We start from the raw sequence: 107339 nt of genomic DNA, 5'->3' as shown, positions 1-107339 counted from the left end.
CAGGTATACCGTACCCCGGATATTGCTCGATATTATGAGGACTTTCATCCCATTTCGCGACTTTGAACGAGGACAGAAGGTAAGTTCAGTGACGATATTTAGTCATTTTGAATTGGTTTGATATAAATTTGATAGAAAACAAATACTACGATAATTTCTCTAGTTACTGAAACCCTAAAAATGTTGGGAAATAGCTTTGAAATGTAATTAGAAGGTAAAATTCGTCTCTTTGCCCACGTGATAAATGAGCTCGGATCAGTCAAATTTGATGCTTTTGTGCATATACTTCCTTAAAAGAAAAACTTGAATCGAGTGAAATGTGATAATGATGATAATGTTTTTGTTGTAAATGTTCAATCAACGATAGAACCTCAGATGACAGTGCATTTTGAGAATAAATACACATGTCAGTGTACCGAGTATTGCGTTGGAGTTGCCCGCCGGTGTCACGAGTATTGCGTTTTAGTGTAACGAGTATTGGTTATCAATATAGAGTAACTGCAAGTAGTAAACACAGAGTATCTTAAATATTTCTTATTGTGTATACTTATTTACACTATATGTGCAGAATAGGCAGAGTTCGGGGGTACTTTACTGGATACATCTGCGAATAATCCAGATTTTCATTCCTGCTCATGAAAAATCTCAGTCGAACGAACTCAGCAATTTTCTGTTTTTACAAAGTTCTCGTTGCTATCAAAGGATCAATCTTTCCAGAATTTGTTAATAATTATTGCATATCTCACTTTAAATAGTAAAAAAAATGAATCCAAAGTGCATAAATGCTGCTTCAAGTTTGTCAATAGTAGACGGTATTGAGCAAGTGTGTGTCACGGTTCAGTATTGTTCACTAATTCCCGGGACCCTCGGAATACCGTACCGCGGCTCTACCGACTGAGCTATCCGGCCGCTTACACATCATCACCACGAAATAGTGAACAGTTCTGAACCGTAACATGTGCCAATTTCTAAAATCAACCGACTTCCTATGCCAAAAATCCATATAAAGGTAACTTTCGGTCATTTTGCACCTGAACTCTAGCAACGGGAGACCGTCTGCACGTGAAATTTGTTACGCCATTAGCAATGAGTTACCGTATGACTGCTCAAAAAACCGAATAATGGATTGTAATAAGATTATGGTAAAAAGCAGCAGATGCAATAAAAAGGTTTTGTTCCTTATAACCTTTCACCTCACAAAGGCGTGTTTTGAAGGCTTTACATCCCATCCCTTTTGAGACCTCAAATAGTGTAAAACATGCGCTATTTAGGCTCCAAACACTGGTGTTTTCGTTTGAGAAATGTTGTTCAAAACAGTGATCACTTTTTCGGCGCCACCCCCCATTAAAGAGGTACATCAAGGGGGTGCCACAGGGGGAATGTGCCCCTTCTGTTTGGGGGTTTGAAGTGGGGCAGTAGCCCCTCTAATCGCCAAGAAGATTTGGGACTTGCGGGGATGGGGCTAAAATGGCCTCAGGTCGATTTAAAGGTACCGTGAGACAATTTTGAGACGTCCCCCGTTGCCATGGTAACTGGAAATTTAAAATTGAGCATGCTATTCCATAGGCTATGGTCCAGCCAACATTTGTGCCCAGTTTGATCAGTATTGAAGCATTTTTTTATAGTTTCATAGCAGTTTGAACTTGTAACAGGAGGCTTCATTCAATGAAAACAGCCATTTTTCGCAATATGCTCATGCAGTAAAAGGTTAAGACGATACCGGCAGGCTTGGACGGCATAAGTGTGTCGATATGTTTTTCAAGGCAATCTTGCCCTGTAAAAACCTATTATTAATGTCATCTAAATATGTTTTTTATTCTCCTTCTTTTCAGAGATGGGTCTCCTTGATCACAGTTTCTTAAGACATGTATTTAAAGATTTTATTCGTCAATTTTGATGGTTCTACCCTGCTCCCGACCCTGATTCCTACCCTGCACACATTTTATTTAATCCATAGTGTGATTTTCAATCAAATGGGAAATTAAATCTCTGTATTTGCGCGTAGAAAAAGAACAGTTATAACACTGAAATGCATCGTTGTATCTGAAATATTTGAATAAATATCGTATCAACAGTACATTATCAGCAAAATAAAAAGGAATCGATAAACAGACGTAAAAATAGACAAAAATATCGATTTTCCCTACTAATGTGCTCGTTCTGTTTTGCAATACACTGTACACTTAAGTTGGGTTATTTTACAATACTCTGTACACTTAAAATCAATACTCGGTACACTTTCTTGTATCTTTTTTGGCCTGTATCTTTTTGTACTTTCACACTTTTTGCCTGAAATTTGGACAAAGCATACTTGGATTGTGAATAAAAAAATTGCTCGATTCAATTTTTTATATCGGTAAGATAATAATTTCTAACGATTTTACAGTATCGCGGTCAGTATTTTCTAGTGAGCAGCGGATCGTTTAGGGGTAGTTTAATCAATTTTACAAATACCTGTAACACTTTTATGTCTTTTAGAGCTACAAAAATACCTCTAGATATATAAAACCCGTTTAGATAAATGAAATAGCCATAAGTTTGGAAAATATCGTCGCTGAACTTACCTTCGTTCCCCGTTCAAGTCGCAAAATGGCATGAAAGTCCTCATAATATCGAGCAATATCCGGGGTAAGGCATACCGCAGTGATATTGTATAATTATATTTACTAAAAAGGGCTTTGACAGTTATTGGTTGTGCCATTATTTATAACAGGTCAATTTGAAAGTGAACATAACTGTACTAATACATGTACAATATCTTATTTTTTGTACAGATAAAAAACTAACATTTTTTCTATGATAAGAAATTTTATGAAGGCTATTTTGTATTTTGCATTGGGGGCACCGGGCGAAAACATGAAAATACAACAAACGAACCACTTTGTGGTAGATTTCATGTTTTCATCTGGCGCCTGGTTACTTTTTGTACTTTGTTGGTTTTCATTTGGCACAAATCACCCACTATAAAATTTAGTGCACAAATTTATTCAAGTGCAAGTAACAATCTACTCTATGAAAAGTCTGTTGTCGGGTTGACTCTGGAGACCTGGAGGTTGAGACAGGTGTCCCTCCATTCAGAAGCTATCCTTTTCAAACTATACACATGTTAGAAAAAATTAGAATAACTATTCAGAAAATGATTTTTTGAGACTATTAATTAAATTGCTTGATCCAAGTTTAAGGACATTTTTAATCAATACATGTATTATCATTTATAACTTTAAATGAAAGTCTCATCCCTTTAATAATAATGTCATAACTGTAACCCTTTCCCTCATGAGCATTTTGTGCATTGAAAAGCCTCCTGTTACAAGTTCAAACTGCTATGAAACTATGAAAAATGCTTCAATACTAATCAAACTTGGCACACATGTTGACTGGACCTTTATTACGACATGCTCAGTCTTAAATTTCCTGTTACCATGGCAACGCGAGGACGTCTCAAAATTGCCAAAAATCACTATTTTGCCTCGATTTTTTCTATCAAAATTTATTACAAAGTGCTGCAACGTCTCAAGGGATTGAGATAGAGTCAAAGGCTTTTCAGCGTTGGTTACACGTTACCTTATGATCGATCTGGGGTCATTTTCAGCCTCTAACAAGTCCAAAATTTTCTTGGCGATGAGGGGGACTATCGCCCCCTTCAACCCCCCCCCCAAACAGAAGGGGGGCACATCCCCCTTCTGGCAACCCCCTGATGTATCTTTTGGATGGGGGCGGTGCCGAAAAAGTGCTCACTTATTTTAGCAACATTTCTCAAACGAAAACATGTATTTGGGGCCCCAAAAAAAGGACATTTTGTCACTATTTCAGGCCTAAAAGAAGAGGGGGTCTAAAGTACGTTGTCGTATATATGAGGTAAAGGGTTAAATACAGAACTATTATAAGTCTCATCATATCAATATACTAAGATATACATGTATGCACATAACATTAATAATTCCCAGTTTCTATTACTAGTAGTACTAATGGAAGGAATTCAAAATCTAGTAGAAAGAAAACTATAATGTATAAACTCTAATATAGATACTATCATTAACCAGCTAACGTGCACTGGGTATAAACATCTATAACCTGTAGACTAATTGATACATGTATTATCATTTATAAATTTAAATGCAAGTCTCATACATCATAACTGTAAGTGTTTAATTACAGAAATATTGTAAGTTACATTATATCCATATACTAAGGTTATACATGTATGCACATTACATTAATAATTCCCAGTTTCCATTAAAAATAAATATAACATCCTATTAACATTGGTAATTGGATGGAATTCATAATCTTGTAGAAAGAAAACTATAATGTATAGTTTAAAAGTAAAAATAATCTAAAATAGTCTATATAATATAACAAAGATTGAGTTGTGTGAGTGTCTAAACATTTAATGCATATCTCTTACAGTAACAAATACTGTCCCTCTTTTAACCCTCCATTAGACTTTACTATATAACTAACTGCATATATATCAAGTGTTTAAAATTGATAACTTCATTATGTTATCCTTTCTCTGTTTTAATATACATGTATCACAGGAACTTGAAATTCTATCAGATAACCGATATTAATGATAATATCCAAATATACCCCCTATATACTATAAATAAACTATAATATGGGGTATATTTTGCATCTTATCTTTAATATTGATAGAATTTCAAGTTCCTGTGAATATATGGACATGAGCACCTATATGCATATCTTTAATTTTCTACCTTTCATTTTTACCAAAGGTTATTTTATTAACAATTTATATGCAAACACATAGAAAATAATAATTAGTTTCACATAGTGATTAGAGATTCCTGTAGCAGAATACCTGTAGGTTTGTACTAACTGAACAAACAAGAAAAATCCAGTCTAAGGTATATAAAGCCAGTAAAAAATCTATCAATATTCACTCCTCAGGGCCTCAATACTTTTGATGACCTTACAACTGGTAAATTTTATACAACAAAAAAGTAAGTTATACCTAAGATAGACAGAAAAGAACAAATAATTTAGTAAACATGAATTACTTCCTCTTAAAGTAGAGAAAACATGAAACCCAAAAGAACACCCTAAACAGCAAAATTATGAAATGTTGCAGACTCAGTTTCATTAAGCCATGCAAAGTTATGGAAAGAATTTATAAAAAAGTAGATGGCCATGTGACAGCAGTAATTGCAGAAAATCGGATAGCTTTCAACATCCGGATACTGGTACACTTTGTAAAAAAAATCATTCTGTGCAATAGATAAACGTAATATGGATAAAATCAATAGGATAATCGTTTACAACAGTTCCATTACATATCCTAATACTCATTTGCAGGTGAACGTTCTTCTTGTAGGAAAATTTTGAAAATATATAAATGAATGAAAAAGAATACGGCATCAATGTAGACCACAACGATATTCGAAATCCGGGTTTTAGTATTGCCAATAAAGCGTTAAGAGCCTGCAATTTCGTGAAAATAATATCACAATGCACATGGTTTTTACATAAAGTTATTAAATACAAATATAACAACATATATGTTTACTTGAATTTTACGAATCAAAATAAAAGTAATTAAAACAACTTGACATTAACTAGCTGTTAATAATAACAGCTCCTTCCACCGGCGTCGTCAATAAAATTTACAGAAATAAAATAAGTATGTATTGTGACTTGGACAATGAAAAAAAACAAAACGATTTTTGGTTTACCGTACATTATACAATTATTGACCATTGAATATGATGTGATATTCATATATAATATTATATTATAATTGTTATTTTTTTAAGGTCATAAATGTAATATCGTGATTATTAATAGCAACGGATATATAAGTCATTTATAATCCATTTGTGTAAGCAGGATCTTTCAAATATTTGAAAGACCCTGGTGTAAGGCATGATCAACACCACACTGGTGTATTGTCCCTTATTATGTTATCGCTATTAGCGAAGACCCCCTCTTAAGGTATCTGTTCATATTAGTAACAATATTACACTGGTTATATTACCACATTGATCATGTTGAGCATAATTGTTTTATTATACAATAATTGTAATATCTATTTTGATATTTTTTTACATATTTTATGAATCTTGTTTTCTTTTTCTTTCTTTTTTTTGTGTTTTATGTGCTATTTTAATACTGAGTTTTTACGTTTACTACTTTTTTTTATTAAAATTGTAAAATAAATTTTAAGAATTTAATTGTCATATTGAACGACGATTATAAGTCAAAAATTAACTGGAAAAAGTCAGTAAATTATGGTTAATCTTTCAATATATTATATTGTTTATTCTTAAGCCATGTACATGTACATTTGTATTTTTCTTTATCATTTTTTTTTTTAAAATTATCAATCAATTGAATAATTCATAAAATCTAATTTGTAACTTATAATTCCTCTGCATCTTTACTAAACACGAATAACAAATTAAATAAAATGTTTCAAAGTTGATGATGCCATATTAATACCATAAAAATGTATCTTTTTACTCAATTATTTTTTTTTTCGAATTGCATCATAAAGTATTGACCACCATCTTGAACTACACCTCAAATATTTCAATGTCGCAGATCGAAAATAAGTCAGTACTCAGTTTTTAAGCAGAACTTTAGACCTCTGGAACCCAAAGTGCGTTGATATGTAGCATATTATATCACTTTGGGGTCAATTTCTCGATTTTGACCCAAAAATTGCGTTGGACCCCAAAGTGCGGTGCAAAGTTTAACGCACTTTGGGGTTGGACGACAATGCTATGGCGACAGTGCGATAATGCGATGACGACAGTACGATAATGCGATAGTGCGATGGTGACAATGCAATAATAAGATGGCGACAATGCGATTACTTGATGACGACAGTGCGATAATGCGATGGCGACGTTACGATAGTGCGATAATACTATCGCATTGTCGCCATCGCACTATCGTACTGTCGCCATCGCACTATCGCATTGTCGTCATCGCACTACCGCATTGCCGCATTATCGCATTGTCGACTATCGCCTTCCGGTGGTCAGTTATAAACTCTAACGAATAAGCTGACGGTATAAAATATTTGGAAATAATTTTACTTTTCTTTCTTCTTGTATTTTTTCTTTTCTATTTTTTTGTTTCTTTTTCTTTTTTTGTATACTGAAAACGCCAAAATAAAATTATAACTTAATTAAAATTAATATTTTACATCAAAAGCTAGGGGGAAACACTTATATAAAAATACACAGAAAATGTAATAAACTGTGTGAAACTATAACAAAAAGTCGAAAGATTTCAAATAAAAATGATGGTATGTTGACATTTAATAGATGTTAAAATATTTAATTGGTCAGTAGTACTGTACATAGAGGTTATTTAAGTTTTTTTTTATTATAAAGTTTTTTTTTTATTATAAAGCAAGTAAGACATTAAGACCCTTGACTTCTCGAACCCTTACGATATTAAGATGACTTCTAGACCCCTTGACACTTAGACCCCTTTTTACATGACTTTTTGACCCCTAGTGGGTAAGACATTTCGACCAATAAACATCAGCCACGTGTCATTGGTAATTTAATTATCGGTACTTAACACCCGTGATAAACATTCTGCCAATCACCAAATTGTTGTTGTTGTGCCAAATAAACAGCAGCTGCATTTTATGTTAACGGGGTTTTCTGATTGGGAAAGGAATTGTTATACGTCACATATAATTTAATTATTTTTATTAAAATATATAAACATATTCATAGGCATACATTCAAAGGCGGCGGACAGATTTATATTTATCTATTATAGTCCTGATCTATACATTAAAATTAAAAGTATAATAAGAAAATTGAAATAGCCATTTTTAAGAATTATAACAAACTGGTATAGTTTTATAAGAGGGGCAACTCCACAGTCCCATATTAACAGAGATCTATAATATCTACTGTAGATTAACCTCCCTTATTTACATAATTACACATTTACATGTCAATATGAAACACATCATAATATCTCTAAGACATTTACAAGTAAACAACAGAATATTCCCAAGCATTGAATGTTACACTTAAAATAATTAAAAAATGTACTAATATTTATACTACAACAGAACTGTATGAGTAATAACATTAGGGAATTGTTAATTATTAAAATGGAAGAATGAAATCTCATTACTGTACTGAACCTTAAATGGTTGTCTCCTTATAAATGTACTAAAATCATCTATACATACTTATTATATTTTGTCTTTATAAATTCCTTCTAAAAGTTTGATAACAACCACTGACCTCAACTTAAATCTGCCATACGAAATTTGTTAATAAAATACTGAATTTTGTAAATGTGGCACTATTGCGCATAATAAAAAAATGTCTTACAAAATCATATATCACTCATGGTCAGACCATGTATGTACTGGTCACTGATGATTATCAAAACAGGAAGATAAAATTTTTCTAGTTGTTTTAAAAATACATTTATAACATTTATACAATAAAAGTTCTTTTGCTATTAAAATGTTCATTTTAGGCAGTAGGTGAGACACACACATCATCAACTTCAAAATTTTGAAATTAATAATGTGTATCCTCACCCTCCACCTAAAATGAAGCAATTAACAAATATATTTATAGGTACAAAAAATCTCTTCTAACATTAAGTATTTCGTAGCAGGATTTAGCAGTATATTTGACAATATCATCATTTGACAAGAGGAAGCATAGCTTGGCAATATCATTAATTTATAAGAATTAAACAAAGTACAATTTTCAGCAGCATTTTCAAATAATTTATTGCGAATATCTGTGTACTGGGGGCAATGTAATAATATGTGCATCTCATCTTCGATGCCATTATTACAAATAGGACATACTTATCGTTAACATTTAATCTTTCGTATCTGCAAATTCTCCAATCTGATTGGTGCAACACCACAGCTAAATTTAGCCAATGCTGATCTATGGCGATAAGACATAATTTTATTGACATAGTGCTCCTGTTCAAAATCAAACTTAAATTTCTGATATAACCTTAATTTGTTTCTTCCATCACCATATTTACTAAATATACAATGACCGGACCTTGTCCATTCATCTATCAATACATCCATTGCATTCTTCACAATTGTATCAACAACTAGATTTTTAATCAGTGGTAATGTACAGTCACTACAATCTACACAACCAAATTTTATAAAGAGGTTTTTAATCCTAAAATGCCAGTTGCTACAATTTCTACTTGCAAGGTTATAAAAAGTATTTTGATAATCTTGAAAATTTACTCTGTTTTGATTCATATTTGACAATTTACACGCAAAAGTTTAACCAAAACACATTTCAATTGTTTAACATAAACTGGATCCCAACCCATATCACCGGCTACAGCAGAGCTTGGAGTGAGTATTTTCCTGTACTAAAAAATTCACAGCGCGTTTTCCACAGCTTCTATAACACAGAGAATTTCCAATAGTCCCCCAAATGGAAAGCACCAAATATGCTATAACTGGCCACAACCATTGAAGTCAATAAAGCTTTTTTTAATTTATACATGATGACGCAATGCCTCTAAAAGCTTAAATTTTGGGGCTATTTTAAACACCCAACGGCTCTACTAGCAGCCTGTGATACAAATTTGGCAGTAATATTATAATTTAAATGTTTAGTAAGAACCAAGCCAAGATAGACATATTATCTACAATATCCAATCTAGCATTATTACATGAAAAGCTGAAAAATCTGTCTTACTAGTAGATAACGTTTCTAAAATAAACAATATTACTTTTCTTATCATTTATAGTCATCTTATTTTCATTACAACCAATTTGATAGGCAATTTAAAATTTCTTGGAGGTTCAGTTCATTAGAGGATAATAATACTATATATCATCAGCAAAAAGTAAAAATTGACAATTTTTCACCATCTTCTTATGTCAATACCCATTCGCAAAGCCTTTGATTTTGATAGCTAAATCATTGATGAAAAAAACAATATTTGAGATAAAATACACCTCTGTCTAACACAAGATTCACATTGAACTAATCAGAAAGTTTTCAATTTACTTTTACACAACAAGAAACATTACTATAAATTGACTGTATAGCATTGTACATCTTTCCTTTAACACGAATATTGTTAAGTTTTTCAAATTGACAAAATCGTAAGCCTTCCTAAAATCTATAAAGGCTGCAAATGTGGATTGTTTTTTCTTTATACGTGATTCAATGATAGAAGAAAGAGATGATATATGATCAACCGTACTACGCTTCTTTCGAAAGCCATTTTGTTCATCTACAATTTTCTCATTTTCATCAAGCCACATTGACAGCCTTTCATTAAGTATAGAACAATACAATTTACACATGGTTGATGATAGATTTATCCCTCTATAATTCAATGGTTGTCGTAGACATGCCACACCAGGCTTAGGTATTGGGTTTAACAATCCTTTACCCCAATCTGACGGTGTCTTTCTAGATTGATAACAGACATTAAAAAGTATATGCAAAAAAAGAGATGGCAATATCATTCTTGAACACTTCTTCTTGCATATCAGACTGGCGTTTCCGTTGTTTTTAAACCCCCCCGGGAAAATTTTCTGGCATGGGGGGGTTCCCGATTAGTCGCGTGCTGTACAAGGGGAAAGATAAAGATGACCCTATTTTTTCCGGGTTTTAATAATTTTTTTAATTCCCTAAAGCTGTTGAATGAAAAATAGTTTTCGGTTGTTTAAGAAAATTTAAATTTTTATTGGGAAAAAAAAAGATGAAAAAATTAAAAATTAATGGAATATGGTAAATATGCAAGAAAAAAATTCTACAAAATGTTTGCGGTTTTGGATGGAAAATCCCTCCTTCCGGCCGCCCCTGGGGGGTAATGGCAAAACTCGTTTCGCCAATGGGGGGGTCACCTGGGGCGGATATTCCCATTCCCAACCCCAAAAAAAATGACAGATATTTTATTTTGCATATTTAACCCGGGGTTTCCCTTAGTTTTTCCCCTGCCCCGGAAAATTTCATTTGTGGGGGGGTTCCAAAATCGGTGTATACAAAAGGCACAATTTAAAAATTTCCTCATTTTACCCTTATGAATGATTTTTTAATTATACGCTGTGAAAGAAATAGTTTTCGGTTTTTAAATTTTAAAATTTTATTTAAAAAAAAGAAAAGAATTTTAAAAAATAATGGGAAAATGGTAGAAAAATGCAAGAAAAATATTAATTTTGTTTTCGGTTGGAGGAAAAAATCCTCCTCGGCACCCCCCCATGGGGGTAACTCGGGGAAATTTGTTTTCCCCCCAATGGGGGGGTCCCTCGGGAAGGAAAATTTTCCCATCCGAACCGAAAAAAAATGACAGAAAAATTTTAATATGGAATTTGTCAAAACTGGAGCTTTTTTTCTTTTACTTTTTTTAAAAGCTTTTAATTAAATTTTAAAACCCGAAATAATTTTTTTACAAAAATCTCTTTAAGTATTATTAATTGGAGTTAACAAAAAATTTTAAAATGAATATCAAATTTAAAAAGGGTTTCTAAAGGTACATTTTTTCCCAAAGATTTAAAAATTTTTAAAATATCTTTTCTATAGACCCAAAAGACCCTGTCAACCCTATGCTTTTCCCCTTGTTTTCATAATAAAAACATATTACAAAAATTTTTAAAACCCATCATTCCCCCAAGGTTTTTTGTACCCCTTTTAGTTTTATTCGAGAAATACAGACAAATGGTTTTTTGTGGGACTGGTTTTTGTGAGGTATTCTATTAACATTTATTTTTTAATAAAGAAATAATGATGTGTTGAAACATCAAAATTTTCTTGTGTTCGGAAAACCCTTTTTCCCCGTTACATATTTACCCGAAAAAAGGGGCTGATGGAAAGTTTAATTGAAACCCGACATTATTTACTCGAACCGGGGGGCCAAAAAACGGGATCAAACTTTTTTTTTCAAGGGTGTATTTGAATACAAGTGTTTTGTTTTTTTCTCTTTATTTTTCCCCCTTCCCTTTAAAAATTTTTTTTTATTTTTTTTTGTGTTTTTGATACATTTTTTTTTTATGGTTTACTAATGAAATGTGTATTAATGGTAAAACCTTTGTGTTGTGCCGGCCCTTTTAAAGTATGCCCAAAAAATTGTAATTTTATATATATTTTTTTAAAAAATTTAAATTTTAAAGATGTATAAAATTCCTTTAAAAAACGAATGCGCTAAATGTTTTTTTTTGGCAACAAAAAAAATTTTGGGGATTTGCAGAAAAGTTTTCCGGGTGTTAATTTCCCGATAATTAATTACCCGTGAAAATGGTGATGTTTATTGGGCAGGGGTTTTCCCCACCCTTTAATAATAAAGGGTTAAAAGAAAAGTATGAATTAAAAAATATTTAAATAAAATTTCTTAACTTGTTGTTGTCGAAATTATTGCTTTGGAAGCTTATTATGGCAATATTTCACTCAATTTATGAGAACAAATGCGTATATGAAATTTGAGATGTAATAAAACATTTTGGAGATTAACTTATTATTTAATGATACAAATTATATAAGAACTAGATGATACTATATTATTTTTGTTAATATAACTGCAATTTCTAAATATTATAATTTACATTATAGTTGTAAAATATAGTACATGTAATTTTCGAAATACGTTTAGATTAAAATTAATCGAAAACATGAAGATCGCTTTAAAATAACAACCATTTATTGATTGACTGGTATGTTGTTTTTTTAATTAATTCATAATGTAAATACCATAAAATGAGATCATTGCTACTTTGACAAGTCAATTGAATATATACACTAAATTAAGTAGACATGTAAAATAATTCATCGCCAATATAACATGTAAGTGTTTGTCACATAAATATAAACTAAATCTTTACAAACTTGTAGATATGAATAAATACGCAATGCACAAATCGCGCATTTTCATTATAATCATTATCATAATTCCTTCACTTTTAGTTAGGGGTCTAATTTGATATCTCACGCCCAATCATTTTATATTAACATAAATTATATATTATATGATTATGGTTTTGCATATGTGTGGGATTCGCCTGAAACTGTTTGTGAAAAGACTTTTATATTATGTTTTAAACAACGGATTATCGATAATTTTGTTCAAGGGTGGCATGTAAATAAAGAAAACAGTCCTGTTTTAGAAGTATATAATCATGTCAAAAGTAATTTTGAGTACGAAAAATACTTGGATATTTTGCCTTGCAATTTAAGATGTTATTTAACAAAATTAAGGTTATCCTCACATTCTTTGAAAATTCAAACGGGTCGATACAGTACACAAAGAATCGATAGAAATCAACGTTATTGTATATACTGTAATAAGCACGACATTGAAGACGAATATCATTTTATTTTGATTTGCCCATGTTATATTGATTTAAGGAAAAAATATATAAAAAAGTATTATTATGTAAAACCAAGCATGTTTAAATTTGTAGAACTATTAAAAAATGATAAAAGAACAATTCTTAAAAATTTAGCTATTTATATTAAACGTGCTATGACTTTAAGAGCATCTGCTACACATATTTAAGTCCATCCTCTTAGAATAAAAAACGATGAAATTGTATGCTTAAAGTATCATGATTATATTATGTATTTGTAATTTTATTAAATGTAAATGTGTAAATGTAATGTATGTGTTATTGCGATTTGTGATTAAAAACACTGGTTTTTCATGTGACTGTATTATATTACATGTAAATGTATTAATTTTGTAAATATGTTACGATGATGTACTTATGGTACAAATCTAATAAAATAAATGTTCTGTTCTGTTCTGTTCTGTTCTATTATAACTGCTATGTAGCCATCTTACAATTCTATGTAACATTATAACATTAAACGAATAAAAAACAATGCTAAATTATTGTTTTACCTTATGTTTTCAATATTTAATCGGATACTTTTATGAAAATAATTTAAATATTTGCTGTTAACATTAAATTATTTCTCGAAGTATCTGTTACTGTATTCTAAAGTACAAAAATAGAGATAGGGGTCGAAATGTCTTACCCACTAGGGGTCGAAGAGTCATGTTAAAAGGGGTCTAAGTGTCAAGAAGTCATCTTAATATCGTAAGGGGTCGAGAAGTCAAGGGGTCTAGATGTTTTACTTGCACTTATTGTTTGGCAATATTGACCTGAGTTTGTATTAATTTTCGAAAGTTTTTGGTTAATTTTCCTATTTTGATACGATTGACTTTTTATTTGTAACGATAGAAAAGTTCTCGATACTTAATTAATTTCATACTAACGTCCTCGAAAATATATTTTTATTTCATGAATAACAACACACGTACATGTTTTTTTTTTATTAAAAAAGAACCAATAGGCCTAAAATTTCCGGATATTTGTAGTTCGATAAATAGGAATTAACAAGTGCACATTGACATAATGACAATATGGTGAATTACAAATGACTGATAGATATTTATATCATAAAAAATCGTAACGGTTTACAATTTATATTGCAATAACTGTTATATCTGATATGTATACATTTATACATAATATATTATACTTTCTGTTTAAATGTAGTGCGTGTCTTTCTATTCCTTATATAAAATACTTAACTTGTAAACAAATTAACATTTCATCTATATTTACGTCTTTATGCACATTATGTTTTCGAAGTGAACGTCTTCAAGTACATTAAAGAATAAGGGGTCGAAAAGTCCAGTCAATTTAAGGGGTCTAAGTGTCTTAGGGGTCTAAGTTTCATGGATCGAGATGTCTAAGGGGTCGAAGTGTCAAGGGGTCAAGATGTCATAGACTCATTATAAATAAATGATTTATTTTTATCGAGTGGTAAGAAAATAAATATTTCATGAGATGCGGTGTTATCATTTACTTTTTTATTTTTGACAATATATCTACAATTTGAAAGACTTGCCCTTAAATTTTGTATATCGGCTGAATCTGAAAGAAAGTAGTCTGGCAAGACACAAGTGAAAATACGGAAAATAAGTCACCTGCAGTAGTGAAGAAAATACGCTTTTCATTTCTAATACATAAATTTTTCTCTATAATTCTAAATATAGTTCATTATTAAATCTAACTGGTCAGCTTTGCTCAATTTAAAATACTGCTATTTCTATTGTAGATGTAGAATTTAATATATATACTAACGGTGCGAAAAAGTAAGAAATATACGTCTAAACTTAATTTTCTCTGTATATCTAATATAAGTGGTCAGCAATTTTCGCTATAAGTTCAACTGGTCATGAAATTCTTCTACATGTTTAACTAGTCAGCAGATCGATCATCCTACTATACGTTTAACTGGTCAGCAGTTTTTCACATGATGTACAGTATGTTAAAGAAATCTTCTGAACAAATAGAATATGAAGAAAATACAACAAAAATCACATAAGCAATTTCTTTTATATTTTAGTTTCTCAGCAGTGGTTTAAATTGGTTTGCGAGATGTAGAATATTTTATATTTACTTACATGTCAATATAAATAAGAAATTCACGGCAAAATAACATATTTCTCTATATATCTAATTGGTCAACAATTTTCACTGTTAGTGTAACTGATCAACAGATTTTACTATGTGTTTAACCCTTTACCTTATATAGACGTGTTTTCACCTCTTTTCTCCCCCATACCCTTTTGAGGCCTCAAATACATCGGGGTGCCAAAGGGTGTGTGTGTGTGTGTGTGTGTGTGTGTGTGTGTGTGTGTGTTCTCTTCCGCAATGGGGGTTTGAAGGGGGACTGTCGCCCTCACTCAACTCTAAACAAAATTTGGACTTGTGAGAGGCTCAAAATGGCAACAGGTCGATCTTCAGGTAACGTGTAACCAACGCTGAAAAGCGCTTCACTCTCGAAGTTGCAGCTTTGACGGAAAAAATCAACACAACTTAGTGATTTTGAAATGTCCGCTCGTTTCCATGGTAACAGGAAATTAAGATACAAATGCTATGGTCCAGTAAGTATGTGTGCCAAGTTTAATCAGTATAAGAACATATTTTGTAGTAGCAATTTAAACTTGTGTAATAGGAGGTTTTTCAATGAAAGCAGCCATTTTTCACAAAATGCTTAATAAGTTAACTGGTCAGCAGATTCTACTATACATGTGTAACTAAAGCGCCGTACGTTGTCTGCTGACCATATAGTATAAGAAGAAAATATGGCATAAATTAAAAAGCAATTATACTTACATTGAAAATAACACAAAATATCACAGCAAATTTTCCTCTGTACATTTTCCTCTGTACATCAGCAGTTTCTCAGGGTTAAGCTAGCATCACTTTGGCTATATATAAAACAAGTGGGCACAGGCAGAATCTAGTATATCTTAAATGTTTTTTTTATCTAATCATATTTAGTTTCTATCTTTCAGAAATATAAAAGCGCTATGTTCACCAAGTACCAAAAATGGCTCCATCTTAGATATTGATAAAAATCTAAAGGAGCGCCAATTTGGTAGTTAGTTAGTTATTCTTAATCCCCCACTACTTTCCAGCAGATAGTTGGTAAATCGAACTTTGCATGTTTTCCTTAAAAAAAAACAAAAAACAAAAAACAACAAAAAACAGTAAGTATTTTCCCGGAATAAATATAATGCATAGATGTGTTTTTCAACATTGGAACACATTGTCTCGTTATGTCCACCAGCGGAATCAGTTGGCTATAGTACAATATGCTGACCAGTTAAACTTATAGTAGGATCTCCTGTTCAATTAATCTTATAGTGAAAATTGCTGACCACTTATGTTAGAAATATAGAAAAAAATATGTGTTGACGTAAATTTCTTTTTAACTTTTTTACAATGTTTGTAAATTAAATGTTATAAATTATTTTCACATATTCTACACCGTCAGCATATTCGTCGGCAGTTTAGAACTGCCCAACGGAAGGAGATAGTCGACAATGCGATAACGACAGTGCGACAATGCGATGGCGATAGTGCGATAATGCGATTGTTGTTGTTGTTTTTGAAGGTGAAAAATAGAAAAGATTTCAAACACTTAATTGGTTTGTAGTCAAATTAACATTTGTTGCAAAATCAAAAATGGTAGAAAAAATGTTTTTAAAACTTAGATTTATGTTCGGGATAGAATACATTCTATCTGATAATGGTTGACGTCAGTGTTAACAATGATATACTATAAATCTTGAATAATCTTAATTATGATTTCTATTTTTTATGTTGCTAATTTTATTTCATCGTCTAAAACCACAAAGAACTATATAGCGATAAAATATGGTAAGCAATGTACTTCATTTAAAACAGAGCGCAAATTATAATTTAATATTGGAGTCTCTGCTCAGCTTTGAGTTTCTGAATTATGACAAATTGGTTACTGCCTTCAAGCGATTATAACGCATTATCTAACAGTTCTCCAACATATTAAACTGTGTTTGAACTCATTTAATTGCACATGTTACTTTATTTTCTTTACAAGTTATTTATTGTCGTTATGTAGCGAAAGTCAGCAAGCTATTTGGCAAATTGGTTTCAAAAAGGATCAAATTCTTTTCAATGAAATGTAGGCCTAACTGTTTCTTGCGGATATTATTTTTGCCACTCTAATCGCTTGCAACGTAACAAGACGATAATCAGGGTGTTAATCAATGATACGTTATCGTCTCCATGAAGTAAAATGGTGATCAGCCAGATAAAACCTATCATTTCTTTCTCTAAAAAATATAAATTTCTCATAAAAGCTCACCACTTTAAACGAATATTAAGAACCAAGAAGGTAACTCGTATGGATACATTTTAATACTCTAAATTATGCAAAGCGATAACAAATAGCAACATAAAAAGATGCATCGTTGTATTTGTACAAACACACACAAAATATTACGTACAATGAAGTGCCGTAAAAAATGTTTTCACTAACTATATTATATAGTTCTCAAATGCATACTATCAAGTAAAGAACACGTTTCTAAAATTTTGCTAGTTTTTAGCGGAGTTTTATGTATATTTACTACTCGTAATGATTAATGAAAATATTGTTGAAGTAAAATAATGTCACCTATGTTTCCCTTGCAAAAGCATCATTAATATTAAGAAATTACTGCAGACCTATTTTCACATTCCTTTTGACATAAACAACATGCATGTAGTATCATAACAAGGAAAAAATCAGCAACATATTTCAGTAAACGAACACTAACAAACTCAATCAATCACATATCATTGGAAAAACAGCGTAGAGCATTTCTAACAAAGATAAATGAAACCAAACAATAAAGCATATCAACATATAAATGTAAAGCAAATCATGTCCTAAAACGTCATATCTATATCTTTTTGATATCAATAGCAGATAATCTAATTACTTCGGTATTCCGTGATTCAGATGTCCGTTGGGAGGAATCATCAAACTCATATGGATCTCCATGGGTCTTGAACGCCAATTTACTTGTACTCAATGACGTGTTCTTCGCTTCTATGACTTCCCTTGGATAAGACAGCAGCAACTGACCCGGTCTAAACGAGGGTTTTGAAGATTTTAACCCCTTGTGCTTGATTGTATGGTGTGGAGGAAGCATTACACCTGGCGCTGTTGTAAATGATGTAATTGCAGAAACATTGATGGAATCGTCCAGTAATGTTAAAGCTGCAGCTGTTCCTGATCGAGCAGATTCTAGAAATATTGAAGCACTTGTTGTAGGCCGCTCTTCGTCCATCTCAAATGTCTCGTTAATCTCTAAGCTCTTTAGATCAACTCTTCGAAAGAACAAAGCAAGTTCAATTAAGATCTACTCACAAATAACATCATATTTTAAAACATATAAAGTTACTATGAATTTGTGCATTATCAAAGAAACAACATATCTTGTATTAACGAAATCCCCGCTCATAATAGCACTTGGCAAAAGATGAAAGTAGTTTACATATCATCTAACAACGTTTGTGGAATTAGTATTGAACAAAATAACTTTGCTTAAGGACCAATATTCGCTTGCGTGCTTAACATTGTATTCTTGATTACAGTTAAGAAACCTAAATAATTTTTGCCTACAAATTTTTTATCTAGACGTATTTTGTTTTTCAGATATTACTTACGTGTTAGGAGCTACTTTGTTGACGTTATAAGTTTTGAACCTATATATGAACTTCCAAATCAGAATAGACGCCCCTCCAACAGCAAGTATTGAACATATCAAAATGGCCATTAATTTTGGTATGTTGATGTTACATTTATAGTCGTTTATTAAATCTTCACAGTCAAACATCAGAGCGCATGGTTCCCACTGACACTCATTTGTTTCAGTCTGGCACCATTGACCCCCATATCCAGGGAAACACACACACTGGAAATCTGTAAATGATATGGATCGTAGTATGTCGTCACATCCTACACTCGTAAGCGAACTGCACTGACCATAAACACACGGATTATTCAAAATGAATAACTGCACTGTTACAGATGGGGTAAAACTGCTATCTGCTAGTTTTGCGATGAATTGCAGACTCATGTTGCCACTGACCTCTGGAGAAAATTCAAAACTAACGTCATATGCCCGTAAGCTTTTGTATAACTTTGATGTAATATTCTCTAAATCAATATAAGAACTATTCGCATTAACAAGTTCGTATGTTGAGTTTCCAAGAGGACTAAAGTTCACTTTGACTTCAAACTCTTCATTTATGTCAACATCTGCCAACAAAATTTTTCCAGCGTAAAATGAAGTTGATTGATTTGCATTGAGGATGAAAGTCATTGTCATGGAGGGTCGAATATCTGAATAAATTATACTATTCGAATCAATAAAGTACCTATCCGTTCTATCTGGAACTTCTAATATATTCAGAGTTATTATCTTTTCATTGACAAGAACTTCCTCGTAATCTGGAAGACCTGTCTCCGTAACCTTAACCGTAATAGAGTCTTCGCCATTAAATTCTTCATAAGGTGTACAATTGAGCAAACCACTTGTCTCTTGAATTTCACAAACCACGTTTGATTGGTCTTTTGTTATTTCGAATACAAGAGTATCATTTTCTAAATCAACAGTTTTTATGTGCAGTTCACTAGAAGTATCTTCTGTAAGGTACAGAACATCAGTCAATATAATTGGTGGGTTATCTGGAAATTTGCGAGAAATGTGAGAAAGAGCAAAGAGTCTTGGATACTTGTATATAAATGTCGAAGCTCTCTTTGTTAAGGATGTTGTCTCCGTACTTGCCTTGCATATCTGAAATATAAATTAATTAAGATTCAAAGTACCTTTAAGCTAACTAAGCTAACTGTGTATACACTTGAACGGACATGTTCTTTTGTTTTGCGGTGACTTATTTTTGTGTATTCTGCAGTCATTTTAGCATCACAGAATAAAAATCCGCAGAATATTTCTCCCTATTTTGGTATTTAACCTGGGAAAATATATGTTCTACATTATTCCCGTTTTTTTCATGTTTTTTACGTCAGTTTATGATTTAAGATATACTTTACACGTCATTTTACGTTGATCAAGCGATGGATGAATAATTTTCTATTGTTCCGCGATAAATTTGTTTGCATGCGAGCTTTAACGGTCTGTACCATTTTACGGTGATAACGATAAACAAATGCGAATTTGTTCCAGCAAATGTCACATGTACCCGCAAACTGCATTGACCACTCACAGTCCAAGGATTTAAGTGTCCAGAAAATTTGAAGAATTTGGAGCCCTAGAAAAACACTAATAAATATCGTTCCGTGTATAGTATTTCATATTTTTACTGAAGTCCATAAAGAATTTTGTTTATAAAACGGTTCTTAAAACGAGGAGGTCATTTGTTCTTGTTCATGTACATGTACCTATTAACATCAAGATATACAGCACAGACCAAACATACCTCAGTGAGATAAACATTAGAAGACACTACAGCTGTCAAATGGTCCCTGCATCCTTCGTCTACATGAACCCACTGCTCCTTGTCTGAAAAATATACAATATATATAACATCCGTATAGAGAAGCAAATAATAATTCTGTTTGTCTTAATCAACAATTCTAAAACCAAGACAAATTTCTTATCCAGAAAGGTAAATTATTATAAAGTTTAAAATGAGATCAAAACAAAATTTGGTTTGACTGAAAAACAGTTAACTTTGCAATATATTTATAATATACGAAAACCTAATCGCGTTTAAATAACAGTTACCGAAATTCCAGAACATTAAAGCAGGTTGGTTATCTGGATCTTTCTCACATCCATCAGGTACGGTTATATTTATCCTTATATGTTCGTATTCAGCCAATGGAGACGGTGATACAAAGAATGTCGTATTACACAACTTTTTAATCCTGGAAAGCCAAGAATATAACAACTGTTGTATAAGATTTTTCTAATTAAAAATAATTAAAGGTTAATCCAGAAATTATAGCAATAAACAACAACAACAGAAAGCAACAAAAAACAAAACAACATTTCAAGATAGATAATGTTGCAATTTTGTAATGAACAGATATTTGTTGTAGTTAATTTTGAAAAAAAAAGTAAATACAATTTACGTGAAAATATGATCAGGATTTATCGATTTCTGCTCCTATATTATGATGCAATTTTATAGTTTCTTAAGGTGACAACGGAGTCAATTATCACTGAAAATACCTAAAATGAGATTTTTTGCTTAGTAGATTTATCAACCATTTCTGAACACATTCGTGATTTAAGTTTGGAAGCAGTTAGTCCAAAAAATGTGTTTTTAAACGTTTTAAACGGTACCTGTACCATTTTTATCTGCTATTCGCGTAACCTGTCAATTATCGAGAACGCTCCGCCCCCTGTTGAGGCATCAATGAGGGAAATCGGTAGTTCCATATATCCGTGAATTACCGGTCCATACTGGTCCATACTACTCGTAATTCATGTATCGTTCAAATACCGTACATCTTTTATGAATATCGTCTACCTTTTATTTAGCATTTTTTTATAAAATAAGAAATTGTCGGCCAATGTACGTAACATAATGTATAAAACATAAACAATTAAGCATAGCGGCAAATCGCACGACCACGGGGTTGTTTAAAATATGGTTGCTAAAATATCCATAATGTGTGAAAATAATTTGTCTGTCCCGTTAATCTGATAGATATTACATTGAGTTTATGGACTTTTGAACGGATTCAATGGCTTGCTTTACATTCAACCTCGTTTTCTAACAATGTCAAGTAAAACAACAACAAAAACAGACAACTTTTTTATGTGAACGCCTATATGACTTGCGGTACGGTGTCCCTGACAAATTTCTAAACCATTTTAGATTGTTTAAGGATGATTATTTCTCTATGAATCAATAAAAAAAAATATTAATATATATTATCTGTGTATGCTTTGAATAAATTGTTCGCCAGTAAATCGAACACAGTACAATAAACCTGGGACAAAGTATGGAATTATTGTATACCCCAGTAGAAACTGGATCTCTATGCCGTGCGTAAATGATTTTCATGATAATAGATGTCAAGAGGTCAGATCATAATTATCGAGTGATACCTTTTATTTCCATTAAAATATGTCAAGCATTTATATCAATTTGGAGGAAAAAATATATAATATCCCGTTCTAATTTGTACATCTACCATGGACTTTAAAAAGACCGTCAGAAGCTAAGTTTTTTGTTATTTTAATTTTATATTTTAACGGAAATTCATACACGAATACACAGACAGAGTGACAACTGGTATAATATAATAATAATGCTGATGATAATAATAATAATCTTCAAACGTGAAACAATTAAATACCCCGCGCTAAGGGTGCGAAATACGTTCGCATTCCCCCCCCCACCGAGTGCCTCAAATTTTACCGAAAGTCACGTGACATGTGAGACCGATACCAAGACGAAAAGTAAATCACGTTAAGATTTGAAGAAATTTCTGTAATAAACTGATATTAATCAGCAAATTTTTAATTGGTCAGATGACACTGGGTCATAAAATGTTGTTAGAGTATGTTACCGCAACTTGTGACCCTCTCTGGTGCGATATTTGTGTATTATGCAATTATTTAGCGTGAAACGTAGGGGTCCGAGAGAGAACAGCCGATTTATGACACTTCGTTTGATGCGGGTCGGACTAACTTTGAATCGGCAATAACTTTTTTATAATCAAGCAATTAACATGCGGTTTAAAGCACATGAAAGGGAATTTATTTACGGAGGGAACCGTGTCAGGGATTTTTTTTTTGCTCAATCAGCGACTTAATTATCTTTAATTACGTAATATGTATGGTGAAAAAAGTCGTATAAAATGTTTGACGTTACGTAACAATTTTTTGAGAAAAGATAGAAAAAAATTTGAGACACGGTTCCCAAGATATTATAAGTATGTTTATTTTCCAAAAGTTTGATGACAAAAAAATAAAAAATGACTTTGATAGGACGATTAAAAATTTTAGGATTTTTATTAAAAATCAATCATTTACAAAGGCATTTTTTTCAAATATGTTATTTTTTATGATGATCAACGACATTTAATGCACAAAGATTAAATAAATAATAATTATTACTAAAATAAGTTGGTTTAAATGACATTTATGTGAGTACCACGGAAAGTGTCTGTTGTCACCTTAAAGATTCATTTGAAACAGATCAATTCTGATCAATGTACATATACAATACGGCTAATACATTTTAAACTATTTAAATACAATACTTCAACTTGTATAGCTCGCACAATTCTTTCCATTTATTTTTATTCACCAGGATACTGCAAATTCGTTACATACAAATTTATGGGTAAATGGCTCAGTCCTCAGACGAGGGACAACTAATCTCGGTCGTAAGAGTCATAAAGCTCCCATTGTAAATTATGAAACCATGTGGATTGCTTTTATTTTTATCGTTGGCGATTGCTAATTCGCGTTACCGGTGCACATTTCGGCAAAGCCGGTAAGGCATACGACATTTGAAATATCACCATAATGTGTTAAAAAAGTCGAACATAAAATAAACAAACAAATATAGTGTTATTTCCTATTGTTTTCAATGTTTTTAAACATGGCAAATGATAGTTCTTTCATTTCTCATAAAATATATCAGTACATATACCTGTTTCTTAGAAGTCTTGTCGTTTGATCAAGTGAAGTTTCAGGGTCCTTGATGAAAGGTTTATAATCCACAGTAGCAGCACTTCCGTAGTTACTAGACAGATCATCTTTTGTTAAAGTTCCTAAGCTTAAACCACCAGTAATAACTATCAAGAAAGACACGTCATATACTTTCATATTTACATTTCTTTTTCATATTTTTTGAAAGAATTTCTAATTTTAACTATAAATATGATACAGCCGATAATTCAGAATGGAACATTCGGTTTCGAGCTTTTCACCATCGTCGGATACCCACGATTGATAAACATGTCACATAACATGCAATCAATGTTAATGGTTCGGCCGTGGGTATCCGACGATGGCTTTTCACATAAAACTATTATTTATCTAAATCCAGTATATAGGTAACGGACAAAAAACTCGGTTTTTTGTCGTCATTTTTTATCATGTGGTATTAAATTCCCCATTCTGATTAACTTAAAGCAGACTACGGGTAGAAATGGTCAAATCTTGTTAAATTTTATGTGGTTGTCTATAAATTTGACTGCCCGGCCAGTAATATTCGATTTTTTTATTTGTAGATATAATATCAAAACAAAAAGTAGTATAATACATACGACTGGCATCAATAGCAATTTGTGGCAAAGGTACTACACTGGCACTCCATTTATCTGATGATTTTGGTTTTGAAGCCAGGACCTGCTTTTGCGTCCCGTTTAAGAATAAATCATTTACACCTAATTCCAAATTTAAAAAAAAGTACTTGTATAACTTACATTGATTTGCATTGATAATAATTAAACTTAAATGAGCATATGTCATTTGTTTTGTACTTTGATGTTCCGAGTGATTATTCATTTGAGTGTATTAATAGTAGGAATTCATGAATGATAGAGTCTTACAAAAATTAATTATATAAAATAAAAGAATGAATGCTGATTAATCTAAATATGTATCGTCTTAACTTACTTGGAAATTTTGACTAAGCCTTATTTGATGTTGAATGATTTTTGTTCTAAAGTCAATATAAATGCATTTTATATATTGCCATACATGCATATTGTGAATCTTCTTTCCCTAACGAAAATATCACATCTGGAACAATATATCGAATGACGAAAAGCAATAAAACAAGATCAAGAGAAGAAACATAGTCCTTAAAATCAATCATACTTACGTTTGACACAAACAGTTTTTCCTTGTATTTTACTTTTTAAGTGAGAAAATCCAATAGCATAAAGGGACTGGTGTACACAGCGACCCGGTTCCATGTTAAAGAAAGCCTTCTCCTTCTCATCTGTTTCGGTTATGTTACGTATTTCATCTGGCGTCATACTTGTCATATTTCTAAACTCCGCTACTGATCTATTTATTGCTCTCCTGTCAAACTCAAGCTTTCCGTAGACAATAGCAGATGATCCAACTTTTTTCTGCCCAACTTTCACTGGTGGAAAAAGGTCCTGTCCGTCCCTTGTTGTTCCAATTTGCCATTCTGTCAATATATCGTTTTATGAAATTTTTGCCTCAGTAGAAATTAAGTTATTAAAAACAAGTCAACTTTTCTGCTTGAGGCGGTAGAGTGTGAAAGGAATTGCCCTTGCTCATGAACAAATTCGTTCAATTTCATTCTGCATTTTCACTTTTTTACTAAAATCTTACTTTTGTTGCTCTTGGCGGATCTAGATTTGAGTTATTTTTAGAAAAAGAATATTGAAGTAGAAGTAATACTTAAATGTATCAAGTTAACCTTATTGTTTGTAAGATTGGAAATAAATAGTTGTTGAAAAGAGGTTTTTAGGAATATATAGTGTTTTGCCAAGTATTGTAGTTAAAATGATCATAAACACACACTAGTCTTATAAGTTTTGGATTTGTAAGAGGTATGACATTGGAATTTAAACATTTGCCAGGTTATTAAATTAAAAATAAATTAAAGTAAAATGTAACAGAACTGCGCTTAACATTTTTATGTACTTACCATAATATTCTATTTTCGAATTGCCACCTTGCCACGCTATTCCTATTTCTGTTTGTGATGTAGTCCAATATGGTGCATCCGCATCTGCCGACACAGACAATGCATTTGTGAAAAGTGGTGTAGTTACCGCACCAGATGTATCCGGTGGAAATAAACTGACTTGAACGCTACAGCTTTTCGTAACAGATAAACCGGCGGTATTTACCGTTGTCACTTCTACTACATAGTTTTCACCATCTCTAAAAGTACCATTTTCTAATCTGAACGCTGTTTTTGTTTTCAAATGAACTGACGTACTGTTCATTACAATTTCATTATTGATAGAATTGAAAATGCGTACAATATATGATTCAATTTGACTTACATCCTCGGAACAGTCCCAATATGCACCGATTGTAGAACTTGATCCTAAATGTTGTGTCGGTTCATCTTTACTATAATCAGGATCTAGACACTTTACATAGTCACATTCCGGTGGCGTAAGGTCTATCTGTATGGCATTTGAATACACTAAGGATTCTAAGCCTGCATAATTAACGGCCTTTACGTTCATATAGTACGCTGTACTGTTACATTTTAAATCACTTGAAACATTGTAGCATGAATCACCAACACTACTAGATTTCATATCTAAACCTTTTAAGTCAAGAGAAATTAATTCAAACCCGTCATAAAGTGTTTTGTGTGCACATGGCTGTTTACAGAGGGTTTCGCATAGCCCTTGGCAAGGGAAGCAATATTGTTGATACAGTGACAAAGGAAGCACATTGCCGAATTCAAATTTATTGTCAGAAACTCCGAGCCATATCTCTTTTACACTACTTTCCCCGTCATAAAATCCTCGACCATGACGACACAGTTTATCCATTTCATCTGGTATATCAATCTGGCGAATCACGGCGTCGCTGTAAAACGGCTTGTAAATATCTGTTATCGGTGGTTTGTATCCATTTTCATTCCAAGTCAATACAGTTATTTTCATGTCACCAAAAAATTTGAAACCAGCTATATTTATAATTTCTTCACCATCAATAATCAGCGTAAGATCTAAAGCTGTTTCCAAATATTCTGATTTCTTGTCTACTCGGATTGTAACTTTATGATATTTAGCCGAAAAATCAAATGGAAAGCTGAACCATCTTTGTATGTTTGTGAACTTATTTCTAGCCCAGAACACATGATGCCAGTGTTTATTGTTTGCAATTTTATATCCTAGAAAATGTACTCCGAAGCCATATTCTTCAGTGTCAAAGTTAGTGTCCGTACTACTTATACTATCATTAAATGGCACGAAAGACACAGGATTTCTTCTAGTTGTAATTGGTGTTGATGTTGTGTTTGTGTCCGTGATATTTAATTCAGGAACTTCAAGGCCCGTCATATTTTCAAATATACTTTCATCAAATTCAACTTCAACAGGTTTTTCTTTAATGACCAACGGTACAGCAACATTATCAGTAATTAGAGCAACAGTTGTAACAATATTCTCTCCATTTGCAGTCAGGGCCATGAGAGTATAATTACCTCTTTCCAAAGTAAGTGGTTCAGACACGATACTTGATTTGGTCATTTCACTTAAGTCGGCGTTATAACCTATCCCAAGAAAAGCTCCAGTACGGTTAACATTGACGAAGTCTGTACTAAAGTCGCCAGAAAATACATGAAATTCAATATCCTGAGCATTTGGGAAGTAATGTTTTTGTGTTGGGCAAGCATAATCATCAGACGTCGATGCAATAGCTAATAAACCATGTAACTCTGATGTTGAATGCTGGAATGTATCCAAAGAGAACCAGTTCTTTGCAATCTTCACATTACCTGGAAACGGGACACTTGTATCTACTAAAATAGATTTACTTAAAACATTTGTCACCAATTTTGCCCCATTTGTAAAGGTAAAATTTATATGGTATACATTTTGTGAACTCAATTCAAGTTCATAGAAAGCAGTTTTGTTATCATTTTCTACTATATCCTCGGCTATGGGGATACAATTTGAATTAGATACATTCTCATAACCACATTTCTTGCATTCAAGAAGAGACACTTTTGTTGCTATAACTCCAGATTCGATATCGTTGAAATCAATCCACTTTACTCTCATTTCTGAACCTGAATCAGCAAAAAGCACAGTCTCGCTGCGAATATTATTGACAAACAGAGATCCGATGCGTGGTGGTGATGTGTCGACGAGGATTTTATCGCTTGTAATACCTATACACATTCCAGCTTCATCTTTGGCGATAATTGTAACAAAGTACTTATCTCCATGTTTTAGTTTTAGGCCCGATACCTTCTTGTATTCATCTAAGCCAACGCTTGATAAACCAAAAATGGCATACTCATTTGAATTACGATAAAATGTCGAACACGTATGGGTATCGTTTGTTATGACATTGTCATGGATACTTATACCGATTACGTAGTCAATAATATCAATGTCTGATCTAAATTCTGTCCAAGATACCTCTACAAATGTCGTAGACGATTGGTATCTATCAATTGACATTGTACCTGCAGTGATATCGTTCATTAAAACCAAATTTGGGATGCCGTTGGAAAAAACCTTTTGCATAAAACCCCCTGCTATAAATATAAAGACCGGGAAATGTGGAGTAAATATTTCACTAATTTTGAAGTAAGATTTAAAGCTTTAATTGTGAATGAAGTATTAAGTCCAACATTGACAAAGAAATGAATATTTGATCTTGTTTTCTCGTAACGTCTGTCATTACAATAGAAACTTCGTAATGGTGAATATCTTGTGTAGGGTCTTTTGAGCCATACCAAAATCATCCCAATTTGCAGATAATTCAGTTGTACTAAATTGATAATTCAAATCCTCAAAAAGTCCATCTCTTACTAGCCCAGGAACAGGCGGCTGAATACGAACTGAGACGCCGTCTGAACGTGCAATCTTTGTACGACCTAAAAAGTCAATAGTTTTTACAGTTACAAAATATTTCATTCCATTTTCCCAATGCTACCTCATCGTTATAGAATTATATAGCCGCAGATGGAATAGATTGAAAAGCGAAAAGTACTTTTCCAGTCCGATCATTTGCAGACACCACGCTTCTTTGACAGGACAGAGATCTGAATACTTCCATTTTCCTTGGAGAAGATTAGGTAGTGGACTGGTAATATAATGTCGTCATCCTGTGCGCCATCGCTCACTGAAAGTACTGGTGACTGGCTTATGACAAACACTGTCTGATGTAACTTCCGTTTTCAATCCAGCGTGATTGTTATAATCTCAAAGTTGCAATAGAATATTGATCCTCGTGTAAAGTGAAAACTTCGTCTACAAATATTACACCGTTTCTCCTAACTGGACTGGCGTATAGTCTTTGATGTCGCGCAGCATAGCGGAGCATGTCCGATAGAAACTTCATACCCTGTTGCATAAACAATATAATGCATACAAATTGCAAATTGACTAATTCAAAAAAATGTAATAAGACTCAAAGTGGACTGATACTTTTTTGTTTGTACTTATCAATTTAAAATGCCCAAAATCAGATTAAATGTATTAAACCATCTTAAATTAGAATTTATTTTTTTTACCCCTGGCCCATTTTGAAAAGGGATCAATATTTTAAATTTTAAAGCTGGAAAAATTGCAAAAAAATTTTAAACTTTTTTTACTTAAAACCCTTTTAAAATAATTTTTACTTTAGAGAAAAATTTTAAAGAATTTCCTACTTGAATTTGATTTTTCCTGATTCCAAACAAACGGCCCAAAAATAAAATGGAGAAGCTTTGCCAAATTTCCCATTTTTAGCTTTGGGACTTTTTGAATTTTGTTACGGTTCCAGGCCCAATGTTTGTGAAACTGCAAGGGCGAAACCCCGGAACCCCCAGGTTTGATAAAACTTTCTTGCCAAAGAAATGTGCCCTACAAAATTTTGGACCCTTCAGTTTAAACAAATTTATGTACATTTTGTTTCAATTTAAAGAAATTTTCCAACCGAGGTAAAAGAGTTGAACTCTTTTGCTACAACATAATTATCCGGGAAAAAATCTTTTTGAGGTTTTGTGACAATGAAAAAATAATTTTATCTTATGGGGCTTTCAATTTTTAAATTTCTTCCCATGTGAAGTTAAAATACCTTTTTGCGCCCAAAAATACTTTTGTAAAAATCTAAGGTTTTCTTAAAAGGTTTTAGTTTTAAAACAGCAATTTTTAGCCAATTTATGACGTTTCGTTAAAATTACCGGATTGTCAAAAACTATTTGTTTTGTTATTTAAAGTTTCTCCCGCTAAAAGCGACCCCGCCTAGTTACCCCCAAAAAAACCCGTAAATGGATGGGCCCCTCCCTCTGAAGGGGCCCAAAGATCCCAAAACCCCCTCAAAAGAAGATACCGGGTTTTTGTCTGTTACATTGGGTGAAAATTTGGAAATGTATCAGTCCCCACCCTGGTAAATAAAATTTTTTAAAATTAAAAATTTGGGATATCATTGAGCCCCAAAAAAACCGGGGGGTTTTTCCGGGGTGTGGCCCGACGAGGGGGGCAAAATGTTTTTCATCCTGAATCCTGTTAAGCTCTTTTGTTATGAAATATTTTTTATCATTAAACCAATTTCAATTTGGAATTTGACATTGACCGTGAGGGCTTTGGGGTTTTTCATGACAAGTCCATGGGTTTGTTTTTATTGTCTGGTAAAGTCCCCTTCCATACTGATGTACCCATTTTCCCATTCATAGTTTAGAATATTACAACTCTCACTCTCAAAACCATAGAATGATGCTGCAATTGATGTATAATCAGTCGTATACATCTCATCCTGATAAAGGTTTCTACCATCAAATACTATTCCTGCGACGTTAGATTTTTGTACGAAAATCGGCTTCGACTGTCCGGCAGTTGAATAAATTCCCGCTCCGTTTTCTGCTTTAACATATACGACGTATTTAATGCCGGATTCTTTAGAAGTTTGAAAATGTATATTTTGAATGTAAGCAGTAATTTCAACTCCGTAGTCAGTGAAATTCAGAATACTTTTCTGGTCAGATTCAGTTGTTCCTATGGCAACTTGGTACCATTTGATACCGCTTTCAGGGTCTCTACAGGACCAGCTGACACGTATACCATTCTGATCATAGTGTAAAACATTTCCGTCATCATCTAGTTCCTCTTCGTCTTTGAAGAGTCCAATGTAAACCTGGGAAAAATAATTTTAGAATAAAGCATATGCTATCGCAGTTAAGTAATCGGCATGTGTTCGAATCTAGGGGCTTTGATTACTTCATGTAATTGAATCCATATTGTTTTATTACTGAACTTGGTTCTATTCAGGTACCCATTCCTTCTGATTAAATGCTCTTGAGAGAAACTGGCATCTGTCTCCACTTAAACAAATCTATGCCAATAAATGTGGGCTTTAAATTCATTTTCTTTTATTTCTAATTAGGTGTTTTTGTAAATGCCAATTTGTAAATTGGAGTTATAAAATGGAAAGGACAAATCTCTGGGATAAATGAAAGGAAAAAGCAAACAGCTGAAAGTCGGTGAGTGTTTATAAATTACGTAAACTTTCTTCGTGCCTTTACACTGATATAAAAAAATGGTAGACAAAAATTATTTTGGTGTAATTCCCCATAAATTTCCCAATTCAATACAGAGTTATTTTTAGTTCTGATGACCCAATAGAAAACATTAAAAAATGTTGCAGGTTTTTGGTTGAAAGACATTCGGATAGAACATGAAACCGGGCACGTCAAAATGACATCAACATCGTGTTTATCTCTTTGATATGATAAACGTGTTTTTATAGAATTCTGTACTTAATTATTATAAAAAAAATCAACATGGCTTGCGGTTTAAAAAAATGATATAATATCGTTTAATTATACAGTATCTTTATATAAAATGCACAAACTTCATTTTTCTAAAAATAAAATCTTGTAACCTAGTAATAAGTTATTTTTTAGATATAGAAGTAAAATCATGTAGTACCATTTACTTCATAAACTTTATCTTTATCTTTTGCAGTTTTGTCAGAGTGCAAAAACTGCAATTCATTTTGAGCAGGGTGCACACCTTTAGTCTTTCCATGTAGTCTATTCATATCTATCTCTATCCAGAGCGGCAAGAGTCATTTAACGCCAACCCATTTGTTGTAAATCTTGGACTGCACAGTCTTGAATCTTAACTTGAATCTAAACTACACATTTCCCAAGCCTTTTATACCTCTTAAATACAAATGTGCGGCTAAAAGAAGTAGTCTTTCTTACTCTTATATATTTGTTAGAAATTTCTAAGGATATCGACATCACTATTTTCGATACGACCATTTGCATTCCCGTCTTGTTAGTTGTCGATTTTGCGTGATTTCAAACAAATTTATAGGTTTATTTGTAACTGCTTTATGAATACAAAGATAGCAAATATATAGATTATCCTAGGTGTCTGTTATCTTAGATCAATTAATAATTAATATGCTAACTATTTTAAGGTTATTTGTACAAACATAACATTCTCTGATTAGACGCCAGTTCGAAATTGTTATTTTTTATAATTTACAAATTCACTAGTTAACTATTAATAATAAAAGTCTTCTTTACTTTTGAACATCTAAATCAGTCTGTAAACGTTGAAGAAGACAATCCCACAAGATAGAGGTTAAATCAATGAACCAGAAGAAATCTGCAAATATCTACATCCCCTTTTATTAGTTACATCACCTATTGAATGTTGGCAAGTCAGTGGTTCCTGATAAATAGTCCTGACAAATAGAACATGGCAAAATCATCTAAGGGGTCAACTTGATGCCAGCACTATTAAGTGTTGAGAATTGAGTACCGCTCAAGCCGGTGCTAGTTGGCGCGAGGGATGTTGCACATACTCATTATCCCTCATGAAGAGACTCAATCAAACCGAGTCTGCAATTCTCTTGTTAATGTGTTATGATTAATGCTTCCGAAAAATCACTTTGTTTCGAGATTTTTGACAGACAAAAGGCATTGTAGAAGAAATGGCTTTTGGTAGTGAAGTATTGATGACTTCCGTTTTGCGATTTATATGTACAAGTTTTGTTTGCTTATAAGTATTTATACTTCAATTCAAACACTGTTTTGGTCATATCTCATTGTTCGAGAAGTTGACGTCGCACAAACACAATGAAAGAAACATAGCGACTTGCAGGTGGTGAAATACCTAATATGTCTTCTGTGCATTATTTCAGGCACGAACAGGTACCTGTGGACAACCACCGACGTTCCGTTAGCTAGTTTGATAACTTACCTACATGAAATAATCTAAAGTCTATGTCGGGATACGAACTCAACCCGGTCACCTGGGCCACAGACACTCCTTGATGTCCGAGACACATTATCACCAACAAATGTCTTGAAATGACTTTCACTCTAACGATCATTTGTCTTTCACTACAGAATCAAGTGACATTAGGAGTCAGACACTTATAGAGAAATCTGTAATAACTAGTTAGTTGTTCAGAAAAGCCGGTAGGGTGGATGATCTACCAGTTAGTTCTATACAAACATATAAACAAAGAAAGAATGTTAACAGCCGCTCACTGGAAGTCACCGAAGAGAATCCTGACAAACTTTGAAAAACATATTGTAAACAAAGCACTTACTGCTGATATGCATATTTGTTTCATTTTAAATATCCTGTAGTAGTCAGTGGTAGCTGAGAAATAGTGTATTGCACGAAACTTACAGCTGAAAATCATATAAGCGACATTACCTTGTGACGGAACTCATTATGCATTCAATTCATTGGAATAAATTTGAAACCGATCAAGACGGTGCTAGGAGGCATAAGGGATGTTGCACAGTTTTCATTTTCCCGTATGTACAGACTCAATTGACCCGAATCTATAATTTTCATGTCAGTCGGTTTGTTTTCTAATGATCACCTTTTTTCCCGCATTTTTGTAACGAATCGCCTATGTCTCAGATGCTTTGGGGTTACAAGAAGAAAATGTTACCATTAATATTAACAACATAAAAAAGCGCAAAACCTGAAGCAAGAGCGGTTGAACCGGTGATGTTATCTGAAAAGGTTTTGGACACAGAACAGTATACCTTTTGTAGTTTCTGAGTAATGTCCCGGACAAAGTTTAAAGTGCTACTTTTTTAAACCAAGGAAGGGCAGAGCTACTGTTCTTTGCACTGCACTTCTACCCAACGAGATCTATCTACCGGCTTAGTTTATTGCTGATACCTTTTGTAGTTTTACAGTAATGTCCTGGACAATGTTCAAAGTGAAAAATAAACAAAGGGCAATTACTTTAAAATTAGGCGAGGCAAGGTCACGTAGTTTTTTTACACTGCTCATCTACCCAATGAGATCTATCTACCTACAAAGTTTCTTGTTCATATCATTTATAGTGTCCGAGTTTTGTCCCGGACAAAGTTCAAAGTGTAAGAAGAGCACCGCTAGGCGGAGCATTATATGCCCGAAAGTGTTTTTTTAGTTAGGATGAAGCATTTGTAACACATGAGAATTAAATAAAGTAGTATCTCCTTCAAACAGCAATCCTCCTTTAAAGAATCTTCATATATATATATACAGTTGTTGTTTCCAAAGCACCAACATTAAATTGTTATCTTGTTAGTAAAAATGCTACGATGGATGGACGGAAAGCCGCCAGGGGTATAACAAAATATAAGCAATTTTTTAGGGCATATAATTAATGTACTCAAAATAAGTGATCATCCTTTGAAGTTTGACAGTTGTAAAACTGTTATCTATATTAAGGTCTTTTAATATTGCCCTTTGACCTTGTGACCCAAATATAGATATGGGTCTTTTATTCAATATAGGCAATCATCCTATGAAGTTTGAATACTGTGAGCCAATTGGAACTCGATTTATGCTCAAAAAACAACAATTTTCAGTGTAATGATTATTGTGACCCTGAACTTTGACCTTATGACCCTTTTCGGGTAATAGTGACCTTAACCTATGACCCAAAAATCAATATGGGTCTTTTACCCAATATGGACAAACATGAAGTTTGAATATTGTGGGTCGAATGGAATTAAAGTTATGCTACGGAAACTTTTTTTCAGTTTTGAGGTAATAGTAACGTTGAACTTGTGACTCCAAAATCAATAAGGGTCTTTTACTCAATATGGACAATCATCCTTTAAAGTTTGAATATTGTGGGCCAAACGAAACTTAAGTTATGCTCCGGAAACTGTTTTTAGGTTTTAGATAATAGTGACTTTGACCTTGTGATCCCAAAATCAATAAGTTTCTTCTACTCAATATGGACAATCATCCTATGAAGTTTGAATATTGTGGGCCAAATGGAACTTAAGTTATGCTGCGGAAACCAAATTGCTGACGGACTTACGCCAGGGAATATAAAATTAAAAAAAATAACAAAGGGCAATAACTCTAAAATAAGACAAGGCAGAATCACGATTCCTTTGCACTGCACTTTTATTACATGAGATCTATCTTCCTACAAAGTTCCTTGTTGATACATTCAGACCAATTTCCAGGATATTTGGATCAAAACAGTTGACACAAAAGTCTTAACAAGTTTTTATATTTTTAGTTCGTGACCTAGTTTTCTATACGAGATGACCCATGTTTGAACTCATCAGAGCAATTTCCTAGACAGGTTAACTGACACAGTTAAATGACAATTGAGTCAAAAATGTGACCACTAGAGTGTTATTTTGTTTTTGATTTTTACGGCACGTCAACACATAACTGGCCATATCGTGCCGAATGCTATAATAGGTTTAAAATGTTATGTTAGCATTGTCATTCGTGAGGAGATAAGAGTTGGTAAGTTTAGTGTGTCCGATTCGGCATCGAAGAAGAACTGTTTGATCATGGCGGCTAGTCAGTGATAGAGATGGTGACACATCAAGAGATGGGTTTATTAAAAACGGCATTTTCCCAATTGCTTTCCATTCAGATGATACGAGTCGACAATAGCAAACAAATAATGCGTTTCTCTGTAAAATGACAACAGACAATCAAAAACTTCAATTATTAAAAAATGAGATTAAGTTATTTTGGGAAGTATTTAACTCGTCAAAACCCGCCAAAATCTTTCGCAGTTCTTTCTTTTTGTTAAAATGCTCAATATACACCACTCAAGAAAAAGTAAAATGTTACAAATGGAATCAACTTTCTAAATTAAGTGTTAAGTGTATTATTATGGCAATAAAAAGATCACAGTTCCATCAAAAGAAGTCGAATTCAAAATGAACAACAAGGAATGACGTCATCCCCTAAAAAAACAGCAGAAGAGGAAGCACAAACAGGAAATGGCAAAAGGGCTGAGCTCTGCAAATAAGCATAAATTGTCTCGTTACACTTGAACATTCTTGATCGTGTGGCATACTGAGTATTTTCCTTAAAACTACATGTGTGAAAAAAGTATGCTGCATATGTAAACACGGGCAACAAAGTGTGTGTCTTGCCAAATTTGCACGCAAAAATAAAAACAACAACCTTTATATATATGCTGCATGCATGAAATCTTTTCTAAACTGTGTACCAACCAACATAAGCAGTAAAATATTTGTTTTTCGGAACATTTTTTTTCTGTTTGCGATCAGTTTCTATGTGTTTTTACTAATACAAAACATTTAATGTTACGGCAGAATAATAACCGTATTCGTCTAACAACTTAATTTAACCATTTGAAGCTAGCTTTATAACTTTTAATATGAGTAAAATATCAAAGAAGGGAAAAGAGAAAACTATAATCATTGAAAACAAAACAGTTTACTTTTGGTTCCTGTGGTGGAGTTGTATCAACTGTTACACCTTTTGTCTCATGCGATGATGCCAACAGTGCCCAATTAAGTGCTGTCACATGCACTGAATATAAAGCACCATCTCTCAATGATAACCCATCAACTGTAGAAGACACTTTTGTGAAGAAAGGTGTAGAGGGGGTATATATATTGTAATGGCTATCGGTAGGCCAGAATTTCTGCTTAACACCATATCTTGTTTCATAAATGACAACTCTGTATTCTTTAATGCCTGACTCTGTATCTTCAAATTCAAACATCACATCCATTCTTTCATTGTTACTTTGGTACGTCAAGGCTTTATCATTATCGGTAATTCCTACAATATAACATTGTGAAAAAAGTGTTAGCTTAGATGCTATTGTTATCAAATATCATTTCATCTAAATCCGATTCATTTTTATGATTTGCCATAATCGTTTTTATTGAATTAACGTATCGATTGGAAGGAGTACGTATACATGTTTTACTACTGTATAAGTATGGCTTTTATATTACTTTTTAAATATTAACTACAGTTGCGGCATGGCCGAGTGGTAAATGTTTCAGTGAGTACTACCCGCAAGCGTTCGGCAAGTCGATGTTTCATTGAGCACGACACTTTATACTTCTTGTTCAGGACTGGTTGGTTTATAGAACTGATTCCTACACAATCGGGCTGAAATAAATTATATATAATCCAAACATTAAAATAATGAACCTTTAAGAGTAGGCGATGTCAAATCTACCACAAATCCATTGCTTTCTGACTCATTTTCAAGATCAGCGCCGTTGACACCATGGACAGTAAATTTAACTGTGTCTTTGTGTTCCATCGATAATGTATGATCTTCAAATTCTGTTGCCTTTCCAGCGTCAAATATTCCTCTTTTCTCGTTGTTTATGACCACATCTACCCTGTAGTGATCAATACCACTTTCTGGATCATAATAACCGTTCCAATTTGTAAACTTGGAAACAGTTTCTGAACTAAAATTAAGTTCAGCTTCATTAGTTTTACCATCTCTTACGTGGCCGGCTATCGGATATGTCACATCAACAAGAACTGTAAATAAAAATTTAAAAAATGTTATGCATTTTGAAAAAAATCCTTTGAGAGACGAAAGTTGATGAAATTTCTTTACGACATAAAAGAGTGAAAAAAAGAATCCCCCAAAGAACGCACAAAACGACAAAAATGCAAATGTTGCAGGCTCTGTTATATGATTGATCCTTAAAGATCGTTCAGCACGACATTATTGTTGTTTGTGGTATTTTTTGTTTAGCTATTTGGCATTTTCTAGTTTGGTGGTTCCAGTATTCCTACAAGAATAATTTTGAATCACCCTCAGGATATGTTGCATGCTTTTTAAATTTGTTATTTGTTTTTTTTTATCTGTAATATGCAGGCTTCATAACATCTGCTCCAATTTAAAATTGAATTTCGTTTCGTTCCACCCTTTGTTTCGTCGTTAAGGGCATACACTTTTTATTACTTGGGGACCACACGCCGCTTTTCTTGGATTGGCGCGGAAATGTCACATTCCATGATAACCGCCGTATGAACACATCTACGGATGTTTCTAAGTTCAAAATTACCATTTCATGTTTAAATGTTGAATTCTGCTTAAGCCAATGCTAAAGGGCGTGGAACCAAAATTAAGGAAGTTATATGCCCTAAACGAGAAAACAATGGGCAGAACTGAATATAGTAGAAATCTGAAAGGGATCTTATATTTTGAAGCCTGTATATTACAGACAATACTTCAAAAGACAAATTTAGAAAGCAGGCAACAGATCCTAAGGGCGAACATACCGTATTCAAGTAGGATATACTGGAACCACCCAAGTTGAACAAAAGGGCCAAGATGGCCCTAGATCGCTCACTTGGCCCATCGAACTCATCCGAACAATAACCTAGACAAGCATCCTGACCAAGTTTCATGACAGTTGAGACAAAAATGTGACAACTAAAGTGTCAATAAGGTTTTTCTATATTTAAGCAGTGTAACATAATTGTTGACCCCAGGTGTCCCATATTCAAAATTGATATAGAAATAATCAACACAATTTTCAGACCGATTTCCAGGATAGTTGGATCGAAACAGTTGCCACAAAAGTCTTAACAAGATGTTTATATTTATAGTTATGTGACCTAGTTTTCCATCCGAGATGACCCATGTTTAAACTCATCCGAGCAATTACCTAGACAGATATACTGACACAGTAACTTGACAATTGAGTAAAAAATGAGACCACTAGAGTGTTAACAAGGTTTTACCACGTTTGGGCAGTGTGACCTAGTTTTTTACCCCTGGTGACCCATAATTGACAAAGATATTAACCAAACAAACAATCAGACCAATTTCCGGATATTTGGATCAAAACAGTAGCCTTTAGAGTGTTTATAAGATTTTTCAATTTAAAAGCTCTTGCGACCTAGTTTTCTATCCGAGATGACCCATGTTCAAATTCATTTGAGCAACTAACTTGACAAGCATCCTGACAAGATTTTCTGATGATTGAGTCGAAAATGTGACCACTAGAGTGTTAACAATGCTTTTCCATATTTGGGCAGTGTGACTTAGTTCTTGACCCCTGTTGGCTCATATTCCAACTTGATCTAGAAATCTTAAAAACAATCTTTCAAACCGATTTCCAGGATATTTGAATCAAAACATTAGCCCCGAGAGTGTAAACAAGATTTTTCTATTTTTAGCTCCTGTGACCTAGTTTTTATCCGAGATGACCCATGTTCGAACTCATCTGAGCAATTTTCTAGGCAAGGATCCTAACAAGATATGATAAACAAGATCAACAAGGAAAGGCGGCGTTACGCAACTCCCACCGACACAGTAACAAGAGCCAGTGGTAAGGAGCTCAGGAGGACCCGAAACAAAAACAGGACATGGCACAAGGCAGAGCATGAGCAGGCAAAGTTTGATGACACTCGATTTGAAAATGTAGCCACTAGAGTGTTAACAAGGTATTTCCAATATTTGGGCAGTGTGACCTATTTTTTGACCCCATATGTCCTATATTACAAATTAACCTAGAAATCATCAAAACAAACTTAAAGTCCATTTTCCAGGATATTTGGATAAAAAAGTAGCCACTAGACTGTTAACAAGATTTTTATATTTTAAGCTTCTGTGACCTAGATTTTCATCCGAGATGACCCATGTTCGAACTCATGCGAGCAATTACCTAAATACGCATCCTGACAAAGTTTGATGATGATTCAGGCAAAAATGTAATCGCTAGAGTGTTAACGAACAAATGAGGACGAAGACAGACGACGGACATTCAAACATCCTTAAAACTCACCCTGAGCAAGATCAGGTGATCTAAAAATGCCAAATAAAGAAACTAAAAATGCCACATAACATGTAAACACAACAAAAATGTCGTGACAAGGATCGAAAGTATGTGATTCAATTTACAGGGATACTTTTTACAGCCACCACACGGCACTGATAAGAAAATAGAGTAAAACAGATAATTAAAGAAACTGGTGTGTGGTCCCTCGGATGCATTATTCACAACAAAATTACATGAAAATTTCGAACTCAGTTTTATTGAGTCTGTACATGAACAGCAATTAAGAAGTGCAACATCCCTTTCCCCTTTAACACCAGCTTGAGCGGAGCTCAATTGTCCGAACTAAAAGATCCCAACTCGGTAAAATTGAAAAATGCTTAGGGCTTAGTTTGAAAGAGCAAGTTACAATCCTCGCTCCCAAGCACCGGCTTAAGCAGTATTCAACATTTAACTAAGAAGAATTGAGAGCTGAGGTATTTACAAATTTGAAACCTATGTGAATACTGATGGCTGAAAATAGCAAAGAGCAATAACTGAGAAATAATGCAGGATAGGTTATCGTTCTTGTGTGTTGCACACCTCCTCAATGAGATATATCCACCTATTAAGTGTCAAGTTGATATCTTGCGCACTTTTTTAGATAAGCTCCGGACAAAAAGTATGAAAAATTAAAAAGGACAATTACTCAAAAATTATAAAGGGTAGAGATATCATTTTTGCACGCAGCATTCCTCCTCAATACGATAATTCCACCAAATTGAGTTATGTTCCGGGTGAAAAATTAAGTATGAAAAATAACAAAGGGCACTAACTAAAAATTATGAAAGGTAGAGTAATCATGATTGTACACTGCATACATATTGAGTAAGATCTATTTACCTATGAAGTTTCATGTTGATAGCTCAAAGGCTTTTGGAGTTATGCTTTGGACAATAATGATCTTTGAAAAGTAACAAAGGGCTATAACTGAAAAAAATTAATGGGTAGCTGGGTAGAGTTATCATTCTTGTGCACTGCACTCCTCCACAATATGATCTATTAATCTATAAAGATTCAAGTTGATACCTTTAAAACTTTTTGAGTAAGCTCCGGACAAAATGTATGGAAACTAACAAAGGGCAATAACTCAAAAATTATGAAGAGTAAAGTTATCATTCATGTGCACTGCACAACCCCTGTGTGAGATCTATCCACCTATGAACTATGATAAACAAGATTAACAAGGAAATGCGGCGTTGAATGAACGCAGCCCCCACACGACCAAGCAACAAGAACCAGTGGCAAGGAGCCCAGGCGGATCCCAAACAAAAACCGGACAGGGGACAAGGCAGGGCACGGACAGGCTAATATGATGTTTCATGTTGATATCTTAAAGGCTTTTGAGTTATGCTCTGGACAAAAAATAAGTTTGAAAAATAACAAAGGACAATAACTGAAAAATTATGCAGGATAGAGTTATCATTCTTGTGCACTGCACTCCCCCTTAATATGATCTATCCACCTATGAAGTTTCAAGTTGATGACTCAAATACCTTTTGAGATATGCTCCGGACATAAATGTTGGACGGAAGGACGGACGGACGGAGATTATTTCTAAGGGTGACGTTCAATGTACGCAACCATGTATGATTACTGTGCTGGATGTAGAATAGCTTTCATTAGGGATTCTTATTTCTCTCTTTTTTATTAAATATCTCGAAATAAAAATCTGTTTTCTCGGAGGAATAAAAATCTGGAAACAGAATGATCCCTCGGAAGCATAAATCGCAGCAAAATTACATAAAAGTTGCAGACTCTGTTTAACTGAGTCTGTACATGAGAGATAATGAATAAGTGCAACATCCCTCACGCCCCCTAGTACCGGCTTAAGCAGTACTCAATTCTTAACATTTAATAGTGCTGACAAATGGTCAAATGTATTAAAAATTGCAGACTCTGTTTGATTGAGTCTGTACATATAATTTAGTAAATCAGAATCCCGTAAAAAAGCCAAAGATGGAAAATAGCAAAATAGACACGAAAAAAGCAGTCTCTCTTTGATCGAGTCTGTACATAAGGGATGATGCCCTTTAGCACCAGTTTCTCAACACTGAAAAGCGCTTGACTCAATGATCCCGAAGGACCAGAAAAAAATATATATAAAAGAGAAAATAAGAATCCCCGAAGAAAGCCCAAAACGGCAAAATTGAAATGATGCAGGCTCGGTTTAATGTAGCCTGTTCATGGACGGTTGTCAAGTGCAAACTATCATCCACACAATCTAACACCGGGGTAGCAGAATTCAACATTTAAACATGAAATTGTAAAATTTTGATTTTAGAAACATCCGCAGATATTCATAAGGCGGTTATCATGAAACCTTCAATGTGACATTTCCGTGCCATTCCATGAAAAGCGGCGTATAGCCCCAACACAACACTGAAGTCGATGACTTCTAATCCAGTTACTTCTTTGGCATGGGTTCGATCCCCGGGAGATGCTTTGGTAGTTTAGCGCGGAGGAAGGTAGTCTAGTACTAGTGTAACACTCCAAGAACGATGGTTAGGAAACTTCCCGCCCTTATGACTGAAATACTGTTGGGGAAAAGGCGTAAAATGAAACAAAACAAACTGAAGTTAAGTATGGGACAATTTTTACGGTCTGACACGGCATGGCATTTGACACCTGCTGTTCTGAAGTATAAATATCCGGAAAAGGTGATCTCAGGAAGAATTAATATCCGCAAAATTATATAAAAATTGTAGACTCAGTTTGATTGAGTCTGTACATAAACAAGAGGGTCATGATGGCCATGAGTCGCTCACCAGAAACAACTGCTTTTCAGTGTTAGAATGTCAATATATTCTAATATTAAATTTGAGCATAGAATATGTTTAAACAATAATTTGAAAAAATGCAATGACCTGGGGTATTTTAGCTTTAGCTTAAACCAAGCTAATCAAATTAATATGAGCAAACTTGATAAAAGACTACATAAGAATGCTACAAAGTTTGGTGGTCATCTTTCAATTTTTTCAGTAGGAAATGATGTTCGAAGGTTTTTTCTATTTTTAGCTTTAGTGGCCCCTAAAATGGGCTAATCAAATAAATATAAGCAAACTTGATAAAAGAGTACCCAAGAATGCTACAGACAAAGTTTGGTGATCATCCATCAATTGGTTCTGAAGTAGAAATTGCTTAAAGGTTTTTCTATTTTAAGCTTTAGCAGCCCCTAAAAGGGGCCAATCTAATGAATATGAGCAAACTTGATAAAAAATTACCCAAAAATGCTACAGACAAAGTTTGGTGATCATCCATTAATTAGTTCTGTAGGAGAAGATGTTTAAACGTATTTCTATTTTTAATTTTAGCGGCCTCTAAAAGGGGCTTATCAAATTAATATAAGCAAACTTAATAAAAGACAACCCAATAATGCTACAGACAAAGTTTGGTGATCATCCATCAATTAGTTCTGTAGCAATAGATGTTTAAATGTATATCTATTTTTAATTTTAGAGGCCCCTAAAAGGGGCCTATCAAAATAATATTAGCAAACTTGATAAAAGACTACCCAAGAATGCTACAGATAAAGTTTGGTGATCATCCAATAATTAGTTCTCTAGAAATAGACAGTTAACGGTATTTCTATTTTTAGCTTTAGCGCTCCTATAAGGGCCAATCAAATTAATATGATCAAACTTGATAAAAGACTACCCAAGAATGCTACAAACAAAATTTGGTGATCATCAATCAATTTTTTTCTGTAGGAGAAGATGTTTAAAGGTTTTTCTATTTTTAGTCCCCTAAAAGGGGCCAATCAAAATAATATTAACAAACTTGATAAAACACTACCTAAGAATGCTACAGACAAAGTTATGTGATCATCCATCAATTAGTTCTCTAGAAATAGGCATTTAAAGGTATTTCTATTTTTAGCTTTTGGCGGCCCCTAAAAGGGGCCAATCAAATTAATATGAGCAAAGTTGATAAAAGACTACCCAAGAATGCTACAGACAAAGTTTGGTGATCTTCCATCCATTAGTTCTGTAGAAGAAGATGTTTAAAGGTTTTTCTATTTTTAGCTCCGCTGACCCCTAAAAGGGGCCAATCAAATTAATATGAGCAAACTTGATAAGACACTACCCAAGAATGCTACAGACAAAGGTTGGTGATCATCCATCCATTAGTTCTGTAGAAGAAGATGTTTAAAGATTTTTCTATTTTTAGCTCTGCTGACCCCTAAAAGGGGCCAATTGGAATGACTTGAGCAAATTAAAGTGTGACTGTCACAAGGATGCTACAGACCAAATTTGAAGTAAATCTGCCCATTAGTTTCAGAGAAGAAGACGATTGTTGACGCATGACGACGGACGACGGAGCATCCCCCTTTGATACTAATAGCTCAGCCTGAGCCTTCGGCTCTGGTGAGCTAAAAAGTTAAAAACAGAATCCAGTAAGGAAGCCCAACTAAGGAAAAAAATGAAAATATTGCAGACTCGGTTGAGCCTGTTGATGGACAGTAGTAGACACTGCAAACTACCGTACTCACCCACTTGCACCGGCTTGAGCAGAATTCAACATTTAACATAAACTGGTATTTTTTTTATATTTGAATCATCTGCAGATGTGTTCATATGGCGGTAATCATTGAACCTTTGACGCGACACGTAAACATGTGCAATTCCACGAAAAGCGGAATATGGTACCTAAGTAACAACATGCGTGTGCCCTAAAAAGAGAAACAACTGTCATCATTGATGACATGTGTCGCCTTATGATAGCCAATTGCATATTGAAGCTACTGTGTAGCAGGAGACACAAGAATCATTAACAAGGCAAAACACATGCTTTATTCAAGGGGTATAACACGGCTTAAAATCCTTCATTCGGAAAATCTATGCAATATACACAAGTACTTTTGATCAATCCTGTACAGTTTAATTGAAATTGCATTAGTGTTTTAAGAGGAGTAGTCCAGACAAATCATAAAAATAAAATCATTAAAGGGACATAACTGTGAGAAAAATCATTCAATGTTGATGAGATGCACAACTAAATCAAGTACTGATCATTCCTATAAAGTGTTTATGAAATATGATAAACAATATCAACAAGGAAAGGCGGCGTTCAATGAACGTAACCCCAACACGACCCAACAACAAGAACCAGTGACAAGGAGCCCAGTCGGACCACAAAACAAAAACAGGACAGGGCACAAGACAGGCTTATCAATAAAATGATAAATAATTTGTAACTGATAAGGAATTCAAAGAAAACTAATTATAGATTGAATTAAAGGAAATAATTTGTTACTGATAAGGAATTCAAATAAAACAATTAAATGATTGAATAATAGGCCAACACAGTCAAAGGGCACAGGGGAAGGGAACAGGAGACCCGGGGAAGAGTGTGGGTAAAAAAAGAAATAATACTAGGGGCAAAGGGGAAGATACTTACCGTAGACGAGAAAACAACAAGTGACACACGCAAATGTGTCACCAAAACGGTATGAAACAATATAGACATCTGAGGAACACAGAGGGGTGCCGCCTTGGAACAGTCAGCAGCACAAGTACTGCTGGGGAGTTTAAACCGGTTAATGGTGCACAAAACCTAATTACACCAGTAGTTTCTAAAGTGTATTCCAAACAAGTAGCTGGCAACACAAATAAAAACACCTTTTTAAAGGGCCATAACTCGACAAAAAAATCAAGCGAAATACCGTGTTTTATGCGCAAGTACTTGAACTTAATTAACACCTTTTTATTCAGGGGCCATAACTCCACCAACAATCATTCAACAAAAAAAACTTGTAATACTACAGAATTATTTGAGGTACCAATCAGTCCTGTAAAGTTTAAAATTGCATAAGTTGTACAAGAGGATTAGTCCGGACAAACTTTGAACATAAAAACATTAAAGGGAAATAATACAAAAATCATTAAATTTGGGGGAAATAAAAATCCCTAAAGAAAGCCCATCACGTCAAAATTGAAAATTTTGCAGGCTCGGTTTGATTGAGTCTGTTCATGGACGGTACTGTCAAGTGCAAACTACCGTCCACGCCCCCTAGCATCGGCTTATGAAGAATTTAACATTAAACATGAACTGGTAAAATTTAGAATTTAGAAACATCCGTAGATGTGTTCATATGGCGATTATCACGGAACCTTCAATGTGACACGTATTCCATGAAAAGCGGCATATGGTCCCCAAGTAAAACAAGAGGGCCGTGGTGGCCCTGAAATCGCTCACCTGTATATAGGCCCCCGGGGCGGGGCAAATTTTGACCAAGGGGCTTTTATTTGAACACACTTGGTAGAAACCCATTTGAAGATGTTTCATGATAAATATCTTAGCTCTAGCTCTAAGGAGATTTTTTAAGTTTTTACTATACACATATAGGGAAAAACAATGACCCTCCCATCTGGGCGGCGCCAATTTTGTCCCCAGAGCTTTTATTTGAACAAACTTGGTAGACACTTACTAGAAAATAATTTATGCTTAATATCTAAACTCTAGCTCTTTGGTTTTGTTTAACAGATGTTTTTTAAAGTTATTACTATATGCATATGAGAAAAATCAATGATCCCCGGGGCGGGGCCAATTTTAACCCCAGGACCCTTATTTGAGCAAAAATAGAAGACACCCATTAGAAGATGTTTCATGCTAAATATCTTAGCTCTAGCTCTAAATGTCTTTTTTTTTAAAAGAAGATTTTTTCAAGTTTTTACTATAATCAATGACCCCCCCCCCGGCGGGGCCAGTTTTGACCCCAGGGCATTTATTTGAACAAACTTGGCAGACACTGACTAGATGAAGCTCTAGCCATTACGGTTTTCTAAAAGAAGATATTTTAAGTTTTTTCTTTGGGTGTCCATGGCAACCAGAGTTCTGCTTGGAATTAAATTCTTTGAACAATTTTTAAAGTTGACTACCAAAGGAACATCCCTGTGAAGTTTGGATGAAATTGGCATAGTGGTTTATGAGGAGATGTCGTTTAAAGTAAAATGTTACGGACGGACGGACGCCGGACGAAAAACGATCACAAAAGCTCACCATGTCTTTTTGTGACAGGTGAGCTAAAACTGTGTGTGCCCTAAACGAGCAAAAAATGTGCGGAACTAAATAAAATGTAATTTTAAAAGGGGATCTGAGGTTATGAAGCCTGCATATCACAGATATGACGTCAAAAGACAAATTTAAAAAGCAGGCCACATATCCTAAGGGTGATTCAACAGTATTTAATTGAGGAATACAGGAACCACCCAACAAAAGCCTCAAAAGCCGATGATATGCACAACTAGACTTGGTACTTATCATTTCTGTAAAGTATGAATGAAATTGCACCAGTAATTTCTAAGAAGTAGTCTGGACAAGATTCTATGTAGCTGGCAACACACAAAAGTACACCTTTTTATTCAAGGGCAATAACTCCACCAAAAACAATCAACCTTAAACCTGTGTAATATGCGCAAATACTTAAGGTACAGATCAATCCTGTAAAATTGCTTCAGTGGCATAAGAGAAGTAGTCCGGACAAACTTTAAAAATAAAAAAAAATCATTAAAGGGCCATTACTCTGATAAAAATCATTTAACCGAAAACATGCCGACGATATACACAATAAAACTTGGTACTGATCATTCCTGTAAAGTTTGCATGAAATTGCATGAGTAGTTCATGAGGAGTAGTCCGGACAAGTTTTGTAACGGACGGACAGACAGACGACGGAAAAGTTATCCCTATATGTCGCAACTTCAATGTAGAGGCGACACAAAAGAATGGGAAAAACAAATTAAAAATAAATTTTGAAAGGGGATTAGGGGTTATGAAGCTTGCATATCACAGATAAGCTGCCAAAAGACAAAATTAAAAAGCAGGCAATATATCCTAGTGGGGATTAAACAAAATTCAGGCGAGGAATACTGCAACCATCCGAACACTAAATTGGAAAGAAACCGAATAACCGAAAACATACACTTACAACAAAGAAAATAAAATTTGTATCAATAATTTATAACTACATGTACATGTACCTCCACCAGATGAACTATTTGCTGACTTTGAATTTAAAGCATTATTGTAAGCAAACACGGTAGAGTAATACATCCTGTTATGCGCTAAACGGGCAGTCGTGCAAGCTGATTTCTCGTATCTTGTCAGATTATGGAACTTTACGATATTGTCGTCTCCAGGTTTGGTTCCAACACCCCATAGAAATCTTTTTTGTTAAATGAAAAGAAATAAACATACTTGATTATACCAACACAAAAAAAACAACAAAGAACAAAAGAAAATAATAAAAATAACCACATAATAAAAAATGATTAAATCCTACTGTGGGACATTTTATATCAATTAATAAGAGTCACTTACTACTTAATTTAAACTTAAAATAAAAAGAAAATATATATTGGGGTTTGAAATACGTAAAATATGTAAGAATATCCCTGTATGGTAAATTACATATTAGAATAATTTGAAACGAATATAATCACCTATCTAGTCCTGACTCTGGATAAAAAAAGTCAATCCATTGAGCACATATCTTATCATCGTCTGCCTGAAAAGCTCTGTCATTACCGAGACGGTCTCCATCTAGAACATTACCAGCTATGGGCGGAGACTTGTCTATCAGTATTGGTTCATCTCCGTGTCCAGCCGTGAATAGTTCAACTAAAATCAAAAGCATTTTCAGGCAGTGTAAATCTAACATAGAATTACAGTAACAGTCATTTGTGAATAACTTTATCAAGAGAATAAACCATAAGATAAAGAGGATCTTTGTTTGTTTATGCGAAAGATGAAATTTGTCTTATAGGGTGAGCTTTAAAAACAGTATTCTCACGAGTGAATAAAATAAAATCTTGCACAACAACAAATTTTCTTTTTACTTTATGGTTAAAAGAAGTTTAAATGAAATTTTCTCAATATTAATTTAACATTAAAATCTGTTTTTCTCATTGGTAGCCTCGTGTTTAGTCGAATTTCTCATAAATACAAGAAGTCTTGAGCTGAAAAATAAGTCGTTTATTTAATTCAAATAAATGAATGATCGCTTGTTTTAATAATAAAAACAATTCTATTAGAAGAAAAAGTCACACCATCTGACCTTATTTCCGTTACTTACGGCGAATTTTATATTAGACGAGGCTTTGGATAATGTAAGCGGCCGCCATTTTTAAATGTTGTGTACGGGAAAATTTTTTTGTTTGATTTGGATATGTGAGTAAAAGACAGAAAAAATATATTTGGGATTGATTGTTACAGACAATAAATAATTGTTGACAGATGTGTAAACATTCAAAAAAAGGCTAGAAATTTGGAAAACATGGAATTGTTGAAAGGCTGTCTAACGAACTCTGGGTTGTTTACTTATTCTTCGGCCTGATGACTGTCATTTCTTTTCAAGTTTTCATATTGCAATAGGCAGTTATTTCTCGAAGGATACTTAAATATGCCCAAATGTCATCAAGAGCAGGATTTTGCATGTGGAAGGAAGTGTATTTTTCAGACTGTAAAAGTGAAAAAAAAATGTTCAAAATGTTTAGAGACGATATTTGCCGAGTGGTTATTTAAATGAATTGAAGTAAGTTTTTATCTTTTTATTACTTTTGAACTTTAAGATTTTTACCAATATCACCTTTGCTTTACTCTAAACAGCCCTGACAATGTCAGAATTGTCAGCAAAACTTTAATTGAGGTACCACATGGGGAAAATATATAAAAAGGAGTCTCGTCATTAAAATGTGTGAAATTATATTTTGATAATTTTCCTTGTGAAAATATACCATTATTTGTTACTCTAATACGGATCCATGCTGGTATTCCCTCTTGTAAACCAAGCTCCTTTACGGCTACGAAAGGATCATCCCTGTCCTTTGAGGCATGGAGACTGTATGGCTTCAACTGAACGTCATACTTTGTTTTACCAAGACCGAATTCAGCGTCAGATATTTTAGACAGCTCGTCTGTGGCGTTATAGTATATAGCAATAAGGTCAAAATCCTCGTCGTAAATAATATCTGTTACACCGTTAAAAACAGGAGGTGTTGTATCAACGGTGAATGAAGTAGAATGACAAACTGTCGTAACAAGTGATCCACCTAGTTCTGCACCATTTAAAGCTTGAACTGTTATATAGTATGGACCGTCATCAAGATGAATCCCTTTATGAAATCCAGAATCAGTCCAAAATTTCTTGCTTGTTAAATGTACATATGGGTCATTAAATTGGACAAGATCTGTGCCGCAAACATTTCTTCCGATGGCCCATGTAAATCCCCGCAAACCGCTTTCGTCATCGTGGAAACCTTTCCAGTTGGCTATACAAAAATATGAATGCAAATTAAATCGTTCTGATTCCAAACTGTAGTCTCTGCCACATTGCTTATACATATCAGTGTTACGCTTTGGTCAAAGTATCAGTAACATAAGGCGAACGCAAATGACGACAAGAGTTAAAAACAACAACATAAAATTGAATAGCCTACATAGCTCAACAGGTGTTCTCAAACAAAACCATAAAATAAGAAAATGAAAATATAGAAACACGTGTATATTATGAATCAAAATTTATTGGTACGATTCTTGGTCTGAGTAATGTTAAAAGCGTTATAGGCTTTTCATTTTAGGTCATTTTGAGAAAAACATATTAAAAAGAAAACGGAGTTAGCAAATGATAAGAAATTTACACAAAAATACAAGTGTCCTAAAAACATTGTCATCAAAACACCCCCAATAAAGCAACTTTTTCATTTTCGTATTAAATATAAAGGGCCATGAAGATGCACTTATGTTTCAAATTATTAGCCTTGAAATTAATGCTGTTTATCTATTTCCACAAGTATTGCCTCTATCACAATAAAAAACAGAATCTCTTAAGAAAACCCTACTCGACAAAATGTAGGTTGCAGGTTTGATTGAGCCTGTTTATTGACTGTACTGGTAAGTGCAGGTTACCGGCGTTTGCAGAATTCAACATAAAAACAAAAGTTTGCAGTCATATTATCGACACGCAAATGTTTTCTACTTTAAATTTACCTGACACATAATTGTTATTCAGAGTGTAAAGTTCGTCTAGCAAGGGCTTGTGTCCATTAAAAACTGTACCAGAGCCTTTACCATCTATAATTATTCTAGAAAATAGAAATTATAGGAATTCAATAAATAATCCATATCTTAGTGAACGTATATAAACTTCATAGTTCATTCTTAGAGACGATATCTTACTAATTAAAATCAAATTATTCATATTTATGTTTTGCAATGCAAAGTAAACTAGAACTGTGTCCAAAGGACACAGATGCCCCCACTGACAACATTCTGTTAAATTTGGTCGCAACCAAAATTCCTTCCTTTACTTCCATCTACACATTAAGGTTGTTCATCCCTGGACGTTTAAGCAAAATATGCCATCCGGTTTAAGAGGAGTTGCGTTCACAAAATTTCTATATGGTATATAGTGAAAAGATCAACAAAGGGTCATAATTCTGTAAAATTTGGTCACAACAAAAATTCCTTCCTTTACTGCCATCTACACATTAAGGTTGTTCATCCCTGAAAATTTAAGCAAAATCTGCCATTCGGTTTAAGAGGAGTTGCGTTCACAAAATTTCTATATGGTATATAGTGAAAAAATCAACAAAGGGTCATAATTCTGTAAAATTTGGTCACAGCAAAAATTCCTTCCTTTACTACCATCAACAAATTAAGGTTGTTCATCCCTGGAAGTTTAAGCAAAATCTGCCATCCGGTTTAAGAGGAGTTGCGTTCACAAGATTTCGGGACGTACGGACAGACGGACATTCTTACCAGAGATACATTATGGGGATTTCTTTTGTTATTTCCTTTGTTCTTTTAACCCCACAATGCAGAAAATAACCCCACAAGAGAAACGGAATGAATGACATCAAAGACATCTATTGTTATGAGAACAATAGACCAAACCCCATAATGTAGCTATGGTTTGTACGGAAGGACGGACGTACGGACAGACGGACGGACAAGTGCAACGCTATATGCTCCAACTTTGTGGGGGCATAACAATACATTCTTCCTAAAAGAACATAATTCAATAAATTTTACCTATGATTGTTTTCCCAAGTGACGTCAATACATTGCTGAGTTACAGCTGCGTTACATTTATCTGCTCGTAAAATATCTTGGCGTGCATTCTTAATAATGCCGGGTTCAGGTGGAGTAAAATCTACCATTGTTCCTTCGCCTACAAGATAAGCATCATAACCTAGAACGTTCCTAACTTTTGTGTTAACAAAGTATGTTGAACCATGTGTCAGCGGCAAGCCAGAGTATTCTATCGGAGTATTATAGCCAGTGCCAAGTCTTTCGAAGTTACTGTATGTGCCGCTTATGCGCAAGTAAGCATTTGCACCTTGTACAACATCATGTAAATCACATGTCTCCGAGTGATACTCATAGTCAAAGGACACACAGTTCGATCCATAGCTTATGCATGTCTTAGCACAAGTCTCTGCATCCGGGGTATTCTGCGACGTTAGAATCCATGCCACCAACTTTCCCTCCCTAGGAATTGTGAAATGTTTTAAAGCACCGATCACTCCATTTCGTGTTGCAGAATGATCAAGTCGGAGCTCCTGCCAATCCTCAAATTGAGACCCGGATTGTCCGGGACTAAAGCCTACAGCTTTGTAGTGAGTTTCTACCAATGGACTGTCGTCAAAGGCTACGACTGACGCAATGATTTTATTTGGATGACTTGAAAACTTATAAGGATGTTCCACTCTCCCGTCCGGCAGTGTGCTATCATATGTAATAAGGAAACATTGACTTATCAAAGACAAGCCTTGACTATTTTGTGCCTTGACTGACCAGTATAAAGGGATACCTCCAGGAAGTTTTGACGGTACCATGAGTGAGTTACCTCCCATATCAGTCCAATCAACGACGTTTGTTCCACCACGATGTGTTCCAATCGCATAAAATAATTTTACCTCACTGACTTCATCTTGTGCGTGCATTTCTATTCTAAAGGCTGGATCGTAGAATGGTCTTCCAAATACTTGTTGTACAAAACACCCTCTAGTCCCTGATCTTTTTTTCCTTTCATTTATTGTATTAGGTAAAATTTCAGGAGGGGATGGGTCGTCGTCTCGTTTTTTCTTGTTGAAAATATTTTTGCGGATTGATGGTACAGCATATTCCCAAAGTAAACCTTCAAACACGGTTACCCGTTTAAAGAAAAGATTTAACTCTACAACAGCTTTTAGCTGAAGACGAAGAGGAGTAAACACCATGTCCATCCTTGCCCTGTAATGAACACACAAATAAGAATACTGGTACTTAAAATAAACCAAGACCAATTTAACCGTTTCATCGGATAAAGGATCAAATTTTATTAAGACGTACAAGTTACGGGCCTAAATGTATTTAAAAATGTGAAAAACATTTTTTATTTTTTCTTCATATTCATACAATATCAAGTGTTCATTTCCAAAGTCTCTTTTTGAAGTTTTGATACTTAATCATCGAATGCCTTGCTAATAAAACTACTTTTCGGCAGACGTTTACCAAAGTGAATTGGTATTGCATACCTTTTACTTATGGTTAAAAAAGAAATCATACCCGACATCAATAGGATACTTTGAGAAGACAAGTTCTGTAGTCATGGGGAATTTGGTTTCCATTAAATATCCAATTAAACGTATTGCTCCCCTTGCAATGAATATGTCAACAGCAATATCGCCCCATACTTTACCACCTACCCACGGTGTCAAAGTTAACTGATGAAAAAAAATGAAATGTCACTATAAACGAGTTTAATTTATGCTGCTTTGTTTAAATATTTTGTTTTGAATTGTTTTCAGGATGCTTTACCGTAAAGGAAATATTACATAAGATAGCAATCAAAAATTATAGCATTATAGTCCCGTAATAGACAATAAAGATGTTTAAAATAAGTTTTTATCATAACATTTTACAATTCGGGTAAATAACTTCAGGCATATATTTAATCAATATCCTTAAATCAAATAATACGCAACTTGTCAATTTTGGCTTTCTCTTGTTGCTTTGATCTTTTACTTTGTTTTAATACTTATATCCAAGATACGATGCTACTGTGTGTTCATGATTACATTAAAATGTTTCATACCGAAACAAAGTTATAAAAACAAGTTCAAGTTTTTTCTGTAAGTCTTTCTTTTAAATTCATTTTTGTTAAATAAGCTAAATTTGGAGATTAAAATTTGCACATAATTGTTTTTTTTCAAACACGACTTTAATCATTGCTTTTCTTCAGATCTGGTCATAGTTTTACCTGTGTTGTCATACTGAGTACACAAAGTCCAACTTTAACACCCAAGCCGACACTTCCACCACCACCAAATCCTGTAAATGTAATCAAAAATGAAAAATGAGTTCATTTTTGTTTAAATGGTACTTGAAATATGTTAAACCACTTATGACTGTGAGAACTATTTATGCAATTAAATCACCATTGACACCGAGTTTTAGGTGCTATACATAAATGGTATACCGTTGACAGAGACGGTTCATTTTTCTATCGCACACTTTGAAATAACTATAAACGAATTTTCCCAGCAAAAATGCACTTGTAGACATCCGTATTTACTAGTGTATTTTAATCATTCATATTTGGAGATTTTGTCTGTCACTTGGCAATAATCACAATTCACATGATAATTTCTTATTATTAGTTATATAGTTTTGGCCTTTGTTCGTTGAAGAGATAACAAAAACTATTTTAAATTCTTAAATTACTTAAATGGACGTCTAGAATATCAAAAGAACGCATCAAAACTTCGAAATTGGTATTCCCTTATTTCATTTGCCGTCACCATGGTATAATTACATACTAATGCATATTTTGTAAAGTCCAATGTAATATAAGTGCGTAATATACATATCAATTGCGTAATAATAGCATGAATGGGAAAACTCTTGTTCTAAATAAAACGAGTATTTTTTGTGTCACTGTGACCTTGACCTAATGAACTTACTGTCAAAAGAGATCTCCTACAAGCCATGGGAAATGTTCAAACAAAGTTTCTTCTGGTTAGTCATTATGCATGAGTTACGATCAGCCTACGGCTTATAAGTTATGACGGCTCACGGCTTGGCCTTTTGTCCCTACCAAGTAATATGAACCACCGCTAAAATTTTCTCAAGTTATTGACCGAAAAAGGAATAAGTGGTATGTGCATGGAGTTATTATGGAAATTTCTAAAAATTCAAAATCTGATTTCATGTAAAGACCAGTTTAAGTACCATTACGTGGCCGAGTGGTTAGGGTCGTTGACTTCAAACCACTTGCCTCTCACCGCTGTGGGTTCGAATCCCGGCAAGGACTTTGGATTCTTTCATGTGAGGAAGCTATCCAGCTAGCTTACGGAACGTCGGTGGTTCTACTCAGGTGTCATTTCGTGCCTGAAATAATGCACGGAAGGGCACCTGAGGTCTTCCTCCACCAGTAAAGCTGGAACGTCGCGATATGACCTATACTGTGTCGATGTGACGTAAAACCCAAAACAAACAAATAAAAAGTACCATTACATACAAAATTTATTTCAGTAGACAAAGGAGATTTATGAATTCGGTTCTGTACTTGATGATGATACTTAAATCGTTGTAAAAATGGGGCAAGGAAATTCAAACGTATAATCCCTAGTAAGTTTATATATATATGAGTTACTCTGGGGCCAATTTCGATCTCATGATATATATGACTAAGTGGACCTCAAGGTTATGCTATATCTCCAACATTGAAGCTTTTGACATTTAATTTTGTGGGTTGAAGTTATCTAGATATATCGTTGTTTTGTCAATTTTAGGTTTTGGTACCTACTTATGCATCAAACTTGGAATCTTCAAGACATGTGTAGATGGCCACATAAGTATCATCTTAATGAGGACTGGTCAATATCTTACCCGTGGTTTAGAAGGAGATGGTGTTTAAAAAATGTGGAATAAGATCAAAGATTAAAGACGTATGATTGACACACTGCCGTCACAAAAGCTCATCACTAAGCTCCTTTACTAAGTAAATTGATTCCACTATTTTTATATATAATTGACTTCTTTGGAATCGGAATAAAGATATACTGGATAGTTACACTAGTTTTAAGAAATTATGAAAATACAACGGATAACAATAATAAATAGTTACATAAACAAAAAATATACCTAGCGAGAAAGGAACAGGTCCAACCAGATAAAATAGCTGAATATCTTTGAAGAATTTTATGTCAATCGGTGGTACAGGAATATTTGCACTAACACAGAAATCTATTTTATTTTTAAACTCTTCCCCTATTTCGCCAGGTTTGTCTGCATATTCGTTCATAAGCTGAAATGAAAAGGCAACCTTCACAAGTTCACACGCAAGAAATGCATCAACTGCCTTTAGAGAATAAACTGTAACGATTAAGATATGAAATTTGAAAGAAAAGAAAGGAAAATAAAACTGTTTTTATCTATTCAAAACTTTTTATAGAATATTTATTTCTATACCTCATTCACAACTGTATCTCTAACATCTTCAAACACCCTTGCGCTTTTACGATCTAATAACATATATTCCCCAAGCTGTGCCACGAAGGTTGGTATTGACATTTCAAGAATTTGTGCCTTGGTATTTATAGAGCTAAAACTGGTCGCTAAATAACACAAAACATTATTATTATTATTATTATTATTATTATTATAATGTATGCGTTTGTTTTCTAATATGTATAGTGATGAAACAAATGGAGCAAAATGAATGGTATCATTTAAAATATAATATATTTCGATATTTTACTGCATGTACAAGTTTCTAAATATTATGTATTATTATTAATAGCCATAAAATTGTAAAACAGTCAATTTCGAATGTTTATCAGTTCCATATGAGACAATTATTAAATTATATCATGTTATATCAGGTTATATCATGTTAAGTAGGACAATTAAACGAAAAAACATATCATTATGCTTTACGAGACATTTTGAATTTCAGTGACTAAAATAATATAAAACAGTAGTTCCTTTGCGCTCCTGATGTACTCATTTCAGCTATTTTACATAGAGTGGATATGATTTTACAGTTTCTGACTAACTTATATGAAAGCTTAAGACTCTCTTGGCAAAACATTTTCACATATGTACCACTAAAGCTGTTTAACGTGTTTTGGTCAAATCAGATGTAGAGATTCGAAGATGTCCAGGGGTGTAATAAAATAATAGTTATTTATACCTCGAATTAAGGACACTTTGAAGAAGCAGCAGAAAGTGTTGATAGCATTGATAGCGATTATGATGATGCATGTATATAACTGAAAACATGGATCACGATTGAAATGTACAATAAGATATAACTTCGACAACTTGCAAACGGGTTTACTGTGTATGTTCTTTGGTCGGTCATATTGTATGCAAATATGTTAATAAGGTGCTAATTTATCTTTGAAATTCATGTTATTATTCAGGAAAAGAAACTGATCATTAAATATTATTATTATTACTATAATTATTATATACCACATTTCTATAGCACTCTTTTCATAAATAATAAATGTTCAAGGGTGCTTTACATAAATCTGATAAAATATAATTATATATATGACACAAGGTACAATATCAATTTAGTAAACCTATTAAACAATAATGATTATCTAAAACCAGTAAAGGATGGTAAGAAATACAGACACATTAAGTTTAAAATCAAGACTCAATTTAACAAAAAAATCCTATAAAGGATTTGAACGAAATAAGATTGTTAAAAAAGGAACAAACAAAAGTAAAAAAAAAAGAAATCAATTATAAAGTAAAACCCTAAGACACACAATGAAAGACACAATTTTCACTGGTAATGTAGCCAAAGTAGTATATGTATGTTGTCTTATGAAACTAACGTCCATAGAACTTTATGAAATAATGTGTTTTGAGAGCTCTCTTAAAATTTGGCAAGGTATTGCAGTCTCTAATGCCAGGTGGTTACGCATTCCATAATTTCTATGCGGCTGTCTTGAAGCACCTGTCACCATATCGTACTGTCCGAGATTAAGGCATACCTAATGTCACTGAGTTTTTCTAGGACCTCATAATCCTGACTGGAGTGTACACGTCTATCATGCCTTTTATATAGGCTGGTGACTGATCTATAAGGTATTTATATGTATACGTCAAAATTTATATTTGACCCGATATTCTTCCGGAAGCCAGTGAAGTTCACGTAAGATAGTCGTTATGTGGTCATATTTGAGTGTTTTGGTCACAATTCTAGCAGCTGTATTTTGAACATATTGTAATTTGGTCATAGACTGCTTAGAGACTCCATATAACAGTGCATTACAGTAGTATAACCAAGAGGTAACAAGTGAATTTACTAGAGATTTCGTTGCTTTAACAGTAAGATAGGGTATGATGTGACCATTTTGTCTTAATTGTGCATAACAGTTCCTACAGACATTATTTACATGTTGTAATATATAATTTATGTAATACTATGAACAACAAAAATGAATCGATATATTAGGCCCATTAATGAAATAAGATAAATGTCCAATTAACTAAATGGTGTCAACAAACTTAAAAAATAACTTATATTTTGTTGCTGGTATTACTATTGTTGATACTTGTAAACATAATAAAACTTATTATGTATTTAAAAAGTTGTTTCTTTTCTCTTTCTTTTTTCGGACGAAGTCCGCCTGATATTACTAAAATATCATGTACAATTTAGTGGGAAGAATTGAATATAAGAAGAATTTTCATTAGTCATAAAATAAATTACAAATCGCATTTGTCGTTCTAAAATAAAATATAAATGATAAATCTAACCACTGTAAAAAGAAATGTCTAGGATAGTTTATACCATTTGAAAACAAGAGAGCCAAGATGGCCCTAGTTCGCTCACCTCACCAATCGAACTCATCCGAACAATAACATAGACAAGTATTATGACCAAGTTTCATAACAAGGTTTTTTGACATATTTGGGCGGTGTGACCTAGTTTTTGAACCCAGGTGACCCATATTTGAACTTGACCTAGAAATCATCAAATCTAATTTTAGACCAATTTCCAGGATATTTGGATCATAACAGTAGCCACTAGTGATTACAATATTTTTCTAATTTTAGCTCCGGTGACCTAGTTTTTTATTTGAGATGACCCATGTTCGAACTTATCCAAGCAATTACCTAGACAAGCATCCTGACCAAGTTTGATGATAATTGAGTCAAAAATATGACCACTAGAATGTTAACAAGGTTTTTCCATATTTGGGCAGTGTGACCTAGTTTTTCAACCGAGATGACACATATTCGAACATGATCTAGATATCATCGAAATAAACTTTCAGACTAATTTCCAGGATATTGGATCAAAACAGTAGCCACTAGAGTGTTTACAAGATATTTCTATTTTTAGCTCTTGTGACCTAGTTTTTATCCGAGATGACCCATGTTCGAACTCATCTGAACATTTACCTAGACAAGCATCCTGACCAAGTTTGCTGAAAAATGAGTCAAAAATGTGACCGCTAGAGTGTTAACAAGGTTTTTCTATCTTTAGCTCCTGTGACTTACTTTTTCATCTTAAATTCATCCAAGCAATTACCTTGATAAGCATTCTGACCAAGTTTGATGATGATCCGAGTTCAAAATGTGATCGCTAGAGTGTTAACGAGGTTTTTGCTAGTTTTAGCTCCAGTGACCTTGTTTTTCATCCGAGATAACCCATGTTCAAACCCATTCGAGCTATTACCTAGATAAGCATCCTGGCCAAACTTGATTATGATTGAAGCAAAAATGTGACCGCTAGATTGTTAACTAGGTTTCGTACTTGACCTAGAAATCATCAAAACCAATTTTCAGACCAAATTACAGAGTATTTGGATGAAAACTGTACCCACTAGAGTGTTAATAAGATTTTTCTATTTTTAGCTCCGGTGACCTAGTTTTTCATCAAAGATGACCAATGTTCGAAATTATCCGAGCAATGACCTAGACAAGCATCCTGAACAAGTTTGATGACACTTGCGTCAAAAATGTGACCGCTAGAGTGTTAACAAGTTTTTACCATATTTGGGCAGTGTGACCTAGTTTTTGACCCGAGATGACACATAGTCAAAATTGAATTAGAAATCATCAAAACAAACTTTCAGACCAATTGACAAGATTGAGTCAAAAATGTGACCGCTAGAATGTTAACAAGGTTTTTCTATTTTAAGCTCCTGTCACCTATTTTTTCATCTGAGATGATCCATGTTCGAACTCATACAAGCAAAGACATAGACAAGCATCCTGACCAAGTTTGATGACACTTGAGTCAAAAATGTGACCGCTAGAGTTAACAATATTTTTCTATTTTAAGCTCCTGTGACCTAGTTTTTCATCCGAGATAAATAATGTTCGAACTCATTTGAGCTATTACCTAGATAAGCATCCTGACCAAGTTTGATTATCATTGAAGCAAAAATGTGACCGCTAGAGTGTTAACAAGGTTTTCCTTTTTTAGCTCCTGTGACCTAGTTTTTCACCCGAGATGACCCATGTTCGAATTCATTCGAGCTTTTACCTAGGAAAGTATTCTGACCAAGTTTGATTATGATTGAGGCAAAAATTTGACCGCTAGAGTGTTGACGAACAAGTGTCGACAGACGACGGACGACGGACATTCAACGATCCTAAAAGCTCACCCTGAGCAAGATTCGTTTAGATATCATTACAGATTCTAGAAAGCATTTCAATTTGCGGTTTATTTCGCATAAGTTCTTACTGAGCTATAGATTTTACATCGTATAGTGTTTAATGTTTCAGGATCAATTCGTTTTGATTAAACTTAAATTGTGTAAGTAATTTTGTTTTAAATCTTAAATGATATTAGGTACTTAAAAATCAATTTACATTGAGTGTTAAGTTGAACCACATCGAAATTAATTGAGTATAAAATTATTTGTTCTATTTGTATGTGGAGTTTTAATCCGGCTTCGGACCCAACAATTTAACACAATAAATGTGGTTGATAGGGGTATAAACCATCGTTCGGTCTATCGGTAGTAAACACAAATGGTTTTTGTTTTCTACTACCTCATACTGTCAATTTTGCATTTCCAAATTAACACAGTTTAACTTAAAGTGACATTATACTCTTTTTTCATAGTCAAGCTGAGCTGAATTGGCTATATATTTAAAAAAATGCCTGCTTAAATGGTGTTTGACCAACAGTTGATATTGGAAAATGTTTAAGATAAAATTTGAAATCTGCCAAAAATATAAAAAGATTGCCCCACTCTTTTATGAATTAAACTTTACAGGTAAATTTTAAATGATATTTACAGAAATTTCGTTGGATCCGATGGTTATTTATTGTTTATGCATATAAAATCATTTAATTTAAAGGAATTATTGCGAAATGAAAATTTATTTGACTCTCACCTGTTCACTCATATTATACCTTTAGATGGGCATAATTTCACTTTGAAAAACACGTTAATGGGACAACTATTATTTAATACTGTCACATAAAATATATTATGTTGTCAACTTAGTTAAATAGTAAATTAAATCATATAAAACTTAGAAGAACTTAAAGATATACTCAGTATGTTGAAATTACGTACAACTGATCTTATTGTTTAGTGGTCAAGATTAATCGCCGTCTTAAAGCTTCGATGTAGAACGTCTCGTGAACAATGTGTACTTATTCAGGTGTATGTGGCATTAATTAGGCGAGTAGAAACAAACTTACTTGTGATAACTGTAATATTCATGATATAAGTAATAGAAAGAGCATCGAAACACGAGGCTATCTGATTTGTACGAGGGGGCGTAGCCTCCGGATATAAATCAGATGGCCGAGTGTTTTGATGTTCTTTCTCTTTTGTATCATAGTCAAACATAAAAACACGTTCCCTGTTGTCACAATATGAAACCCCAGAGAAAAGTACCCAATGAACGAGCATCTAAATATGTCATTTCTGTCAATTTCCCTATCTCTGCCGTCACAATAAGTAAACCCCTTGACTGGTTTCGTATTTAGATGTTGAAATCTTGTCAAAAATGAGCCACTCAATGGGCGGCATCCTCTTGAGTGCAGGTAACTAATACCTGCACTCCAGGTACGGCACGGTGCATGTATATGTATACGATTTAACTCGAACACATTTTCAACAGAAAGGTCCCAAAACTATGATAAAATATATGAATATTATTGTTAAAATTAATACACTAATAATAAAAGTCATTTATATGTTGCCTGGCGTCATGTCTGTGATATGCAAACTTCATAATTGCAGATTTCCTTTAAAAATTGTGTTTTATTTAGTTCCGCCCATTGTTTTCTTGTTTAGGGAATACGCATTTTAAAAATGAGAACATACACCGCTTTTCATGGAATGGCACTAACGTGTCATATTGAAGTTGCTATGATAACCGCCGTGTGAGCACATCTGTGGATATTTCTTGATTCAAATGTTCACTAGTTTCGTATTTAAATGTTGAAATCTTGTCAAGAGGTTACTTGCACTTTCCAGTATGTCCAGTAAAAGGCTAAATGAAACTGTCTGAATAGCCTTTATGTTTTTGTCTTGTAAAGTTTATATGGATATGCCATTAGTGCCTTGTCTTCTCTCAATTATTCAAAAAATAAGATCTTTCTTGATATACATATATATTAAACATAATTATAAATTACTCATATTGTACCATTTCTAGAAAGATGTCAAGCGTCCTTTTCTTGTAACTATCCATTATCAATTTCTATGTTAAAACTTTTATTACTGCTTACATGGCAAAGATGATGTATCTAATTGCTTTAAACGTTGGCATACTTTCATATAGGTCAAATTTTATAATTAAATAGTAAGTAAAATATCCATAATATAGTATATAAAATAATAATATATAGATTGTGATAATTTTTTAGAATTCTATGACCGAGGAGGAAACATTTTTATTTATAAATATATGGAAAAAAGGATTCCCTGAGAAGCAGTAAAACAGCAAAATTACAGGAAAATTGCAGACTCGGTTTGATTGAGTCTGTACATGAGACATAATGAAAAAGTACAACATCCCTCACGCCCCCTAGCGCCCTCCTAGCACCGGCTAAAGCGGTACTCAATTCTCAACACTCTAAAGTGCTGAACTCAGTGATCCCGAAGGACCAGAAAAATATAACAACACCGAAGTGAGGTACTGGGCATTTTTTTACGGCTGCCATACCTGTTGTTGTGATGTATGAATGTCTGGAAAATAGTGATCCCTCGAAAGCATTATAAACATAGTCAATGATCATCTACTTGCCATATGTATTATTACCAATAAGTTACGTAAACTACGGCTTTTTCTTTCTCAATGTTTTGGTATTGTAAAGATTTTACACTAAGTGACACCCTGATGCTGACCGTTAACCTAATGAACTCAAAGTAAATAGGGTCATTTACTGGTCATAGACAATGTTTTATCACATGATATAAAGTAACTCAGACAAGGGTTAACGGACGTACGTGTGAACAGACGTAAGAACCTACTAATTACAGTATGCCCGAATGCTTAAGGTGGGTAGGCAAAGTTGGCGCTTGTGACAAAAGCAAAAAGCTTTCAACAGTGTAAAATTAAAGCTAACATGTTATCGTTTGTCAAGACGGACAACTCGTTTAACTCTTTTATATCATACTAGTATAGAAAGGACAGTTTGTTTTTTACAAGTAAACTTGTATTACTCCTCACTGCCTTTCCATTCTCTTACAAATCTGTAAAATATCACCACACATTATAAACCGGCCAAAACTATCTTTTTATGTTTATATTATGATTTATGCTATAGAAGTTTAACTTTACCGTAACCATGTTGGCCGTGCTCTTGCGCATGACACAAACTTTACAAATATTTACACAAAGTTACTGTCGTTCCAGGACGGCGACATATACAGTACATAATATGTAACAATTTTTACCCGTACACCGCCTGAAGGTAAATCACACCTGAGAATTAGTATCACATGATTGTCGGGTAACCTATATAAAGACTTAAAATGATATCTTCATGCACAAAACTCGAACGTTTATCGGCTGCTATGGGATGAACACATGTCTCTTGAAAGAAAGAACATTTTCTCTTTTTTTAAGGAGTCTATTTCATGAAAAATATTTTCCGAACGCCAGCATGGAAGGCGATTTCTAGTAGATTTTTTCAATACCACTTTGTAAAAAGAAAAAAAATGCCGACCGGATTCCAACTTATGAACATGTCTTTCTAGATAGACATGACCCTGATCTTTAAGGTGTTGAACTTGCGCTCCTAGTACATGTTCTGGCGCAATTGACATGAAAGTATCCTTTCTCACTTTTTTGTTTTATCCCTGTTTCCTAACTTGAAGTGCTGAGCTTCAACCCATAGGCTTTCTTATGACATTGTCTGAATGTGCCACACATTCATTTATTCATTTTACCATCAATCCGAACATGATATATATGCATGGGACAGAGGCAAGTTCTTACTGAATTACTTGTGGATGTCTGTGATATCCATTAGATATCCAAACACAACCCTCTTTGTCTCCAATAACCCATGATTCGTGCTAGGGGTAGGGCGTACACGGAATTGATCTCAACTCGTAATTAACTGTCACTTAACCTGCTCGGATAAAAAGACAGCCGAGCAGACATTCGTGCAGCCCCCAACCTCCCCCATTCAGGGCGATTTAAACAAATTAAAAAAATCGCAATAGTTTTAAATAGTCTTGAATTCTTAGGAATATAAAAATATCGTCTAAATAACAGATGCAAATATGACTCTAAATTTATTTTGGTATAATTTTTGTCCTTTTATCACCATAAAGTTTGTACTGTTAATGGATGTTTTCGTAAGTCCGGCCTTGTAAGTCTTAATTGGTATCACTGCATTTCTGATAATAGAAAAGAAGACTGGTAAAAAGCTTCTTGCGCTTGTTTACTTAAAAAAATAATACAGTGTATAGAAAAATAGGAAATTGTCAGCCATTTTGAAATCCAACATGGTTGCCGCAATATTATTTTTTGCATCTATTCCACTCGTTTACATTTCCGCAGACTAGAATTAACAAGCTTTAAATCAAAATGACAAAAATGTGTTAATATCTCACCAATTAGAGAATTAAAGTGAAAGAAGAAAAAAAGTCAATGGCAGTCATCTGACATTGATTTTTTTAGAGCAGGCCGTGGTAAAGCAAAAACTGAATTCAAAAAACTCGAAATAGGCAAGTAAGCCCATCTACCTGCTTGTACTAACAATACCGTAAGGATGAACATTTTCCAAAAATCAAACCAGTCTTAGATGGTATTTAGTAAGATCTTTAATTGAATAAACTACACTGACATGCTGAATATTAGATAAATTTAATTCATTTAGATAGTTTAAAAGGTATCGTTTGTATAATTGTACAAGCTTAAAGGTGGCTCTTTGCATCGAGCATTCTTATATTTTAGTACGATAAAGTACTTATACAAAAAGTACTATTTGTTATATCATTCATTGTCCTTGTTGACACCATTAAACTATGATAAAATCACGCTTTTATGGAAGTTCATTTGGACAATACTTAACCTTGCTTATGTAAAAAAATACTTTTGTTACAATCGACAGATTAATCAATTGTGTTATATTCAAAAATGGAACAACACTGCAACTATTATACTGTATATGGACACTTATGGAATATCATATACTGAGGGAATATCATAAACTGAGGGTATCTCAGGAACTGAGGTTCCGAATCTTTGGTGTGTGCCTTTCGATATTTCCATGTGCATCAGTTAACTTACACGATCGTGAACGTTTTTGTTACTCTCGATTTTTTGGACAAACTTTATAACTCAGTAAGTTATTGTGTAAAATTAACTTAGTAAGTTCTTACGTTCACTAGAAAATGTTATGAGATCTAAATGCAGTGTAAAATAGTTTGAAGGAGGAAGTATGGTATAACACAAGTTAGGTAACTCAGCAATTTAACTAGAAAACTGAACAATCATTTACATCTTGTTTTAAAAATATCCTTTATTTTATTTATACAATAATGGCAAGAACTTTTCTTAAAATTCTATTGAAAAAACATCCTTAAAATTCTATTTTAGAATGGCAAGAACTATTTTTGCATTTTATTTTAGAACGGCCAATGAGATTCCAAGGTTTCAATTTGAAATTAGAATTGACGAATAAAAATTTTTGTTATATTCAGTTCTTCCCATAAAATTCTACAGGATGCCAAAATGATTTAAGATTGCCTTCGAACGGACTCTGATTCAACAAAGGTAAAAATAAGGAAATTCGAGCCTGGCAATCCTTACCCTGGCAGTGCAAGAATATCGATTGTTAATAAACAAAATATTATCTTTCGATCGGTCCTCAGGATTACCCAAACATTACGACGGCTTTATGTTGTCGGTTTAATCCGAGGATTTGGATATGATGCTGTTTCAAACTGAATGACCTGCAGGGCGTGGTCATTACGTTCATTTACGGGTTGAGGGAGGAAAGAACCTCAAACGCATAGAGTTCGCTATTTCCCGGGACCGCGATGGGCTTGTGAATGCTAAAAGAATTTCAAATATGACTTACATATACCCATACACAGAGGAAAAGGCATATCTTTATATGCCCCGTTGGGAACAAATAAATATTGGTATTTATCTCTAATTAATTTTTCTAATTTATTTAATTCATTCTTTCTTATCCAATATCATACAAATGTATTGTATGAATTCATTCGAAGGATTTATAATAACTTAGTTTAAATAATAAAATCATATAAACGTAGATGTTATGACATCACCAAGCAGTTTCTGTAGAAAAAAATGGTTAAAATTGCATTAAAAAGAATAAGTATAAATTAAACTAGTATAGTTTACGTGATCTCCTTTATTCCCATAAAGTATCCTGTTCTTGATTTTCTTGTTGCCGTTGATGTTTCTAAATATACATAATGATTTTCCTTCTTTGAACGTTATGCTGGCATTGAACAAAAGAAAGAGAAGAAGCAAATTTAAGTAGACCTTGAAATCCTAACGATTACCCCTTAAAATTTCGTAGATTTTTTGTCATTTAAACTACAACGTAGCAGTTATTAACGTAACAACATTTTCAGCTTCACAATAGAACTTGACATGAACCTTGCTATCGTGATTCTTGCATTTCTGATGCATTCCTTTGATATTTGACAAACATTGACTTACACTTAGTTAAACAACCTGGATCTGCCATCATTTTATCAATAACTATAAAACTTCAAATAATTTAATAAAAAAGGAATATTATAATATAAAGGGTACACTTACATCGCTTTGCCTTGCATGACTTTCCTAAATCAAACTTGATTTCATGGAAAATATCGATTGGTCGCAAGCATGTAGCAAAGAGACCATTACACAGCTTCACTTCAGTAGTAATAGAAACAACGCCTTTCTGAAATTCAGCGATCGTTACCAAAAATACTTTCATGCCAAAAAGATGAATGCCCGTGTTAATTTCTTCGTCTAATGCTGTTAAGAAAAATGTATCGATACTTAAGTCAGATATGTTAGGATAGTTATCTTACAACAAATCTAGAAGTTTTTATTCCACTATTTTTTCTGAAAGTGATGAAAATATCATCTTCTTGGAGTTTAAATGTTCAAAGATGGAGCATTAATCACGTTTAAGTTTTCAGTCTTGCCATTTTCGGGCAAACCTGAGGTTATGTTAGGTATAAACGACATTGTAAAGTTCATAAAACGACTGATGGAGAAAGACCCAGCATGTCTCCTTTTGAGCAAAATTAAACTGTGGGCTGTGACCGGAGTAAAAATTCTCAACCTGCTTTAACCTACATAAATATGTTATGTCAGAGCTTCGGATAAATGAAAAATATGTTTTCATAGCAATGCTTGCTTAACAACAACAAAGTAACTTCCTGTACAAATCTTCAGTTGTTGAAAAAACTATTTCTCAGACTAGAATTCTAAGCACAGTAATAATGTCTCTTCAAAGTAGAACAACTTTCCTTTAAATGTTAATCTGTTTTGACAATTACACATTGCATATGCATATATCGGTAGTTGTATATTCACAAACATATTAAGAGTAACTAAACTAAAATGATAATAGTGAAGCTACTTACATACGTTTTACACGCTGAACTTGTAATTATGACATTTGCTATTTAAGTCTCAAACCACAGTTACTAGTTTATTACTGTAACAATTCATCATTGTACGTTCAGTCACATGAGTCAAACCAAAAATGTGTCGGTACAGAAGCGAAAGATATTATATTGAATTAAGCCTTTATCTACGTTTCATACCCTTTCATCATCAATACGAAAGATTTGATGTAAAATAGATATAATGTCATTTTTAATTGATCCCACTTTCTTTCAAACAGAAATTGAAAACTAAGCGTATCGTCCTTTTGCATGAAATCATGTATATGAAATAGAACGAGACTAGACAATGTAACTCGTTCTCAATATTTTCATTTACATTATGTTTTTCCTGTAATTGTCAAACTAGAAAATGATAAAAAGGACCATATATGCATGCATAAATACTCGTCGTTCTGACAAAATCTGCAAAGTTACATTATATTCAGGCAAATGAATTTAGAAAATAAGTCGGGAAAGTTTAGAATATTTAGTTAACAAAAATAGTACAATATTATCAAATTATCTCAGGCTTATACTTCACGTATTTGGCATATAATATAACTGTAAGCAGACTTGATATTATCACACAGCTTAATGTTAACTGATCTAATACTTAATATCATTCGTGATGCGTCAATCAATAACACTTACCATTGGCTGTGAATTCAAAAGAGACCCCATTGACTATAAATACTAGTTTTAAATCACCAGGCTTAACATCCAAACTTAATTCAACGTGCTTAGTTTCTGCGCCAAATTGGACGGGAACACTGCAGGTGATACCTAAACAACACTCGTGTACTGTGCAAACATGGCCAAATCCAGCAGCAATTCTACCTTTAAACCACGGGCATACTGAAACATAAAAGTACTTTTCGATCCATTGAAATTATTCTTGCGTTTTTTTCCTTTTAAGATAAGATTTAATATCTGGTGTTAATCTATTAAGTCCTTACATTTATTTAGTTAAGGTTACTGTATAACATAGCATTTTAAACAAACGGCAATATATCACTCGCTCACTTACAAAACAGAAACAATTTATATTGCTAATTTTGAAAGGAAACAGCATTTACGTTCCAACCTGCATTTGAAATAGTGTTCATACTGGTATTGAAAGTTTTTTTTTTTAAATCAATGATTGCGATGAAAATAAATGGTTTATTAGTTAATATGAAAATTGCTAAAAGAAATGAAAGGTTGCCATTAAATCAATGTCTGCTAAATGGAGTCTTTAGATACTTTGGGGGACACTGGTTGTATTCGAAAGTGAAAAGTTGCTATTGAAATCACAAGTTGAAATAGGAAGTCAACAATTGTCATGGAAATGACTGGTTTCAAGTAAATGCAATGGTTGCTATGGAAGTAACTGGTCGTTTCATAAATCTTGACACCTGGGCTTAATTTGAATAAATTTTGTAGCGGACCTGTAAGCTTTTTATGCCAAATATTTAAGTTCTAGCCTTTGCAATATAAAAACATGTTTCGCATTATTCATTTATGAAAATCCAGTGACCTCCTTGACAGTACGAATTTTAATCCAAAGGCTACAATTGAAACAAACTTGACAGAGACCTACCTAATTGTTCATGCTGAAGTCAATCTAGCCTTCTTTGTGAATTCATAGGAAAGAGTGTTTAATAAGTTATAAGCTATATTCATAATTAAAACCAATGACCCAGGGAATGGCTTATTTTGACCCAAGGACAAATATAATATTAAATGTAAATATATCAGCTCAATCATTTGTAGTTTAAAAGGAATAAACTGTTATAAAAGCTTTTACTTTATATACATAAGGAAAACCATTTACTCTCTGGGCATGACCAAATGTGAAGAATTTCGTAAATTCTATAATAAAATCGAGTTTTTTGTTACCTTTTCCAGCTGTTTCCATCAAACTATCAGCGACGTTACTGACATCTCCGCCTTTTACAGAGCCAGTAATTCCTTGCAACTTTATAAATTTCTTAACAAAGGATAGTGACATAGTTGCTGGATTCCCGACTGGAACAGCAACCATGGAATATGCCAATTTATCAACCAAGTTGTTGAAGTCATTAAAAAGTTGTGTTCCTTGTGCCAAATTTGCAAATACCCAATAAACAGTCTTATTATTTACGTTTACTATGTCTAAAATGTTTGGAATTTTAGGTCTGAAATGATAGTATCAAGACAATTAAACATTAAAGAAAAAGTTATCTAAGGATCATACTGTGTTCATTTTGATGCATTAATTTTTATAAAGTATGAGCAAGACTATTATGTCTGTAAATGTTATAAAATTTTAATTATCAGAAAAAGACAAGATCATACAACAGAAATCCTATCCGTCCCACTTACAAACCCTATATGCTTCTTACAGATTTTATGTCAAGTCTTTACAATGTTTGTTGAATTACAATTACAACCACATACACAAGACAAAATGACGGATGCGACACATAATTCATCCAAAATTATCTCCTATTTGATCAATAGTAGTAAAGATAATATACTTGCCCACCCTTTCCAAATAAGGCCGTCTTAAAAAAATTAACAAATTTCTTGGCTTGTTCCTTCAAACTTTTTTTTAAACTGTCTACAAATGGAGTTTGATCATAAAGAGAAGGGTCATCAGGCCTGTATGCAGAATTCTCCTGTCCCAGCATACTACCCAGTTCATTAGCATCTGCAAATTGTCTTTCAAGTTTCTCTTCTTTTAACTCGGGGTCTTCTTCTTGGTTTGTCTCTCCAGACACAAAAGTTTGACCAATATACCTTAAGAAATAAGAAAAAACAATGCATACATAGGAATTTAAAGTATGTTGTCTTTTCATTGAAAGCGACCATCTTGTAGTTCTAAATATAACAATCAATTGATTTTCCAACAAGTAAGTATCACTTTTCATCAATAACCTTGCACCTAATTATTATTTACACTATCAAAGTTCTTAACAAAATAAATTATCTTTTTTCTTTACCTAAACTCATGGTCATTACATTCTTGTATCCACTTTGGAATGGGGACCAGTCGATCTAAAAATGGTCCGGGATCAGTATAGTCATAATCCACGTCTGGAATAGTTTCATCCTGAGTTTGCCGTACAGATACGTGGATAAAATTTGGTTTACATTTTGGTGCCTTTGACGCCCGTCCAATCTTGTCACCAGCCTTCACTTGTTTCCCGTCCCACTTTTCATCGGGGTCAATGTTTTCAATAACGATCTCAAGAACTATAAACTCGGGGTCTATTGGCTGAACGATAACTCGATTTCTAGATGATTGAACATGCAGGATTCCATTCACTGGCATTACTATCTATCAAAGGATTATTTAAGTAGTTCTATAAACAAGCAAATTTGTTGAATTTATATCACCCGCCGAGTACGAGTTATTACTAACACAACAACTGGAGACATAAGGCTTTATTTACATAAACTTATCATAGCATGCAAATTTATCTTTTCGTTTTGATGGTTCCTATTAAGTCTTGTTGCAATCAATTCATCAGTTGGAAAGAAATAGCAATATTTCTCTACTTGCATACTGCACAACTTGTCAAGGCCATGTTCAAGGGCCATAACTCTTTCTTGATGAGTCTGACAGAAACAAGGCAATGATATGCACATCACTCCTTGGTATTGATTGTTCCAATAAAGTTTCATTGAATTCCAGCCAGTATTTGCAGATTGATAGGAAGAAACAATAATTGCTCTATGTGCATATTGCATAACAAATCAAACCATAAATCTGTGTTCAAGGGTTTGACCAGAACAAGATGACGATATGCGCATTTCCTCTCGGTATTGATGGTTTCGATAAAGTTTTGTTGAATTCCAGCCAATAGTTACAGAGAAATAACATGGAAACGATTATTGCTCTATATGCATACTGCATAACTAATCAAGGGCCATAACTCTGAATTAAAGTGTCTGACCTGAACAAGGTGATGATATGCGCATCTCCTCTATGTATTTATGGATCCTATAAAGTTTTGTTGAATTCAATCCTGTATTTGCAGAGAAATAGTACGGAAACAATTAATGCTCTATGTGCATACTGCATAACCAATCAAGTGCCATAACTCTGTGTTGGAAGGTCTGACCGGAATAATGCCATGATATGCGCATCTCCCCTTAGTATTGATTGTTCCAATAAAGGTTTCATTGAATACCAGCCAGTATTTGCACAGAAATAGTGAGAAACAATAATTCCTCTATAGGCATACTGTATAACTAATCAAGGGCCATAACTCTGAAAGGTCTGACCGAAACAATTCGACGATATGTGCATCTTCTCTTGATATTGATGGTTCCCATAACGTTTCGTTAATTCCAGCAAAAATTTGAAGAAATAGCACGGAAACGATTATTTCTCTATATGCATCGTGAATAACTAATCCATGACCATAACTCTGTGTTGAATGATCTGACCAGAACATGGTGACGATATGCGCATTTCATCTTAGTATTGAAGATTTCCATAAATGTTCCATTGAATTCTAGCCAATAGTTGCAGAGAAGAAGCGCGGAAACGAATATAGCTCTATATGTATACTGCATAACTAATCCAGGGTTATAAGTCTGAGTTAAAGGGTCTGACCGGAACAAGGCGACAATATGCGCATCTTTTTTAATTTTAAAAGAAAGTTAAAGTAAAAGCATGGAACAACTTGAACAAGTTTATTTTTTGATTGATTGATTGATTTATTTAGTTTTTGATAAATTTAAAGATAATTGTTTTTAATAAATAATATAATGATATTTATATAAATATATCTTGTGATTGGTTTTGCGAACTAGTCAAATTCATAGTATATTTCTGTATTTGTAATATTAATGAAATTGACATTATTTGTTATGAAAATTATTATAATGTGATCTTAGAAATATAACATTAGTCCAGTATATCATTTTTAAGCATGGACTGTAACGCCAGTTTTCAAGAAAATATATTTGTTTCCATCAAAGGACCCCATTGGAAATAAGTTTTCTATTTAATATTAAACTTTCATGGGTTATCCTGTGTTGTATATATTGCCTTTAAATCAAAAAGATCTGTAATTTGTTATGAATAAGTTATCATTTTCAATTAATTATTGTGTTACAAATAATGTGATATACAAAAAAATGCATATATCTGTTCTATTATGCAAAATATATCACATTACACATTATACTTTGAGCTAAGCTTAAATAAGTATTTACCGACTTTCCCCTTCCTAACGTTATGTCAACACCAGTTGTTTGGTATGTGTGTTGTGTCGTTGATGGCCATACCCCTTCTTTGCAGGATCCTTTGGCCTTGCGCCTTTCTGTCGGAAAATTTATGTGGAATTTTGGACCAAAAACTTTCTGTACTAGTGATTTGCTGGTTTCAATTCTGTGTACCGTTAAAAGAGATAGGTGCCTTTTTACAAGAATTATTTCATTTTCTTTTTCATATAGAAAGTTGATTATAAGTGAATCTTATTTGGTTCTGTTCTAAAATAATTGATTTATATAAAAAAAATCTTGCAAAGTATAATAACGGTTCTTATACAACATTTCTGGTAGGAAATAGGAAAATAATCAAATAAAACTTTATGATTATCATCTGCGGTTTTAAACGTCTTTACGATAAAGAGTATTGAAGTTATCAATAAAGTAATTCTTTCTCTTACACTGCTTTGACAGTTTTATAACCCCATTTCACTCCTTTTATCAGATCCATAATTGATTTAAAGTCATCAACAAATGGTTTCACAATATTAGTTAAAGGTTGTAAGGGCTCAAGAACTTGGTCCCATTTGGCTTTCAAATCACTTTCCAAGTTGTGGAGTGAGTTTTTCTGTAAAAATCATTTTGAAAGACAATGTAAATACTCTTATACATGTACATGTATAAATATGTATCTTAAATATGTTTTACACCATAGAGGGTGATGAAAAATCATACATATTTCTAAACTTTCTGAATAAAATTGGTTTAAATCAAACAAAATAATAATTTCATTACTTTGGAAAACAGGAGCATATTCGAATTTAAAAAATTTCAAATGATTGCAAGTTTATAATACCATATCACCGATGCCATCACTAAGTTCTTTGGTCATTTCTGACTTCAGGTCACGACGTTTACGACCAGTAATTGACTTAACAAGTTTCTTCAGAGCTTCACCAAGTCGCCTGATTATACTTGGTATCTGCTTAGCTGTATTCAACCATTCAACTGCACGACCTAAATTATTTGTATGAATTATATTTTACCGGGTAGCTAGTAAATAACAAAAAATATTAAATGAAGAGTAACTGTTGAACTTAAAAATTTATACATGTAGATGCACCATTGATTGTTACGTGTTAGAAGGATCAATGTGAATAAAATGTATTGTTCAGTTTTCTATTTGTTTTGAACAGCGTTGTGCTACGCAAAGGTTACCTATTTTTCATAATAATGTCATTTTGTAACCGGATGATTAACGCTATCGTACACTTCCATTTTAAGATATATATGTATTCCTTTGGGTACTTCAGATTTTCTAACCTGTTCTGCTTAAGATAGTGTGTGTAACATAAAACTACTGCCACCGTAAGAATTTATGTACGATTTACAGCAAAGTGTGATGAAATATTACATTTAAGACAATATATTTTATTTATTATGACTTTTACTTTACCTTTCAAAAACATACATGCGTCAATCACTTTATCTTTGATATCTACAACCATTGTTACCGCAATTTTAATGCTGAAAGTTTAAGGATATAAACAGGAAAAGTTGAATCTTAATTACATTAATAGTTATATGTACTTTATGTTCTTTACATTAAACTTTGACTTCATTACAGTGTCTCTACTAGACAGACTAAAAGTGTTTGTTTGTCATACTCGTTATCTAAAACAAGCCTTCAAACAACATATTTTTGTTTTACATTTCAATGTACAAAAATGACATAAAATACAGCGTATTTCCGAATGTTTGAATCATTACACTCATATTTGTTTTACATCTCGCGTGCAACCAAAGATCTTGCATTACTAAGGACCTCGTTATTGTTTGAAATATCATCATTCACTTAGACGTTTAAATGACCTTTACAAAACAAGTTAACCTTACTTCGATATGGCCCTTGACATCGATGTTATTGCTTGCATAGGATTGTTAACTAATTGGCTTAAAGCACTTATAATTAGATTGAATCCATCAACAATTTCCTTCGATATGTAAGGAAGGCCAATAGTAACGACGTCGACGATATCCTAAAAAAATTAAAATTGATCGTTTTATTTCTTATTTTAAACCAGTCATAATACAAAAGTGAATATTTTAAATCTTAAAACATGAAATCTAACCTAGCTGAAACAAACTATTTCGGAGCTATGTGTAATTATATATAAATAAATAAGTATTTATTTAATACTAAGTTATTCATTTTAATATACTTTAAGTTTGTTTTATAACGAACTTAATTTATATTTATATCAATTCTGTATTTATCTATTTTATAATGTTTCTTAATATAAGAAGAATAAATAAGTACAAAACTAAATTTGTCATTAGGTCATTTAACAAGAACTTACAAAATATACAATACAATACAGTGATTATACAAGACGGATTACTTACATTGTAAAATTTTAAGACATCTTGCTTAATACCATCTACGAAATTGCGGACATTTTGTATAATGATTTTTACTTCTTCCACTGTCGTGGATCCAGCAATGTTAAATATTTGCACAAGAAAATCCTTTAGCTTTTGAGCCACATCTCCAAGAATTGTGGGTAGATCTTTCACGACTTTTACAAAACTTTTGACAATATCTAGAATAGGAAAACAAATTAAATCTTCAGTCAACCATTGATTTCCAAAGATTCGATTTATCAATATAGAAAAAGAAAGTACGAGAAATAACGAAACAAGCATAACTATGTTAAAATCTTGTGTATGACAAAATATTTCAGTTGGATACCTTTAAATGGCATGATATTTTCTCTAAACTGTTTGACAGCATCTGTTATCGGAGTTACAATTTTCGCGAGGATTTTGTCATAGATGTGCACCAAGTCCGACAAGCTGTTGATACCGAAGTCCTGGAATTATATAACATGAACGTGTAATATTACGTATTATTTTTGTTATAATAATTATATAATGCTTCATCAAAACTGGATTCCTTTGCAAGAGCCATGCTCTATTTTATTTTAAAAGTGATATCTTAATAGAAATTTTAACTGCTTTTGTAATTACACTAAAATTTAACTCAATATAATCAAAACAAACAGAAATGTGTCAATAGGACACACGTGCCCCCACACTTTGCTGTTTTGTCAATCTTCAGACGCTAAGTCATTTTGTAAGGCTACACGTGCTACAAGTTCAAAACTGAAAATCTTTTACTAAGTCAATAATGGCAACAACTCTACAAATACTGAATAAATTCACAAGCAAATAACAAGGTGCGTAACTACACATGTCCACCAGTATTCTTTATACTTTCAGCACTAGATGTCAAATACTTTTTTTTGGCTATGCATAGGCAAGTCTATAAACTTTACTAAGTAAAGGGCAATAAATTTAACAAAGTTGAAAAGATCCATATGCAAAACCATAAGTGCACAGCTTCACAGTGATGTTGATCATCATTCCTGAAAATTGGTTGATAATAACGCAAGCACTCAAGGTACACATGACACATTATTTTGGAATGGTTTTTAAAAATCAAAGGGAAATTAATCTATAACTACTAAATAAATTCACAATCAAACCCCAGGCGCACAACTAAATATGCCGACCAACTTTTTTGTAAAGTTTCATGACTTTATGTAAATTTCGGTTTGAAATATGCACGACACAACTTTAAAATTGCAAATTTGTATTGATTAAAGTGCAAATTTTTTAAAACGCTAGAAATACTGAATAAATTCACAACCGAATCCTCTGGTGCATAACAACACATGCTGACCAACATTCCTTTTTAGTTTCATATCTCAACTATTTCTTGAGCTACGTGCAACACAAATTAATAATTGGAAATTTTTACTAAGGTAAGGTCAATTTATCTGACGAAGCAGAAGTACTCCACAAGCAAAACACCAGATGCACGATTTCACATGCCGAGCAACATCCCTGTGAAGTTTCGTGACCCTAGTGCAAATTCTTTTTTACACACAAGTTGAAAATTGCACATGTTCACTAAGTCAAGGGCGATAACTTTTTACATATTGATTAAATTCACAAGCAAACACTCAAACACTACATATGCTGACCAATATTCTTGTAAAGTTTCATGACTCTAAGTCAAATACTTTTTGAGCTACGTGCGACACAACAAGAGAACGGACGGACGGACAAAGGTAAATCTAAATGCCCCCTTTCCCTATAGTTGGGACACTAAAACATTATAGTAGAGATAATTAAATAAACGTAAAATTGGTTTTAGTACTTACCTAGCTTACGTTAGCAAAGTGTCAGAAACAACTCTCTGAACCCACAGCGGTGATAGGGTAGTGCTTAGAAATTGAAGACCTTGCAAGTAGGCAATATAACCACGAAGACATAGTAAAGTAGTTTATATAGACACACTACTTCAAAAAGATAACACGATAAGGTCATACACAACAAAAACGTGTACGAATAATTATAAATCTTCAGATTTGAAAACGTGTCAACTATTAAATAACTAATACCTTTAATACATTGAGATCATACGCAATATGACCTTTAAAGCAAACATAAGCTTTGACGATGTTAACTTGATAGTTGATCAATCCAACGTGAGCTTCCGCATAAGCGCCGTCATAGACGTCTATCATGAAATGGCCGCTTAGAAGTGCTTAAATACAAAATAATGGAATGTCCACATTTCCTTACAATTCAAAGACAATACAATCATCAGCTTTTTATTTTGTTTCAATACCCTTCATTAGTGCTGTATGCCAATACAAGGGGGTTAAAAAAGGGGGTATCAACTAAGGCATTATTTGTATAGATTCGTGAAACTGAACAGGGTGATTTATCGTTAACATTTTCCTTACAACACACATTGTTGATATCGACACGGTTTTCTTATGTTTCAGATTTTACATATATTAAATATCAGTGATGCATGCAATAAATCGTACCTAACTTCAGGTCAAGAATATTTCGTATATGAAGACCAAAACTTGCTCCAATAGCACTATTTCCGATCGTCTTGTCCCATTCAATACCCGGAGGTTCGATAAGAACTTGGATGCCCTGTTCCAAAGTCTGGAACGAACTTCGTCGTATACGCGCAACAATAGGATAACTGTAATTCTTGCTGCAAAGGGGAGTCTTTATATATTATTATGTCTATATATAACATCAGAATTTGAAGTCTTTCAAAAGTCCATTAAATAAAGCATGTACATATTAGAACATATTAGAGCCATATCAAATCGTGTAATTGACACACAGAGATGCATTAAAACCAGTACTCTTTACATTTGTTGAAAGAAGATCTCTACAAATGATATATTTAATATGTTCTTATAATGTTGATTATATACATATCTGCTACCTCAGGACAACATTTTCTTGATCTATTGTGAATTTGTCACTTCTTGGATGTTTCTTCAAAACTTGTGCTGCCGTTTTTCGAACAACATCATCGTCATCATGTAAAGCACTCGTTAAAAGTGCATGTACGCTCTAAAATTGTACAAGAAAAGTAATTCTTCAGGCATAATGTTGGCAGGAAAAGAAATGACTGAGTATTGACGTAAAGTGGGAAGCGAGAGGGGTGATAGTTCGCAAACACTATATCTATTAGTAATGCTACGGCTTTGGTATTACTATATCACTACTACTTTAATAAAGATGGTAACTTTAAACTTTTGACTCATAGTTGTTGAAAGGCTAGAAATATGATACTTAAGAAAACATGATTAGGCGGTAATGAACAAAGTTTTAATATTTCCTGTGCATTACTACGGTAGATTATTAAAGTTTTAAAATATTTACACAACTTATTGATATTGACTTACTTCGTTACATGAGAAATGTCTAAGGCTATGTATAGCTGCTCGGCGCCATGCGGTTACACCAACATTAGGCTCCATATATGACTTGATATGCTTCATTGATCTAGATTTTCCTGCGTTTCCAAGACTCTGAATGAGCACCATCTTTGTTTCAATATGTTTTCTAGCCGTCATATCATGCTGAGTTATAGATCGTCTTTTTCTTGGTTTTACAATCTCCATTGATCTTGCTGTAAATGTTTATTATTTAATACAAAAATATGAAAATAATCTAGTAGACTGAGAAAGTACAAGAAAAACACGTATGTCTGCGTTCTTTTTTACTTCAAACTTTAATAAAATAAACCTTACTACTAAAATTATGACTGTAAATTTTCTTTAGAAAATAAGATAAAGATAAGTTAACACAAGGTCACGTTCAATGCCGAGTGGTTAAGGTCGTTGACTGCCAAACCATTTGATCCTCGCCCCTGAAAATTTGTATGTCGACAGGGATTTGGATGCATTCATATTGATAAGTTGTCCAGCTATCTTACGGAACATCGGTGATTTAATCAATGTATATACTTGTATAAGCGTTATCAATTATTTACTTTCATTGTGATGATCGAGCCAGTTTTCAATTTTCTCAACAATTCTGTCAGACTCAGTCATGTTCTTGTCATGTAGTGATTTAGCCATGGCCCCAAGTGATAAACATGCTCTTTTCCTGGTCTTTGTTAACGTAGGTGTCTCTAAAAACCAGACGGATAAAAATTACAAATTTTACATAATAAATATTCTGACTATATATGTAAGACCATGCTTTTATATTGACATTTCAAAGTACGAAACAGGGAATTTCTGTTCTTTCTAAAATTATAAAACTTACTAAAGCAAATAGACTATATGTGAAGAACAGGACAGCGTGGTAGCTGTCAATGCGTAAAAATAAATTTCAAGAAAAATAACTACAAAGCGTTTCCTGCTCAAATAAAGCTTCCTCAACCAATATTGCTGAAAATTTAGACTCCGACAACTCGATTAATTTGGGGGATAACTGGTCCTCGATCATAAACCCGATGTTTTATTAATGAAAGTGTTCAGTTGAGTCCGAGGATTATAAATTTGGATTTCATGTGTGCCAAAGTTGCTGGGGGACTAAGAAATCCAAAATGGCGCCCAACTTGACCGGCAAAGTAAGAAAATTTCCATTTGTAGTTTGTTATTTAATTCTGTCAGCTTAAACTGATAAAGTGCCATTATGCTCATATTTTCATTGCCAAGTTGAGTTGAAATGACAATATATTACAATAGATAGATTGTTTTCACGGCGATTGACCAATGGTTGCTACCGAAAATTGTTTAGGATAAATATAGATATGTCGAAAATATAAAGACTGCCCCACTCTTTTATAGAATTGAACATAACACGTAAAATCCGATGGATATTTATAAAACTTCCCTTGGACCCTGTGAGTTATTTATCGTCCATGCAAATTGAACTACAAAATTGGAAGGAATGATAACGGAAAGAAAGCTTTTTTTGACTTTCACCTGTTCACTCTTTATATACTCTTGGATGGGCAAACTGTCACTTTAAACATTGTTGTTGTTGTTTTTTAACATTTTTGATACTAAATATATTCATTCATTGTAGTTTTAGTATCTATAAGTCATGTTAATGAATTTTGTTTAATGATAAAACAGGTAATTTTTGACGAAATTTTTAGAAAAAAAAATGCTGTTTTTAAGACGTCCTATACATTTCCTTATATTTTTTTGCAATTCAATAAATGATTTGTTTTGTCATGACTTATTTGCAGTACATACATAATGTGTGAATGAAAGTTATCATTTTAGCATTATTTGTAGCATAATGTTTGAGGATAGTGGGTGGGGTCAAATGATAAATTTACTTAAATTTCAAAATACTCAAAATAACTTTATTTTGACGGCTTAAAATACTTGTATCTACTGCACATTAAATATTTCAGAGCAATTACTGAATAGAAAATGCATTAATTTTGAAATATGAGATGAAGATAAGTTTTTTCCTCTTCAGTTTAAAACTACAATTTATGTTTTTTTTTACAGTCAATATTTACATGCTCTCTCTCTCTCTCTCTCTTCAGTAAATTTATACATTTATTTATTCTGGCATATTTCCATAGTAGATGTTAACAGCTTATGTTTCAGAACGTAGTTATAAAGTCACCTTATAAAACAAATGTTTTCCATGTATAAATAGGTACACAAGAGGACCTGATGGCCCTGGATCGCTTACCTGATATATTGCCAGAAGAGGTCACAATTCTTATTTTTCAATTTTGATTTGAAATCATGAATGAGGTCACATTGAGTTTATCATTTTGTATCCAACAGCATATATTTTTTGATTATTTGCTCAATGGCGATGGTTTTGGCAATTTAGTTCATAAAAAAGACTTAAATGTGTTTCCTATTTACAAATCAATAAAAACGAAGTCACCCAAGGGACAGGGCCAATTTTGACTTTAGTATCATGGTTTACATAACTTTTGTTTAAACGATTTTAAATGCCAAATGTCTAAGCGTTGCGTATTGCGGTTTAATTAGAGAATACTTACACGTGTTTCCTATATAAGTCTAGTATGTAAACTCAGTTATCCTTAGGGCGAGGCCATATTTGATCCCAGGGGGTATGATTTATATAAATTATGTAGAAATCCACAAAGTAGTGTTATGTGCCGAATATCTAAGGTCTTGTCATAGAAGTTTAAAAAAGGGAGACTTATATGTATTTTCTATACAACCATGTCTTTAAGACAATGTGTAGAGCGCAACAGCAATATGGGTACTTTAAATGTCAATATCAAACTTAAAATTATTGTTATTGATGTTGTTGGTCAATATGACCACGAAAAGAAACCGACACAGAAAATAGATCATAGAATGTAATGTTAAGCTACGTTTTAGTAAAGGCAAACACACGAGAGATTGGTTATTAAACTTCATACCGCACATACAGTTATCACAGCTCTTGATCATTTTGAGTGTTATAATATACCCACTAAAATATGCTATGTCGTCTTAAATATCACTCACAGAAAATCGTTTGTTTTAATATTTCTTTTTCTGTTTTTTTTTCTTAAAAGATCAAAACTAATTAATTTTATAACTAATTGAACAAGAGACCGGCCGTCGGTCGCGTCCAACTTTTTTACTTCTATAAGCAAACAAAATCGGTTTAAACAAGTCTTAACAAAGTAAATGAAAATAAATTTTTACTGTTTTTAACTTTAATAAGGTCTGTCTAGTTGCATTTGTTTTTGTGCCCAAGTATGAATTATTTTTCTTTAAAGAATGACGAAGTTAAGAAAATATAAGCAAAATTCAATAATTTCACCGTCAGTTATCAAAAGGTCAAGGTTATAAATAAATTTAAAGCTGAAGGTTAATGTCAGTTCAATCTCTTAAAAGACCTTGTCCAAAATATTTGTTTGTCAAGTATGAAAATAAACCATTGATTAACTACCAAGTTTCAGCCAATCATATATAGCAACAATGAGTGAACATTCAATAATTTGTCCATCGAGAAGTTTGATATACATAAATGTCTTGACCTTAAAAAAGTAATGTCTAAATATAAAGTTAAAATCTACTTCTTCATAATAGATTTAAAGTTATAGCCAGTTAGAGCAACAAAAAAAAGAGAATTTCTTTCATTCGACCTTGACGGTCAATGTCAATTGAGGGTCAAGGTCACATCTAAATTATTCAACATGTTAGTTTGGAAATACATTTATGACAATTTTATCAAATTTCATATATTTGAGCTTGACGGTCAAGGTCATTTAAATTTCACGGTCAAAGTCACTTTAACTTTTCAAAAAGTCATGTCAAAAAGGTTGTTTTATCCAAGTATAAAGATAATCCATTCATTATTAACTATCAAATTGCAGTCAATTATAACAAAAATCAGTGCCAATTCAATAATTGAACCTTCAAAGTCAAGGTCGTGAATGAGCCAAAGTCAGTTTGACTTTGATATACATTAAGGTCCTAAAATGTTTTGTTTTAATATGAAGTCAATTCATTCATTAATACCAAAGATATTTCCCGTTACAGCAATAAAATAAGGAAATAGAAAAAATGTAAATGTCAAGAAGGGTTGTCTGTTTCACTAAAGGCCTATCCCAGAAGATTGTTAAGTTCAGGTTTGACAATACATTCAAAGATAACAAAGTGTTCCTCACTAACAGCAGAAATCACAAAAGCGAAATTTAGAAATCTAACATAGAAGGTTCAGGTCATTTTTGAATGAAGGTCAAGTTTACTCCGGTCTCCTTGGAAGTTTGTCCCAATGTTTGTTGTGGCCACGTATCAAGAAAATACACCAAGAACTTGAAAAAAAGTTATAATCAAAGTTAAAGTTTGGGAACGGCAAAGTGAATTTCGCCAAATTTTAAAGTTGATAGCATATTTTTCATATTTTAACAATGACAAAAAACTGCTTTATAAAAGTGAGCACTACAAGTGCATTTCAGAATTACAATATCTGTAATATGCTGTAGTTCAGATTAGAATATGGTATGTACAGACAGTCGGACATTCCGATCTCAACAGCAAACAGAGATCTTTCTAAATAATATCTGTCAAACTGTTGCGGTTCGTATCGAAAAATCCGTCCCGAGGGTATCTGCCAATTGGGCGTTACGAGGCTTGACGATTTTCAGATCCGTACCGCAAACATGTGTCAGATTTTTTTACATACTTTACTATAGTCTAATATGCTTCAAATTCTTTATCTCAAAAAAACAAATTTCCATGAAAATTGTCATTACACCCGTAACTATTTTCTTACAACAACGTATAAAATTACTGAAAGTACAACTTATTTATAACGCTAAAATTATGTCATTCTAAGCATGCCATTGTACAGCACGTAAGTCATCTGGCACCCCAAAATTTTCGAGATGGGTAAAACTAATGGAAAACCAGTCTGATATGCAAGAATGCATATTCCATCATTAAAGGTTAACCTCAATAAATTATTTTTTCATTCAAAATAATGTCAATTCATTACATTTTTCGTACAGAAGCATCCGAACAGGCGAAAAGACATCATCCTAAGGAACGCTTTTTCATTCCAGAACAGATTGCCTGTTAACATGTTTAAGTGTTGTTTTTTTAAATTCAAATCATACTTATATTCTCCTAACATTTCATAATAAGTGAATTGGATATTCAGCAATGACCCTAAAATTTGTCCCAAAATTTGTAACAAAAAATAGATGTAAGTCTTTCAAGTGGTCAAAAATAAAGTTACTTTCATTATTTTGAACTTTAAATAATTTATCATTTTACACCCAAATTCCCACTCAGATAAAAATTCACAATATAACTGAATAAACATTTTAATATCACAGATTTTGCATGTTAAACAGTTGTTCTCTGTAAAATCAGACAAGACATCAACAAAAAATATAATTAAATAAAAAGAAAAAAATATGTTTCGAGCATTTTTAACGACCAGTATTTCGTTCGAAATATTTTATCCTCATTTACTGTTTTTATCATCAAAACTGTAATTACATCAACATTAGCTACCAAAACTTGATTTTAAGAAATAAAGTAAAGGATAGTTTTATATTTTTGGCGGACATCTTGGATTTCTCCATCATTTGCAGGAAAAATGAAATCTTATCTGGTAATCTAAATCACCAACCGTACATTTTGGTATATGAAACCTCCTGTTTATGATAGCGGACCAGATAAGTGTTCCTAAGCTTATGAAGTTTGCAGCACTTTAATGTGCGTGTGTTTCACATACAGTGTTTATTTATAGCATTTCTTTTAGTTACCTCCAGGTCTTGAATCCTCACCGAAGCAGAGGGCCTCAATGTGCTGGACAATTTCCTAAAATGCATGTCTAATGTTATGAATTATGTTCATTTTAACTTATCCATTTGAAATGAATTAGAAGCAGCTTACTTGCATGGCAGGCATGCTTCATTTCTCACATGTACAAATCTTGAATGTAAATAAATGTACAGAAATGGCATTTGTTTTTGTTTTTTTACTGAAATCTTGAAAGCCGTAGCTAAAAGAAATATTATATGACAATGCCGCATTTTAACTAATTTAAAAGAATTCGAAATGGACTATTGTTTTTAACAAGTTAAATAGCTTGTAACTTACAAGTGCCGGTGATGTTATGGCTATTGCATGAAATAAGCATCTTCTTAAGTCGTCTTCACTGACATTTGGCCTACGCATGACCAAATCAAGAACCATTAACTGAGCCTCAACGCTTCCTTCGCTTGCTATAATGTCTATGAAAAGATTTCTTTCATCTTTACATAATATGTCGATTTCTTCACAGGTGCGTGTAAGTACTTTTGTGCCGAAATTTAAGAAGTCTTCTTTCTTCAGGGAATAAATCAATTTTCGCAAATTATGCACACATTCTGTTCTGTTTCTATCATCTGAAAGATGCATGTCATTAACTTATTTCAAAGTGAAATAAAAAAGGAAACAAACAGGCACAAACAAACAGGAATAAAATTTCTTATATTATTTGTCTTTTTTGTCACTACTTTAAAAACATTCAGCAGTTTGTTGTTTTTCATGTGTGTTTCTTTTCTGTTTTTTTTTTAGCTCACAAAGTGACAGGGTGAGCTTTTGTGATCGCTTTTCGTCCGGCGTCCGTCGTCCGTCCGTCGTCCGTCCGTCGTCCGTAAACTTTTACTTTAAATGACATCTCCTCATAAACCACTAAGCCAATTTCATCCAAACTTCACAGGAATGTTCCTTTGGTGGTCACCTTTGAAAATTGTTCAAAGAATTTAATTCCATGCAGAACTCTGGTTGCCATGGCAACCAAAAGAAAAAACTTAAAATATCTTCTTCTAAAAAACCCAAAAAGCTAGAGCTTAGATTTTTGGCATGAAACATCTTCTAATGGGTGTCTACCAAGATTGTTCAAATAGAAGCCCTGGGGTCAAAATTGGCCCCGCCCCAGGAGGTCATTGATTTTCCCTATATGCATATAGTAAAAACTTAAAAAATCTTCTTTTAAAGAACAAAAAGAGCTAGAGCTAAGATATTTAGCATGAAACATCTTCTAATGGATGTCTACCAAGATTGTTCAAATAAAAGCCCTGAGGTCAAAGTTGGCCCCACCCCAGGGGGTCATTGATTTTCCATTTATACATATAGTAAAAACTTAAAAAATCTTCTTTTAAAGAACCCAAAGAGCTAGAGCTAAGATATTTAGCATGAAACATCTTCTAATAGGTGTCTACCAAGTTTGTTCAAATAAAAGCCCTGGGGTCAAAATTGGCACCGCCCCAGGGGGTCATTGATTTTCCCTATATGCATGTAGTAAAAACTTTAAAAATCTTCTCTTCTTTTAAAGAACCAAAAGAGCTAGAGCTAAGATATTTAGCATGAAACATTTTCTAATGGATGTCTATCAAGTTTGTTCAAATAAAAGCCCTGGCGTCAAAATTGGTCCCGCCCCGGAGGTCATTCATTTTCCCTATATGTGTAAACCTTTAGCAGAAATTAAAAATTTTCTTTGAAAAAATTCAAATAGCAAGAGTTTAGATATTAAGCATGAAGCATCTTCTAGTGAGTGTCTTCAAAGTTTGTTCAAATAAAGACCTGGAGTCAAAATTGGCCCCGCCCCGGGGGACATTGATTTTCCTTATACGATTATAGCAAAAACTTAAAAATCTTCTTTTAAAAAACCCGAATAGCTAGAGTTTAGATATTAAGCATGAAACATTTTCTAGTAAGTGTCTACAAAGATTGTTAAAATAAAAGCCCTGGTGTCAAAACTGGCCCTGCCCCAGGTGTGTCATTGTTTTTAACTATATGTGTAAAGAAAAAACTTTAAAAAATCCCAACGAGTTAGACCTTAGATGTTAAGCATGAAATATCTTCTAATGGTTGTCTACAAAGTTTGTTCAAATAAAAGCCCTGGGCTTTAAACTGGCCCTGCTCCGGGGGCCTATGTACAGGTGAGCGACTTCAGGGCTATCATGGCCCTCTTGTTTATTTATTTTTATTTTGTTGCTGTTGTTTTTTTGTTTTTTGTTAGATATTTACAGTAGAACTTAACAAATCTCAGATTTGTCAATATTTTTGTGTTTAATTATAACACAGAGACATATACTGAACAGAAACTTACTAAGATAACTTTACTTAACAATAATGGCGTTCATTTCACAGTCAAAAATATCTGCCGCTAATTAATCTTACATTTATTTTCTATAGAATGAACACACGCCAGATGACTTTGTATTTCTTTCGCCACTTTCTGCAGTGCCACTTTCTCTGGAAGAACCTGCTCAAATAAAACTGATATTACATCTGGGACATTACATATACTCTTAAGTATATAGACGTTATTATAAATGTGTCTATTTTCTGAATAGCTCAGTAGGTAGAGCGAAGGACTGATAATCTCGAGGTCGTGGGTTTGATACCTACTCTTGCCACTACAATTTTTAATACTTTTGTTTATTAGATGTTTATATAATGTTTCATGTTCATTTATCTTCTTTCAAGAAAGTTCTTTTCATATTCATTCTGGAATATTCTTTCTCTAAGTAGTTTAGTTTAAACAAAATTTTATTTATAATCCACACATTTACATAATAAAGTACATAAAATAAAATTTACGGATTAAGTAGGAAGTTTGTAAAGCTCTTTTGAAAACTCTCTCTGTAATCAGTATTTAACAAATTTCAAATAAATTTCATTTTACGCCCTTTTCAACAGTATTTCAGTCATATAGGTTCAAATAAATGGTAACAAAATATAAATATCTAAAGTGAACTATACATATCATATTGACTTGTTCTTGCTTTCGTACTATACATATTACTTTTATGTCAAGTATTCATGAACTAAATTGAGGATACATTACTGTTAGATTAGAGGTACACGCACGAGTATGAATTTATTTTTAAAGGGATATATTGCTTAGTTTAGTGTTTGGTCTATTAAACTAATATGTTGAGAAGATTTAATGATTAAAACATACGCATTGAAGGAGAAGTAATAAGAGGAAAGGAGAAGAGATAGAAAACAAGAGAAAGAACGAAAGTCACTTAACTACTATGGAGTTGAAGGACCTTTTTCTTTTTAAACGGATATTATTATGTATCAAATCTTTTTTTTGTATAAATTTATGTATATGTGAGGTAATTATTTCAATTTAAGCATATGTAAGTGAATTATCGCCGTATAGTAAAGTATTCAATGTTACAGTTGTGATTTGACTTAAATTGTTTGTTAGGACAGTGCGGTCATCTTGATACATGGAGCAGCGGAGGAAATAGTGTTCTGTATTTTCTATTTCACCACATATACAAAAAGGGCTTTCTATTATGTTTTATTTTCAGATGTTTTTTTCAGAGAGCTGCAATGTGTTCTTAAATAGTTTAGTATTTTAGATTGGTCATTGATATTATATATATGATGAATGTTTGTACTTCGAGGTGTGTGTGCTGGTATGTGCTTATTTGTGCTATTGTGTGATGTTGATATACTGATTGTGTGCTATATTGTACTTATGATTACGAGAAGCTAACACAGTAATATATTAGTTTGAATTCTGTTAATCTGTGTGGGAAATATTTTGGACATATTATGATATTCTGCTGTGGATATTGGACATTGATTATATTTGAGTTGTGGACAATTGAATTTCGAACTGTGAGTTAAACTTCAGGACATTTGTTAAATTTGAATCGTGAATAATTGTGAGTTAAACTTTACTTTTCATATTTTTTGTATTATTGTAAATAACTGTTTTTCCTTAATCAAAAATTGTAAAATTTGTTGCTTCGTTATCTTCTCTGTTGCATTTAGCTCGTAACAATACAAACTAAAAAATAATTAGCCATTGCAGTTCTGTGTTTGATTTCCATGCGTAGGTGTAACTTAAGTGGCTTTAAGACTTAACTTGTTACCGAAATCTAATTTCTATGTAAGTGTTATCCTCTGCATGTAATGTCATACTTCTAAAGAAATACAGAAGAGTATACTATTATCCTATCTTGTGTATTGGGTGATATTTTCACACAGTATGGCACCGCAAATAAACATAATAAATAAGCATATTCGCTAGGATAAGCAAACAACAAAAACATGTTCTTCTTTTTATCGTACTAGTGTGAAATTGTAATGAAAAGTGTTCACCAACCTGTCGTACAGTCAGTGTATCTTTCTGCATGCCACGTAGACTGTGGCTAGTCCATTCATTATGCTTCCTATAATTCATAAACAGATCTTTTAATTTTTGTGGCATTTGAATTTGAATGAACTTTTGCAATGCCAAATTATCACTCTAAAAAAAGGGTTCTTAGCGTTTAAAAATTTATTTCCAATACTTTCAGTTGTATCCATAGGATTTCTGTGAGAAACAAAGTTTATATCTGCAATTTTATATAGTTAGTAATACAAAAGACAATGCGTTTGTTTCTATATGCTGAACTAACGAACAAACATGAAAATAAACGTCTGCTATTGCAGCAAACACCGGAATATAGAGAACCACATAATTTGGCATTAAATAACGGTATATAGACACTTGCCTACTTTAACAATCGACCGACTGACAGGCTTATATTAGCAAAATAATATATCTCCTCTTCTTCAATGGGGGATTGGGTCTTAAAAATGTCATTTACTAGTTATGAACAATCATTATGTGAAGTATAAAGACTAGCTAACTAATTGGTGCCAAGAAATTTAGCGGAATTCATTAAAAGATTCGAGGTTATTTTGACCCTGACCTTTGACATAGTGATCTCAAAATCAATAGGGGTCATTAACTAGTGATGATTAATTTAAATTTGAAACACAAAGACTTGATAACAAGTAGTTTTTGATATAATGAATGGAAACTGTTCTAACATTTAAGGTCCCCCTGTAGTATTGACCTTTGACCTTAAGACCCCCAGACAGGGGTCTTCTACTAGATATAACCAATCAATATGTTAAACATAAAGACTTAGTGATAAATAGTTTTATAGATAATGAGCCTTTGCCTTAGTGACCCCAAAATCAAAAGGGGTCATCAACTAGTTATGACCAATCTATATGTGAATTATAAAGACTAAGGGGTAAAAAGTTTTAAAGATAATGAGCGGAAACCATTCTGACATTTAAGGCCCCTGTGACGTTGCTCATTGACCCGGAAACCTCAAAATCAATAGGGGTCATTTACTACAAACAATCAATCAGTATGTAAAATATGAAGAATTTGTGATAAATAATTTTTTTACATAATGAGCGAAAACCATTCTGGCATTAAAGGAATATGTGGTCTTGACCTTTGAACTAGTGACATCAAAATCAATAGGAGTAACCTACTACATATGACTAATCAATTTTTATTAATAATGGAGACCTTGTAATGAATAGTTTGTAAGAAAATGAGCGAATTACCGCCCCTGTGGCCTTGACCTTTGATCTAGTGACCCAAAAATCAATAGGGTTCATCTAATTATTATGACAAATCAGTATGTAAAAATAAAGTCTTTGTAGTAAATAGTTTTTAAAATAGTTAGCGGAAACCATCTGGTCTACCGACATACAGACAGAGTGACAGACAGACCGACATTAGCAAAACATTATACCCCCTCTTCTTCAAAGGGAGGGGGCATTTAAATATAGAGGGAAACAATGTGTATTTAATTACTGGATCGATCTACAATCATTCGAAATGTATCATTTAAATATCCACATGAATACGTATTATTTCCTGGAAAAAAATCAAATAGTTCTAATTCGTGGTTTAGTACAGACAATTATATGATGAACAAGTTACATTGAAATCCCTCTATGCATGTAGAAGATTTGCTCCGGACAAGCGTTTTTCAATGACTTCAAAGTGTGACCTTGACCTTTGACCTAGAGGCCTGGTTCATGCGCGCGACACGGTTTCTCATAGTGGTTAATATTTCTATGAATTTTCATTAAATACCTCTATTGGTGTAGGAGATATGCTCCGGACAAAAATTGGACGTCGCCCGCTTGCCAACCGGCCGGCCAAGGGGGAGAAACTATAATACGACCCGTTTTTCAAACGGGCGTGTGAAAGGTACAAAAATGATATAATGGATAATAACATTTTGGTATCTGCTATAGATAAATATATCAAATAGGATCACGTATCTCACATTTACAAACAACATTAGTATATACGTTTTGTGGTTTGTTGTCATTTATGATACTAAATACTATCACTATCTTCTATATTTTCTTATCCCTCTAATGACAATGTACAAACGAATAATTAGATAGACACATAGTTGTGCAGGTGTCAAATTTGTGAATCGTGTTTGGGATAGTTTTGAGAAAATACTAAAGAATAAAGTCACAGATGTAAGATTATTATTATTTATCCAAAGATTGAATAGACCTTCCTGGAAGCATGTTAAAAAGGAACTCAAGAATATGACTTAAGTTAAATGTTTGATACCTTTTAGATGTCATCTTCATCTTACTTCTTGATATAGAGCCGATCTTCGGGAATTCTGGAAATATAAAGGACACCGATTTAATGAGGTTAATATGTTTGTTATATTGCCTATTTGCTAGCTTTATCGAACAATTAATACCGATAATTTCAAAGAAATGAATGACAAATGAAACGATCACACACAGTTTATCAAACTCTACAATACATTTATTAAGACGTAAAAAAGATAACCTATACATTTCCTTACGATATCATACTGCATGTGCTATTTTCCCCCGATATTACAACACATAATGGTGGTTTCTATGTAGTGAATATGTTACCTGTCTTATTTATATGTATAAATAAATACTTTTATTCAAGTTTTCATTACGTCATTATCAGAAGGTATGAAATGAAATGGTATATTACATAAATGTTTATTTTATTTGACCGATGCTTAATATTGATGATTATAGTTTTACTGTTAATATCATTTTATTGAGAATTCGTTTCGAGAGCACCCATGCAATGGACATGTGAATTTACCTGTAACTAAATGGATAAAGGTTTTTGTATGTGTTTACCTCCTGAATATTCCTCTTCTATCTCTTGAAAGCCATCCATTGTTTTACTGTAAAGATAAAATAATACTACTAAAAACCCACTCCCTTCGATACACCGGAGTAAGATTTTTTTTAAAAGGCGTGGTTATTTCAATATGAGTCATTACTGTAATGAATAAATGTTTTGATTTTGAAATTTTGATTTACATTGACTTTATTAGTATTTTATATTTCATTACATGACTTAGATATGATAAAGTATAATTTGGTATTTCGTGTCGGATAGTCGTTAGTACCTGCTGTTAACCCATATCCATTAAAATAATCTAAACCATGTTGGAAATAGTTCTTACTTTTTCGCCTTCAGCCTTTATTTTCCCAACATGACCTTATTCTCCAAATAGATAGTCAAATATCTACATTACAAGATTACATAAAATGTTCATTCTTTAATTAATGACAAAACCGTTACTACACACATGCAAACGGGCATATTATCATAAAATAGTAATTTACTGATGTAACCATTTGAACAAAAGTATCCTCATGTATGGTTTGAAAGGGACTTACTCATTTGATAAAAAGAAACAAAAAAACCTTCATGATTAGATAAATTGAGCTCGAAACAAACCTTACTTAACAACCTAAAATGATATATATATAAAGAAAGGATTGTCCTAGTCTGATAATACAATGTATCCGTTTATTATATATAAAGAGAAAACAAAATATGGTTTTGTATTTATTGATGACATGGTCACATTTTATTGATAATGAATCATGAATAGTTAAGTTTGCTTTGATAATCACCTGGACACCTTAGATGGCGTGTGGCGTAATGTAATGTTATCTAGGGCATCTATGTGCACTGGTGTACCCCTCAGATCAAGATGAACCGTCTGAAAAGTATACGATAAGTGATACTTCAGAAATGCTACCGTTTGATTGCAAAGGGTTTATAAAGACTAATCAGTTTTTAAATTTTAGTCGACTTATTAACGTATCGATCAACATTCACAACTTTTTGTGATCTTCATTTTAGATATGTATGACAATAACGATACAGAGATACACTGCCTAAATAAAAGATACATCTGTTCATGGTAGCATCATTTTCACATTTATAAGATATTAATGGCAGTTATGGAGAGATTAAGAACTTTATTAGATGTTCTATTTTCGTCGCATCATTGAGTTCAAATCGAATATAGCTGGTAAAATTACATGCATGATTGTCCTCTCAAATGTTATAAATATCATTATATTGTTGTTGTTGATTATTACATATTTAACCATATAATAAAGACGGGAGATAATAGTACATAACAGATAACCTTATTATGAAGTCTATGAACATCTTGCAAGCTTTGATGTTTGCGGACGAATGTTATACCGTCGCTGTGGCGAGTGGCTTCATACTCATGTTCTAGATCACCTGAAATTGATATTTTATTTACATAGATTTTATTTTTTCATTTTTTTTTGCAAATACACATACATCAACAAACGTATTTTAGATACATCTCGTCTGCTGACTTGAGGCTAGACGTATTTGAAGGTAAATGTCTGTTTGCTAGGGTTGTCTTTGGATATGTACCCCAGAAAATTTTAATTCTAAAATTTAATGTTAAAATAATTGCGTAATTGTGAATATATTGAGCACAGCTTAAAACATTTTGGATGAAAAGTGTATGCCCAGAACTTTTGGACTTTTGAGTTTCACAAATTAATAGATCACATACGGATCATTAAAATAAAATAGCATGATAAAAGACTTCAGGAAAGGAAAGATAATTGTTCAAATATAACCTGCGTGATCTTCTTCCTTAGACGTGAATCTCCAGTGATCGCCATCATCTACCTGTAACATTAGATAATATTTTGTCTCGATTTAAATTTTCCGATCTTAACTTTGAAGAGTAAGCATGTCTCAACTTTGTTTATGACAATGTTCTTTATGCAATCAGAAACCGAAACCTGTTTGCAAATATTTTTAAGTATTTAAGATGCTAAGACAAAACGTCGTCATCTATTTTTCTCCTCAGGTCTTTATATGTATTCTATTGAATGACACACTTACACTCTTCACCACTCGTTTATGCGTTAAAATTGTCAATTCTTGATATTTTGAAGTAGCTCACTAATGGAAATTATAAGTTAAAGAAATATGTTTTAATTGAGCCCCGATGTAAACACAATACAATCCATTTGATTTATGGAAAACTGTGAGGATAAACTAAAAGAAAAACATCAACAACTCTTCAAGTAAAGATGAAACTATTTTTTTGCATTTATTTCTTTTGTTTAACAGTAGGGTGCGGAATAGAACAGCCAAAAATTCGGCAGCGGAAATAATATATAATTGAGACTGATGTAAGTTCTTTAAAAGCAATATATGATATGCATTACCTGTCTTTTTACGGACAGAGTGCTTGTTAAAACTTTTTTCATTGTTAGGACTTCATTCTTTTCTTCTGGGTGGAAATGCACGAATGTCACGACACTGTCGTTCCCAACCGTGAAAAAGAATCTAAAAATAGATCAGCTTATGATTATTTCTCTTCTATAACTTTCATTGTGTACTTTTGTGCCTAGTTTATTTAATGATTAAATGCTCACATGCAAATGATTGTATCCTTATAATAGTTTTAAAATGATTAGGTGCAATTTAATCAAACTTACTTATGAGTAAATTGCCAATGCTCGGGGTTGTCCACAACTGAAATGGAAGTTAATGGAAACATTAACATGTGTAAAAAGGTGCTAAACATTTAAGCCAATAATTAACAAAGTCAATAGTAGGGTACAATGTCATTGCTGAATGCTCCCACTCGGACTTTTTTTCCTTTTTTTGTAGAAAATCCGTCGACTCGAAGGTAAAATACGATTTTATTATAAGAAATAGTTAATCCAAATATAATGTAGCGCACCAAATAATTTGTAAGAAAAGTTTATAGATTAATAGATTTATTGCCTGGATAAGGCCTGAAAACGGGATAAGGTATTTTTCTCCAACTGCTTCAACTTAATACATTTGTATTTTCACAACCTATAAGAAATTAGGATAAAAACCTTCTTCAAACCATTTTATACGTACTAGAGCGTAAACCGAGTAATGTTTACACATTCTACTAGATTGGTTTCAAAAGTCCTTTTTTTAATTTGTTCATAATGATTATCGAAAATGCTCCTTACTCGGCCTCAGAAAGTTTGCTACACACAATAAGTACTATATACTTTACACATACCTTTACAAGTAAATTATCTAAAGGATAAATATACCAGTAAAATACACATTTTCACTATACACAAATCCATTCTTTGTTCTCCTATGTTTTGAGAGTTTTCATATAATATTCTTCAATAGCCCGAATTCTAAATAGTAAGATAGATGTAAAACTTATTAAAAAATGTTGATTGAAAAGATATGTCTTTTTTAGAGAAATTTTATTTGTATTCGCTTTAAAATAACTGCATACACACACAGCATAAGTGGCCTGCATGTATTCAATTATTGCTGAATATAATATTTTGTTCATAATTTAAAACGGAATGACTTACTTGATCGTTGAACTTTTGATTTGAGATTTTAAATCATCAAAAATGGTAAAATTGGAATACGAAGAAGTCAATATTTATCGGTTAATTTGAGTAGTTTAATAAAGAACATCATGTGAATACTTTTTGTCATGAAGAAGTTAAAAATCGATTTGCTGCCATTCCATGGCACATAAAACATGCATCACAATTATTGACAATTTTGACTATTCAAATACCGATAGTAAGATGTTATAATGTAGTTTTCGACATAATTCCTGATGGGTTGTTGGAAAAGTCAAAATGGGAGCATTCGGAGAAAAGACACTTATCCCGTTTAAGGATTATACCGGGTAATGAATCTATATTTTTTTTATAATTACTTCAAGTGCGCTACATAAAATTTTGATACTCTATTTCTATATAAAATCGTTTTTTACCTACGAGTCGACGGATGTTCTAAAAAGAAATGGTCCGAGCGGGAGCATTTGCAGGTGTGCTATGACGTAGTATCCTAACATTGAAAGTTATAGACATTATTTTTTGGAGTTCACTTGTTGATAGTGCAAAACTATATGTGTGTTTTGTAAATGTTTAGTCTGCGCTTCAGATTTGTATTTGTACACTGATAAGTTATATTGCAATAAAGACCTGTGTATTTGTCGTTCAGATAGGCCTAGATAAGTTATAGACACGTTGATTAAGTTGTTACATACAAATATAAGATAAATGGACTTGTCAGACACATTTCTTTTACGTTTATTAATTGTGCTGCGATACACGACTAATAATAATGCTCCTGATATTTAAAAGCAAACACTCTTTGATTAATATCAAGATTAATAACTCTCGTATTTTAAGTTGTTTAATTTATTGACATAAATTAAGAGTACTTCCTTGTAATATCTCCAATTTTTTTTATAAATCAATGACTAATATATCAGTTGTTAAATTAGTGTTTATGTTAGGTAATATATCATTCGTTTAATCTATGTTTTAGTCCTCTAAAAAATCGGCCTGACCTTCAAAATTGATAAAAGCATGACAAAGCCACTCTTGTTTTGGATCGATAAAAAGCTATGCAAGCAAATTGAATAAATCTAATAGATAGGTTAAATGATTTATTTTTAAATCAATAAATAATTTCTAAATATTTTTTTCCAATTTAGAGTATTTCTCTAGTTAAATAGTTAATCTTAACTTTTATGTTGATGTTAAGGTTAGATATTTACAGTGACATTATGCCCATTAAAGTACAAATGTTGAGTAAACAGGTTAAAATCAAAATAACTTGCCACTTTGTTGAAATTGTGTTTAATTTCATATTTCACTATAAAAAATCAATACGGATATTTACGAAGCCCCTCAGGTGACATTTTCTATAAAAAAAATCAATACGGATATTTACGAAGCCCCTAAGGTGACATTTTCTAAACACTTTTTCGTAATTACGAAATATTTATTAGTTATTACGAAATATTAATTCATTTTTACGAAATAATACTTCTTTTTTACGAAATAATATTTTGTTTTTACGAAATATCAATTCGTAATTACGAAATATTAATTCCTTTTCACGAAATCGTATTGAAGTTCATTATGAGCTTGATAAAAACCTTCTAACCACACAATCAAAAGGAGTCATTTTCAAGTCTAAATCAACCTTGCCACAAAATATAACGATTATAAACCGAATGGTTATCAAGTTTTTAATATTTGGTGCACGGGGGTTTTAAAGGGGGAAATTTCATTCTCAACCCAAAAAACTTTCTTTTTTTTCCCCCTTTTATCAAAAAAATTTTCCCCAAAGCTAAAAAAATTAAAAATTTTTTAAATTTTTTTGGGCCCAATTAATCTTTTTTTTGACATGTTTTTTTAAAAAAAAAACAGGCTATATTAGAAATTTGTTTAATTTAAATAAGTAAATTAAATATTTGCCCTGTTATTTGTCCGGGGGCAGCCCAAGGCCGAAAATCATTTATTTATTGACAATTTTATTAAATAAATTCTTGCAGATATCTATATCATAATTATGAATCATTAAATAACTATACGTTATTAGTCCTATAAAAAAGCACCTGCCACGTTAAATAACACGATGGCCTGCCTTAAAACAGGGCTAATATCTATATCACTTTTTCGGCCCCGGCCGAAAAGGGATATAGACATAAAGCCTGCATTTGAAGTAATTTGATCGGCTAATAAAGCAGGGCCAAAAATGATATAGATATCTGCAAGAAACTGGAAAATGGCAGCCATTTTGTTTTAACTCGGTCTATGTGTAGACGCCAACAGGTTGCATAAATGAAACAAAATATTTTCAGTTTCTAAACATTCACAGTCTGACATTTTGTTGTACATGTACAATATTAGTTACAAATAAAAATTTTTTAAAATTTGTAGTTATTTTACAGTTTTTCTTTTTAAAATTTAAAAATATGTTAAAAATTTTAAAAAAAAGAAATACCCGAGGTTTTAAATGGAAATTTTAAATTTTTTTTAATTTTTGGCCCATTACCTTTATTAGCCCAAATTATTGAAATTTATTTACAAAATTCAACCCCTCTTTGACACCCGAAAAAATTGAGATTTTTCCCCTTTAATAGCCTGAAATCGATTTAAACAGAAAGATTTTGCCTCCTCTTTTTAAAAATCTTTCTTTTTTGTTTGCGGGAAATTTTGCATCAGGGTATTTAGCTACAACCCCAATTCCCGGGGTTTAACCCCTTTTCAGAAAATTTGTACAAAACTGTCAACCATTAACTGGTGTAAAACCCCAAAACCCCTTTCTGTATATTTCCCGCCCGGCCCGGAACTGCAAAATGGGTTTTTATAAATTTAATATTGTTTGTTATAACAGGCATTCAGACAGGCACGTTTGATAACGTTACAAGTCCTGTCGTTATGAAGAACTTTCTAAAAACAGGTTATAAGAATATAGCTTCTCTATATACCCTTATACAACAACAAAACATTTTTGCCTAATTTTGGTGTCAAAAACAATAAAATCCGTTCTTGCAGCCCTGTCCCACAATATATATTTAGATTTTAGTACTGTTTTGCTTGGACTTAGATAACTTTTCTAGTACTTTGATCATATTTTAAACTATTTAAAAAGTAATAATAAGAAACTATTTCATTATTTAATGTAGAATTTGAAAAAAAAAGTTTTAATATAAATAGTAAACAAAGGGAAAACCTTATAGGTCATTCAACATGACACAATTGAAAATTCCATTAGTACGTTTCATTGAGACAAAAAATACAAACTTTTGTCTTTGTTCCCGAGCACCCGCCTTCACTTGATTCATTAGTTAAACATACAAATGTATTAAGTACATGTACAACAAAATACCTAGATTTTAAAAAAACTTTAAAAATCATTTCGTTACATAAATTTAAATCATTTTTGCTTGCACCCGGTAGTTATATTCATTTGATAAATGACAGAAAATGTAAATGTAATAGCATTGGTAAATGAAATGTTCACTTGTCATAACTGTTCACTTGAAAATAACAAGTGACACATGCACTAACTATAACTAGTGACATGTGCACTTACTATACCAATGACATGTGCACTCACGATAACAAGTAACATTGGCAATAACCATAGCACTAACTATAACTTCTTAAAAGTGTACTATAAATATCCAGTAAAATGTGCACTAAAAACAATGCTTACGAACCCTGCACTAACCATAACTAATGACATTTGAACTTCACATAACAAGTGACATGTGCAATAACCCTACCAAGTGACACATATACTCAGCATAACTAGTGACAAGTGCATTTACCATAACTAGTGAAATATCGAAATATTTAACCAAAGGAACACTAGCTGTCGGTGAAATATAATTCGTTTTAACACAAAACATATTCTTCATATGCTTTATTCGTTCTACACAACTTAGTAATGCTATAAGATTTGTAGAATTATTCTAGATTTAAATGAAGTGAAATATCTAGCTACTCGCATGTGCTTGCAAAATAGTTTTTATTTACTCCACGCTATTTTTATACAATTTTCATCCGCATTCAAATTAAGTATTGATATTGATATTTTTACTGCGATATTGCATTAAAACAATCAACTGCTTTTATCTGGTAAGCTACTTCAAAGCATTTCAATAAACAAAAAAATGCAAAAATATAATACATGCATTGTTTCATCAAGATACAGATATCATTAATTAGGAAGAATATTTTCTTTAATCTTCCAGTACAGCCTGTTTGTCGATATATACATATACATCTACAATTTGAACATAAAACATACCTTGATGATCGTTGTTATGTTATGCAAGCCGAGAATGTCCGACTCGGAGGAATATGTGTAATGATGGTCATATCCGTCTTCAAAATACAGGGCTTCTCCACTGTAGATAGTTCCTATTACAAGTAGAAACACCAGTAACGTAGTCATCTTTAATGTCTGAGCTTTTGTAATTACAGCAACATTCTCATTTTGTCACAAACTTAGTTTGCTAATATATTGTTCCGACCTCGATAAAAGCTCGGAACGTAATAACTTGTTTTAAGATTCGGCGATCAAGATACGACAGGCATATCTTATGCGCGTTGTGCAGTTCCTTTTAAAACTGGTAAACGAGTTTCTGCTTGTCTAAATGCTGGTCAAATAAATGGTTTACGAATTTGACGTGGTTTAAAAAAAGGAAAGTGTGGTTCAATTCGAGATTGACAGCTTGCATTATTTAATATTTGGACTAAATGCTTTGATAGCGGCAATTCAGAGTTGTACGCATTGAAATTATATAATAACTTAAAACAGGTGATGTTATGAGTAATGTGGATTGAAAATGCAATTTGAAATTTATGTACTGATTGTTTTTGTCGGTGAGGGTCCTACGTCGCTTGTGATGGTTCCAAATTCAAATATGACCATTCAGTAAAATCTGAAGTTTAAGAATCTGAAGTTGAAAGCTGACATTTGTCAAAACAGTAAAATATTAATAATCAATTAATTCTGCTATATTTAAAAGGCAGATTCTTTTTTTTAAAAAAACGTCACAAATAGATTGCAGAGATTTAATCGAACTTACACGAGATATCAGGAGAGGTTAGTGCATATTTCTTAAAAAAAAACACCCGATGTCCTTTTTGAAGTGAAATTTAAAATCTCCATTATGTAGTGAGGTTTTAATTAAGTGTACTGTTTTGTAATATAATCTGATACCCAGATTAATCAAACTAGTATCAAATATTTTAGTAGCAGTTCGTTTTTATCTTTCTTTATTTGAGGTTCCTTTAACCCGTACAGGGTAAATGATGCTTTAATTCGATTCAGACATGTATTATTGCTCAGTTTTAGAAATGAACTGACAAATATTTGTGATTTTCGAGCAAATCAAATGCGTTCGATAAAATACATAGCTATAAAAACAATTGATTATGATTATCTTTCTATTTTAGCACAACTAGTGCCATTTAATTGAAGTTTGTTCCCTTAAAATAAAGATAAGTTTGACATGTTTCCTATTTTTATGCTTAACAAATGTAAACAGTTGTTGCAACTTGACTAATTTTCATTGAAACCGCTAGAACATAGAAGTTAGTACAAAGAATCAAATTTAAGATTGACAGCTTTGTAGCTCATATGGTCTCTAATTTATATGCGTTGTTATAAATGGTATTTTATTTCAATTTAAAGAGTCGATCAAATAATTGTATGAAAACTTTTGGTATTGTGTAAGACCGATAAAGTGGTCAATTTGTATAAAAACAAGTGGAGAAGTTATGAGCCGTCAACACAACATATGACAACACAACATATGACGGAAAAGATTTTCAAATGTTTTAGCTGCCATGGTTACAGAATAATTTTTTATTTCTTGTAAGTGAACAAATTGCTAGAATTAATAATGCATAACTCCTACAAAACTATATTTATCAAACTTTAATTTGTTTCTTTTTGTATCTGAAAGATATTTTATAACCCAATTGTAAACGAAATCAATTATATCAATTAAAATTGTTTACTTTTTCAATACTTTCCAAAGAATAATTCTAGATATTAAAATGACACTTTAGGGTATAAAGCTTTCACTGGTATTGTATCAAAAGCAAAACATTGGTTCAATCTATCGAACACTTGTTATTTGCTGCAGTGAGTTGAAAGTATTTAAATTGAACAACAAAGCTATCGTCAAGAACTATACAACTGAGATTGATCTAAACATACATGTCCAGCAGAACTTCAGGTACTTTGAAACTTGAACTGAAATCAAACAACATGTTGTACGTTATAATTCAAAGAAGTACTAACCATGTACTAATAAACCTAAACAAAAATGGTATGCTCCTAATTTAACTACTCTTTTACATGACTCGAGATATGCAAATATATTACAAGAAAAGCATTGATGCAAAGCATCAAAGGGCGACGCCAAAAGAATTTGATCCAGATTTGCACCTAAATACTTAACAAAAGATGTGTACTTTATAGCAGTACCATTACATGTGACCTGGAGGCTAGGGCCAGTTTAAGTTGAAACTTAAACCAAAAGAGAATAGACTCTGTCTTGCCAAGATGCATAGACAATTTATAGTCAATTAAGCAATCTTATAAGACTCATGCTATAAGAAAGAATTTCTTCAGATTTATTTTAAGAGACACAAGGATTCCTGAGTCATCAGCATATAATCACAGGCACGAGTATCGGACCTGGGAAGAAAAAATATGACCAGATGACCAGATTGATAAAAAAAACTGTGTTTATAAAAACCAAAAAAAAAAAATGTAAATAATGATCCCCTTTAAAAATATACTATCAACTTGAAGTATATTTTTAAAGGGGTCATTATTTACATTTTATTTTGGTTGTTGACACTTTTAAGATGAACACAGTTTTTTTTTATCAATCTGGCCATATTTTTTCTTCCAAGGTTTGATACTCGTACCTGTGCATTATAATAAAAGCTTATTGCTTAGGGTTGAAGACATGTAATGACATATATTAGACATAAAAGAGGACCTAAAATGAACATCAGGGGGACAGCATAGGTACTCAGAGCAGTAGTAGAATGAGTACCAGCCACATCAACCAGCTACTATCAGAGATAAGACTTAAACCATGTAAGAATGTCATTATATATGACAGATGCTTGAAGTTTCATGAAGAAGAAGAAAAACAACTTCTTCATGTGCAGTATAGTGTGTTCAACTGTATCAAATGCCCTTTGTAGATCTAAAAAGTATCATGCAATACTGCCTTTGTCCATTTCAAAAAATGCAATCTGTTAAATGAATCAAAAACATGTGTCAATTGAAAAACCACGGTTTTAACCCTGACTGAAACTGCCTGACATGACTCGAACCCATGACTTTCAGAAGACAACTGAGCTATCCGGCCCTGCTACACATTTTCTCTTTAATAATGTAACAGTTCTAAACCACAACATATTTCCCCACTATATCGATTTGTGTTCGTGAATTTCTCATGCTTATATGCAGTCACAGATGAGAAAAACTTTGAGCTTGACCAGAACTCAAACCTGTGACCAAACATAAGAAATTTTATATGAAGGCTGATTTGTATTTTGCATCAAGGGCACCGGGCGCAAAAACATGAAAATGCAACAAACAAACCACTTTGTGGTTAGATTTATATATGTTTTTCATCTGGGCCCAGTTACTTTTATGTACTATGTTGGTTTTCATGTGGCACAAATCACCCCACTATAAATTTAGTGTGCACAAAATTTATTTTTTTCAAGGGGGGGCAAGTAACAAAAAAATCTACTCTATGTACAGTCTGTTGTCGGGTTGACTCAGGAGGACCTGGAGGTTGAGACCGGTGTCCCTTCGTTACAAATAGATAAGACAGAAAGCTGTCCTTTTCAAACTATGCACATGTTAGAAAAAAAAATAGAATAACTTTTCAGAATATGATTTTTGAGACATTCATTAATTATATTTGCTTGATCAAGTTAAGGACATTTTCAATCAATACATGTTTTATCATTTATAACTTTAAAATGAAAGTCTTATCCCTTTAATAATAATGACATAACTGTATCTCTTTAAATTGCAGAAAAAGTTATAAGTCTCAACATATCAATATACTACGTCTAAGATATACATGTATGCACATAACATTAATAATTCCCAGGTTATATTAAATAAATATGAAATCCTAACATTACCCATTAACATGCTTTTGATGACCTTACAACTGGTGAATTATATAGTACAACAAAAATAGTATTATAAGTAATACCTAAGATAACAGAAAGAACAAATAATTTAGTAAACATGAGTTACTTCCCCTTAAAATAAAGAAAAACCTGGAACCCAAAAGAACACCCTAAACAGCAAAATTATGAAATGCTGCAGGTTCAGTTTTATCAAGCCATGCAAATTAATGGTAAAGTATTCATAAAAAAAATAATGCCATGTGTCAGCAGTAAATTGCAGAAAATCGATAGCTTTCAACATCTGGATACTGGTACACTTTGTAAAAACCAACCATTCTGCGGGCACAGATAAATGTAATAAGGATAAAATCAATAGGATAATCGTTTACAACAGTTCATTACCTAATCCTTAATACTCAATTGCAGGTGAACTTTCTTCTTGTAGTTGAAAATTTTGAAAATGTATTAAATGAATGAATGAACTGATACGGCCCAATCTAGACCCCACAACGGATATTCGAAATTCCCGGGTTTTAGTATTGTCATTAAAACTAATGGACAAGCTGTTAAACTTAACTGCCAATTTCGTGAAAATAATATCACAATGCAACATGCTTTTTACATAAAGTTATTAATACAAAAATAAACAACACATTTGTTTACTTGATTTTCTGCGAATCAAAATAAATCTATTAACACAACATGAAATTAACTGCTAATAATAAAGCTCCTTCCATAGGCAAAAAATAAAAAGCGTTCCATAATAGACGACGCCGCTCACCCGGCCGTCGCGCAAATGATATACCGTATATTTGTTCCTTCTGATAATCAGCTATAGAACTTGTCTGTCCGTGTTTCTCAGATCTCCGTTCATCATTTATATATGTATTACCACCTTTATTGATATGTAGTTTCTGTGATCATTATCTTTCATATATCAAAATGGCAATTTTTCCATTTTGTTTTGAAGCAATGCATAAATCTAGAAAAATGCCTTTATAGTTTAAGATGTATACATCGTTGTGAAATATTGAGATTTCATTTATTACAGTTTTTAACGCAGATAAAGAGATAAAGATAAAGAAACTGAAGAAGGAAATATGACGTTACAACTGGACAGTGACGTCATCAAACCAACATGTAGATGCAAATGGTACAATGAATACGATGTTTGCATTCTTTCAGAACATGACTGTATTTTCCCGCTCCTTTAATGTGACAACGAAAGATTGAAAGATATGAACATTGGTCCACAATACACGTCAGGTATATGTTAAACCTAACAGGCACCTTTGATATATTTTCATGATGTTCATTATAGCATTACCAGTATATCTACTTATCTGAATCAACTTTTTGTAAATAGTAACTTTCATTTATCATAAAACAAAACAAAAAAGGTGAAGTATGCATGACACAGTGCAACATGTTCAACTTTTTGTCTGTTTATTTCATTTTATTTATCTCATACTTAACAGCTTTTTTTAATTTACATAAGTCCCCCTTTTTCCTTCAAAAACAAGTTTGATAACTGACAACAGTCTACTCCAATAATGCTGTATTAGTTATATTTTTTTTATTTATCACGTTCATGCTGGATGGGATCCCTTAGATGGTTACATCTTCATACATATAAAATATAAAAAAACACTTTTAAAAAGATCAACTTTACCTATTTTATTGCATTGATGAATTCAAAAAATGCAAAGAAAATTAGAAACTTACAGATATATTTAAGGCTTTCGATGTTCGAACACTATTCTTTTACAATTAACTACCCAAAGACTACCAAGATGCTACAGACAAAGGGTTTTGGGGATAATCCTCAAATTTGTTCTGTAAAAAGACATTTAAAGGTATTTTTATTTTAGCTTTGGCCCTGAAGGAGTCAATCAAATTATTATGAGCGACCTTGATAAAGACTACTTAAGAATGCTACATACAAAGTTTGGGGATCATCCATCCATTAGTTCTGTAGAAGAAGAAGATGTTAAGGGTTTTTTTCTATTTTTTAGCCTAGAGACGCCTAAAGAAGCAAATCAAATTAAAATCAGCAAACTTGAAAAAAAGACTATCAAAGAATGCTACAGACAAAGTTTGGGTGATCATCCATCAATCAAATCTGTAGTAGAAGATGGTAAAAGGTTTTTCTATTTTTAGCTTTAGTGGTCCATAAAAGGGACCAATCAAATTAATTTGAGCAAACTTGATAAAAGACTCCCTAGGAATGCTACAGAAAAAAGCTTGGTGACCATATCAATACGTTTATTTTTAGCCCAGATACGCCTAAAAGGGGCCAATCAAATTAATATCAGCAACTTGATAAAAGACTATTCAAGAATGCTACATACAAAATTTGGTTTATCATCCCATCATAAGATCTGTAGAAAAAGTCGTTTAAAGTTATTTCTATTTTTTGCTTTCAGCGGCCTTAAAAGGGCCAATCAAATTAATATTGAGCAAACTTGATAAGAAGACTACTTAAGAATGCTACAGACAAAGTTTGGTGATCATCCATAATTTGGTTCTGTAGACATAGCCGTTTAAACTATAGGGGTTTTTTTTTTTTGCTTTAGCGGCCCTTTAAAAGTGGCAAATCAATTAATATGAGCAAAATTGATAAAATACATGAGAATGCTACAAGACAATGATTGGGGATCATCGATGTTCAAAGTTTGTCCAAAACGCTGTAACAGTGTTTATAATATACAATCATTTTTGTTTTGTGATTGAATACACCCTTATTGATAGAATGGTAACTGTCTTAAATATTTAGTTACCAGTAATATAATAAAGACATGTTGATGCTTGTGTCAATAAGTGATTGTAGATTATATTATTAGTTTACGTTTAAAAATACTGTATAACTTAATGATATATTTTTTATAAAGTATTGGTATTAAAAATTTGAATGTATTATATGCGTTTGTATCGTTTGTGTACGCATTAGCATATTGCCCGGAAGTAATTTGAAATAAACTCTTGAAAACTCTACATTTAATGTGATTTCCTGTTCCCCCGTATAAATTAATGTTTTTTTTTAATAATTCTATTTCAGCTATTTTTAGTCAGTTTAAACTTTAATTTCAATTTTAATGATGTATTTTTGTCAAGCAAAAAGACTATATAAATGATCTATACATTTGAAGAGCCCGGGATTTTCATAATTTCTTATATTTCTTTAAACAGTAATGCTTCTTCTAGTCTAATTATTCACTCTAGCGATTTAGACTTTGTATTTGATAATATTTGATAAACTGAAGGAGGACCCTAATAGGAGTATTCGTTATAAATTATGTGATGAACTTAATTTTCCTTAGAAATTTTTGAGAATGGTTGCCTAAACAACAGGCATAGGTGACCTGCGAATGAGGTAGAAGATCGTTCAACAAGAAATTACTTTGAAGGAATGTAAAGAAATAGTAACCTTCGATTATTTATTTATGTTAACAAAGCCAAAAAAAATAAGTACAAGTAATTAAAATAACAAAAGAAAAAATTTGCATGAAAAAAAGTAGTCTTCAT

The 107339-nt window shown here is 32.8% G+C and overlaps 1 protein-coding gene across 1 annotated transcript; it reads right to left on the bottom strand.

The window, feature by feature from the left end:
* Positions 1–17702: 17702 nt before the first annotated feature.
* On the bottom strand, positions 17703–94831 carry LOC132752919 (uncharacterized). Its single transcript, XM_060743327.1, is given in 53 exon segments — positions 17703–18664; positions 19004–20136; positions 20780–20862; positions 21088–21230; positions 23978–24122; positions 24597–24716; positions 25157–25471; positions 25958–28547; positions 28550–28692; positions 28695–28742; positions 28745–28940; positions 29275–29355; positions 29768–29855; positions 30650–31125; positions 36688–37034; positions 37416–37760; positions 48034–48218; positions 48496–48673; positions 49789–50322; positions 51041–51135; positions 52085–53287; positions 53603–53760; positions 54297–54367; positions 56183–56345; positions 56510–56655; positions 67295–67498; positions 68791–68994; positions 70018–70295; positions 70762–70899; positions 71103–71440; positions 73330–73504; positions 73785–73951; positions 74180–74340; positions 74780–74850; positions 75220–75362; positions 75730–75926; positions 76076–76196; positions 77793–77938; positions 78228–78406; positions 78647–78777; positions 79113–79339; positions 79703–79843; positions 84935–84989; positions 85272–85558; positions 87339–87423; positions 89290–89356; positions 91573–91627; positions 92139–92185; positions 92928–93016; positions 93452–93552; positions 93927–93978; positions 94527–94647; positions 94800–94831. Coding segments are annotated over 52 exon segments (13317 nt in total). The 5' UTR covers positions 94569–94647; positions 94800–94831; the 3' UTR covers positions 17703–18234.
* Positions 94832–107339: the final 12508 nt, after the last annotated feature.

This window comes from Ruditapes philippinarum, unplaced genomic scaffold (assembly GCF_026571515.1).
Source record: "Ruditapes philippinarum isolate M1 unplaced genomic scaffold, ASM2657151v2 ctg2151_1_1_1_1, whole genome shotgun sequence".
Lineage (NCBI taxonomy): Eukaryota > Metazoa > Mollusca > Bivalvia > Venerida > Veneridae > Ruditapes > Ruditapes philippinarum.
The sequence above is the reverse complement of the archived record's forward strand: the minus strand, read 5'-3'. Positions and strand labels throughout refer to the sequence as shown.